The sequence below is a fragment of the Callospermophilus lateralis genome, chromosome 7, assembly GCF_048772815.1.
Source record: "Callospermophilus lateralis isolate mCalLat2 chromosome 7, mCalLat2.hap1, whole genome shotgun sequence".
NCBI classification, from domain to species: Eukaryota; Metazoa; Chordata; class Mammalia; order Rodentia; family Sciuridae; genus Callospermophilus; species Callospermophilus lateralis.
The window spans coordinates 133,193,658-133,337,836 of NC_135311.1; the positions used below are offsets into that span (position 1 = coordinate 133,193,658).

A 144,179-nucleotide genomic window follows, 5' to 3' on the forward strand; every position below is an offset into this window, starting at 1 on the left:
TAAATTGTCCAGGCTGGCCTCAAACTTGCAATCCTCCTGCCTTAGATTCTGACTCGCTGGGATTAAGACATGAGCCATGGGGGCTGGGGATGTGGCTCGAGCGGTAGCACGCTCGCCTGGCATGCGTGCGGCCCGGGTTCGATCCTCAGCACCACATACAAACAAAGATGTTGTGTCCACCAAAAACTAATAAATAAATAAATAAATATTAAAGAATTCTCTCTGTCTCTCACTCTCTCAAAAAAAAAAAAAAAAAATGAGCCATGGCACCATTGATTGATTGATACTGTGAACTGAACCCAGGGGTGCTTAACCACTGAGCCACATCTCCAGCCCTTTTTTGTATTTTATTTTGAGACAGGGTCTCACTGAGTTGTTTAGGGCCTCCCCAAGTTGCCGAGGTTGACTTTGAACTCACAATCCTCCTGCCTCAGTCTCCCCAGCTGCTGGGATTATAGGCATACACCAGACCACTCAGCAGGATGATGATGATGATGATGATGATGATGATGATGATGATTTTATTTGCTCTTTTTAGTTAGACATGATAGTAGAATGAATTTTGGCAGTTTATACATACATAGGAGTCTAATTTATTCTATCTGGGATCCCACTCTTGTGGTTGTGATGTAGGGCAGAAGAGGCCAAACACCAAGGAATCAAGAAGCAGGTTTACTGGCTGCAGGGTCCAGAGAGGCTATCACTTAAAATTCTCTGGACTTCGAGTCTGGAAATGTTTGGAACTTTATACCCAAGGTGAGGGGAGGTGGGGGCCTCAGAGGTTACATTTTTTGGAATCTACATAACAGTATTTTTTCCTTGAGTTCATATTTTTTAGCCACAACCCCAACCCCAGGATTATTTTTTAATGGTTGCACGCTGAAATATATCAGAGTAGAGTGTCATGATGTCTGGAATTTGCTTTAACACTTCTACACTAAAAGAAACAAAGAATAAAAACTCCTGAGTCTATATGATGGCCATATAGAAAACGTTTTTTTTCTAATTTTGAGTATCTAACACATATTTCAAAACGGAAAGCTACTCAGAAGGCTGAGGTATGAGTTTGGGTCCAGCCTGGATAACATAGCGAGATCCTGTGTCCAAAAACCAAAACAATAGGAAAAAAAAGGGGGCTGGGATTGTGGCTCAGAGGTAGAGCGCTCACCTAGCAAGGGCGGGACCCGGGTTCGATCCTTAGCACCACACCAAATTTGTGTTGTGTTGTGTCCATCTAAATAAATAAATAAGTAGGAGAAAAGGGACTGGGGGTACAACTCAGTCCCCAGCTCTGCAAAAAGGAAACAGAAACCTTTTCATGATGAGTGGGCAGAGGGCAAAAAGTATGCTTGATAAATTATGTGTAGCTGGGTACGGTGGCACACGCCTGTAATCCCATCGACTGGGGAGGCTAAGACAGGAGAATCATGAGTTCAAAGCCAGTCTCAGCAAAAGCAAGGCACTAAGCATTTAGTGAGACCCTGTCTGTAAATGAAATACAAAATAGGGCTGGGGATGTGGCTCAGGGGTCGAGTACCCCTGAGTTCAATCCCCAGTACCAAAAAAAAAAAAAAAAAAAAAAAAGTTATGAGTAGCTCACTTAGAAGTTATGAGCTATATAACTCAGATTTTCAATATTTGTGTCATCAAATCAATAATCTAAATTGTATAAATAGATGTATGTTGGTTCATCTATAGCTTTTCAAGTTTATGTCTATGAGGTGGCTAATCACCTGAAAAATTCCAGTTGCTGGGAAAACACAGGCTTGTTCCCATGTAGACAGAAACCTTCAGGTGGCAGGTGGGTGAGGGGTAGGCTGGAGACGCAGCATGTCACTCATGTCACTCTGGTGGTTGAGTGGAGGGGATATTGGGTGGGACTTGGGGCACCTGCTGGTAACATACTGAAGCAATGATCTCTGGCGAGAAACCAGGCAACTGGGAATCATCCCCTCTCAGGTTGGACGGAGGACTTGGTGCCTGCCCCATCCAGCCATCGAACCCAGGGTTGGGCTTCTTTCTTCCACACCATCCTAAAGAGTTTCTGGCATCCAGCTTCATTTGAAAAAGGCCAATGGAGAGTCCAGATTTCAATCACTCAGTTGAGCTCTTATAACTATTTCAATTTGAACCAGGTACGGTGGCACATGCCTGTAATCCCGGCAACTTGGGAGGCTGGGGCAGGAAGGTCCCAAGTTCAAGGCCAGCCTCAGCAATTTAGCAAAGCCCTAAGCAACTTAGTGAGACCCTGACTCAAAATAAAAAAATAAAAAGGGCTGGGGATGTGGCTCAGTGGTAAAGCACCCCCTAGGTTTAATCCCTAATACAAAACAACAACAGAAACACTATTTTCATTTGAACAACAAAATCCCAAATCTCTGCCATGTGCCTTATGTCATATTCATAAATTTGTTGCCGAAATCTCAGTCCTTGTCTCTGAAGCCAATCCAATAATGAGGACATGGTTTTGAGAAAAAGGAAAAAGAAGGTTTATTGCTTTGCTGACAAAGGGGAGACACGGGAGACTCCTGTCCCAAAGGCTATGATTCTGCCTATCTTCAGGAATAGGGGACTTTTACAGAGGTGACTCAGAGAAAATGAGATTAGGGAGGAGACATCAGGAAGGAGATCGGGGAAAAGAAGATGGGGGAGAAGATTAGGAAAAAGAAGATCAGGGAGAAGTTTAGGGAAAAGAGGATTTGGGGCGCGGGGGGGGACATGTAACTTTCAAAGCCAGAAGGGATATAGTCAAAGCATCAAGTGAACCCCTGTTACAAATTCAGCGAAGTTGAAAGTTGTTGTGTTCTTTCCTCCCTGACCCAGCTCCTCTAGACTCCAGTCCTGCCCCTGTTCCCTAGGTTTCTGTTCACTTAATTGCCCAAGGCTTGTTTTGTAAACTAGGGTCAGACTCAGGCTGGTCCTTGAGGTTTCTTGGAAGCTATTCTTACAGATCTGGAAGCCACAGAGGTGGGTGGAGCCTTCTCAAGCAATCAGCCTGCCCTCCAGCAATAACATCCTCAGGTGAGACCACTACTGCTCCCAAGGAAATGAGGATCAGCAGATGGGAAGAGGGGCTGCTTCCACAGGCAAGGAGTTCTCATTGGATTTTGGATTTGGGGAGTTGGGAAACTGCTGTCCATCCAAATATCCCCTTTCCAATTCTCTCTCTTTCTCTCTCTCTCTCTCTCTCTCTCTCGTTGGTACTTGAGATTGAACCCAGGAGCACTTTACATATATATGTAAAGTGTATGTGTGTGTGTGTGTGTGTGTGTGTATATTTTATATATGTGTGTGTGTGTGTGTATATATATATATATATATATATATATATATATATATATATATATTCCCCCCCCTAGATGGTCAAGGGCGGCGCTGGTCTCTGACCCTGTGTTATGCTGAGAACGTGAACCCTCAGTCTTTCATTGCTGGAGATTGCAGTGCAGTTGTAAGCAGCTCTTCCCGTCTTTATTCCCACCAAAATGGTCAATTGCACTCTTGTCTTCATTAGACAATCTCCCCTCAGCAACAATATTTATCATCATAAGTGACAACTTATGTAATGATTTTTTTCCTGCCTGAAATTGATTACATGGGGATCACCTTCCAATCCAGTCCCCTGATTTTCAGCCTTGAGGACCCACCACCTGCAGAGACAGAAAGCCCACTGGACTCCTTTTCCTTCCTGATCATGTCCTTTCTCTCTTTCTCTCCCTCTTTCTTCCTTCAGCGCTTGGGACTGAAGCAAGGGCCTCAGGCATGCTAGGCCAGCATCCTACCACTGAGCTACACCTCTAGTCCCCAGATTTTCTTTTTAATTAAAAAATTTTAATTTTGAAATAATTGTAGGTTTACATACAGTTGTAAGAAATAACACAGAGAGACCACCCTGCATCCTTTACCCAATCTCCACTGATTCTAATAACTTGTGAAACTAGTACGATATTACAACCAGGATACTGGTGGTGATATAGGCAAGGTGCAGAACATTTCCATGTTGTTTATAAGCTTCTTTTAAGCACAGAGGGATTTAATACAGAAAATTAGGTATTTATAAGATCATCTGAAGGGCTGAAGGTCACTGTAGTGGATCTTCAATAGTGATTCCCAGAACACTTTAGAACTCACCAATCAAGAACGGTTGCTTCTGCTACAATCAAGAAAACGGGAAATCAGAGACCACTCCTGGAATTATTGCATTTAAGAACACATCATGGCCAGGTGAGGTGGCACATGCCTGTAATCCCAGCCACTCAGGAGGCTGAGGCAGGAGGATTGCAAGTTCAAAACCAGCCTCAGCAAAAGTGAGGCACTAAGCAACTCAGTGAGACCCTGTCTCTAAATAAAATACAAAATAGGGCTGGGGGTGTGACTCGGTGGTTGAGTGTCCCTAAGCTCAATCCCCAGTACCAAAAAACAAAAACAAAACACACATTACGGCCTGAGTTCAGTGGTATGCGCCAGTAATGCCGGTGACTCAGAAACTGAGGCAGAAGGATTGCATGTTCAAGGCTGGCTTGGGCAATTTACCAAAACCTTGTCTCAAAATTAAAAATAAACAAATAAAAAGGATCAGGGCTCAGTGATGGAGCACCCCTGGATTCAATCCCTAGCACCCCAAAAACATGCTAGGGGGTCACGAGAGGGGATCTTTCTCATACGCAGGACTGTGAAGACATTCACCTTCCAGTTTCCACTTACCGGAAGAATCCATCCACAGGTGAGATTCTAACTCCAATTAAGTCTGAGAAGTAAAAATTTAACCTCTTACATTCTGGAGAGAATGGATGCTGGGTCCTGATAAACCCCATCTAATGCAGATAGACACACATTTGTACACTCACTATTGGAAAGATAAGAGGATTCTTACCAAATCTATTATTTCCCCCTAAAAAAGATGTGAAAGTCCAGGGTGGAGGAGGATGCAAAGAAACCAGAACCCCTGTGCACAGCTGTTGGGAATGCAAAATGGTGTGGCCAACATGGAAATTCCTCATAAATTAAAAAATAGGGTGAGAAAGTAGCTCCGGGTAGAGTACTTGCTTAGCAGGTACAAGATTCTGGGCTTGATTCCTGCACTGAAAAAATACATAGATAAGGAAGGGCATGATAGTGCACACCTGTAATCCCAGCAGCTAAGAGGCTGAGGCAGGAGGATGACAAGTTCAAAGCCAGCCTCAGCAATTTAGGGAGGCTTAGCAAGACCCTGTCCCTAAATAAAAAGGGCTGAGGGATGTGATTCAGTGGTTAAGCATCCCTGGGTTCAGTCCCTGGTATCAATAATAAATAAATAAATAAAATTAGATTCAGCAATCTTACTTCTAAGTATTTATCCTACAGAACTGAAATCAGGATCTCAAAGAAATAGTAGCACGCCAATGTTCATTGCAGCACTATTTGAAATGGCCAGGATGTGGAAACAACCTAAATGTCCTTCAGTAGATTAGTAGATGAAGAAAATGTGGTACGTACATACAATGAAATATTATTTGGCCTTAAAAAAGGAACCCTGCAATATTCAACAACAATGATAAAACTTGAGGGCATTATACTAAGTGAAAGAAAGCAGTCATTGAAGACAAATACTATATGATTCCACTTCCATGAAGTATCTAAAAATGGTCAAATTAATAAAATCAGAGGGTAGAATTGTGGTTGCCAGAGGTTGGAGAAAAGGGGAAATAGGGAATTGCTAACCAATGGTCATAAAGGCTCATTGTACAAGAGAAATGTAACCCTAAAGAGCTGTTGTACAACACTGTGCCTGTGCTGTATTGCACACTTTAACATTTGTTAATAAGATTTTCAGAGCTCATGTTAAATATTCTTACCACAGGTTAAAAAACAAACTTAAAAATCCATGATGTTAACTGCTAAACTTTTTAGTTTCCATAGTCATTGTGAAGACAGTAGTGAGTTGGCCAAAGTGACGTTTGCTGTCGTTCTACTTAAGGGCCAGGGACTGAAAATGTGTAGGAATAGCCTGTCCTGTTGAGTACTTTCTTCAGTTGTGATTGGCTGTTTGGGTGCAGGCAAAGAGAAAAGGTGACGCAATGAAGCCAGATTTAAAATCAGGTAGTCAGTGTAGTTAGGTAAATCGGGTCTAATATCATATTGAGTGAAATCTAAAATGGAGGCCATGCTGATAATGATTCCGGGGAAAAGCAGGACAACTCATGGAATGTTAATGAAGTCCCAGAAAGGCCCTAGGCCAAAGTCCACCCCGAAGAAATGTTAATGGAACCCAGGAAACAGCCCCCAACAGACTTGGAGATAGCCCATCCCAAAGAAGTGATGATGAAGTCCTTCCTGCCCAGATTACTTGTTTGGCCCACCTGTGTCCCAATCCTTCCCCCTTACATTCCATCATCAAAACTATAAAAAGGGGAGACAACCGCACTTCCACGGATTCCACCTCTTGGGTCCCCTTCTTCCTCCGGGAGAAGTCTTTTCTGCTGTCCTTTAATAAACTTCTAATTTCGACTCTGACCTTGCCTCTTCGTGCTTCTCTGGTGCTATTCTTCAACATTGGGGAAGCAAGGACTCGTCACCGGTCAACAGTGGTAACAGCTTGATTCACCGTCGTTGGAATTCTTACCAATCCATGTGACAAAAAAGGAAGTAGAAGAGTACCTACGGTGGTGGCCATGGTGGATGTGGATCACGGGGCGGGGGTGTAGCTCAGTGGGAATGCACTTGCCTAACGTGCAAAGTCCGGGGTTCCATCCCAGCACCACAAATAGATAAATAAATAAACAAAATTATGGATCATGGAAAATAAACAGGGCCAGAAGATTAAAAGGAGAAAGCCCACAAACTAAGGAAGAAGTCAATGACTTTGAGAAAACAGAGATGGAATGAGGCCACCGAGGTGCGGTCGGGGCCCGTGGGCTCAGGCTAATCCTGGAGTCCAGTAAACATGGAGCGGGTGACAGTGGTTTAAAAAGTAGAAAAATATAATGGGATTTACAGCTTTGGAGTCACAACTAGGTTCATATCTCTGCTCCATCACTTAGAAGACGTGTGACTATGGACAATTTATTTATCTTTTGTGAGCCACCCTTTTCCCTTCTTCAAAAGGGGGGGAAAATAAAACTATTTGAAAGTTGTTATAAGAATTTAATGAGAATGCACATAAAGAGCTCAACGCAGCGTCTGGCGCTCAACAGGAGCTGAACACATGGAAGCCGGTACTGTCATTGTGGTAAGGCAGGGTTATAATGAGGACAATTCTAAGCGCAGAAGTAACGTAGAACTTTTGGATAGCTAGGCGCATGCGTCGGTCCGCGGTCGCGCATCCAGCGCGAGCGTTGCGCATGCGCCGGAAGTTGCAGCCGGGAAGCCAGCGAGGTCGGTTCCGCCCGACTCTAACATGGCGGCGCCCTTTGTCTGCTCTGAAGTGCCGTCCCTGGCCTTCTCGCGGCCGTGATGCACCTCCTCCTGCGGTGGGGTCCGGGACATGGCAGGTGAGGGTCATCAAGCGCCGGGGGCCGGGGGAGTTCCCGGAGGCGGGGCGGAGGCGGCGGAGGATGGGGCGCGGCGGGACGCCATGGACGGTTGTGTGGGGGAGGGGAGGGAAGTGGAATGGGACGGGAACCGGGCTGAGGGGACACCGCAGGCAGCAGGTGCGGGGCCGCTGGGAGGGGGCGCCGCCCGGCGAGCGGGCGGGAAGTGGGCGGGCGGACCTGCTGCCCCGGCGACGCGGCGAGTGCCCTCCGGGGCCGGGTGACACCCCAGCTGGTAGCATCTCCGCCCCCGCCTCCGGCTGTCACCGCCCCTTGACCCCGCGCGCCGCGGCGGGTGGGCGTTCTACGGCCGCGAGGGGGCGAGGTGCTGGGCTGCGCCTGTCGCCGGCGGAGGCGGGCGGGCGCAGGTCCGCCGCGGCCGCCGCTGGCCCTGTCAGGAGGCGCCGTTCATTCATTCGTTCCGCGGACGCCGTTCAGCCCCTTCGGGTCCCGGGCAGAGCCCGCGCTGCAGCCTGACGCCCGCCAGCGCGGGGCCCGCGGCCAGGAGAGGCCGGTTCCCGCTCCAGGCTGCGTCTCTGGGCTCTTTGGGCTCCCTGCCTCGGTTTCCTCATCCGTGAAGCAGAGAGGATAATAAAATCTGCCGCCCAAGATTGAGATAAAGGTTAAATGAGGTAGTAGGTGTAAAGTGCTTAAAATACCTGTGGTTAGGAGTAAATGCCGTACAAGTGCGCGTCGCTGGTATTTGTGTCATCATTTCCCGGAGTTCAGACTCAGGTGGGAGACCTTGAGATACTGCTGCGCGGGAAGAAGTGCCCCCCTTGCTCAGGGAAGACGCATTAGAGGCACTTCGCTGCTCCAGGAGTCTGGGTGAATCCAGGGAGGCTTCTGTCCCCCGAAGAAAACTGACACCTAAAGCTGGAGAAGGGGGCAGGGATCTGGGTGGAAGACAGGAGACTAGGCTAAAGGAAGCAGGCTCTGTCTCAGCCGTAGGGGACCTTGTAAACCCAGATAAGGACTTTAAATTGTAGGGTCTCAGGGAGGTAGCTCAGTGGAAAGCGCCCCTGGGTTCAATCCCTACTACCAAAAATAATTAAATAAATAAATTTTAAGTTAAGGAGAAGGCATTTAAGAATCAGTCTTGTGGCTGGGGTGGATAGTGCACATCTATAATCCCAGCCACTGGGAGACTGAGTCAGCCAAGTTCAAAGCCAGCTCAGCAACTTAGGCCCCAAACAACTTAGAACCTGTTTCAAATTGAAAAATAGAAAGGGCCTGGGGATGTGGCTCAGTGGCTAAGCACCCCTGGGTTCACTCGCTGGTACTACTACTACTACTACTACCTAATAATAATCAGGCTTGTGGATTAGAAAGATCGCTGGCCATGCTGAAGAATGTGTCAGAGGAAATGGCCCTGGAAGCCCATTAAGAGGCTGCTAGACTAATCCAGTTGAGAAATGGGGGTGGACTTGAGTTAGGTTAGAGGCAGAGTTGCGGAGAGATGGTTTCCAAGGTAGAACTGGAAAACAGTGAGTAGTTCAATGAGCGACTAAGGGGCAGGAAGGGGTCAGAATTGTCTCCTAGTTCTTCACAGGTAGATGCCAATACCACTCAATGCTATAGGAGGAGCACAAGGAGAGAAGACTTTGGAGTCAGGTGCCTGTAAAACTTTCAAGTGAAACCATCTGGTGGTGATCCCTTTGGCTGTCATCCACCTAAGTCTCCTGGAGCCAGGAGAGGGGACATGCTCACCTAGGGGAGGGTGGGAAATGAGAAGAACAGTGTCCGGGACAGCGCAGTGGAATGCTATGGTGGAGTAATACCCGGAGCAGCCCCGGGGTTTTTGCCTCTCAGTCTTCCATAAAGCAGGAGTTCCAGAGTGTGGGGACTGAGGCTGCGTTTATTTATCTTTGTGTCCAGTACATTTTCCGGCATGCAGCAGGCCAACAGTAACCCTGTTTAACATTTATTGAGCACTTGCTCTGTGCCAAGCATTCTGCACTTGCCTGTTTAATGGATAGGTGGAAGTCTTAGGGAGCAGGTGCTGCCACCCTTCATTTTCTCATCAGATTTTTTCACTGGGTGTCTTTGATTCAGATAGTGAGCTGGAGGAGAGGAGCCAAGCTGCAGTTTATGTAGACAGATTGTCAGAAAAGAGTAGACTGGGCTATTTGGAAATCTGCGATACATCTGTAAACCTCAGTGGTGAAACCAACCTCGAAAGAGTTTGTCTTCTCTGAGCTCAACATTCAGCTTGTTCGCTGGGCATGGTGGTACACACCTGTAATCCCAGTGACTGGGGAGGCTGAGGCAGGAGGATGACAAGTTTAAAGCCATCCTCAGCAACTTAATGAGGCTCTAAGCAACTCAGTGAGACCCCACATCCTGGGTTCAATCCCCAGTACCAAAAAAAAAAAAAAAAAAGGAGAAAGCTTTTGCTTTAAAATTAGTAATGACAAAAGCCTTATTACAGTTTGGTTGGGAAATCTTTTTAAAAAATATTTTTTATTTCTAGATGGATGCAACATCTTTATTTTGTTTATTGATTTTTATGTGGTGCTGAGTATCAAGCCTAGTACCTAACATGTGCAAGGCAAGCACTCTGCCACTGAGCCACAACCCCAGCTCTTTTTTTTTAATTTTATTTTTTTAAGATATTTTCTTTTTTAGTTGTAGTTGGACATAATACCTTTATTTTATTTTTATGCGGTGGTAAGGATCGAACCCAGTGCCCTGCATTTGCTAAGCAAGTGGTCTACCGCTGAGCCTCAGCCCCAGGAAATTGTTGATGTTCCTATTTTTTTAATCAGGAAAGATAAAAGTAGATTAATTAATGGGCAGTATTCACTCCTATTTTAATTAGATATTATCTAGAATGCTCCAGTAGGACTGGGGTGTGGCTCATTGGTATAGCGCTTGCCTAGCAATTTATTTAGTACTGGTTCAGTCCCCAGCACTAGAAATAAATAAACTGCTCCAACAGAGCAAGCCCAAGTACAGAGACTGAAACAAAATAGAAATTTACTCCTCACCTTTTAACTGTCTGAAAATCTGTAGTTCGGAGCTGTAGTTGTCTCACTGTTCTGTGAGGTCCGTCTGGGAACAGGGATCCCTTGATCATGTGGCTGTCCTTGCTCAAACTCAGGCATCCATATCATGGTCCAAACTGGCTGCTTCATCTCCTGCCATCATGTATGAACTTCATCTGACAAAAAGAGAGAGCAGGGCTGGGGATGTGGCTCAAGCGGTGATGCGCTTGCCTGGCATGCGTGGGGCGCTGGGTTTGATCTTCAGCACCACACACAAATAAAGTAAGGATGTTGTATCCACCGAAAACTGAAAAATAAATATTAAAAAAAAAATTCTCTCTCTCAAAAAAAAAAAGGGACAGAGCAAGAGTCATGCTCATTTTTTTTAAGGTTCTAAGGTTTAAAGAGACATTGTTATGTAATATGGTCCCCAAAGGTAAACCAGTTTTGGTATCTGATTCAACTAAAGAACCAATCATACCTGTTCTAGTGCTGGAGGGAAAACTGACTGTCAGAAGTCCAAGGAGGGTTGGGCTTGCTCCCCAGGCCTCTGTCTGCCTGGGCAGGCTGCTCTGGCTTGGGGTCGATTTGTGGTGCTTGGGCCCAGAGAGCCCAGGCTTACTTATGCATTCATTCATTGTTTCCTGTGCCTGTTATGCGCTGGACACTGTGCTGAGTATTAGGAACATGGACATGAGTAACATTGGATCCCAGAAGCAAGACACTCCCAGCCACGTGGATAATCACGGTACAGTGCAAGAAATACCAGGGAGGCCTGGTCAGGAGGTGCGGACGCACAGGAGGCCTGGCTGTCGGGGACGTGGCTGACCTGGGTGGTGAAGATTTAGTGAAACACACATTTTTGAATTGATGACAGTAAAGGTGTCTTCAGATAGATATGGGCACTGAGGACTCTGGTCATTGGTGTGAATCCCTGCTGCCCTGTTTAATGACTCTCTGTCCACAGGGCCAGTTTCTGCACTGCTGAGCCTCAGTTTACTCATCTGTAATAGGGATAACACTGAATACCTCACAGAACATTTTGAGCGTTGTGTGGGATCAGGCAGGTAATTCACAGGGCTGCTGTGCAGTGGGCACTTACGAAATGTCAGTTACCTCCCACTGCAAAGAGCAGGATGGTTCAGAGCAGAAAAACCAGGTAGGGATGAACTGAGGAAGATAAGCCAAGTGACTGTCCTTTCCTGAGGCATCAATTATCCAGGTGGTACATGGAGAGTCCAGGACTGTTCTGTGGCCTTCTGTTCTCCTCAGGATTCTCCAGGAGTTCTAATCAAAGTGATCGGTTTCTGGATCCTCAGAGATCATACCCTCTAAACAAAGAGAATTTCAGCCAGAAGATGGTTTCTCTGACTTTTTGTCTTTTTAAAGTAGAGCAGTGTACCTCAGCTTTGGCTTATTGACATTTAGGGTCAGATGAGTCTCCCCCCCTTTTATTTTGGCACTGGAAGTCTACCCAGGGCCTTATACATACCAGGAGAGTGCTCTACTAGTGGGTTATACCCCCCCAGTCCTTTTATAATTTTGAGAAGGGCCTTGCTAAGTTGCTAAGGCTGTTCTGGAAATTTTGATCCTCCAGCCTCAGCCTCCTGAGCAGCTAGGATTACAGGCATGTGCCACTGTACCCAGCTAGATGAGTTTTTGTTGTTGGGGTCATCCTGTATATCCCTAGCCTCTACCCATAGGTGTCATAGTAAGCCTCACCCCCAGTTGTGACAACCAAAAATGTCTCCAGACATTGCCAAATGTTTCCATCCGCCAGCATAAGTGGCGGTAGGAAGCATGAACTTCTAAGCCAGATGTACCTGACGCCTATCTGACTCCTACACTTGCTATCTCTGCTTCAGGCCATGTGCTTGACTTCTCTCAACCTCAGTTTCCTGGGTTAGCAGTGGGGACATAACTTTACTGGGTGGAATTGTTGATGAAGTCATGCAGTGAAGTGCTTGGTGGAGCCCTGACCTCCTGATGGCAGCTGGGCAACTGTGTTGACATGGGAGTCTGTAGAGGACCCTGACGGAGCAAGAAAGCGTGTGCAGAGCTGAGGGCCGAACAGTGTTTGATAGGAATACGCACACGAGGTGGAGAAGTCAGGGCGTTGAGAGGGTGGACTGTGGAAGCTCCACCATGCCCCCCTCCTTCTCTCCTGAGCCCTTTCAGTGTGTCCTGTCACACTGTGTCTGTGCACCTGTGTAGGGAAGACTGTGTGAAGAGAGCTGTGGCTTGGGCTTGGTGCCCGTGTACACATAGTTGCAGGCATTTCTGGCGGGTGGCCTGGCATCCCATTGAGAAGTTGCTGAGGCTGGTCTTGCACTTTTGATCATAACCCTGAAAGGGCAGCCTCCATAGGGGACCTTCCTAGGGCCAGCAGAGTGCCTGAGAGGACCCGGTTGCCCATTCTCCACAGTCAGGAATTCCCCAGAGGACGGTGCTATGTGGGTAGCTTGGCCTAAGGACATTGGGTATTTTGTACCACAAAGGGAGGGACCCCAACCTTAGAGAAAACAGAAAGTGCCAAGTATGTAGTTCACATCTCCTGCTGCCGTGAGTGCATGTGGTTGGAGTCAGAGGTCAGGGAGTCGGCGTTTGGCACAGAATGATTTCAGCAGGTGCTACAGGTCTGTGAGCTGTGTGTCCGCATAGCCTGGCACTCTAGGAGCACCTTGGGCTGCCCGTGGTGAGTTAAGGTTGACTCCAGTAGTATAGTCAGCGCAAGATGCACCTGGAGAATCAGGGTTTGGGCTTGTGGATTAGGACACACTTGTTAGGCACTGGGGTCATATGGTTCTCAGAGCCTGAGCTTGCGAGGGAAGAGGGAAGAGAAGGCCTGGTTGGAATTGAGAGTCACTGGCTCCTGTCGTGGCCAGAGACTGAGTGGGATCCAGCCGAGATGGGGAGTGGACCAGAAAGCAGGTTCACTGCAGATTCAAGATCATGCTTAGCTTCTGGCATCAAAGTTCTGGCCGCAGAAGTGCTTCTCCCCACCTCGCCTGGACCACTTGCTGCACTGGAGTTGTCACTGAGGTTTCTGGGGAGTCCCTTTCCTGTTCTGGAGGGAAGGAACTGCTCTAGTTTCACAGTCATGTCAGCTGGCTCCTGCTTCGGAGCCAGAGCTCAGAGAGTGAAGCCCTTCTCGTTTCAGTGGTCCCCAACATTGGGGGGCCTCTGGCAGGGACTTCCTGGTTTATTGTGACAAGGTCATCTGCCTTTCATGCATCAAAACATTATTTAGAATGTTATTTAATTTTATAAGTTGCTTTGTTAAATGTTGGGTAGGTAGAAAAGAATATGTTCTGTATAAAGAACAAGGATACAAGGAACCCCTTCTGTCCCCATCACCCAGCTTAAAAAAAAAGTGTCACCAGGACCTTCTGAATCTGTGTGCTCCCCAACCCAGGTCACCCTGAATTGTGCTTGTATCATTCTCTTGCTTATTTTTTGGTACTGGGACTGAACCCAGGGACATTCTACACTGAGCTATATCCCTAGTCCTTTTTATTTTTTTTTTGAGGAAGGGTCTCCCTAAATTGCCAGACTGGTCTTGTGCTTGTGATCCTCTTGCCTCAGCCTCCTGAGTAGCTGGGATTAACAGGCCTGTGCTGCGACACCCGACTGAGCATCTTTTCTTATATTTGCTGATCATTCCCACTTCACTTTTTCTGAAACATCTGCTTAAATCTTTTGGCTATTTTTCTATTTGGTTATTTTTTAATTACATGTAAATTTTTCTGTTGTCTAAAAAATTTTAGATACTGATTCTTTGTAATCATACAGGGAAAGCTGAACTATCTGCTTCTAATTTATGGCTTGTCTTTGCATTCCAGCCCCCCTTCCCTCCCCATTTTGGATGAGAAGAAATTCTTAACTTTATCATTTATTTCTTTTATAGGTAGCACTTTTTGTTTCTTTTTAAGAACTTTCTATCTTGAGTTTGTAAAGGTGTTTCCCCATATATTGTCTTCCAGTTGTTTTATTGTGTTGCTTTTTACATTAAGGTCTTTAATCCACTTATTATTATTCTTCTGTATGGTGTGAGACGGAGGCCGACTTCATTTTCACTTTTTAAAGGAATGTACCAAATTGTCCCAGTACCAGTTATTAAAAAACTGTATCCTTTTCCTCAAATTTTATCTGTACCATCATCAGTACCCATTATTATATATTAAGTGCTCACAAATGTGTGGGTCTGTTCGAGGATTTTTTTTTTGGTTGTTGGTACTGGGGATTGAACTCAGGGACACTCGACACTGAGCCACATCCCCAGCCCTATTTTGTACTTTATTTAGAGACAGGGTCTCACTGAGTTGCTTAGTGCCTCACTTTTGCTGAGGCTAACTTTGAATTTGCGATCCTCCTGCCTCAGCCTCCCAAGGTGCTGGGATTACAGGCATGCGCCACTGTGCCCGGCTTTTTTTTTGAGGTGGGGGTTGGAGTACCTTGGAGCACTTAACCACTGAACCACATCCCCAGTCCTTTTTGTTTCTTTTTTAGAGACAGGGTCTTGCTAAGTTGCTTAGGGTCTTATTAAATTGTGGAGACTGTTTTTTAATTCATGATCCTCCCACCTAAGCTTCCTGAGCACTGGGATTACAGGTGTGCACACTGGGTCAGGTGTGCACACTGCTAGCTTCATGGGCTTTTTACTATCTTTTATCTGTGTCCTTATACTAGATTGATTTAATCACTATAATTTTATAATGACTCTTGATATTAGGTAAGGTCCTGAGCCTTTGTTTTCCCATATTCATTTTAGATCATGTGTGTCAAATGCTGTAACATTTTTTGACAATATTTTATTAAAGTTTCTCCGAATTTATTATGTATCAATTTGGATAACCACCTTAACATTTTTTTTAAATATATTTTTTAGTTGTATTTGAACACAGTACCTTTATTTTTCATTTACTTATTTTTATGTGGTGCTGAGGATCAAACCCAGAGCCTTGCGCATGCTAGGTGAGCACTCTACCTCTGAGCTACTCTACCTGTTTGGCCTTCCTGTCCATGAACATAGTATGTCTTTGAATTTCATAACTTACAAAGTTTAATTTTAGTCACTATTAACATCTTACACTCAAACAGTTAAGGGCCTTAGAACACTTTAATTTCTATCACTTGCTCTTTTTTCTCTCCCCCTTTCCCCTCTGCCCAGTATAGGGGATTGAATCTAGGGGTGCTTTACCACTGAGCTGCATTTCTAGTCCTTTTATTTTTTATTTTAAAACAGGGTCTTGGGCTGGTTGCAGTGCAGTGTGCCTGTCATCCCATTGACACGGGAGGCTGAGGAAGAAGGATTGCAAGTTCAAAGCCAGCCTCAGCAACTTAGTGAGGCACTAAGTGACTCAGTGAGACCTGTCTCTCAATAAAATACAAAAAAGGGCTGGGGATGTGGCTCAGTGGTCATGTGCCCCTGAGTTCAATCCCTGGTTCAAAAACCAAAACAAAACGGAGTCTCGCTAAGTTGCTGAGGCTGGCCTTGCACTTGTGACCCTCTCCCAGTTCGCTGGGTTTGCAGGTGTGCCACTGTGTCCAGGATCATCCTTCACTTTTATGTTATAGGTGTGTGTTTTAGTTCTGTTTAAAAATTTACAAGACATCATTAGTTCATTATTTGTTTAGATTTATCCGCTTATTATTTACGACTTTCATTATTTCTCTTTCCTTCTTGCATCGTATACTTTCCTTCTGGGATCACTTTTCATCTGCCTGAGGAATATCTTTTATAATTTATAAATTTGGGCTGTTAAAAAAAATAGATTTTGAGCTGTCGTCCATCTGGGGGCCGGCTAATGGTTACACATTGGTGGGGAAGCTTTTTCCCTCCTCCATTCAGTGCCAGGATAGGAGACAGTTTTCTGTGCAGCCTTCTTCCCACCGAGGTCCTGTGAGACCTCCTTCCTGGTGGGGTGGGGCGTTCCGCTTGCTCAGTTCCGTGGATGCTCTTCGTACCCAGCCTCCAGAGCGTCCCTTGCTCTCTAGATTCCAGCCTTTTAGTTTCATTTGACCTCTCTGTATTGCGTACTGATTTGGTATTTCTGTGATGCATTTACAAACGTACTTTATAATTGTTTCTTCAGCTTCTGTAGCTGTTTGCTGTGGGTAAGAGTTGGCCCTGGCATGCAGCGCTTCCAGAAACTCAGATGTTTTGTGGTTTTAATTTTGTATTTCATTTGGTAGTAGCAAACTCTAAATATCAGATTTTATATTTCATAACACTCATTAGTACAAGGAAAGGGGTTAGCAGGTACCTGTTCATGGCAGAATTTGCCCTTTGGGGACTGATTAAGGATTTGTTGAGCCACGAAAGTTTTGTTCTTCAGTAGAAGGAGCACAGTTTTTAGAGTATGACAGACTTGGCCATGAATCTGGGCATGGTGGCAGATCTAGGTCAGGCGACAGCCTCTGTAAGCCATTGTTTGCTCATCTGTACAGTGGGGTGACCATGCTAATGCCACCTTCTTAGGATCACTGTAAGCACTGTTGAGGTGGCATGTGCGTGGGAAGCGTTCTGTGGGTCTGTTCCCCAGCAGCTCTTGCAGTTGTTCTCTTTGTGGTCTCTGTTGGCAGTGACCTCTCCACTGCCCTTGGGAAACAGGAGCCTACAGATTTCTCTTGCTAGTCACTTCCTTTGAGTGTTTAGTATGGGGAGCTTATTACTAGCAGAGCCGAGTTTTCTCAGGGCACGGTCACACTGTTCCACCAACATTCTTTTACAGGACTCATGATGTCTCTTCTCTTTCTCTTTCCCATTTTCTGGGGATGGAACCCAGGGCCTTGCACATGCCAGACAAGCACTCTACCACTGAGCTACACCCCCAGCCCTTTCTAGTTTATTTTGAGACAGGGTCTTGCTGAGTCACCCAGGTTGGCCTCCAACTTGAGATCTTCCTGCCTCAGCCTCTTGAGTAGCCTGGTGTGAGTAGCTTTGTGTGGACACAGCCTTTCTGGGTTTCAAGGGCCTTTTGTATTTCAGGGCTATTGCCCTGTATTTACTGCATGGGCCAGAAACATTCTCTTCACATTGATATTTGTGTTCAGGAAGTTGAGAAGAGTGGAAATTGAATGAAACTGCACATTTAGGTTTCTAGTCTTTCACACCCTAAGCATAGTTTGTGGGTCTTGCTCACTGCAGCAGCCCCTAACTTGACCAGCCTGCCTGTCTCAGAGCAGGCATGGTCCTGGAGTCTGTCTCAACTCTCTCCTGCTCTCACTGTTTTAGGACCAGGAGCCAGGCAGCACATGGGTGGTTTCTGAGTTTCTCTCAGAAGCTTGCATTTCAAAGTGGCAGGCTGACAGAGTGCCAGGGTTGCAGGTCACCCACTGCAAGGCTTCCCGCAGCTTAGGGGTTCACAGGTGGTAGGGTTTAAAAGGCAGAGGTCAGTAGCATGGTTAGTTCCAGGGCAAGTGTGGAGGCCCAGCCTCAGCTTATCTGTAGGGCCACCATATTATATCATCTGCATCATCTACATCTGATGAGCCCTGTGCCTTTTAGAAATTATTGGAAATTTAGAAATTTAGAAGTTCTTGACCATTTTTTTTTTATGTAGGTGTAACTTAAAGTTTTGAGATCCCCAGAATATTTAAGATATCTTTTTACTTGTTTAGATTTCCTAATCAGGTTTTTTTTTTTTTTTTTTTTTTTGGTGTGTGTGTGTGTGTGTGTGTGTTTGTGTGTGTGTTAGTGGTGCTGGGAATTGACTCTTGGATCTCACACAGGCTAGGCAAGTGTTCTACCATGAGCTATACCCCTAGTCTTTCTCAGTTAAGTTTTACAAAATCTTTACTTAGTTTAATCCTGTTTGGAATGATAAATGTAACATTTGATGTTGACATCCAGCATATATTTCATAGTTGGTATTTATGTCCTATGTAGTTCATGTTCACAGTTGGAAGTCTTTCATACTGCAGGAAAAATTTTAAATGAAAAAAATCTGCTGGGTACTAGGTAAATAGCTAATTTTTTATTGTCATTCACATGATATTTACTATACTTAAAATTCATATCTTTGTAATCTGTAATCTCATTAAAGAAAGCATTCATTTGTTTAGCGTTTATTAAATCTTAACACTTGAAGGACCTTAGCAGTCACCTAATCCTAATGAGGACACAAACCCAGGGAAAGTCAGTCGAGGGAAGAGCATGTGTCACGTTGAAGTCCTCCTCCATCCATTTCAGTCTGTATTTAACCTCCTTTTTTCTTTGGCTTGGCTTCTCCATCCGTCACAGGACTTGTGCCTCCTTTGGAATTGCTGTGCTCTCTCTCTTTGGGATTGTCATGCTCTGTCTCCTCAGTGAAAACCTCATTACCATGGAGCCAGGAGAGTGAGCATCCCTTGGGCCTTTTCCTGGTCTCAGTGCAAGTGGAAACTTCACCTGAGATGGGCACCTGGACACCTGATGAGATTTTTACATCTACATTTAGAAGAGAGGAAAGGATCAGAGCAGCAGGTTTCCATTGCTGGCATGGGTGATAATAATGACGATGGCCAGGAGCCACTCCACCACATAGGAAACTTCCTGTCATCCCCATCTTATAGGTCACCAGTCAAGGTTCGAGGTGCACGTGCTATTGCCTGAGGTGCTCACCTATCCTGGGATGGACAGGTGGAGTCTTTGGCTGGTGCTGGGGCTTGTAAGCCTGGGGTGTACACGGCTCCCGGCTCCCAGCATCACAGGGCTTCATGTGGGCCTGAAAATGAGGGTGCCACCTGCTCTCTAGGGGAGTCCCCTGAAGGCATTTCTACTCAGAGTTTCCTAAGTGACACATTCTCTGCAAATCGTACTTTTCTATTTCCTCTATGAGAAATTTTTTCCTATTGATAAATTTTTAGACACCAGGTCTTGTAGAAAATGTCTTAAAGGATTTATGGTGGCTAGAAATGAAGGACTTAGATCCCTGACTCAGGGTATTCTCTCTCTATCTCCTTTGTTCCTTCCTAACATCCTCAGTTTTAATTTTTTAATAGTATGTACAAGTGGTAAAACAAAAAAGTGCATTACCGTTGGCTCCTGCGCCCTCTGGAGATGTGGGTGTGGGTATCTTCTCTCAAGTGTAAGTCAGAGCTGTGACTTTTGGCCTGGCTGTGGCCTGGACAGCAGCGTGGCCAGCTTCTGTGAGGAGGGAGCTGACTATCACTGAGGGTGTTAGCACCCCTGCCGGAAGAGGCACTTGGCCTTTGCGGGTCATGTGGTCCTCTGTGGGAGGCCCCTCTTATAGGCTGCTCAGACCCATGGAAGGGTATGTTGAGTTCTAGGTCCTGGCTGGACCCTCCCAGTGCTAGTGGGGCAGGAGTGGGACACTGTTGTTTTTCCCGTCCCAAGAGTCCAGTGCTGTGGGCATCCCAGCCTGCTTGTGTGCTTCTGATCTCCACTCTGCTTTCTGTTTGCCAACTGCAGAGGACGAGCTAGCTCTGGTGTGGCAGTCACACCTGCACCTGGTCCCCCCATGTGCCCACCAATCTTTGTCATGCTCCTGCTCCATGGCTCATGCCTCCCCTGCCTGCACAGCCTTGGTGCCTTTGTTCACACGTCTCTTTAGATGCAGCCAGGTGCCATGTCACCCGCTCATCAGATTGTCTTTCTCCTGGGCGGATGGTCCCAAGGGTGAGGCTCAGCCCTGGCCGCCTTCTCCTGCCGGGCTGCCTTTGCAAGGCTTGATGGGGTGTTGTGGGAGGTGAGCCCTGGCTTCACTGGCTGAGCACTCCCTCGAGTGCCTGGTTCGTTCTGCTCACCTTCCCTTCACTGCAGGCCTGTGTGAGGGTGCGTGCAGTATCTGGCTCCACTCTTGCCAGGCCTGGGCAGACTTTCTGTTTGCTTTTCGTCTTGGCGAGTGCTCGGTCATCATCTTTTTGTGGTTTTCCTGTTTTATGGGTGAGCAATCTAAAGCTCTTGCCTGAAGTCACTCGGTCAGGTACTAGATAGAGCAGGACTCAGGCGCTCGCCCTTGGATCCCGAATCTGTTGGTCTTTTCCCTTCTTCATCCAGTGTCTGCGCCCTTCACTGTCTGCACGGGCTGGCCTCAGCAGAGCTTGACTCTTCCATGGAAGACTCCCCCAGTCTTCCTCAGATCGGCCAGCTACTCAGGCCCGATCCTCCAGGTCCCCACGACTCCTTCCCTTTTCTCCTAGTCCATGTCAACTAGGTCAGCTAATGATGTTGGTTCAGCCAAACACAAACCTGATCTAAGCACTTTGGTTGCCACCTGGGTGAGGGTGCCACCATCCACCATCTCTTGCACCCACTGCAGTGGTCTGTGTAGCCTTCCTGTCTCCACCCTGGCCCCCTTGTAGTCTCTCTCCTGCTGCAGTCAAAGTGGCCCTTTGAAAATGCCACCATTGTTTTCTCAGCTCTCCCAGGGCCTCCCAGTGCACTGAGGGGAAAGTCCAGTCCAGAGTGCCCCTCAGAGCTGGGAGCCCTCAGCCCTCTGTTGCCAGAGCTGACTCCCTCCCCACCTGTCCGCCCTCCTGCAGGCCTCGGTGCCATGGTCATGCTGCCTCGAGGCCTTTGCTTCTGTTCTTCCTGTGTCTCTTTATAGTGTCATAGCTCACTCTGGCACTTCATTCAGGCCTTTGTTTAAATGCCACTTCCTCAGAGAGGGATGTTTGGTTCCCCTGCCTCCCTTTTCTTCTTTCCTATAGCAGGGATTGAATTCACGGGTGCTCTGCCAGTGAGTTACATCCCAAGCTCTTTTAAAAAAAATCTTTTTTTTTAGTTGTAGATGGACACAATATCTTTATTTTTTTATGTGGTGCTGAGGGTCGAACCCAGTGCCTCATGCATGCCAGGCAAGCGCTCAACCACTGAGTCACAGCCTCGGTCCCACCAAACTCTTTTTACTTTACTTTGAAACAGGGTCTCTCGAAGTTGTTCAGGCTGGACTCAAACTTGACATCCTCCTGCCTTGGCCTCCTGAATAGCTGGGATTACAGGTGTGTATCACTGTGCCTAGCTTCTTGGTCCCTTTCTTAAATATTAAATTGAAGAATGTCCCTCTAGGTGTGGTGGCACACACCTGTAATCCCAGCTGCTGAGGAGGCCAAAGTAGAAGGGTCACAAGTTCAAGGCCAGTCGTAGCAATTTAAGGGAGACCCTCTCACAAAATAGAAAATAAAAAGGGCTGGGATGTGGTTTAGTGGTAAAGCACTTCTGGGTTCAATCCCCAATATCATGGGTGGGGCAAAATAGAATGCCCCCTCCCCTCTCAGCTTGCTCTAGCTTTCTCCACAGCACCTGGGAGATCTAACATACTGTTTTACATATTGTATGGACTTCTTATTGTCTTCCTGGTGAGGCTCACAGTCCTCACTCAGCACCTCAGACGAGCTGAAGAGGCTCTCCCAGTGCTTGTGCAGCTTGGTAGTCTTTGTTCTGCTCTTTATGTGGCTGTAGAGCCCCAGGGGCAGTGTAGCAGAAGGGAGTAAGGATGTCACCCTCTGGCCCTCTGTGTGCTGGGAACATTTCCCACCTACCACGCAGAATCCTTTCTCAGGTGGCCATCGTCTTAGTCTGTCTTGTGTTGCGTATAATGTACCACAGTCTGGGTGATTTAAAAACAAAACCCCTCACAGTTCTGGAGGCCGGAAAGTCTAATATCAAGGTGCCAGCATCTGGTGAGGGCCTCTGAGTTGCAGTTTCCTGTGCAGAAGTGGGAAAGAAATGGGGGTGCAAGACTGAGGAGGGGTGCCGGGCCTCCTCCTTTCTGCCAGGAGCCCACTCCTGCTGTAACAATATTGATCCAGCAGGAAAGCAGAGCACCTTCATGGCCTGATGGCCTCTTAAGGACCCCTCCTCTTTATACTTTGACCTTGGCAGTTAAATTTCAGTGTGGGTTTTGGAGGGGGTAGACATCCAAACCACAGTGCACATGGATGTGCTTGTGATTGATAGCTCAGAAGTTCATTGTTAGAGTGGATTTTGTCAGTTCACTTGATTAACAAGTATCAAAGCACAACTGTGATTTCTTTTTTTTTTTTTTTAACACTTGTTTATTTTTTTATGTGGTGCTGAGGATCGAACCCAGGGTCTCGCATGTGCGAGGCGAGCACTCTACCTGAGCCATAACCCCAGCCCCCACAATTGTCATTTCATAAGGGTCTAGGGAATGTTGACATTGAGTTACACAACTCAAAAAGGCTTGCTCTCTGCTCTCTTCCAGGTCTGTTTGTCACCTCCATCTGTAACTTCTTTAGAGCAGGGTCCTGGATTAGTCCTCTGAGCAGCTATGAGGGAGAAATAAGCACCCACACCTGACAGTGGGCTTTCTATGCTGGCAGGAAGATGAGGTGGCACAGTGTCATTTCAGGCTATCAGTACTTGTGGCTGGGGATGAGGGGAGGAAAGCTCAGATGTGCCACGTCCTACACGATCTTAATATAAGAAGAGTGTTTGCTGGGCAACCCACTAGGCTGGGTTGGCTGCTGTTTGCTTCCCTGCCAGGTCACACCTAAAGAGAGAGATTGTCACCTGGGTGGGTGGTGGATTGGGTGGATAGCTTTCAAGGTCACAAGGCTGGCTTGGAACTTCCATTTCCTTGGCTTGAGTTTGTTGACCCACCTGTATTTCTAGAAGATCAGGAATGCCAAGTCATTGCCAGCCCAAAGGTGACTTCTCCCACCTGCTCTCAGGTTCCTCAGGGTACTTGGACAGGCTTGGCTGTGTTCCTGTGGAGGCTGGAGCTGGGTGTGACCTGTTGTGGGAACCAGAGGCTATGGATGTGAAGCTCAGCATCTTCTTGTGGTAGGCCAGTTGTTTCCTGGCCTATTGGTGCCCTTTTGTGTGGCAGTTTGGCTGAGTGCTTGCTAATAATCTGGGTAATGTTTCATGTTTGAAAGGTGTCCACTCGATTCCAGATGGAGCTGTGCTCTGTGGGGTCTCTGCGCACTCTGGGGAGGTCGCTGCACGCAGAGCGCTTAGCAGAACGGCTGCTTGATGTAAAGTGCCTCCCAGCACAGAAAGTGGCTCTGAGTGGCTCTTTGCTCAGCACCTCCTCCCTGGACTCCCTCCCTCCCTCTTTTCTTGCTAATGGTGTTCTGGGATTTTCCCAGATTGCATTTAGAAGGAATAATGGGTTATGATTATGCCTTTCTAACAGGATGGAGTCATCATATAGTTATTGATTACCCCTAAGGCATCCGGTATAAAAGGGACATAGAAATCATCTGATAAAGTCTTGGCCTTAAAAAAGAAAATTGCACTCTTCATCTCTACCTCCTGGTGACAATAGTTGGCTGAGTGCTGACAACACACCAGGCCCTGGGTCCTGTACCTGACTTTTTACCTATGTTGTTCTTTTGTTTTTTTTGGCACTGGGGATTGAGCCCACAGGTGCTATACCACTGAGGTATGTCCCCATCCCTTTTTGTTTTGAGATAGGGTCTTGCTAAGTTGCCTAGGCTAGCCTCAAACTTGTGGTCCTCCTGCCCAGTTTCCCAGGTAGCTGGAATTACAGACATGCACCACTGTCAAGTGTTGGTATATACAAATTCTTATAAGCTACCTCAAGCCGCTGCTAGAGTGAGGAGGAAGGGAGAGTAGGGGGCCTCCTCATTGACATGTAATCTCTTCCTTTCCTGGCTGTGCTTTTTTTTTTTTTTAGTGACTGAGGATTGAACCCAGGGATACTCTACCACTGAGCCACATCCCTAGCCCTTTTTATTTTATAAATCAGGGTTTTGTTGAGTTGTGTGGGGTCTCACTAAGATGCCAAGGCTGACCTTGATCCTGCCATCCACATTTCTGAGCCTCCCGAGTTGCTGGGATTGCAGGCATGTTCCACAGTGACCAGCTACCTCCATTCTTTGTCCCTGTAACGAATGTGTTAAATCCTCTCATAGGCCACTTGTTATTGGAGACACTGCCAGGGCCTGCCTATGGTAGGCTGCAGGCAGAGCTCCAGGCCTGCTGCTTCCCAGAGGCAGCAGTGTGGAACTTGACAGCTCACCGTGGCTGCATTCTTAGTTTTCTGGTGCCCAGAGTGTGCCCTGCTTGGCCTTGTTCTTTTGGGCATGTTGAGGACACTCTAAATGCCATTTTGTTACTGGAGGGACCTATTGAACTATGTGGAATGGGTTTCATGATCCAAGTGGAACCTTCCTCACAGGTAGTCTGTGCGTGGTTTGGGCCTGAAGGCAAATGAGGTGGTTCAGCAGCACCATGCCCAGGCCCCACCCAGGCGCACCTTCTCTGCTGTTGTAGCTCTGCTGAACTTCACCATCCTGCAGCTGCTGGGCCCTGACTGGAGCAACTGGTCTTTGCATGTGGCCCCATGCCATGGCTGGAGCAAGTCTGCAACTGAACTGTTTTTTCATTGAATTTTGAAAGGTCTGTATATGAAAGTGCACGGAACATACAGGTTGAGTTTAAATTATGCATCTAGATATCCAAGCAAAGTAATAGAACGTGCCCAGTGCCTCAGAAGAGCCCCACTGTCCTTCGCCAGCAGAGGGGCCCTCCTATGGATTGTGGTTGATTGGTCCACTGTTTTGACTGCTTTGCCGTCTGTTTCAGTTGTCCCTTGATGCACAGACCTCCCAAACTTAGTGGCTTAAGCCATCAGTGATTTATATTTCTCACAGTTTGTGGGTTTCCTGGGCAGTTGTTTAACATCTTGGGATGATGGTTGACGTCATTCATGCAACATTTGGTGGGCATCTGGGCTGGGAGGTCCAGGAAAGCATCTCTCTCATTCCAGAGCCCTGGTGTGTCACATGGCCTCTCTGGGTCAGGGTCTTCTTCAGAGCTACTGCTCATGATTTCCAACAGGAGAGCTTGGGCTCCCCAGCAACATGGCAGCCAGGTCCTCAGGCACCTTAAGGTCCAGATCTGGTTGTACCCTATTTACTAGAGTCCTTGCTGGACCCATCCCAATTCCATAGGAGGTGAGGGGGCCCTGGCAGGGATGGAGGAACAGAGTCAGGGCCCATCTGTCCATGTCTGAATTCTCTGATCAACAGAATGTCCATTGTGCCTGTCTGAAGACACACTGAGGTGTCCCTCAAATGCGTCCCAGAGAATTCTTCATGAGGTCCCCAGGACTGGGTCTAGTCACGCTGTTGGTCATCAGGAGAGCACCCAGCTCTGAACCCTGCCGTCTGGCCCATTAGTCAGGGATAAAAACTGAGCCAGTGGAAGCAGCACTGGGGAATGGTACCTGATTGCAGTCAGGACTTAGCATCGAAAAGTCATGTCAGTCTGAATGGTGAGGTTCCTGGGAAGCCAGGTGTCATTTGCATGCCAGCAGACTGCATTTTTGACAGTGCACACAATTGGGCCACAACTTCTCATTCCTCTGGCTGTATGGGGATGCATTTTCTGCATCTAAAAGGAAGACATGGGGCATGAGAGGCTCTAGGGTCTTTTTTTTTTTTAAACTTCCAGTACATTTATTATAAATCTGCTTTTTAAAAATTCAGTAGTATTTCATATAAATGAAAAAAAATCACAATTTTCAAGAATCCTGAGGCAAATTGTTTTAAAAAGTTTTTTTTTTTTTTTTTTGTACCAGGGATTGAACTCAGGGGCACTCAACCACTGAGCCATATCCCCAGTCTTATTTTGTATTCTGTTTAGAGACAGTGCCTCACTGAGTTGCTGAGGCTGGTTTTGAACTTGAGATTCTCCTGTCTCAGCTTCCTGAGCCTCTGGGATTAAAGGTGTATGCCACTGCGCCCGGCAAAAAAGAAAATATTCTTGGGACTGGGGTGTAGCTCAGTGGCAGATCACTTGCCTAGCATGTGTAAGACACTGGGTTCGATCCTTAGTACCACATAAAAACAAATAAAATAAAGACATTTAAAAAAAATATTCTTTCAACAAATGAGCCACGATTTGAGTTTAATTTTTTAAAATAATTCCTCCATTTTTAAAAATTTGGTCTTTTTAGAGCTACATGACAATAGAGTGTATTTTGACACATTATACATACATGGAGTATAACTTTAGAAGTACTTTTGACTAGCACCCACATTTATCACCAGTCAAGCAGGAGAGGAATGTGGGGGTCCCTGCACCTGTCCTTGAGTGAAAGACCTGCATTCCAGGGTGGCTGGTGGGTGCAGCCTTCTGATGGAGCAGTCTTGTCACTGTCACTTAGAAGGGCAGCAGGCCTGGTAGTGTGGGGAGTGACTGGCTGTTGATCTTATTCCTGTGGCTTTGGTTTGAGGTGACCCTTCATGCACGCACCCAGGACAGGGCTACAGATGCTCTTGGTCCTGTGCGTGACCCATCATCTTTGCCGCTCTGCCCTTTCCCCTGCCTCTCTAAGCTTGGCTGTTCTGGTGTCCTCCTGTGAATGGCCTGTGGATCTGGAGGTGGCTTGCTGCCTAGTCCGCTCAGCCCCTCTGGGAGAAGGACCAGGTCAGCAGCATCTCACCTTCCCTGGTGTGGCCTGGGGGAGGGGAGCTGCTCAGTTGTAGAGATCACTGGGCTGCTTCTGCAGGTGACATCATTTGGATATGGCTGCTGTCACACCATGGGCTCCTCACATCTATTTGAGCTGCTACTCACATGAGCCTGGGAACAGGCTGCTGTGTCTTCTCTCCCTGTTTGACTTCTCTCCTCTCCTCCCCGCCCTTCCCTCCTCTTGCTTCTTTCTCCTCCCTTTTATCCATTCCTCTTTCTCTTCTCTTTCTTTGACTCCTTGTAGGTGTCTCTGTTGGAACAGCCTTGGAAGAATCAGAGGCCTTGCTTTTCTCCTCCTGACACCCGCATTTGGGGAGAATCCCACCTCTGGTGGGTGTGCTGTGTGAAGAGCGGGCTGGCGTCAGTGCGCAATGGTGTTTGGGTCACACAGTTGCTTTAGTGTATGTGCACCAGGAGGGAGGGAGGGAGTTAGAGGGACAGGCCACCAGCCACCCTATCCTGGGAGCCTCTACTGGTCTTCTAAAAACAAGGGCACACACCTAGCTCCCCCGCTGGTGTTTCAAGCCTAGGAAGGCAGTTTGTCTGGGCTTTGATACCTTCTCCCCAGGAGCTCCATGTGAGACCACAAAAGCTCATTGCAGCATTGGATCCCAGACAAGCCAGCAGGTCTTTGCTCCTGTGGCCAGCAGTCTCTCTGTATATCTTCCTGGCGAGGCAGGCCAGTTTCCTGCTGGAGGGTCCTTCTTTCCTCAGGCCCCAGCCAGTGGGACCTCGGAACCCCTCTGTCCTATAGGGATTTTGCTGCTGCTCTGCAGGAGTTTTGAGCCCGGGAGACACCGCCTACCAGCCCAGTTTTCAGGTCAACTCCTAAAGCCAGGCCTCCTGCACGGAAGGCTGGGTGTGGGCCTCATGTGCAAGTTTTGAAGCTGATTGAGGATTCTGCCCTATGTGGACCCTCGTTTCCCTCTTTCTGCACTTGACAGGTGGTTTACTTGGGGCTCCTGGAGGAGGGAGAGGGTGACTGGGATCTGAGCCAGGACTTGCTCACACACCTGCACATTCCTGTCTGTTAACATGCCTGTTCCACTCTCAGGTCAGCATGGCCCAGGCCTGTCCTTGCCTCTTGCCTGTTGTGTACCCACTCTGGGTCCTGGCCTCGGAACTCCAGCAAGAGCACTTAGCCTAGAAACTGGATATCGGTTCTTTACCATGTCTGAAGCTCGGGGCCAGTGCAGCTGCGGTTCTCCCCTGCATTCCTTCAGGTCACCAGCGGGAGCTGGCTGTTCCCAGGGATTGAGGAAGAGGTGCCTTTATGAGGTGTCCTATGCCTGCAGAATGTTTGCCCTCACTGGCCTGTGCAGCCACGGCTAGTTTGCTCTGGGGAGGTCTCAGCAAGCATGGAGGCTGGCTGCCACCTTTTGCCTTCAGGCAGCCTCTGACTCTCCCCTGAAGATGCTTCAGCTCCAGCCCAGGCATTGGTGGGAGAACTGGTAGGGTCAGAGCAGGGTCCCTGCCTGTGTGAGGGAACAGAATGGGTTGTCCAGGTCTTTGCAACTCACCACTCAGGCTGTGATGCTGTGCTGTGGGCCCCTCCCAACTGCCATGTTTTTGCCTCATTTGTTGGGTGACGCCCTGAGCTCAGGAGACACATATTTTTCTGTTTGGTTCTTTTGTAGAGCTGGGAGTTGAATCCAGGGCCTCACACATGCTCAGCAAATGCTCTACCACTGAGCTGCTGCATTGCAGCCCTTGTGTTTGTTTTTTTGACTGGAAATTGAACCTGGGGTGCTTTAGTACTGAGTGCCGTCCCCAGCCCTTTCTGGTTTTTGAGACAGGGTCTCATTAAGTTGTTGAGGCTGGCTTCAAACTTGTGATCCTCCTGCCTCAGTCTCCCAAGTCACTGTGATTACAGGTGTGCACTGTCACAGCTGGCAAATACCCCTACTTATGAGGTTTCCAGACACCATGGAGTGACTGGCCTCGGCCTCTTGCAGCACTGACTTGTGGCTTTCGGAGCAGCTCATCCCAGCAGCCAGCCACACATGGTCCCCACAGCTCCAGGCTGCAGCATAGTAACTCTCCCATGAGGCAGGTGTAATGGGAACAGCCAGAGCTGCCGCACCCCTGCAGAGAGCCCCGAGTTCCTCACCTGCCCAGGAGCAGCTCTGACAGACGTGTCCTCTGCTGGGTTTCAGACCCGGTTTTGGAGCAGCTGGTAAAGAACCATCAGCACTGTTGAGATCCTGGGCTGGCACCACAGCCTCCCTGCTCATCCATACAATGTGGGCGCAGTGGGTGCTGGTTTTTATTTTGAAACTTTCCAAAATTGTTCCTTTCTAGAAAGGAAGCCCTGCTTGTTTTTCCTAGTAAATTGCCGGTCTTGAGGTAGACCCTGCAGCAGTGCTGGGTGGCAGGCGAGCTGGTTTAGATACTTATTTAGTCATGGTTTGTGCAGCTCATGATAATTGGGCTCCAGGCCAGGGAATTTTTCTGAGCATATTTCTTGAGATGGTTGTGAGATTTCCAGGCATTAAGTGAGGCCCTTGACAGAGGAACTAGCCAGGCCAGCAGCTCTTAGGATCACTATTGGAGTTCCTGTTTCTCCTGGGAAAGTCAGCAGGACAGAGGTTTCTGGTGGCAGGTGACTCCTCAACCTTATGTAGTTCCCAGGGTCTGTGAATCAGAAAGGTTGAGCAATCCCTGCTTAGAGGGCCCAGCTCTGCAGGGCAAGGGAGCTTGCCCCGAGCCTGTGGGTGCGGTGGGAGAGGGACTGAGCTCTGTACCTAGTCAGTGCAGAACTAAAAGGATAAGTGATACAAGAGCCACCTTGTTGTTTTCCCAAGACATTTCACTTGTCTGTGACAAAACACAAAGTAGAAGGGTCTTAAGGCTAAATGGGCCCCGTTGGACATCCGTCTTTTTCTGAGATTTTGTGGTAGTATTCTTTTCGTAGAAAATGTTAACCTGACCAATGTCCTTTCTTCGTTAAAATCACAACAGCAGGGTTTTGTTGTTTGCTTTTGTGACTCTTTAACATCATCATCTGGTAAGACCAAGGGTAGTGTTTGGTGTTGGACCCTGGGTGCTTTCTGAAATGGAACATCCCTGGAGTAGGATAAGAGGACCTGGAGTAGGGAGCCTCTGCCCATCTTGACTTAGCAGAGAGCCAGCCCCATCTCGGGAGAAGCGCCTCACCCTGGTTTCACTCTCTATCTCCTCCCCGAGTCTCATCGGGCAGCTTGGTGGGGTGAGGGTGCTGGCGCCTCTCTTGGTGCTAACAGAGGCCCTTGGCATCCTGCAGCCATGGACTTCCCCCAGCACAGCCAGCACGTCCTGGAGCAGCTGAACCAGCAGCGGCAGCTGGGGCTTCTGTGTGACTGCACCTTTGTAGTGGACGGTGTTGACTTCAAGGCCCACAAGGCAGTGCTGGCAGCCTGCAGCGAGTACTTCAAGATGCTCTTTGTGGACCAGAAGGACGTGGTGCACCTGGACATCAGTAACGCGGCAGGTACCCCACAGGGTCAGGGCAACTTGTCGAGCACTCCTTTTGTGCTAGTAGTGGGGTGATAGTGGTGCCAGGGAGGCCAGGACGCGGGCTGGAAGTAGGCCTTGGGATTGAGGAGGGAACGGGTCCTGGTCTGGGCTCCCAGCCTGGCATAACAGAGTGAGGGGTATGGGGCGAGGTGTCACCCTCCCGTTTTATGGAGGTAGCAACTGAGACCTGCAGAGATCAGGAGCCTGGCCTGGAGGTCAGGTGGCGGTGGTGGCAGAACCCCAAGGAAGCTGATGCTGACACAGGTGGACCAGAGAGTCCTCCAGCAGTGAAGTGCAGTGCCTGGGCCTAGGACGTGCAGAGTGGCCTTCCCACCCTTGCCCCTCTGGGAGGCTGTCTGCTGGGCTGACCCCAGCTGCCCACCCTCCAACTCAGGAGAAGGCGATGGCCTGCCACTCAGCTTTTCAGAACTCCTTGGCCTTGCCATACTGAGTGGAGGGCTGGACGGGCTGCTGGTGTTCCGCCTTGAGGTGGGTCTGTGACAGTGGCTTTCCTGTCTTTGGCAGGCTTGGGGCAGGTGCTGGAATTCATGTACACAGCCAAGCTGAGCCTGAGCCCCGAGAATGTGGACGATGTGTTGGCCGTGGCCAACTTCCTCCAGATGCAGGATGTCATCACAGCATGCCATGCCCTCAAGTCACTCGCTGAGCCAGCCACCAGCGCTGGGGAACATACAGAGGCCTTGACCGCAGAAGGTCAGAGTACAGGCAGCTTGTTATGAACAGGCAGCCAGAGACTCTGGCTCTCAGTAGGGGCCTGCCTCCGACTCAGGGTCACCTCCCTGGGTCTCAGTTTCCTCATCTGCCCTTCCTCCACTGTGGGGAGCTGGTGAGCGTTGGCTGCAGTTTTGTCTGAGAAGGGCCCTCTGCTGCCCTGTCCAGTTTGTTGCCAGCAGGGGACAGGGAGCCACCTAGGTGGCTGCCCGTGCACGTGGGTGGGGCTTGCTCCCACGCCTCCTTCCATGCCTCCTGCAGTCACCTCCTCCTACTTTATACTCTCCCCTGACATCCTCAGAAGCCCTTGGCTGTCTGCTGTGGGCCAAATGCTCTACACTTTCAGGGGACCTTGTTCCTCTCCTGTGGTCAACATCCTACTTACACATGGGGACTGTCAGTTGGTGCACCCCCATAGGCAGAAACTGCTGCTGCTGCTTTCCCAGTGCCCGCGGGTGGCCAAGCACAGCACTGGCGCCTGGGGAATGATGTGTCCAATGACCACACTGATTGAACAAACCACTGTTTAGATGTGTCCCCAGGGAGGGCCCAGAAGAGCTTGGCAAGTTCTGGGATACCTGACCACGCCCCCCAGGTGGGGCACTTGGTGGGAAATGGCAGATCTGTCCTGTTCTATCTCCAGGAGGGGACAAGAGAGCCAGAGAGGAGAAGGCTGCTGCCGCCACGCTGAGCAGGCTGGACCAAGCAGGGAGCAGCCCACCTGCAGGTCCAGGGCGAGAGCTCAAAGAAGAGCGGGGCGGCCAGGCTGGGAGTGCCACCAGCGGTGAGTTGTGATCTGGGGACCAGCTGGCTGCCTGGTGGGAGATGGTGGGCAGCAGGAAGTCAGAAGGCTATCCCATCCCCTCCCAGCAGCCTGGACAGGGACAGGCTTCCACACTTCTAGAGTCCACCTCCCGGACAGACCTGTGGCTTGTGCAGTCTGTCCGGCCAGGCAGAGTCACGAAGCTGCTTGGGGCCTCTCCTGGGCCACAGCCACCCCCAGGGGCCTGGACAGGGGAGGCTTCAAGCCCTTAGATTGTCTTAATCCAGCCTCTGGTGCTGTCCCCTCCCCCCAGGTGCAGAGCAGACAGAGCGTGCTGACGCGCCTCGGGAGCCTCTGCCCGTGGAGCTCAAGCCAGACCCCACCAGCGGCATGGCTGCTGCAGAGGCCGAGGCCGCCTTGTCAGAGAGCTCGGAGCAAGGTACCCTCCCCACTGCCTCCGCCCCCCCCCCCCCCAGCGCTGCCTCCAGCCTCGCTCTCCTTGAGTCTTGACTTGTCGTGGTCCCATGTCCTGGCAGCTCCCATCAGCACAGAAGTGTTGGGGTGCAGCCTTGGAGCTCTGCTCCCACAGCTCTGAGCACTCAGTGTGCTGCTGTTCCCCCACCAGTGCTGTTGGCTAACTGGGGCCCACATCTGCATCCCCCAAGTAGCAGATGGCAGGCCACTGACCCTAGATGCTGAAGACGTTTCCTTGCCACTCCCAGATGCTCCCAGGGCCCCTGCTAGGTTCTTAGGCGGGACTGCAAGGCCAACCCGGTAGGCTCTTCTCCGTCTGCTTCAGCACTGCCCTTCTCTGCAGAAATGGAGGTGGAGCCGGCCAGCAAAGGAGAAGAGGAGCGGGAAGAGGAGGGCAGGGGGCCAGCGGTGGTGAAGGAGGAGGGGCCTCAGCTGGAGAATGGAGACGCCCCAGAGGAGAACGAGGAATCAGCAGGCACAGACTCGGGGCAGGAGCTCAGCTCAGAGGTCCGGAGCCTGCGCTCAGGCACCTACGGGGACCGCACCGAGTCCAAGGCCTACGGCTCCGTCATCCACAAGTGCGAGGTGCGGGCCGCGGGTGGTGCCAGCCCTCCGTCGCGCTCCCGCTGCAGCCCCTCACCACGCCTTCCCGCTGCGCCCGCAGGACTGTGGCAAGGAGTTCACGCACACGGGGAACTTCAAGCGGCACATCCGCATCCACACGGGGGAGAAGCCGTTCTCGTGCCGGGAGTGCAGCAAGGCCTTCTCGGACCCCGCTGCGTGTAAGGCGCACGAGAAGACGCACAGGTACCTGCGCCACCTCCCACTGTCCAGGCTGCGCTCTGGGCCCCGTGGGCGCGCCCCTCCCTGACTGTGCCTCCCACCACCCAGCCCCCTGAAGCCCTACGGCTGTGAGGAGTGTGGCAAGAGCTACCGGCTCATCAGCCTGCTGAACCTGCACAAGAAGCGGCACTCTGGCGAGGCACGCTACCGCTGCGAGGACTGCGGCAAGCTCTTCACCACTTCCGGCAACCTCAAGCGACACCAGCTGGTGCACAGCGGGGAGAAGCCCTACCAGTGCGATTATTGTGGCCGCTCCTTCTCGGACCCCACGTCCAAGATGCGCCACCTGGAGACCCACGACACTGACAAGGAGCACAAGTGCCCTCACTGTGACAAGAAGTTCAACCAGGTGGGCTGCTGGAGCCCCCTGCTGATGGCGGGGAGCACACAGGGCCAGAGGGAAGCTGTCAGGGTCTGCAGAGTGGCTGTCCCAGGAGGGTGCGCCCGCTGCTCTACTCAGGCAGCCCGAGGCAGGTGGAGTCTGGTGGGGTTTAAGTCAGAGTGAGCCGGGTGGTGGGCGTGTCCTTTCACTGCTGGGATGGAACATTCCATCTGGCTTGAGAAGACAGGGAGCCACTCCAGCCTGCGGAGAGACCTCAGTTTTAGTGGTTCCCTATGGGAGGGGAAGGGGAGGGGATCAGAGGCCAAGTGCGTGGGGTGGCCCTTCTGACCCCCTCCCTGGGTACAGGTGGGGAACCTGAAGGCCCACCTGAAGATCCATATCGCGGACGGGCCTCTCAAGTGTCGGGAGTGTGGGAAGCAGTTCACCACCTCAGGTAGGCCCAGGGCTGCCCTGGCTGCCCTCACAGCCCTGCTCCTTGGCCCCCGGGCCCCATGCCAGGCCTGCCATGGGTCTCACCACAGGGAACCTCAAGCGGCACCTTCGGATCCACAGCGGGGAGAAGCCCTATGTGTGCGTCCACTGCCAGCGACAGTTCGCTGACCCCGGTGCTCTGCAACGGCATGTCCGCATCCACACCGGTGGGTGAGCAGCCCCTGTGCTGTGGGGACCAGGGTGGGGCGCACAGGGAGAGGTGGGGCGCACAGGGAGAGGTGGGTGCTGATGCCTTCCCCTGCCTCTGTCGTCAGGCGAGAAGCCTTGTCAGTGCGTGATGTGCGGCAAGGCCTTCACCCAGGCCAGCTCCCTCATCGCCCACGTGCGCCAGCACACTGGGGAGAAGCCCTACGTCTGTGAGCGCTGCGGCAAGAGGTGCCCCTCTTCCCCATGCCAGGGTGCTGCCCACAGTGAGGGGGTTCTGTTGGGAACTGAGCAGAGTGCCACCCCAGCCCCAGGCTTTGCTCCCAGGGTCCTGTCTGATCCATATGTGGCCAGAGGCCTCTCAGTCTGGCTCCCCAGCCCCTGGCTTGAGTAGATCAATCTAAGCCCCTCCCCTTGGCCCTATAGATTTGTCCAGTCCAGCCAGTTGGCCAATCACATCCGGCACCACGACAATATCCGCCCACACAAGTGCAGTGTGTGCAGCAAGGCTTTTGTCAACGTGGGGGACCTGTCCAAGCACATCATCATCCACACTGGTGAGCATGTGCCCACCCACCTGCACATCTCCCTGCTCAGCCCCGACTTGCAGGTGGGATGGGTGAGAAGGGGGGACCCCCAGATCCCAGCTTTGGCTGCTGGCACTTGCTGCCAGTGGCCCTGGAGGCAGTTTAGTTGAAGTGTGGACCCCTTAGAGCTTCCAGTGGGCCAGTTGCTACTGGAGGAGGCTGTCAGCTTGGTGGCCACCCCAGAGCTTCCTGCTGGATAAGACAGGGCTGCAAGGGAAGCCGAAGCCTGGACCCCCCCCCCCCCCCCCCCGCCGCCCTCCACCACGGCAGGAGCGAACCTTGCCTCCCCCCAGGAGAGAAGCCTTACCTGTGTGACAAGTGTGGCCGCGGCTTCAACCGGGTGGACAACCTGCGCTCCCACGTCAAGACTGTGCACCAGGGCAAGGCTGGCATCAAAATCCTGGAGCCAGAGGAGGGTGGCGAGGTCAGCGTGGTCACTGTGGATGACATGGTCACGCTGGCCACTGAAGCACTGGCAGCAACGGCCGTCACTCAGCTCACAGGTGTGGGCCGTGGGCAGCAGAGGGTAGTCACCTGTAGCTTGCCTCGGGTGGCAGCAGCGGGCACATGTCTCTGGCCTTTGCCTCAGGGCCTGCCCATTCTGTCCACAGTGGTACCAGTGGGGGCTGCGGTGACAGCTGATGAGACGGAGGTACTTAAAGCCGAGATCAGCAAGGCCGTGAAGCAAGTGCAGGAGGAAGGTGAGGGGGGCCGCCCAGGGTGTGAGCCCGGGGGAACCAAGGGCCCTGCCCACCCTGACTGCCGCCCCCACCTCCACAGACCCCAACACCCACATCCTCTACGCCTGTGACTCCTGCGGGGACAAGTTCCTGGATGCCAACAGCCTGGCTCAGCATGTTCGGATCCACACCGCCCAGGCACTGGTCATGTTCCAGACTGACGCGGACTTCTACCAGCAGTACGGGCCGGGCAGCACGTGGCCAGCCGGGCAGGTGCTGCAGGCCGGGGAGCTGGTCTTCCGCCCTCGGGACGGGGCTGAAGGCCAGTCTGCAATGGCAGAGACCCCACCCACAGCTTCTGAATGCCCACCGCCTGCTCAGTGAGCAGGCAGTCCTTCTCTTGACTGTTTATTTAAGGATGGATGGCACCCTGGAACTGAAAAGGGCGGCCCATTCCCTAGAGAGAATAAATTTGATTATTTTCTAATGCTGCCTGTAGGTCCCTGTGGGGGTGGGCCGGTGCTGGCAGCTGTGGCTGATGCCACAAGAAGGCTGTGCCACAAGAAGGCTGCACGATCCAGGGACCAGCTCTCTTCAAAGAGCCCTGCTGCTCCTCCTGTGGGGCAAAGCCAGGATCCGTCCATGCCCAAGCCAACTGCCTTGTCCACAGTGGGTGGAGCAGCACACAGGGCCGTGACCCCAGCAAGCACCACTATGGCCTTGCTCCTCTCGCCCAGGGGTTCAGCCGGGGAAGGGGCCAGTGGGAAGGACCACAACTGCTCACAGAGACCCAGGCGACCAAGAGCCCAGCCTATGGTCTCAATGGCTTTGCCTCTTGTGACCACTTGGGCCTGCCCTTGGGTTCTCTCAGCCAGGCAGACGGAAGAGCCCTTCCTCCCAGGACCATGACCCCTGCCTTCAGACCCCAATACCCACATCCTCCGCGCCTGGTTTTCCTTTGTCAAAGTCTGAAGTGCCTTCCGCATTACCTGGGAACCATTTGGGGCCTTGACGTTTCAGTGGTGTCTGCACCACAACCTTGGAAAATTTGTTCAAGTTCACTGTCCATGTCGGGCAGCAAGGGGCAGAACATGCTGGGCTCTGTGCTTGCTTCACAGTAGTCATGCCAGTGCTGGGAGGCCAGTGTCGTCCTGTGGGAACAGTTTACCTGCCTGAATCAGTGAGGTCTCCACCTGGAGGGACAAAGGAGCAATGGGAGCAATGCTAGCAGGGCTGCCCATCCTTCCTGGTGACAGGGAGGCCCTTCTCCTGGGGTCACCCACAGCCACAACCAACCCTCCTGTCTTGCACAAGCCCTGTTTGTAGTCCTGTTGTGACAGTGAGAAGACACCCAAGTCTGTAGTCCCCATATCCCTGTTCCTACCTTCTGATCCAACCCCACTGTGGTGGTGGGGGCAAGGGCCGGGGGGGGGGGGGCAAGGGCCAGGTGGTCCGCCACTCCCCCCCCCCCAAGCAGGCACAAGGTTAAGGGAGTCCCAGAGAGCAGCACTAGGTCAGTTCGGCCCCATCCCACCAAACAGAAGGGACAAGGCAAGGCAGATGGGGTTAGTCTGTAGGGGTCGTTTCACTTGTGTCAACAGCTGAAGCGCCTCCTGCACTGCCCAGGAGTTACTCGGAACCCTGGAGCTTCACAAATTTCTTATGCCACAGCACTGGTGACAAAAATCACTCTTGTACCAGATAAAATGCTCACTGGGGAGCATTAAGTGGCAGAAGAAAGGAAAGAGGCCCTGCAGACTTGGGGGTGGGCAAAAGCAAAGCCAGGGCAAGGGCGAGCTGTTCCCATAGCCAAGGACCCTTGGTTCTCCCACCCCAGTGACAATCACATCCACACTTGAGGTGTTTTGTATTTTTTAATAAAGTTTGTAATCCAATGGACACACAAAACAAAACTGCGCTGAGAAAAACAGTTTCATAAATTAATAAGTGTTAGGAAGTTGGGGAGAGGCCTGGGTCACAGGAGGAGGGGACTGGCCAGTCTTTGTACAGGTGCTGTGTGACACTTCCATGTCGCGGGAGCGGGGCCCGTGCTGTACTGAAGCGCACTTATACAAATGAGTGACGATACAAAGTCTGAGTATGAAAATAAGATTTTCTCTGAAAACACATTTTTGGCACAGATTAAAAAAAATGTATGTCGGGGAATTTTGATTTTTTAAAGTCAGTATTATATATATTTATATATATTATATATTTATATATACACACATCCGAGTTCTGCATATCCCACCAAGGAAGAAAATCCTTCTGTTTGCTCTTGTTTGACTGTGAACCGTGCACCCCGGTGAGTCAAAGGTGGTGGCAGCAGGAGAATTAAGAAAGGCGACACGTCCGATGAGCTGGGGAAGGGAGGTGGTGGGGCAAAAAAACCCAGTGAAATGTTCCTTGACCCCAAGGTTTCAGCAGAAGTTCTGAGTCCTGCAGGAGAGTCCGCGATGTGTGTTCACACACCACACGTCCAGAGCGTCACAGCCTGTCTCACTGTGCAGAAGTCCAAGTCACTAATTTAGTGCAAAGGCAGTTCTGTTTTCTTGTTTCTTAAAAACAAAACAAAACAAAAAGGAATTCTACTGCCCTGTTCCTTTTCTCTAAAAAAAAAAGGAGAGAAACAGCCCCAAGGTGTCTGCAAGTCTGTTGGTCGGTGGTCTGTCCTGGACAAAAGCGTCCTGTAAACATACAAGGTAGCAGCACCACCGCCCAGAGGTCTGTCCCACGGAGCTGGGCAGGCGCCCGGGCACAGGAGGATGGCGTCTGTCCCTCTGCAGCTTCTCCTCCGCCTGGTTGAGTTGTCTGGTGTTCATTTTTTGCAGCAGAGCCTTGGGAAAATGCCCTGAGGTGATGACCATTCTGCGGCTCACACAGAGGCAATGACAATCATGAGGTGGGGAGAGATGTTGGAGATGCTGGCAAGGAGGTCAGGGGCCAGGCGGGACAGGTGGCTCTCGGAGAACTCACAGGGTGGGAAGATCTGTAGCACATAGGCCGGCTGGAGAAGGGGCGAGAGAGAAAGTGGGACCTTCTGCCTTCATGTCGCCCTCCCCACTACGCTCCCAGCAGGCCCTGGAGAGGCTGGATGCAGAGGCAGCCTAGGTCAGCTTCCCGGCCATGGCCGTCAGATGAAAGCAGCGCCAGGAAGCTCTTGCCGCCCGCCTCCCAGTCTCTCTGCCCAGCTCCAGGAAATCCTCTCATCTCCCCTGGCTCTTCTCTTGAGGACAGCAACACACTGCTTGTCGCCTCTACCCCAAAATGCCTTACTGCCCAGCAGCGCCCTCTAGCTGGCACTGGTGATCCACGCCAGCACACTGGCTAGCCCCCCTGTTCTAGACTGGCCCCGCTGGCACACACTCGTGGGGCGGGCAGAAGCACAGACTGACCTGATTGGAGCCAGGATTGGGGACGTTGATGATCCCAGCTGCCTGCTTGGCCTGTAGGTAAGTGATGAAAGCAGCCTTAAGGGACTCGGTCTGGCTCACCACATCCTCTTGGTCACGACCACAGGGCAGAGCCAGCAGCAGACAGTAATCAGTCTCCACCTGGGGCAGACAGGCCAGTGGTCAGGGGCCTTAGTCAAGTGTAACCTTGTCCAACCCACGGTGTTGAGCCCACAGGAACCCCCGCCTTTGAGATGGCCTGAAGTTCATCCTGGTATTTGTTCAAAGAAAGAAAGCCCTGTTGCTCTGTTCTGGGTCGAGGTATTTTACTCCAGGGCCATCAGTACTTTCCTGCCTGGGGCAGGGTCAGGGGCTCTCCAGGACCTAAGTCTTACCGTCATTCTTCGGGCAACCCCCTCCAGCTGCGAGGCTTCTAGCCGCATTCTCTGGGCGATCCTCAGAGGGGGGCCTCCTTCAGAGAGGGGGAGGGACCGGTGGGCCAGGACGTTGTTGCCAGAGACGAAGTGGAGCTGCACGGCAGCCGTGTCGTTCTTGAGGGCCAGCAGGCCTTGCCACACGATGGGATACTTCTGCTCACAGGGGACAGAGCAGAAGCGCACTCAGGGCCAAAGGCCAGCCATGCCGGCCACAGCCCTAGCTGATCTGTCATGAGGAACCTCAGGACATTAGCACAGCACAGAGTCTGGGAAAGAGAGGGCAGGGCCCCGTGCTTACCTTCAGAAGCTGGACCATATCCACAGGCCTCTGGGAAGTCAAGTGTGGAGAGGAATCTTGCTTGGATGCTGGCTGGGCTTCAGTGTGCGGCAGAGGAAGCCCTGGTGGGGTGCTGGGGCCTGAGGTTGTAGGAACAAACAACGACTGCTTTGGGGCAGCCTGAGAGGGAAGAGGGGCTGGGAGATCAGGCTTCATGGAGACAGACACAGGGGATGGGTAGGACGTCTGGCTGGCTTCCACCTGTGCCCTCTGAACCTGGGCATGGGGCTCAGGTGGCCTGCTGGCAGGGACAGTTTGGAGGCGAGGCTGCTCAAGTCCTCCTGTCTGGGTCCCCTTTGCCTCTTGGGAGACCTGAGGCATCTTGCTAGTTGGTGGCTGGCCAGGCTGGCTGAGCGGGGAGGGCTGGCATGGTGGCACAGGAGGGGCAGGCTGCGAGGGCTGCACTGGCTGGGCAGGCTGCGTAGACTGTGCAGGCTGCGTGGACTGCAAGGCCTCACCTTCAGAAGGGCCCTAGAGTTGGAAGGAAGGAAGGGGACACAATCAGAGTCTGCTACACACATGTCACTGAACCCAACAAAAGATCCAAGGGACAAGAGGAAAAAGTCCAGCTGTGGGGCAACTCCATCCAGTTCAGGGCACACAGCAGCATTAACCGCCACGGCTCTTGGGGACCCTGGTAAGGTGAAGTCACCGTGACCTCCCTCCCCACCAACCATTCCCACAGAACTCTTTCCCCACATCTAGAGTTTTCCAATGTGATCTGACTTTTGTCACCCCCAGGCTTAGGAAGAGGGGCTGGGAGATCAGCCCAAGCTTGCCTGTACCTTGACAGTGGCTTGGCCCAAAGGCTGACTTCCTAACCCACCTGTTCTTCAAAGCCACAGAGTTCCCCAAGCGCATGGCCAAGAGATGGAGGAGGCACCCAGCACCCTCACCTGGGCGGGAGTCTTGGTCCGGGTCGGGAGCCCAATGGAGGAAGCAGCAGGAAACTGAGTGTGTGTGAGCTGGGCCGGGGCGTGGTAGGTCCGGATGTCCCCGTATCTGTACTCCTGGAACAACTCTCCACTGGAATGCACAATCTGCACCCCATGGGTCACCACCACAGGTGGGGTCAGAGGCAGCCCTTGGAGTTGGTTGCTGGGGGTGACCGTGAGGATGCGGGCCTCGCTGTGAGGGGCAGGGGCAGGGGCAGGTGTGGTCTTGGCATCTGGGGTCTTGGCAGTCTCTTTCCCCGGTTGCTGAGGGGCCTTGCTGGCTGGTGGCACCTTCACGACCCCCTCTGCAGGTCTGGGTTGCTCGCTGACGGCCGTCACATGTGGGTGCACCATGATCCTCACGTCGCGGGGCACCGTGTACGGGTGCAGCCGGTACTCGGACTGCATGACCAGCACCTCTGACTGCACAGGGGCCGCGGCTCGAGCCACAGGGAGGTGGTAGTGCACCTCCTCCTCAGGAGGGTGCTGGGGGGCCAGGGCAGGCACCCCGGCCGTGGCTGGCTGCGGAGTGCCGGCACGCTGCGGGGCCCTGACTTCTATCTGTTGGGGCTGCAGGGGGGCCCGAGGAGAGTGCAGTGTCTCTGGCCGGATGCTATAGGTGATGCTGGGCAGCGTCGGTGTGTTCATTCTCACCTCGCCCTGGGACAAGTGTCCCAGGGACACAGTCTGGGTGATGCTGTGTGGTGGCATGATGACAGACTGCTCCGGGTGTATGCTGGAGATGAACTGCGGCACTGGGATGCCTGCGGCCAGCATGACCGTGGCATTGGTTGAGAGCGCTGTGGAAGTGGTGCTGTTGGGGTGGCACGCCCTTGGGAACGGGGAAGGCGTGGGCCCGCTGGGTCGAGGAGAATGTGCGTCTGGCTTTGTGGCTGCCAAGTGGGAGACAGTTCGATCTGTCGGGGTGCTGGGCCCTGAGGTGATGTGGTTCACTTCAGCAGGCAGTTTGCTAGGCAAAGCAGGAGGATGGTGGGGCGTCAGAGTGGACCCCAGATTAGCTGGCTGAAGGACCTTGGTCTCTATTTTGAGGGTGACGGGGTCGGCAAGTTTTTTATTAGTGGTGACTATGCTCGGGGTGAGGACCAGCTGGTTGTGAACCAGCACTGGGGGGGTGTTTATGCCCTGGGTGAGAACCTTCACTGTGCCACCCTGAGTGACAGGTGTGGACACAGAGAGGTGAATGGGCTCTGGCTTCTCCAGTGATGGACGGTCAGCCTTAACAGATGAAATCACAGGGGAGGCATTGTACGTCTGGGCCGTCAGGACCAGGGTGGAGTGGGTGGCCACATTGGCAAAGCCTGAGGGAGCCTGAGGGCCTTTGGGTGCAGACTGTGATGGTGTAACAGAATCGGGTTTGACCTGGGACTTTGACACCGACTGCTGAAATTCAATGTCCATTGCACTGGCCGGGGGTATCTGACTAATCTTGGCGCTGATGCGCTGTGGGCCTTCAGTCTTCTGCCCTGAATAGCTCAGGAGCACCACGCCTTCTGAAGTGTTCACACGTAGCCCAGCGCCGGAGCCCGTGTCTGCCGGGCGGTCGTCAATCACAGACATGGACCCAGGGTGGAACCGACTGTTTTCATTACTGCTCGATCTCTGTTTGCACTTTGCCGATGGCGCAATCACCGCACCAGTCACGGTCGCTGCGCCTGTTGTAGCAGTTGCACCACCAGATGCAGCAGTCACCGTCCCCGCTGTGACAGTCACTGCCCCTGCAGTGGCATTCACAGCGCCTGTGGCTGCATTCACTGCACCTGTGGCAGTGTTCACGGTTCCCACAGTGGCGTTCACTGGAGTGGTGAGGACGTTCACTGGCGCCGTAAGGACGTTCACAGGCCCCTTCAGGACATTCACAGGCCCTGCAGGGGTGCTCACCAGACCTTTGAGCGTGGCCACCGAGCCCTTCACAGGGCCTTTCAGGGCATTCACTGGGACCAGAGAGACATTCACCAGGCCGGTCAGAGCGCTCACCAGGCCGGTGAGCGTCTGAGGAGCGGGCTTGGCCAGCGTTATCTTTTGTGAATTCTCCAAATCAATGCTGACGGGCATCCGGCTAATGACCGACGTGATTTTAGGAGCAATGACTGGGGCCACCTTTTCCTTGTCGGTGGCTACAGGAGCCTCCAAGGCTTGTGTGTCACAGGTGTTTGTTACCGGGGCCGCTGGTTTCTCTTCTAAAGGAGGCTTTTTAGATTCAGCTGGAGGGGGTGGTGCCTCGTGAAGGCAGGGGGCAGCACTCACAGGCTCTGCAATGGCCGTGGTGACACTTGTGGAAGTGACGCCTGTGGCGGACACATATTTGGGGTCCATGAGGATCTTCCTCAGCGTACTAGAACTGGTGTCCATGTCAGAGGCCTTTGTGTCTGGGGGAAGAGCCGGAGACGGCGTGGACTGAGTCCGCGGCTCCTCCTGCCTTGTGATCCATTCTGTCACCTTAGCAGGGGGACTCTGGTTTGGAACGGCCCCAGAGGTAACAAGAGGTGGTGGAAGCTTTGCTACAGTCACAGACGGAATTGTGGGCGGGGGTATGCTCGAGTCGCTGGGTGGGGTCACTGGGTCACTTTCAATGATTGAATGTACCTTGAACCTGGCTTGCGCCTCCTCATCCACGGGTGCTGGCTGGGCAGGGGTCGGGAGGTCTGGGGGCGCGGGCGCTTTGGTTGGAGTCTTCTCCTCAATGCTGCTTTCCTGGGCCGGACTCTCGGGAGGTGGAGTCTTGCTTGGGTCGGAAGCACATGCCTGAGGAGGGGGGGACTGAGGCTTTTCACTCTGCTTCTCCTCCTGTGGGGGTTCTGGGGGGCGTTCGGGTGTCCCCTCATCCGCTGCAGGGCTCTTGCTTGGAGCGGGGGCAGGCTCGGGGACATGGGTTTCCGCAGCAGCACCTGCCTTCTTGTTTGCATTGCGTTTGCGGCGAGATCGAGTTGTCTTCTGGCGCCCTTTGTCCTTACGAGTGGGAGCAACTTCTGCTTCCTTTGACCCTTTGGCTTCCTGCTCCGGTTGGGAGGGCTCACTGCTGTTCCCTCTGGCTTCTTTTGCATCTGCTGGGCTTGCCGAGGGGTCAGGGGCGCTGGCTGGTGGCCCTGAAGACTCTGTAGCGGCCTCTGTCTCCAGGATGCCAGACACGGCCTCATGGGTCTCGGGCTCCATGCTCTGCTCTGGGGGCTGCAGGTCTGCCTGAGATTCTGCAGGGTAAGGAGGAGGTGCAGGGAAGTTTTCTGGCTCCCCAGGAATGTCATTGATGATGGAGCCAATGGCTGCAGCCAGTTCGGTTTCACTTGCCTGGTGTGCAGGTTTGTCCCTGTCCTCTGTGGCAGGGCCCTGGGATGCACCTGCGGCTGCCGCCTTGAAAGCACTGGTAGAGGTCTCGGTGAACTTTGCGATATTCTCCACGGCCTGCTCGAGCTCCGTCTGCTTGGCTAGCTGCGTGGCTTCTGGGGCAGACACGTCTTCCTTCTCCAGTTCCTTGCTAGGTTCAACTGGATCATTTTTCAGCTGGGATGAAGGGCTACTATCCTTTTGGGGATTCTCACTTTTCTGGGGGGAGACTGCCGCGATTCCGGCTTCCCTGTCCACGGCCTGCACTGTAGCCCCCTCGGCCACAGCAGGACTGACGGCCGTGTCCATGGTTTTCAAATGTGCAGATCTGTCCACTGCTGACCTAGAGTTCCGAGATCTTCCTCTCTTTGATTTGGAATTTTTCTCAGGGGCTGGTTTTTTCTCCACCACTTCAACTGGGGGAGTCTCAGGTACATTTCTGTCCGTGTTGCTTTCTTTTCGATCCCGTTTCTGTTCACTTCCTGCTTCTTCTTTATCAGCCTTGGCCTTGGTGTTATTTTCTTTCGAGTTCACCTGGGGACTCGCCTCAGTGGCAGCCTCGGCATCGGCTTTTGGCTCGCTCTTCCCCCTTTTCCCCTGGGGGCCGGTCGCTGCTGCTGACTTTTGTGACCTCGGGGACCTCCACCCCTCGGTGGGCCTGGGAGTCTCCACGGGTTCCTTGGCCTCATGCTCCTCGTCCTCTTCGGCTCGGCGGCGTGTCTTCGGAGGCCTTCCCCTGCGGGGCGTGGTGGGGACCACTGCGGCCTCCTGAAGCTCTCGCTCCAGGCGCTTCCTGGTCACTCGCGGTTGTTCAACAGGCTCTTTGGCTGGAGAGCGGCTGTCGTGGTCACCCATGGTGGCATAGACACTCCTGACGTTCCGACGCCTTGTGCGGCTCAGGGGCAAACTTGGCTCAGGGTGCTCGGGGTCCGCAGCAGAATTTTTAGAAGCAGTCCTCGTGATCTTCTCCGCTTCCATCTTCAGTTCTAACAGCTTCTGTGCTTCTCCCCGAGGGGAGCCGGCCCGCTTGAGCTTTTCCCTGTCTATCCTCTCGCTCTTCCTTGTGACAGGCTTCTCTACCACACTGGCTGCCGCTGCCTGAGCAGGGGCCTTGGAGCGCTTGCTTTTGTTTGGCTTTTTATCTTTTGCAGTAACTGGAGGATCAACCACTACGCCTTCAGCAGCTTGAGGCTGAACCTCAGGAACAATTTCAGCATTTTGGTTCGTATTAGCCTCAACATTTGCTGCTGCATCCGGCTTTTCTGCTTTTGGCTCGTGGGTGTCCTCAGGCTTCTGAGTCAGTTTGGACAGTGGCTGGGTACTGTCTGGTTCCGGATCCACATTATTCTCTACTTGGGAAAATGAGGCGCCAGGAGTCGGCGGCTTGGTATCCAGGTAAGGCAGCGGGGCTGCGGGTGGACCATCTTCGGCTGTGAGGGGCACCACAGCGGCATCTTTATTGGTGTCAGCTCCAGGAGGCAAGTCTGCCTGCTCTGGTTGCTCCACAGGGACAGGAGCCACTTCAGCTACGGGCTTTGCTTCTTCTGAGGGGGTGGCTGGCTCCACGCTCTTCTCTTCTGTCACTGAAGGCACCTCCACTGTTCTCTCACTGGTCGTCCTCTCTGGGGCAGACGATGCCGATTCTGGAGCTGCAGGCGTGACACCCGGGAGCCCTGCTGCACATGGAGTCCTCAGTTCTGGCTCTTTACTCTCAGAAGAAGATTCTGGGGTCTTGGGTTGATTCTCTGCATCTTCCTGTTTCTCAATCTCTTTGGGTTTTTGGTCTTTTTCTTTTTCTTTCTGTTGCATTCGTGTAAGCTCCACGAATTTGCTGTGGAACAGAACCACAGGCTCCTGCACCGAGTCACTGGTGCTGTTTGTGCCGTCAGATGCCTGCCTCCCGTATAACCTGCCAGAGATGAAGTCAGACTCTTCATCTTTCCTCTCTAGATGCTGCAGTCGCTTGGAATCTTGTTCAAAGATTGAGCTGTGTAAAAAACGAGAGGCAAATAATTCTTGCCTCTCCTGCTCCTCTTCTTTATGATCATCTTTTTTATCATCCATTTTCCCTTCTGAATCAGTCCTGATCTTCTTCTTTTTCATGTACCAGGACGGAATAGGCCTTGGAGCAGAGTCAACCTTTTCTTTGTCTTTGTTGTTTCGAAAGTTAGCAAATCGGGAGTCCCAATCCAAAAAGGACCAATTTTCTTCTCGGGATGAAGAGAGGGATTTAGCTCTTTCAAGCAAAGCTTTAGTGTCTGGTGTGATTGTCTTATCCAACGCAAAAGAATAGAATTTGTTCCTTTCTAAAGAACTAGAGAGTCTTTCATCCCGCTCACGTAGTTTGTCTTCTCTGTCCCTCAATAAAAAAGACAATCGGGAACCTTCATAGAGTGCTGAGGCTCTGGGGGAGTGGGATTTGTGTTCACCATCTTCATCAGAATCAGAAGGCACCTCGCCAGGTTCCAAATCTCGTACAGACCTCTTTCGCAGGCTGTCTCTCTTAATTATGCTATTTGGGAAGCTCACATCAAATCTGCTGGCATCTTGTTTCATTTGAGAGTCCCAACGGTTTAGTTCATCTTCAGAATTCAAGACAGATAGTTTTAGTTTGGCCATATCTGCCATCTGTTCTCTCCTGCTAGAATCATAAGGATTAAATTTTAAGGACTCCTCTCTCACTGTTATATTAGAATAAGGGAGACTTTTTTCATCTACTTTAGGAGACCCTTTTCCTGACATTAGCCTAGGAGAGCCTAGGGGATCATCATCCTCATGGAAGGAACCATGGCGGACACTGGGAGAACAGCCTGTCCTTTCGGAATCCTCACTGATTTGGCGTGAACTCCTGTAATTCCGCTCTCTCTTGGTGCAAATATCAAAATCAACATGATCCATCCTTTTCTTTTTGCTGGGAGGAGAATCATCAGTGACATCCTGAGGAGGTTTGCCTACCTCATGAACAAGGCTGCGTCTTTCATATTCATCCACATCTTTCTTTGGACTGCCAAATTTCTCAGACTTGGCTATTTCCATTTCCATCTGCTGTTTTCTACGACTCTGCTCCATTTGTTTTCGGTAGCTCTGTGTGTGATCAATGTCAATGCCAATTTTTTCTTCAGGATTAACTGGATGTGGCTTCTCCTGGCCTGATCTCCGCTCAGGTGTTTCACCACGAAGACTGCAGTAGTTTTTCCTGACATCCTCTCGCTCTGGTCCTTGATCATCCAAGAGCTGCAGCTGTTTGAGCTGTGGTTTTGACGGGGTGGGCTTCTTTGACTGGATTTCTTGATTTTCCACAGATTCACCTACTGGTTCTCCCAGTCTTGTTTGTAGGTCTGAGCTGGGCCTTGAGCCAGACCCCACAGAAATACTGGCAAGCTCTTGACAGTCTTTGGGGCTGGGAACAGTATTAAGTCTGTCCAGCTTGATTTTTTTAGATTCTCTTTTAAGAATCTCTTTTCTCACAGGCTTTCTCTCAGTCTCTCCCTCCCTCATCAGAAGGACGTCTCTAGATGATACGTCAGACTGCTTTTTTAAAAGCACCCGAGCATCTTCCATCTCAGGACTGCTTTTCTTGACTTCTGTTTTTTGCCTTTCTGCTTTCAAACTGGAATCTGCAAAGCGCCTTTTCCTGGCTTCCAGCTTCTCCAGCTCCGCAGCACTCATGCCATCAGCAGTCTGCTCGGGCTTGAGGTGCTTCCGAGGTCTAGGCCTGCCTTCCTTATCTACCACCTCAGTGTGACTCAAAAGCACCTTTTCCTTTGGCACTTTCACTCTGGCAGGTTCCAGTTTAGACAGGTCGGATTTTGCAGGCTCTGTCTGAGAGGCCTGAAGTTTCTGGTCTAATGCAGAAGACTTGCCAGCGTCATTATCCAGCCTGGACTTGGGCTTCTCCAGGGGAGTGTGGTCGATGACCTTGCCCTCCTTCTCTTTCACTCGAGTCAGGACCACGCAGGGCATGAGATCCAGGCGGTTCTTTGCTATCCCATCTTTGTCAGCCTTTTCTCTGCTCAGTTTATTGGAACTCCTTGGTTTTTCGGGGCTCTGTTCACGCTCATTTTCTTGGTCTGTTTCTGAAGACTGAGAACTAGGGGAATGGACTTTTCCTTTTCGTTTCTGCTTGTCGGTTTTGTCCTTTTCCACTTTTTCCTTCCGTATTAAGCGCCTCTCTCTGTCTACTCTCTCAGGGTCAAAAGTCCGCTCTTTATCTGTCTTTTCATTTTTGGCATAGCGCTCCAGACGACACTTGTCCACTTTATCGTACCGTGGTGGGGAGAGGGAGCTGCAGCTGCCACTCCGGTCTGAGGACCGGCTGTAGAGTCTCCTCTCAGAATCACTGGGCAGCCTCTCTGCCTGTGAGGGAGACGCACCAGGGCTCTGAGGCCGTCGCAAGTGCACTGGACTCTGGCTCCGCTCTATGGGCCTCCTCTCATGGTCTCTGTCCCGCTCAGACTCAAATCTTTCGCGTTCTCTCTCCCGTTCCCTTTGCCTGTAACTGTATTCCCGAATATCCTGGTCATAAGGATCATTCCTGTAATCCCTGTATTCCCGAGGATCGTCATAATAGCGTGACTCATAGTAGTCCCCCTGGTATGTCTCCCATTCTGAGTAGAATTCTCTTCCTCGAGCTGGGTAGTCCCGCCTGGAGTCCTCGGGATATGTGCCTGGAGTGCGAACACTCTCGTAGTATGTCCGATCTTGGTTATAGTCATAGGATCCCCTTCGTTCTTCTCTGCCGAAACACACAAAAAAGATGACATTAGTTCTTTTGTTCCACTTCTGCATTATACCACAGACATGAGATCAGGAAGTCCTGATGCTAAACATCTCTGACATTATCTAATCACGTGTTGAATTGTAGTTGCTCTCCAACACAGCAGCCACTAGACACATGTACCTCTGAGCACTTAAAATTTTACTAAATTGAGAAGTGAGTGTAAAATATACACCAGATTTTGTGCTTTAAAAATACACCGCAACGAAATGATAAATGTTTAAGGAAACTGAAACATTAATTACCCTGATTTCACCATGACATTGTTTACATATGCCAAATTATCACAATATACAACAAATATGTTCAATTGTGTCAACTTCTAAAAAACAATTTTTTTAAAAAAAATAAGCCTCAAGAATTTATTTAAATTGATTATTGATTTAAAAACTATATATTAAATAATTTTAATTCCATCTTTCTTTTTCTTTTTTTGGTACTAGGGATTGAACCCAGTAAGATCACATTCCTTAACTTGAACTCACATCAAAACTTTCGTCCTCTCAGGTAAAAGGGCTTGCTCATCCTAAGCAGAAGCCATTAGCAGAAGTGAACCCAGCATGTACACTCTACTGCAATAACAATAAAGAATTTAAGTCCCCTAAAAGCACAGACTTTGTCTTCTTAGCCACAATTCCCTAGCTCTCATAGTAGTGCTTGGCACATTGAGGCACTAACATATTTGCTGAAAGAATGAACAAGAGAAAAATATGTCAAAACTGCTACTAATGTTCTAACCCCTTTGAATAGCAAATAAAAGATCCAACACTGAACAGGCACTGGAAGCATCACCAACATGTCATTACATACATTCATACTGAATCTTATTGGTTCACAGAAACTACTTTTTGATATCTTGTTGACATTTGATTTCACTAGATTCAAAATGACTTCCCCACAGCAATCAAATTCTTTGCCTAAACATTGACTAGCCATCTTATAAATAAATGTTACCAGGCACTCACTGCCATCATAAATACATATTCCAAGAAAGTATTGCTTTTCTATATGAAGGGGAACACATTATATGTGCTTTCTAATATTATAAAGAGAATAAGACATCCACCTAGAATGGACACTAGATGACTATTTGATCTTCAGCACCCTCCAAAAATGGGACAGAGATGGCCCTCCCTTCTCCCTGACAGAACACTTAAAGGATCAAATGAAATACTGTTTTGTAAATGGCAAAGCCCTATAAAAATAAAGTTATATTTTATTTATATTCCTGAGCTGAATCACGAGAGTAAAGCATCTTTTCCTTTCAGGCATCAACTAGTCACTGGGGTGACTCCCTCCACTCTGAGGGAAAACAAGGATCCTTGAGCTACCCTGCAGGAATCATTCCACAGGCACTGCCACCTGAAGCCACCCAGGTCAAACTCAAGTCACAGTCAAGTCCTAGGCCCTCCTACTTCCTCTATTAGGAGATAACAGCCATTGGTCAAGGATAAATAACCATGAGAAAGCACCAAGAAAACAAAGCCACAGTCATAACACCCACACTACATCACCCAACCCTCTTAAGACACGGCTCTTTTTAAAATGTATTTCATGTTACACACACAGGATTTCAGTATCTTAGGTACAATTAGACCACCAAGATACCTTCTGCTCATGGGGAGAATTCCTGTAAAAATTCCTTTAGGCAGTTAAGTATTAACAATGGCTTTAAACTGCTATTAGGGAGCTAGAATGGAGAACTTTTTTTTCTCTCTCAACTGACACACACATTCTCTTTCATATGTATGTACAATCTATTGCATGCACACACGCACGTGTACCCACACACGACTGTGACAGAACAGCTTATCATTACTGGTTGTCCTGCAAGAGGACTTTTCTGGGTGGGGAAAAGGGGTACTAGAGATTGAACCCAGGGAAGCTCTACCACTGAGATACATTCCTAGCCCTTCTTATTTTTTATTTTGAGACAGGGTCTCCCAGGCTGGCCTGGAACTTGTGGCTCTCCAGTAACAGTCTCCCAAGTAACTGGGCTTACTGTGTGTGCTGCCACGCCCAACAAAAGCTGTTGATTTTTAATATTTTTTGAGTTAGTTTCTGGTTTATTTAGAGGTTGATCTACTAGGGAGAAATTTTAGAAAACTGGTGGTGAGGGACATTTTCATTTTAAAAACTAAGTACTCAAAGATTATTACACAACATTCCATGAGGAACTGACTCAAGAGACACATACTTTCTGTGATTTCAACAAAAATGAACTGTCAAGAGGCAGCAGAAGGGTGATGCATCAACAAGTTTCTGGCAACAGGATTTGGCTGATATTTGTCACAGAGCTCCCTTCTTTATCTCAGGTGTCTCACAGCGTTTTCCACAGAGTCTTTTGTCTACCATATGTAACAGGGGTGGAAACCTACTGTGACATTCCAGGAGAATTAATCACAGAGGCACGTCTGAACAAAAGGCTTTAACATATGCACAAGAGCTTCCAATTTCAAATGTAATCAGCTATTAAAGAATCTGGTGGCATTATGTTAGGATGTTTTAATACACTAACTAGCAGAATAAATATCAAACATTACATTACCATGACTGAAAAAGTTAACATGGAGAAATCAGGTTTACATGACATTGTCAATGTCACCAATTTTCATATGCTTTGGCTTACATTTTGTTTTGTGAAGCTTGTTATCCTCCTGCCTTAGCCCCCCACCCCAAGGAGCCAAGTAGCTGGAATGATGGGTGTGCACCACCACAACTGACTTATGCCTTGGCTCCCTGATTCACATTTATAAAGTATTTAAGAAGTGGGAAGGAATTCTTGCTCAGTGGTAGTGTTTGCCTAGCATGCCAAATTCCCTGAGTTCCATCCCCAATAAAACAACCAAAAAAAAAAAAAAAAAAAAGTAATTTAAGAGACTGAACAAAAACAAAGTTGTTGATATTCTTCTTTGAGAAGTATGTATATTTTTATACAAATTTTTATGGTGAAAAACCTGGATGATGTTGTTATTAAATCTGTAAAGCATTTAACAGTTTATAATGCACCCTAATATATGTTATTACATGTAATTAAAAACTACTGGGCAGGATGATTTGTATTTATAATTCATGGTACATAGTTATAATCAAGCAGAAGAGTAAATCTTTCAAATTACAGGAGCATTCAGTGAGAAATTTAGATAAGGTACTCCAAACCCATAAGCCATGTGAAACTGGATTCATTAAAACAAAACAAAACAAAACAAAACTTTTTCAAGGCCAGCCTGGGCAAGTTAGAGAGACCCTAACTGGAAAATAAATAAATTAAATAACTAACTAACTAAACATATATATATATATATATTTTTTTTTTTTTTCCTTAAAGGGCCAGGGAAGTAGCTTAGTGGTAGAACACTTGCCTAACATATGCAAGGCTGTAGGTTCAAATCACCGACCAGTACACATACACAAAACGAAACCGTGTTTCCATATTACAAAAAGAAATTTGGGGGAGATGGAAATTATGAAAATAAAATTTAATCCCAATGTTCATTTGTATTAAGATTCAAGTTATGCTAATATGTTTAAAATACATACCTCCTTTCTGTTAACATCTCATAGAAGTCTCTGATATCCTGACCAGATTTTTCCATGCAGTGATAAAATGCCAGCTGACTTTCTCGATTTGCAAAATCCACCTTTTTTTAAAAAAAAGAAATTTGACACTAGTTTCAGATTTTAATTATAGAAAACATTATTGAATGTGAAAATTCGTCACAACATATCCCTTCTGGACAAATTTCAGGAAATATCAATCTTTAACAAGAGAAATGGTGCTCTTAATTAAAATAATATATTTTGGTAACATGATCTCTCTCAAATTCTAAACAAATATTGATAAATGTAATTTAAAGTTCCAGAACCCAATAATAGAAGAAATGGAAAACATAAAACAAAACTGAATCAAAACCCTACCAGGGTTCTAGGTTGGCAATAATCGGATCAATCATATTCCAGCAATCTCGGTTTTACATAAACTTGCTGAAACAATAGTTACAACATACAACAATAGTTAAACAATGGAAAAGAACATTTAAATTTTATTCACAGGTGAGCTCAAAGTCACTAAAGCATATGAAGACTATTGGCTAATATTGTCACTATTTTATTCCAATGTAGTCATCAGATATTAAATACACAATTCATCCAAACAACCAAGAACATCAAGGTTTTAAACAAATAATACCAGATAAAAATATCATGTTTACAGTGGCTACCTGCTCTTTAGGAAAAGAAGATGGGATCCTTCAGGAAGCCGACTGACACTCTGTACCCCTGGGTGAGTACCGTGTACATGTGCAACTATGGATGGGCCTCTACTGAGAGTGCACACAGGAGCATCACGCACCCACAGCAATAAGAAGCATTCTTTGAATCAGATGGGTTTTAGGGAAGGATCTGTGACTAATGGTTTAAGAGAGCTGTGCCCATAAGTAGCTGAGCACGCAAATCCTAATATTCCCCCTAAAAAGTGAGGACATACACATAAACCATGTCCTCTAAACCACCCCCTTGCTGACAACCTACAGGTGCCAGTTACTAACACGGGAAGATTTGAATACAATTTTGTTTTGCTTTTGCTATCATCATTCTGCACACCTTAATTTTATTCCCACCGAGTTTCCTCCCCTTGGTCTCTTTTACAGCTGCCTGTGCATATTCAATCTCGTTGTAAAGAACTAGGGCCATGCCTTTCAAACGGTCAAACACCACCTGCGAAAAACAAAACAAAATCCAAATAAGAGCCTCATCCACTGGACTTCATGTCAGTCCCAACAAGATCCTAAGTCACAAGGCTTAGGATCTTATATTATATGTTTTTTATTGTAGACAAAAAAAAAAAAAATTTAGGCTTCTCCTGATGCGGCACATTGTAGTGAAGACACAATAAACTGTACAGGGACTTTGTAAATACTGGGGCTTGAGGTATTTATTTTGTTTTTCTGTATCTTATTTTGCTTTCTATGTTGATTACTATGCTATATTTAAGTAAAACATTCTTCTATTCATGTCTCAAAACAAAACAAGTCCCAGTATCTTTTTTTTTCTTCTTTTTTTTTTGGTACCTGGGATTGAACCCAGAGGTACTCAACTACTGAGACACATCCGCAGCCCTTTTTATCTTTTATTTAGAGGCAGGGTCTTGCTAGGTTGCTCAGAGCCTCACTAAGTCGCTGGGGGCTGGGGCTGGCTTCAAACCTGTGATCCCGGCCTCACTGGGACTTACAGGAATGTGCCACTGTACCCAACCAAAAGCTACATTTAGAATACATAAATATTTTTTTAAAAAAAAGGGGTGATAAATAAAAGAAAGTAAGTAAGTCAGGCAACAAACCCACCACAGTGCAAGGAGTTAAAGCTCTACCTTCACATTAAGGAACTGAGTGCAGAGACCCCTCTCCTGCTGTCATAGGCATGTCACCTAATAAACATTGGCTAGATAAATATTATGTTTTGGGGACTTTTCTTTAAAGTTATCATCATTAAAAAAAAAAGAAAATCAAGTCTAATCACATTTTTAATGTAATGTGAACAATTATATAATTAGATTATCTAGTTTTAATCTGGGATAAATTTATAAAACTCTAAGAAATATTTTATTTAGCTGTATAATAGTTTCAAATTTTTCAAAAGTCTCAGCTGGTTCAAAATTGTATTTTTTCTAAATATTCATATGATGAGTTAATAGATAAAAATGCCCTTATAAGCCAAATTTTAGCACAGGAGGTTATTAAAGAAATGCACACGTTATTAAAGAAATAGGAAAAGCAGCACAAGAAATTGGGAATGGAAGGAGAGAATACTAAGAAAAAGGAAATCAGATATGATTCTGAGCCACACTCAAATAACCCTCACCTACCTTCACCACAGGCCCATATCGGCAGAAATGTCTTGTTAAATATTGATCCGACACATTTGAAGAAAGCCCATCCAACCACACGCAGTTTGTAGGCATGCTCTTTCCAAAACCCAGCTGAGTATAAAATGTTAAATTTCTATTAGTAAAGTTTACAATAACTATTCTATAAAATTTTCAGAAAACTAGTCCTAGAACCACAAAGCATAAGCTCCACCACTGAGCTACTCTTCCAACCCCTCAAATCAATCTTATGTGGAAACCATCCAATTAAATGAAAATAGAAATTTACCAAAAAAAGGAATTCTGCCTGGCTAACCACATATTAGTTCAGAAGGCACCACCTTTACATTTACCTAACTGTCTTCCTGCAATCTTCAATAATCACAAATATGGAGAAAACTCCTAATCCAAAAAACAAAGCAAATCATAACTGCACAATACATCATGCAAATTCATTTACCTTGAGGCGATTATTTCCAAGGTACTCCCCATCCATCTTCTTAATAGCTTTACAAACACTGGCAATGTCACAGTATTGCAAGAAGGCATATTGAGGAACTCCATTTACTTTCTTGATATCAATATCCTGAAAAAGTCAATATCACTCAGCAATACACCAATAAGAAAATAAATCAGAATAAGCCAAGTCTAAGACCCTGTCTCAGAATAAATAAAAAGGGCTGACGATGTGGTCAATGGTAGGATGTTTACCTAGCATGTGTGAGTTCCCAAATTCAATCCTCATAACATGCAGTCCTGAATCAGAACACTCATATATACCAACATAACCAATTGAACCAAGGATGGAGATTGATAAATATGGTAAAATCTACATGTTCAGAATGAAAGGATATATAACTACGTGAAATACTTTGTGAAGAAATACCTCTATTATTTTGTGAAGATATACCAGAACACTGTCCCTGGGTTAAAGACACTCTACAAAGGAATACCCTTTTCTCCTTGGAATTTGCAAAACCTGTAGTGATCTCTGATACTCCCAACTTGCCTCAGAGGAGGTGGTGAAAAAAATAGGCTTAGAATGAAAATGGTCCAGAGAAACCAGTTGGAAGGCAAAACTTGTACTTTAACAATAATGATGTGCGCATGAACTGCAGAATAAGCACCGTTATTACAAAGCCTCCTTAAAGGAGGCTTAATCAAATCTGAAGAACAGCAATAACCAAAAAGCCAACATTCCAAACTTAAAACAGCAAAACAAGTAGTACATTTGAAGAGTTGCCAAATGGATTTTAAAGAAAGCAGTACATCTATACTCAAAATTCTTTGAAGTAATAATAAACAGGAATTAATTTCCACCATTATGTAGAATATAAAAACTGAGAGCTGGACACGATGTATAATCCCCATGATGGGAGGCTGAGGTAGAAGCATATTGAGTTCAAGACCCGGCAATTCAGGAAGACCCTATGTTAAAATTAAAAATTAAAAAGATATATGTATGACTGCACAAATGATGAGACTCCACATCATGTACACCAGAGAAATGAAAAGTTGTGCTCCATTTGTGTACAATGAAATGAAATGCATTCTGCTATCATGCAAAACTAATTAAAACAGGTTAAAAAAATTTAAAAAAAAAAAAAGAAATAAAATAAATAAAATGGATGGAGATATAGCTCAGTAGTAGAGCACCCTTGGGTTCAATCCCCAGTACTGAAGAAAGGAGAAAAAAAAAACAGAAACAAACAAACAACAAAACACCACAGGATTACTCCACTAAAGAGAAATGATCTCCAAATACCAGTAGGTTGACTCAGTAAACAGGTTATTCTGTTATAAATAACCAGCAGTCATTTTCCTAAAAGTTTGTGTCATTTTAAATATTAATACTAGCCAGGCCAGGGATGGTGTTGCATGCCTGTAATCCCAGCGGCTTGGAAGGCAGGAGGGTTGCAAATTCAAGGTCAGCTTCAACAACTTAGCAAGGCCCTAGGCAACTCAGCAAGACACTATCTCAAAATAAAATATAAAAATGCTGAGTATCGGGGCTGGGGATGTGGCTCAAGTGGTAGCGCGCTCGCCTGGCATGCGTGCGGCCCGGGTTCGATCCTCAGCACCACATACAAACAAAGATGTTGTGTCCACCGAAAACTAAAAAAAAAAAAAATATCAAAAAATTGTCTCTCTCTCTCTTTAAAAAAAAAATGCTGAGGATGTAACTCAGAGGACAAGTGCCTCTGAGTTTATATTCCTAGTTTAAAAAAAAAAAAAAGCAAACAAAAATACACTAGCCAGACATTGTGTAATCTCAGCTACACGGGAGGCGGAGGCAGAAGAGTTAAAAATTCAAGGCCAGCCTGAGCAACTTAGCAAGACTCTGGCTTTAAAAAAAATAAAAAAAAATAAAAAATGCTGGGGCTGTAGCTTTGAGGGGTAGGAAAGATGGTCACATGCTATCAAGTCAAGCCTGCAGTCCCAGCACTTGGGAAGCTGAGGCAGGAGGATCCCTTGAGCCCAGGAGTTTGAGAGCAGCCTGGATAACATATAAGACCTTGCCTCATTCATAAGTAAATAAATAGTGACACTCATCAGCATTTGCTTCATCATGACATCATGGTTTTCAAAGAGAATACTGACATATCTACCTTACTGAGAACCACAGATATTACAACACACAATAATTCTTCCATTTTTGTCAATTCTAGTGATAAGTGTATCCATGTGCTCAATGACACCTTTTTACACTGTTCCAAACTTTTAAGTAGCAGCTACATTCAAATAAAAATATCTGAATATTTTAACAATTTACAGGTTTATAAATGTCAAACAAGAAATTATATATTTCTCTAATAAAACAAAACAAAACTTGAAAAAAAATAATCGGGACAAGAAAGGATGAATGTTCTGCTGGTGTACACGCTTTTTTGTTTTCTCCTTTTCCACAAACCACTTCTACCTTTTGTCACCAATTACTGTAAGATGAGACTTAGGTCAACCACAAACATTTTATTTTATTTATTTATTTGAGAGAGAGGGAGGGAGACAGGGAGGGAGGGAGACAGGGACGGAGGGAGGGAGGGAGGGAGGGAGGGAGAGAGAGAGAGAGAGAGAGAATTTTAATATTTATTTTTTAGTTTTTGGCGGACACAACATCTTTGTTTGTATGTGGTGCTGAGGATCGAACCCAGCCACACGCATGCCAGGCCAGCGCGTTACCGCTTGAGGCACATCCCTAACCCACAAACATTTTATTCACAAGACTAGATTGTGTCATTAAAAAACAAGCAAACAACAACACACACCCCCCTCCCCCCCCAAAAAAAAAAACAAAAAAAACAAGGATCATTTGCTTGAGCAACAGTGTATAACTAAGACTAGACTGATGAAGACACATGCATGGGCAGATGGACAGACGTACACACACCCTCAAAGATTAACAACTGTTGCTACAAAAAACAATTTTACTCTCCCAAGTCCAACAGAGCAATTTTTTCACTATTAATAATAATGAGTTTTTTTTTTTTTTTTTTTAAGACAGAAATAACTTCTCTATTTTTTTAAACACAGAATAAAACTGTAATATCAGCCTGGTCACGGTAGTGCTCGCCTATAATCTCTGTGATTTGGGAAGCTGAGACAGAAGGATTTCAAATTCAAAGCCAGTCTCAGCAACTTAGGGAGACCCATCTCAAAACAAAAAATAAAAAGGGGGGCTGGGATTGTGCGGCAGCAGTCTGGCTGGGCACAAATCACGAGCCACTCAAGCAGGAACAAACTTTATCCCCCCTCCAACTCCACCCACGTGGCCCTCCTAGGCACCACACACCAACCGGAACTCCCTCTACCAGAACTTCACCAACCAACAGGAAATCCCCGCGAGAACTCCAAAGTAGGGCGCCAGAGGAGGACAGCAGGGGTCTATATACAATTGAATCAATCCAGCATCATCTTAATGGCTCACCTCTCAACCATTACTTCTGGCAAAATAGCCATTCCAACTGGCTGTGGCTCTCAACAGGATTGTAGTTCAGAGGAAAAGTGCTTGCCTCACACGCATGAGGCACTGGGTTGGATCCTTAGCACCGCATATAAATAAAATAAAGGTATTATGGGCCAGGGTTGTCAGTGGTGGAGCACTTGCCTAGCATGTGTGAGGCACTGGGTTTGATCTCTGGCACCACATTAAAAAAAAAAAAAAATAGATATTGTGTCCATCTACAATTAAAAACATTAAGAAATTTAAAAAATCCAAGAGTATAAAGCTGTGACTAAATTATATTCACTATAAGTGATTCAAGTTTTGATTCAAGGAAACAGAAAGATTCTTCTACCCCTAGATCTAAAAATGACTTTGGTAATATAAAAAGTACATCTAATTAAAACTTCAAAATAGAATTGAGGGCCAAGGTTGTGGCTTAGTGGTAGAGCACGCTTGCCTATCATGTGCAATCCTCAGCACCACAACTAAAAAAAGGAAAAGAAAGAAAGAACTGAACTTTCAGCACGTGACATCCAGTACCCCTGGTATGCCCTGTAATCACACAATAACCAAAGAGTAATCCACTGTTCATTTTACAAATGTTTTCTCTTCCAGACAGGGTGCTGAGGTTATGGCTCAGCAGAAGAGCTCTTGCCTAGCATAGGTGAGGCCCTGGGTTTGATCCTCAGCACCACATAAAAGTAAAAAAAAATAAGTAAAGATATTGTGTCAAACTACAACTAAAAAATATTTAGGAAAAAATAGACAAATACCCATTATAGGCTTTTACATACACATATAGAACAATACACAATGCGCTTATCTGGACCATTGTTTTTGTTTGCTTTTGAGACCGTCTCACCATGCTGCTTGCCCAAGCTGGTGTCCAATTCTTAGATTCAAGTGATCTTATCTCATCCTCCCAAGTAGGTGGGACTGCAGGCATATGCCACCAAGCCCAATTACTTTCTATGTTTTGTGATGAAGATCTAAAGTTGTTTTATTATCAAAGCAACATACCACAATTTCTCCAAAGCGCTGGAAAATATTTCGAAGGTCATGATAAGTAGTGGTTTTTTCAAGGTTGCCAATAAAGAGAGTTCTTGTTGCTTTGGGGTGAAATTCATCTATCCTTTCATCCAAGGGGCGAAATTCATTTTCACTTTCTGTTTCTGTAAATGGGATGGGGCAGAGTAAAACAGAAAAGGGAATTCTAATGTACATTTATGCATCATGAAAAAAATCTACATTTTAAAACTTAATCTCTAAAATAATGGGCTTGGATAGTCACACAAACTGAAATACTATAAACACTTTGAGAATAGCTACCCCTTATTCACTGTGGAGCATAACACAAATACAAAGGCTAAACAAACTTGCTCCAAAACATTCAGAACTAAGTTAACACTTTAACATAGCAAATGGACTTGAAATTGAATAAAATTCCAATCTGCTAAATGGGCTTATAATAAAAGTAATCACTAACAGACTTAAAACTCCAACAAAATTTTTAATTATCTGAGCGTTATGTAGCAGGCTCTCAATGTGGAGTATGAATCTACAGTCGGAAATACATATTAAAAATTCCGTTTAAAATAGCCCAGCTCGATTATTTCATTTACTTTTTAATATTTTAAGGATATGTGACATTTAATATTTGTCATACTAATTAGCACAATAACCTGTTTAAATGTAGAACTTTTAGATATAAGAATAACTATATGAAAACTAAGCTCCCCAATGACAAAGAAGCTAATGTTCCTTAAGGTTTCTATTTTTTATGATCAAAAGCCCTGGCTTAGTTTCTAATTCAATCATAGCCTTTCTCTGAAGCTCCACTTATTACCTTGGTCTAGGACAGGGACATTTAAGGTTTTGTTGATAATTATAGCACAGTACTACATGTTCTCTATTTTTTTTTTGAACGTAAAACGAAGCCATGCGCCCCCCTCCCAAAAAAAGAAAACAATATTTAATCAACTTTAGCGAAACAGAGTGCTTAGTGCCAGACACCAAATATCACTGATGATGTCAACAATAACATCAATATTAAAAACAAACAAAACCTTTGGGGGAGGTGAATTCAGCCAGAACACTTCTAACTCAGGTTGGATGGCCCTAATGATAGCTTAATCTTATCAGTTTCATCAAATAATATGTAATTTAATAGAGTCGGGGGGACCCAGAAACGCCTGGGACTCATAATAACTGTCTCCGTATTTCCAGTATATCCCACAGGGGCCTATCTATATCTCATTTTCAACTCAATTCAGTCTCTTGAAACTATCTGATAGAGGGCAGACATTTGAAATGAATTAAGAGAAGAAAACTGAATTGAAGTCAGCTACATCTTGAGGTTTATATTCCAAAAGGCAGAATAAGAAAGGCAAAGCATGATTTGCGTCCATTAAATTCATTACAGACTCTATTTTCACCAAACAGCTTGGTAATTTGTTAAGACTGAAACTTCAGCAAAGAAAGCTTTTTCTAAATTAATCTACTTAACCTTTAGAACCAGTTGAAGTCTTAAGCTCTATACATTTTCAGGAAAAAAAACGATTTTATCTTGCAATTTCATGGTTAGGAGATGCTAAGGCTATGTGTAGGACTAACAAAGTATGACATCAGAAGCCACTAAGGATCTAACTGCAAAGCTAGATTTCCTGGATTTGGCTCTTTACAAAAGTCCTTGTCCCAAATAATTAATTCAATATATTTGAATACAATACATTTATGACTCACATTATAAAAGCATAATTCCAACCAGGTCTCCAATCTCAGATTCAACTGCTTTCAAATATTAAATATTGTATATATTTAGTAAATATATTTATTTAAATATGTAAACATTTATATGTTTGATTTTAAATATTGTGTTATTACACCAGTATTTAATGTGCCATCTGGTAAAAGTTCCTCTGACTTTTCTATGCTTGATCCAACCAAAATTCTTAAAATTTTTACTGGCAGCTAGTTAAAACAAACTATTTTCTGGGTACCAATAATTAGGTAAAAAAAACTTTTTTTAAAGTAAAAAATTTAAGCTAGCTCCAATGTTCTGAAGATCACTGTTCACCTCCTCAATGCCCCTGGACTAGATCCTCATTACTTAGAATTATGATTGATCCTAGAAACTTATAAAGATAACATGGCAGACTAAATATTCTTCCTCAAGCATTTTAATCTTCTCCAAATGTGTTCAACGAGAATTTCTGAGTTACCCTTAGCTCAGTATTATTTTGGGCAGTACTTCTCAAAATTGGGAGAGATAAATATAAAAGCACCCTTTAAAAAGAAATACTCCTCTAAATTCCTGCATTCCATCATAAAATTATGTATATTCATTCTAACAGTTCTGTGTGTTTTAATATGCAAATAGCATTTAATATTCTTAGCAGGAAATCATATTTTTTCCTCTTAATTGTCAAATAAAATGAACATTCCAGAGATATTCATGTTTACCCTTCAAGTAGGCTATGAATTCCACTTAGTCTTTTTAATGTTCAATTGTCTCAGATTCACAAGATGACTACAGAATTTTAATATTTCTATTAATTATTTAATAGATTTGCCCACAAGTTACTTTAAATAAGGTGTTCCCACCAATTGTTGTGGTAAGGGCCTAATAATCCCACCAACTTGAGAGGCCAAGGCAGGAGGATCAAAGGTTTGAAGTTAGCCTCAGCAAGACCCTGTCTCAAAATAAAAAACAAATGGGGGCGGGGTGGGAGTTTAGGTGTTCAGGAGCAGTTAGCTAGGGTGGAGGATGGGGAGAATGTATTCAGGAGCAGTTAGCTAGGATGAGGTTGAAAACTCCAGTTTGAAACAAATACTGCAAGTTTTTCTGAAACATGAGAAACACTGACCCAAGCCATGTCAGAGACCTCCTGCCTTAAAATAGCTCTTGAAGGTTCAACCTAATAAAACATTCCCTTGAAATCCTTAATGTGACCAACTCATAAGATTTGTCCAGTTTCTCTGTCACTGTCTTTCCAAGTTAAGTAACCTACAATAACAGATCCAATTTGTGCTAGGCATAATGGAACTTAAAACTTGTCAAACCAGTCGCTGAAATGATACAAGCACATAGTTTAGTTTCTAATTCAAGATTAATTCTGCTTTCATTCTTACAGAAATAAAAATCTCCGACTCTCAATTCATCCTTTTGGGAAGGCTGACACAACAAGGGTATAAAACACTACCTTTTGGATTTTGAAGAGTCAGCATTTCTCATTACAGCAACAAAAAAACAATTTCCTCCCTAATACATTGTTTTTAATTAAGGTAAACAGAAAATACCACCATCCTTCAAAAGAGAAGACACTGGAAGTATGTCAATGAATAAAACCAGAATAGTGTCCACATTCAGGACAATATGCTGACTTCTCATAAACTTGAATACAAACAGTATATGTAATTTGCAACTGAAATTCTGCTTCCTTGTCTCTTACCTGGCCCTATCCACGCTGTCACTTCAATCTGCATGCCAAAGAACAGTTTCCCTTTAGATGCAGTCAATGCTTTTTCTTGGTCCTCTTGCTGCCGAAAGAATACCAGACCATACCTCTCTTCAGAAACTCCATGTATCTGCACTGAGGTCACCTTGCCAAATTTCTTAAATTCATGGAAAAGGCCATCTTTAAGGCTTGTATCTAAATCCCCAAAGAAAAACAAGTTAACTTTTATAATTACAACTCAATAAGTAAGCTACTAAATTTTGGCCTAATTTTTGGTCTAAACTTTTTTAGCATTAAAATATTACTTTATTAGGGGTTGGGGTTGTGGTTCAGCGGTAGAGAGCTCACCCAGGATCAGACCCTGGGTTTGATCCTCAGCAGCATATAAAAACAAATAAGTGAAATAAAGGTACTGTGTCCAACTACAACTAAAAAATAAATGTTTAAAATATATTACTTTATTAAAAAAGTAACTCTAAGTTGGTATTTAAGAGATTACAAATCTGAAAATAAACTGAATGTTAGATGATATTATGGAATATTTGTTAGGTAAAATGGTATTTGTTTTCTGGGAAATGTCAAAAATATCTATCTGTAAATTAATGTGAAATGGCACAATGTTGGGAACTTGTCTTTCAAACAATAATAACTCAGCTGTAGTGCACATATCTAGCAGGCTCAAGGCTTGCCATAGATAGATACACAGATAAAAGCTAGATCAGGAAAAGAGGAAGATAAAAGACTTATGAAGCAAATAGGGCAAAATGTTGAGCTGATGTTTCGGAATCTGTAGTAAGGTAGAAAAGGATCTCATTTTGCTATTCATCTACTTTTAGATATGTTCAATATTTTTATAATAAAAAATTTATACCTATATATTAATAAATTGAAGTTTTAAAGACTTAAGAAGAAATGCTGTACTTTCAGCTTTCCTGGTATCATCTCAATGACAAAATTATGTGGGAAGCATCCAATAACATGTCAAACAACTTTAACACTGATAGAACACTGTGTGGCTGGAGGTACAGCACATTTAGTAGGCGCCCTGGATTCAATCTCCAGCACAAAACAAAACCCGAAAGAATACTTTGAATGCCTTTTAGAGATGAATCATACTCCATCGGGAGATCTTGTGTTAATTTGCTTCATTATAAAAATAAAAGGCAAGCCAATTTTACTCCCTCCTCCATTTCTAAATTACCAAGAAATCTAAATTAAAACTCAACAACTTTTATCTAAAAGGAGAAATAAAAAATAAATTAAAGGGACTGGGGTTGTGTTTCAGTGGTACAGCACTGGCTGAGCATATGTGAGGCACTGGGTTGGATCCTCAGCATTACATAAAAAAAATAATCAAAATTAAAAAAACTGTGTCCATCTACAACTAAAAAATAAATTCTTTTAAATAAATAAATAAAATTTTAAAAATTTTAAAACCTCATCAACTTTGCATCTAAGTATCTTTATTCACAAACCTAGTAAGTTCTATAGGTTACTTTAAACAATAACTTAAGCAATCACTGAAATGTACTTAACTAAGAAATACATAATTTGGTCTTTGTTGGTTTTCCTGTGTACTAACAGTTTAACTTAAAATTTACATACTCAATATGCCTAATGTAGAAATAACAGTATATTATGGTACACGGTAAAATAAAAACAATCAGGAGCAAGAGAGATTATAAAACAGCCTGTAGGCTTTCCCATTATTCACCACTTTCCTCATTCAAAATTTAATATTTTGATACACACTTCCTATCCTAATGTTATGCCCAAAGTTATTTCACATAACACAGGACTTCAGGCCAACATAACAAATAGTATTTCTACAATTTCTTCATACCAAATCTCCCTCAATACCAAAATATTTAATCCAGAAACATATTTATTTTAAAAAATGCTTTCTTATACACCATCTGCCATAAAATGCACATATCATGCATATAATAAGCAAGTAATGAGCCAGGCATGGTGAAGCACACCTGTAATCCCAGCTACTACTCAAGAGGCTGAGGCAAGAGAATCACAAGTTCAAGTCCATCATGGGCAACTTAGTGAGACCCTGTCTTAAAAAATAAAAAGGGCTGGGGGTGTGACTCAGAGGTAGAGTGAGCATGGGTTCAATCCACCCAAAAAGGCCACCAAATAATGTATACATAAATTTATGTACACACATGATGTATATAAATACCATCACCATACAATATATGTACATATACGTACAAGGATATATATATATATATACACACACACACACAAGGATAACAAATTAGGACTTAAACTATATAGTTACAATAATCACTTAATTTTTCCCATGTGGCATTAAATGTTAATGAGCACAAAAAGAAAACACATTTTCTCTACAAAGTATAAAATTGAAGTTAGCCAGGAGAGGTGGTGCATGCCTGTAATCCCAGCGCCATCTTGGAGGCTGAGGAAGGAGAATCTTGAGTTCCAAACCAGCCTCAGCAAAAGGGAGGTGCTAATAAGCAACTCAGTGAGACCCTGTCTCTAAATAAAATACAAAATAGGGCTGGAGATGTGGCTCAGTGGTCAAGTGCCCCTGAGTTCAATCCCTGGTACCTCAGAGGAATGTATAATCATTTAAATTTTTACCTGTAGAGCGTACTGGAAGATTCTGAACCTTGATCCCAAAACTTTTACGGGGTTCATCTTTTTCCAGAGATGAAAGCAACTGGGAAGTGGGTGCTGGGACAGCTGCAGATTGAACTGATCGGGCTGGAGAGTCATCACTTGAACTGCTGCTGGAATCACTGCTGCATGAGGACCAAAAACAATACAATCCCACAATTTTAGCGGAAAGACGAACAGAAAATGAGTAGCGTATAAAACTTCTTGAGGTTAACAACAAGTGGCAGTGATTATGAGGTCTAAAATTTAAGATTGGGATTTCTAAAGGCTCTACATTTTTCTTATTTGTCATAATCTTCAGAGATGGTAAAGATAGTAAACACTGGGGTGAGAATGTGAAAGCAAAAATTATATTCTTTCATTAATATGCCCCCAAACAGCACCTGCTGCATTCTATGAAAAATCTAAACAATTTTTTCCAAATGAAGTAAGACTGGTAAATCCGATTCACTTAGAATAATAAGAGGAAGAGCAACAATAATAAAACAAAGAACATATGGGTTTGGGACTCAGAGATCTAGATTCAAATCTTGGCTCAGAAAGACAGCAGGTATCCTTGACTAAATCACTTAACCTATTGCTGAGCTTCATTTTCCACATCTGTGAAATGGAAATAATGAGAACACTGCTAATCTCACAGGGTTAGGAATTCAATAAAATCAAGAGGAGGGTAAGTGAAGGGTATTAGGAAGAACAAATACCAATGAAGTATGTAATATCCATTTATGAAAATTGTCAAAATGAAACCATACTTTTGTACAATTAGTGCATACAAAATGTACACATAGTAATTATACAAAATAATGGGCAATTATACTTTTTTTAAAAAAGAATTAAATATTATAACCCATCAATATGGGGTCTGGAATATGTCAGGTATTCGATACATTATGAGCACTGCTCTATTTCTATAGGCTGAGTATCCTTATCTGAACTGCTTGGGACCAGAAGAGCTTTGGATTTCAGATTTCAGAATATTGCATAGATATGAGACACCCTGGGACTAGGACTCAAATCTAAACATGAAATTGTTTATGTCTCCTAAATACCCTATATACACAGCCTGAAGGTAACTTTATATAATATTTTAAATAAGTGCATGAAACAGTTTCATGGCATGGAATGTTGTACTTGTAGTGTCATGTCAACACTGAAAAGTTTCAGATTTTGGAACTTCCAATTTTGGCTTTCAAATTAGGAAAGCTCAGCCTATGTGCTACCCCAGTGATAAATTAATTTACTATCCAAAATAATTTCCCAGGTAGTTTGAAACTTTAAAATTTCTGAGGGACTAATAAAGAAATACAATTTAAGTGGATCTGTTAGTTTAGGCTTTGTTCCCTGTGGGTAAAGTGAGAAGTGAGTGTTTCATAAAGAAACCAAATTTATTACTCTCCTCAGTTTAATAAAATCCTCAAAGGGGGAAATAGTCAGTTGAAAATGAAGATATATATATCTTCACAGAATAAAAGTTAATTTTAAGTTTATTATAATTAAGTTTATTATACCTAAGAAGTATGAGATAGAAAATTCTCTTTCTAGTATTGTATGTACAAGACTGCTACAGTTTTAAGCTCTTTTATGGCATTCTCAAACATACTACTCAAAAGCTATCTGCAGATGGTGTCTTCATGAAATTTTGCTTCATACTTTCCTCAAGCACAATAGCTACAGAAACGACCCATAGTAGTTTCTATCATTTGCACTAAGACTACAAATCTCATAGCCAGGACAATGACTCATCCATCCACCCAAATGAGTCCAAGCCTAGCTTGAGGGGGAAAAAAAAATTATTTTCCAAAAATAATGAAATACACTGTGTTTTCTTATAGAAAACCAAATATATTTCTTGAAAACTAAGAATTTACACAGAAGTTTTATTTAGTTCTCACATGCTAAGGCAGAAGATGAAAACATCATAAGGTTATTATTAGAACTTTTACTTATTGCAATTCAAAACGTAGGAAAATAAAGTAATGTCAGTAAGAGCCAAATGGAGGGAGCTAGGCTACAAAGAGAACAAAGCAGGAGAGACCAAGCCTCAATATCCTGGCTAGGGTTGTAGCTCAGTTACAAAGTGCATGTTCTGAATGCACCAGGACTTGGTTTCAATTCCAAGCATCCCCACCCACAAAAAAGCACTTCAAAATAGAACCATAACTGTCACTGAAGGCCTCCTATAAATGTCTTGGCTTTAGTTATAAAAATAAAAATAAACAACAACAACATTATTATTATTATTATTATTATTATTAGTCATGAAGCAAAAACTGTGTTACTAGTTCTAAGTAAATAGTATCCTAAATAGGATACCATATTATCACTGAAATTCAAGTTAACAAAATAATCTTATTTTCAGCACAGAAGGAAAAAAAATGTTTGTTGTTACCAAATACAAATACTCAAACCAATACATTCACAAGGCCATCAGATGACTAAGACTAAGTATAAAATGTTATATGATTTATCAACTTAATAAATTACAATGAATCAAAGTAACCAATAAGGGAAAGATTTTAATTATACCAATGTTATATATGCCTAAATTTCTTACAACAATGGGTAAAGAGGTAAATAAACATAGGTGAGAGAATAAATTCAGTCCACTGAAATAATTAATGAGGCAACAAGAACGTTCTAAGTCTGTATTATAAAAATGAAAGATGACTGAAGAATGGTAATTATAGTTTAAAATAAAATAACCCTGACAGGTGCAGTGGCACACACCTATAACCGCAGTAACTCAAAGAGACTGAGACAGGAGAATCACAAGTTTGAGGCCAAACTCACAGCAACTTCACAAGACCTTCAGCAACTAAAAAGAAATGGGGATGTAGCTCACTGATAAAGGGCTCCTTGGTTCAACCCCCAGTTCCAAAAAATAAAGTAACAATAAGTACAAAAAATAGTGACAGAAATTAGATTTGTTATAAATGTCACCACATTCTTTTCTGGTAATCCCCTGTTACTATACCAATTCTGAAACCAGATGTAAAATTTAACTGTCTGAATCATCTATATTCAAAGTAATAACTAGAAAAGAGAATAGGTTTTAAAATAAATTATGAAATGATAAAATGCAAGTTCACATTTTGAAAAGTTAACCTAAACTGCAATGTATATATCTCCAGTACAGTGTATTAAATATAATAAGGACTTAAAGATCCTGAGCAAAAGTGAGCTCACAAATTTAGATACACAAATGCTTTTCAGTCCTACTAAGCTGACAGCCCAAATGCCCAGAGGACATTAAAAGTTTCACAATTTGGGGGCTAGGGATATAGCTCAGCTGGTAGAGTGCTGGCTTCCCATGCACAAGGCCATGCACAAGGCCCTGGGTTCAATCCCCAGCACCACCAAAAACAGAAAATGTTTCACAATTTTGTTAAAAGTAAAATCACAACCATTCATCAAAACACAGGATACATAGTACTTAATTGCCAAAAATAGTCCAAATTAAAGTAGTAGTATTAATGGTGTATTCACCAATAATTTTAGGAAAGTAGACTTTAAATTTACCTGGCACATTGATTATTGTACTTTCAACATCAATTAAATTATTTAATTATTTAAATTATTTAATTTAATTACTATTCCTTACTATTTCTAAATAGTAAGGAATTTAAAAGAGACACAATTTAAAAGAAATCTACATCTGGAGTGATGGCAAATGCCTATAGTCTAGGCTGAGGCAGGAAGATCATTTGCAACCAACTTGAGCAACAGAACAAGATGTGGTGTTTAAAAAAAGACAAGGGGAGCAAAGGCAGTAATCTATTTTTCCTAAGGACAATTTTTAAAGAACAATGAAAGCTCAGTTATTTCTCGTGTTTTTTTTTTTTCTTTTAGTTGTAGATGGACACCTTTACTTACTTACATATTTACTGTATATATATGTATGCATGTATTTAATTTCAGGGGGGTGCAGCAGATTGAACTCAGGGCACTCCACCACTGAGCCACACCCCCAGCCCTATTGTACATTTTACTTAAAGACAGGGTCTCACTGAGTTGCTTAGAGTCTCACTTTTGCTGAGGCTGGCTTTGAACTCACGATCCCCTTGCTTCAGCCACCAGGCCTGGCTATTTATTTTCATGTGGTGCTGAGAACTAAACTCAGTACCTCACACATGCTAGGCAAGCACTCTAAGCTACAACCACAGCCCCTATTTCTCATATAATTTATATGTAAGATTATTATTAAGACAACTGAAAAGCAGGTATGATCAAAATTTCCATAATGAAGAAACATAAGAAAAACAAACTGGATACATAATAATCCTTGATAAATCAATTCAATATAGGAGTCTCGTAAACCAAATCAGGACGTCAGTCAACTATTCCTTTTCCTACAATCATTTTATTCACAGAACTACATGAACATCTGACTCTTCCCACTGAAAATGTCAATACACTGGCTATAGCATTTGTAAGATGATTCAGGACTATATTTGTTCATACACAAGTGACGTCCAATAACTGACTTTTATATCCCATGTCCTTATATTATGTGTAAACATTTAATTGAGGTAAATAATGAATCTATGTCTTTAAAAAAAAAAAAGTTGGAAGATTAAAAAGCATTTAACCAAATAGAGAAACAAAAATTTAAAATAAAGACTTTTCAAAAAGGAACAGTTAATTTAAAACTTCACAAATTAAAACAGAAAGATCATTTGTTAAATGCAGATATGATCTTAAGCGACAATTTTCCAATTAGATAATGATTTTTCTCTCCAAAGTCAATACATAAACTTAGGTCAAAAGGAAAAATATACAAAATATGGATTTTCCATTAGACCTGGGTAATACAAAATGTACCCTCTGGTCCTTGGTGCTTTCCTCAGATGTGGGAGTGGGAGGGGGTGTCATTTAATTTGCTGACTGGAAAGCATCACTACACAGGTTATATATGCCTCTATACACCCTCCTTTTAAAAAAAATCCAAACTGTATCTTTCTACTGCAATTTTCTCTTTTTTTTTGGGGGGGGGGGGCGGGTACTGGGGATTGAATTCAGGGGCACTCAACCACTGAGCCACATACCCAGCCATTTTTGTATTTTATTTAGAGACAGGGTCTCACTGAGCTGCTTAGTGCCTCACAGTTGCTGAGGCTGACTTTGAACTATCAATTCTCCTGTCTCAGCCTCCCAAGCTGCTGGGATTACAGGTGTGCACCACTATGCCAGGGACTAATGCAGCAATTCTTTAAATGTAGTAGTCTGGGGACTCCTGTGGACCCTAAAGATCCTTCAGAGGGTCTATGAGTTCTTTCCAATTTTAACTATACATTTGTGTAAGGCCAGATTATCCTCATATACTCCACCCCCAAAAAAAATCACAGTATGAATCAAATTACATATGAGAATCTTATTAAATCAGACATAAAGAGCTATTTGCAAAAAGATAAAACAATGACACTCTTCTCAAGTGTTTGCCTTGCATGCACAAGGCCTTGGTTCAATCCCCAGCACCACAAAAAAACAAACAAAATATTTGAGGCTGAAAGTGTAGATCAGTGGTAGAGCACTTGTGTAACTGTACAGCCCAGGATCTGATCCCCAATACTCAAAACAAAACAAAACAAAAACAAAAACAAACAAACAAAAAAACCCACCTCAGTTGGAACTGTGATAGCTCAGTGCTTAGTATGCTTCATAAAGCCCTGGGGTTCAATAACAGAACCCCTTGCCAAAAGGTTAAAGGAATTAATACAGAAAACTTTTGAAATTTAGTTTTAATTTCAATGATAAATGTCAACCAATACTACCCACAATAAATAAAAGCTCAATAATTCAAGGATGCAAAAAGGTTCTGAGCCTAGAAAGTTTAAAAAAAAAAAAAAAAGTATTAGTTTAGTAGTTAGTTTGTTGTGATCCCACTACTGCTTCTAAAATGTAATATGAATGAAGCTTCTACATTGTTAAGTCAGAAAAACAGGAAGGAGGGGCTGGGGATGTGGCTCAAGCGGTAAAGCACGCTCGCCTGGCATGCGTGCGGCCCGGGTTTGATCCTCAGCACCATGTACAAACAAAGATGTTGTGTCCACCAAGAACTAAAAAATAAATATTAAAATTATCTCTCTCTCTCTCTCTCTCTCTCTCTTTGAGAAAAAAAAAACAGGAAGGAAACACTGAACTGGGTGTACTAGAAAAGTTCCTCATTTTACCTCTTTAAATTTCAATTTTTCTAGTGGGTTGTCATAACTTAAGATCTTTAAAGTCCCCCACTTAGTTCTAGGGTCCTATTTCTCTCTTTTACTCACTTCAGAGCTGAAGATCAAACCCAGAGTCCCTGCATAGGCTAGGCAAGCACCCCACCAACTGAGCCACACCACCCCCCTTTTACTGTCCTTTCTACCCTCGATTTTCCATCTCTGATAGCTCTCAGATACCTGTAAAGTCCACATTCCTCAACAAGGTAGAGAGGACCCATTATAGTGTGACACCCAAATAATTTTCTAGTCACTCCCTCTCAAGCATATCGACTCCACCTCACTAATGATCAGTCCACACCAAGTATTATACCAGTTTCTAGTGAAGGACACTTTATTTCTTATTAGATTTGAGTACTTGGTTAAATTATTTTGTCTCTAATCCTTTATATCTTTATGTGTGAATGGTGACAATTCCTACTACTTTTGGGAGTTGCTGTGAGGCTATAATCAGCTAATGATTATAAATTGTTCAGCACTTGACAAAGCATATAGCAAAGCATAGAAGTGTCCTTGTTATACTCACTCCTGAAGACACCTTCCTTTCCCTTCTTGCCTGCCTTTGAAAATTGGCTCAAATCTCCTGCTCTACAGCTGCTCCTGGCACCGGAATTCCATCCCCAGCCCATCAATTTTAACAGTTTTTTAGTTTTATATTCCTAAAATGCTTTAACTGCAACATCTGTACATCTATCTTAAATCCCTGCACTCTGAATTTTAACGACCCATTTCCCAGCCTTCTTCAAAGTCCAATACTAGATTGATCTTTGTAAATGCAGAGCCCAATAAAGTGCTAGATATGAAACAGCTAGTCCCCGAAGAAATAATCAATATGAATTGTGCAAATGATTGAGATTAGTGCCTGGCAAGTACACTAAATTCAATAAAAAGGTGTTAATATCTAAGAGTGAAATAAAAGTTTCTGATAAAATACTGTGCTTGGTTTGCAAACTGTGAGGTTTTTCTTTTTTCAACTTTGTTTTAGTTATAGATGAACACAATACCTTTATTTATTTATTTACATTTTTTTTAATGTGCTGAGAATCAAACCCAGTGCCTTACACATGCTAGGCAAGTGCTCTACCACTGAGCTACAACGCCAGTCCCAGTTTTTCTTTCTTGATTTTTTCATTAATTAGTCAAGAAAAATAATAGCTGTTGTAACTAAGATCCCAAGACTTTTACTTTTATTTTATTTACTTATTTATTTTTGGCAGTGCAGAGGATTGAACCCAGGGCCTCACAAATATTGGGTAAGTGCTCTACAATTGAGCTATATACCCCAGTTCAGTCCTAGGACTTTAAGTGGCACATATTCATAACCTGATTGAAAAAAAAATCACTGATATTTATAAAACCAAATTCAAGCTAGTCCAGAAGCAGTGGCACACACCTGTAATTTCAGCAGGTGGGGAGACTGAGATAGGAGGATGGCAAGTTCAAAGCCAGCCTGAGCAAAAAGTGAGGTGCTAAGCAACTCAGTCAGAACCTGTCTCTAAATAAAATATAAACAGAGCTGGGGATGTGTCTCAGTGGTCGAGTGCCCTGAGATAAGCATCCCCCGCCACCCTCCCCCAAGTTTGAGATCAGTCAGGGCAACTCTGTGAAATCTGTCTTGAAATACTATTTAAGCCAGGCATGGTAGTGCATGCCTGTAATCCCAACAGTTTAGGAGGCTGAGGCAGGAGGATCCTGAGTTCAAAAGCAGCCTCAGCACCTTAGTGAGGCCCTAAACAACTCAGTGAGACCCTGTCTCTAAATAAAATATGAAAAAGAGATGGGGAGGACTGGGGTTGTGGCCCAGTGGCAGAGCACCTGCCTCGCAGGTGTGAGGCACTGGGTTCAATCCTCAACACCACATAAAAACAAATAAACAAAATAACGGTATTGTGTCCATCTACAACTAAAAAAGGAGAGGGGGGATATGGTTTAGTGGTTAAGTGCCTGGGTTCAACCCCTGATTTAAGAAAGAAAAGAAAGAGAAGAAAAGGAAAGGAAAGAAAAAAATACAAGTAGTACAGCATACGCAAAAGGTTCTGGATTTGATCCCCTACCCGCCCCCCCCCCCCAAAAAAATTAATTAATTTAAAAAATATATATGGGTTATGAACATCTAACAAAGACCAGAGTCCTTGGATAGCTAATTTACCTCATTCACAAAACCCACACAGGACATCCTATGACATTTACAGCCATCTAATAGGTAGAGCTCAGGGATATGCTAACTATCCTGCACTACACAGGATAGTCCCCAGAAGAATTCTCTAATCTCAAATTTAAACAGCGCCATGGTTGAGAAACAATGGCCAACATTATTTGTTAGACTGTTTTCTCTTCTGAAAAAATCTAACAATCTAATTTCATACAGCAATCCAAACTAAGGCTCCTTAAAGTGACTATTTTTCCTTAGTGTGTATAATTTCATAAAAATCTTTGAATAACTCACAAACAAAAGAAGAGGAAAAAGATTTCAACTTCTGATATTTGGCTACTCAAAGAGAATCTAAGACCTATCACTCTGGCATCTCTTGATTTTAAAAGACAATGGAAATATCTTTTTACAATATGCTTTCCCATATCAATACCAAGATCAAAGAACTTTGCAGACAAACTATTCTATAATTTTTAAACAGATAATGAGTGAAATATACAGTATGGCTACCCATACTCACAGTAAAGTTTATACCAATGCAAACTATCCTGTATTAAAATGGTTTCTTTCTTTAATTAAGGATTTAAGGTTGAAGTAATTAAATTTAGGTAAATCATTTAAGGTAAGCATCACAATTGGATTTTTTTCCTTGCAAAAGTACATTGTTCAGAACAAATTAGTACATTTTCTGTTCTACCTAAGTTACTGGAGCAAATTGCTTTTAATGTTGAAACATTTTTAATTTGTCTTTTACAATAATGGTACAAGCCAAGGAAGAGTGGCACACACCTGTCATCCCAGATACTAGAGAGGCTGAAGCAGAATGATCACAAGTTCAAGGCCACCCAGAGCAAATTGGCGAAACCTTGACTCAAAGTTTAAAAAAATTAAATGTAGTTCAGTGGTAAATCACCCCGGTGTGGTTGAATCCCCAGCACTACAAGGAAAAAAAGAGATAAAATACAACTCAGCAATACAAAAATTATCTTGATTCAAAAGTTGGCAAAGGAGGCCGGGTGCAGTGGCGAACGCCTATAATCCCAGCAGCTCCAGAGGCAGAGGCAAGAGGATCATGAGTTCAAAGCCAACCACAGCATTTATCAAGGCACTGAACAACTCAGTGAGACCCTGTTTCTGATAAAATACAAAATAGGGCTAGGTATGTGGCTCAGTGGTTGAGTGCCCCCGAGTTCAATCCCTGGTCCCCTCCCACCAAAATGGCAAAGGACTTAGACATTTCTCTGAAGATATAAATATAACACTAATAATCCCATGAAAACATGCTTAATTAACGTCACTAATCATTACAAAGATGCAAATGAGATATCACCTTGAATACATTAGATGGCTATTATTAAAATCAAACAAGCAAACAGAAAATAACAAGTGTTGGCAAGACTATTTAAGAACTAGAACCCTTTTGTATCACTGATGGACAGGAAAAATGGTGCAGCCACTATATAAAACAGTATTGTAGTCCCTGTCCCTGCACCCACAAAATTGAAGCACAGAATTAATATATAACCCAGCAACTTCACTTGATTATATACCCAAAAGAGCTAAAAACAGTGACTTAAATAGATACATGTATACCCACATTCATAGCATGTTCTTTAATTAAAAGGTAGAAGCAACCCAGGTGTCTATCAACAAAGTAACAAAACAATAGATATTTAAAATGGGATATAATAAATATACCCTTAGGAGGAAAGAAAATTCTCCCACATGCTCTGTGTTTGAATTTCAGATATTATGTTAAATGAAATAAACCTGACACAAAAAGGCAAATACAGGGGCTGGGGTTGTGGCTCAATGGTAGAGTGCTCCCCTAGCATGCATGAGGCACTGGGTTCGATCCTCAGCATCACATAAATGTAAAATAAAGATAATGCGTCCACCTAAAACTTAAAAAAAAAAAATATTTTAAAAAAAGGCAAATACATAATTCTCTATGAGATACAAAAAAAGTATTAAATTCATAGAGATGAGACAGAAAGCAGAATGGTGGCCACCAGGGGCTGGGGAAGTGTAAATTATTATTTAATGGCTACAGAATTTCAATTTGGGAAGAAAGGGGTCTACCGATTTTTAAAAAAAAAAAGAAGAAGAAGAGGAGGAGTTCAGGAGATGAAAAAGTTCTGAAGACAATAGTGTTGATGGCTGCACATAATGTGAATGTATTAATTGCCAGAGAACTGGTTACTTTAAAATGGTTAAAATGAGCCAGACATGGAGGTAAATGCCTCCATGACTTTGGGAGTACATAGTACATAGTACTCCCCAGTACTACACGCTACCACCACCAAAAAAAGTGACTTGGGAGGCTGAGGCAAGAAGACCACAAATTTAAGGCCAGATTCTTCATTTTAGAGAGACCCTGTCTTAAAATGAAAAATAAAGAGGGCTGGGGAGCCAGTTGTGATGGAGCACACCTGTAATCCCAGCAGCTTGGGAGGCCAAAGCAAGATGATGGCAAGTTCAAAGCCAGCCTCAGCAAAATTGAGGCACTAAGCAATTCAGTGAGACCATGTCTCTAAATAAAATACACACAAAAAAAGGGGATGGGGATGTGGTTCAGTGGTTAAGTGCCCTTGAGTTCAATTCATTTCCCACAAAAAAACCTCTAAAGTTGAAATGATAAATTTTATGTTATTTTGTCACCCTACAAATGCCCCCATGCACACAGACAACTTAAAAAACAAAATGGGGATGGTTCTGTTTTTAGAAAAAGATGAGAGGCCAATCCAGTATTTATAACAGTGTACTTGCTGCTTTTTGTCCACTGAGTTTCTGCTGAATCAAGGGATCTCACAACCATTATTCTCAGGTAAAGTTCCTCAGAAATGTCACAGATACAAGTCAGTTCTAACTGGTGATTGTGCAACTGATTACAAAGGAATTGGAAAGCACACTAGGACTCTAGTGTATAAAAGATCAAAAAATTAATGAAATGTTTTTTCTACACTCTTTAAAAAAATAAACATTTTCTTAAAAAGTATAAAATGAATTATAATGGAATCAATATTTCAATTTCAACTCTGCTTAGTCTACTAGATTTTTTTCTATAATCAGAAACTACAACTATTTCTAAGGAGAAAAAATCTGATAAAACAAATAGCAGACGGAAAACTGACAAAAGGGCAAACACTGTCTTTTATTAAGACAAAGCCACTGGCAGAAAGAACACCATAATCCACAGCAACTCTCACTGCAATCAGCTTCTACAGCTGATATAACACATAGTAGCAATTTATTTCCCAAGGATTTTTAGTAGAAAATCTAGACCTAAAAAACAGCTTTTATAGGCTGCAGATATGACTCAGTGGTAGAAAAATTAGCACGTGTGAGAAAAGATCACTTTTCTTGAATTCTCCTAGTTTCCATGTAGACTTCGCCTCTGAGCACTGGTGTTTATCAAACACACCTAAACCTTAGACAGGTACTGGCTCCATTTTCTAAGTAGGCAAGATTAAGACTTAAAAAGACAAAGTGGGAGGACTGGGGATATAGCTTGGTACAGTGCTTGCCTTGCATGAACAAAGCCCTGGGTTCCCCAGTACCACGAGGGGCAGGGTTAGTTAACAATCAAACACAATAATTAAAATAACTGATTTTATTTCCCTTCCAATTACCAATAATTTACATAAATAAGGAAAAAAGAAAATAACTAAAAACTTTTTTTAAAGCGTGCCTTGTTTTCAGCAGAAAATGTTGTTTAAAACTGAGCTTGCTCAAAAAAGGTCTAAGTACAAGTCATTCTTCAAAATGCAATTACAGACTGGGCACAATGGCCCACGCCTGTAATCCCCTGTAATCCCAGTGGCTCAGGAGGCTAAGGTAGGAGGATTGAGAATTCAAAGTCAGCCTCAGCAAAAGTGAGGTGCTAAGCAACTCAGTGAGACTCTCTCTAAATAACATGCAAAATAGGGCTGGGGTGTGACTCAGTGGTCGAGTGCCCCTTAGTTCAATCCCCAGTACCCCCATGACAAAAAAAAAAAAAAGCAATTACAGTTGTACTTAATATTTTTTAAACTCATGACTATCTTTGAGTAGAGTCAAATAAAAGAAATATGGGTAGCTTATAAGATAATTGCTGGATAATGAAAGCTCACCCCAAATAAATGAAGGATGTTACTCAGTTTTATAAAGGAACGGAAAAAAATATTTTTTGAATTAGGGACTGAAACCAGAAGTCCTCTACCGCTGAGCTACATCTCCAGCCCTTTTTATGTTATTCTGAGACAGGTTCTTGGTACATTGCTCAGACCGGCCTCAAACTTGCAATCCTCCTGCCTGTGTCTCCTGAGTTACTTGGATTATGGGTGGTAACCACACATGGATACAAATGAATGAAATTCTGATATACTTGACAAGACAGACTTATCTTTAAAACATGTTAAGTGAAATAAGCCAGACACAAAAGGACAAACGTCCCACATATATGGGTGCCTAGGGTAGTTAAAAATTAGGAGACAGAAAGTAAACTAGTGATTCCTATAGGCTAAAAGAAGGAATGAGAGGAGTTATTTTTTAATAATGCAAAAGTCCTGAGGCCTGGGGCTGTAGGTCAGTGGCGGAGCACTTGCCTAGCACCTTTAAGGCACTGGGTTTGATCCTTAGCACCACAAATAAATAAACAAATAAAATAAAGGCATTCTGTCCATCTACAACTTTAAAAAAAAAGTTCTAAAGATGTGTTCAACATGATGACACATGCCTGTAATCCCAGAGATGCAGGAGACTGAGGCAGGGGAATCACAAGTTGGAGGCCAGCCTGAGCAATTTAGCAAGACCCTGTCTCAAAATTTTAAAAATTAAAGTCTGGGAACGTAGTTCAGTGGCAGAGCACTTTTGGGTTTGATCCCCAGTACTACAAGCTACCACCACCAAAAAAAAAAAAAGTTCTGGAGATGGATAGTGGTGGCTACACGACATGAACACAATTGCACAGATTTATACACTTTAAAATGGTTTAAATGGTAAACTTAATGCTTTGACTACTTTGTCAGTTTTAAGAAAACTTTCTTTTTGAAGTCTTCCTGGCTTTGGTATTTACTCTTCTGATAACAGTAACAAACATGGACAAGATTATATATTTTAGTTGTAGAAAGACATAATACCTTTATTTTTAAAATTTATTTATTTTTATGTTGTGCTGAGGATCAAATCCAGTGTTTCACATGTCCCAGGCAAGCCACAACCTGAGCCCAAAGCTATACTTTTTTGATGAACCAATAAGAATTGTTTGACATTTTCTGGTGGGCTTTACAGGATGCTAAAATCCCCTAGACAACTTTAACAACTATCAATGATCAACTTCCAAAGATTCCATCTCCAAGGGCTTCTTATCTCTTTATGTCCAGTTTTGTTTGGGGGAAGGAGGTCAGACATGTGATCAGATTCTGCTATGATGTTGGAGGTATGCGTGTGTGTTATAGAGGATCAAAACCAGGGCCTTCTGCATACTAGAGAAGTGCTGTACCACTGAGATACATCCCTAGCCCCAATATATTTTTTTTAGTTGCCAATGGACATTATACCTTTATTTTTATTTATTTATTTTTATGTAGTGCCAAGATTGAACCCAGTGCCTCACACATGCGAGGCAAGCGCTCTGCCACTGAGCCACAATCCCAGCTCCCCTAGCCCCAATATTTTGATAAGTACAAAACTCTTAATGAAGAAAGTGGAAAAGCTGCTTCTCCACATATTCTCACTACCAAAAACAATTTTACCCTAGAGCAGCTCCAGTTTAAATTCCAAAAAAGCTGGCCCATAAAACCAATACATGGTTGACAATCCCTTAGGATTCAGCAAAATTGCCACTCAGGTAAACCAAAGCAAAAAACATCAAACACAAATACTTTCTATACAGACTAGACAAGTCTGCCTAAGGAAGAAACCCTTCTTGGGGCTGAGGTTGTGGCTAAGTAGTAGAGTCCTCCCCTAGCATGTGCGGAGCATTGGGTTCAATCCTTAGCACCACATAAAAATAAAGGTATTGTGTCCAACTACAACTAAAACAAAATGAATGAAAGAGATAGAGATAGAGATAGAGATAGAGAGAGAGAGAGAGAGAGAGAAACCCTTCTTCATGGAAGCCAAATCTTTAGAACATCCAGTAGATGGCTCACTAAAGAGACAAAATCCAAACTGTCAACTGTAACACGGAATTGGATCATTCACTTAACTACACGGTATATAAAATCACTTATATTTCTTATAAGAGCAACTGTAAAGTGTTTCAAAACACAGGAACCAAGAAAGCATAAATGTAAGTGAAAAAAAATTAATCTCAAAAGCTTCCTGATGGGGCTGGGGATGTGACTCAAGCGGTAGCGCGCTCGCCTGGCATGCGTGCGGCCCGGGTTCAATCCTCAGCACCACATACAAACAAAGATGTGTGTCTGCAGAGAACTATTAAAAAAAAAAAAAAAAAAAAAAGCTTCCTGATGAAGCATTCACAGGACCACATGTCTGAAGTTTTACCTTTTTCCTATTTAACTGTGGTGCTAATTACATATCCTTCCTATCCAGAATGAAAGAAAAAAAAAAAAGTTTTGCTATTTCCCACTTCTATTAGAGTGGTTTAGGCCCATAAGGTAAGAGGGAACCTAACTCCTCACCAGGAAGCCTCAGCCATTTACTATTTGGAGCATTTGTTTATTTTTAAATGACTAGAAGTTACACAGTAAAAAAAACCCTCATCCTGAAATTGTTCCGCTTAAATAAAACAACTTCTTTTAATCTCTTCCAGTGACAGACTTTACAAAGCTTTCGTGTCCAAATGGGCTCCAAGGACTATGACACAGCACATTCAAGAAGGCGTCAACCCCTCCTCCCATGATTGAAAATAACAAAGAATCACAGAATTCCCCTCAGTTTTGGGTATATAAATCATGTCTAGAAGCAACAAGGATGTCTGTTAAGTGTGTGTCTCTTACTCCCAACAACTCCACTGCATGTTAACAGAAACATTTTAAATCTTTACCCAAAATATTAGTCATTATTTTATTTTTAAAGAGAGAGAGAGAAGGAGAGAGAGGAGGAGAGGGGGAGAGAGAGAGAGAAATTTTTAATATTTATTTTTCGGTTTTCTTTATTTTATTTTATGTGGTGCTGAGGATCGAACCCAGGGCCCCGCGCATGCCAGGTGAGCGCGCTACCACTTGAGCCACATCCCCAGCCCTGTGGCTCAGCATTAGAGCACTCACCTAGCACGTGCAAGGCCCTGGGTTTGACCCCCAGCACCACATAAAAATAAATAAAATAAAGGTGTTGTGTCCAACTACAACTACAACTAAAAAATAAATATTAAAAAAATATATTTTAGGCATAAGAGAGCTAGGGCTGGGACTCAGTGGTAGAGTGCTCACCTAGCAAGTATGAGGCACTAGGTTTGATCCACATAAAAATAAAGGCATTCTCTTCATCTACAACTATAAAAACAATTTTTAAATATATATTTTAGGCAGAAGAGTCCATGAAACATTTCATTAATCTAAAATTTCCAAGAGAATAGAAAGCTTTCAGGAATTTAAAAGAGGAAAGAATGGACATTAAAGACAAATAATAGGCCCTATTTGTCTTTTAAGCAAAATGAAAAGCACTGATAGATAACTTTGTGACATTATAGCTTGGCTGAGTTTGCTTCTAAAGCAGTGTTACTCAACAGAAAATATAATCCACAAGTTATAATATTACAAATAACAATTTTTTTAAAAGTAAAAAACAGATAAAATTAATTTCAATATATTTTAATAATATATTCAAAGTATTACTTGAACTTGTAGTTAACATAAAAATTAATAAACTCTTTTTAACCAGGTTTTCAAAATTATATGCAGTTCTACTGAAATAAAATTTCATAGCAGACAATCACCCATTTAAAAGTAGACAATTAGGGGCTGGGGTTATAGCTCAGCGGAACAATTCTTGCCTCGAACATATGAGGCACTAGGTTCAATCCTCAGCACCACATAAAAAATAAAATAAAATAAACAAAGTAAAGATATTAAAAAAAAAAAAGTGGACAATTAGCTAGGGATGTAGCACAGTGGTAGAGCATCTGCCCAGCATATATTAAGTCCTAGGTTTAATCCCCAGTACCATCACCCCCCTCAAAAAAAAAAAAAAAAAAAAAAGACAATTAGGATGGCATATGCCTATTATCCCAGCTACTCAGGAAGCTCAGGTGGGAAGATGGCAAGTTCAAGGACAATTTAGCAAGACCCTAAGCAACTTAGTGAGAAGCTAACTAAAAATAAAACCAGCTAGGGTACATGTAGCTCAGGGGTAAAGCATCCTTGGGTTCAATTCCCAGAACCACAAAAATAATAATTGTTATACCATAAACACTATTAAGAAAAACTGACTTCACAGTGTCATCTTGATTAACTTGCATGTTTCTCATTAAAATTCCAGAAAACTCCAGGGACCAGGGGTGTGGCTCAGTGGTAAAGCACTTGTGTAGCATGTGTGAGGCACTGGGTTCGATCCCCCACACCATATAAAAATAAAATCAAATACAATTAATAATAGTAATAATGAATTCCAGACAACCTCAACAAGTAAGCAAAATTATTTTTAAAAGTATAAATTTCTATTTTAAAAATGTATAGGCAGGGGTTGGGATAATGACTCAGTTGTAGAATGCTCCCCTAGCATATGTGAGGTCCTGGGTTCGATCCTCAGCACCACATAAAAATAAATAAATGAAATAAAGGTATTGTGCCCAACTACAACTAAATAAATATTTTTTTAAAAGCAGGCAAGTAAAATAAAAGCTTTCTGTCCACCTACAACTACAAAATTAATAAATAAAAAAATAAAAATGGATAGGTGGGCTGGGGGTGATTGAGGCCCTAGCCATGAGACAACACCACACAGAAAAGTAGAGAGTAAAATTATTAGAGTAAAAAAAGCAGATCTTAGTTATAGGATATTTACATTCCAAACTTTTAAAAATTATCTTTTGATGACTAAAAATAAAAATTACCCCTTGTTTGGTACAAGATGAATTAATAATAACAACTGACACACAGAAATATTTTTTGATTTTACAGCATTAAGAGAAAGTCAAATGATTATTAATGAAGCCAAATCCTAATAATGTTCATACTGACCCTGTTTTACCATTTATTTGTAAGAAACTGTTTTATGCCTCCTTTTGCATATATTTTTAGTCTTTGCTTTTTCACATGAAAGAAAAGTTTTTACAGTGAGTATGAGATTCTTAGGAAAAAAACTTACTCTACTTTGCACAGACATTTTAAAAGATACTTCAAGGGCTGGGGTGTAGCCCAATGGCAGAGGGCTTACCTAGCATGTGTGAGGCTCTGAGTTGAATCCCCAGCACTGCAAAATAAAATAATAAAATACATTTCACATACATTTTGTCTACTTGGAAAGAGGAAGTTTATTTATTGTACCAAAAGCAGATTTAAGAAAAACTTCTATAGAAATGACTTTATATAATTTCTAGCAGCAATATACTCAAGTAGCATGTCATTTATGAATAATAAATAAATTACCAAAGGTTGCTCTTCCCATTTTCTCACAAGAAAAAAAAATTTACTTACACACACACACACACACACACACACACTTGAGTATTCTCTGTAGATTGCCTTTAAGACACAGATCAGGCTGAACATAGGATCTGTCTGCAGCTGAGTGAAACAGATGCCTTTGAGTTTGAATTTTTGTCACATACTAAATTGTAAGTCAGCCCTAAATAATCAAAACACTTTATTTTCTTTTTTAATAGGAACTTTCTGAAGAAAAAAGTGGTGTGTAAAAACATTTGATATTTAAGACAATAAAGTTTTTAATCATAAGAAAAAAACACACAGATCATCCAAGGGGGAGGTAATTCTTAACTTTAGGAAATATTGATATTTATTTTTGAAATGAAAATGCCCATTTTCCCTTTATTTAATGCCTGACTGGGGCAAGGTGAAATTGTACCATGGATTCTGAAAATACCAAAGAGCCTCCAAGTGAACACAACCCAAGAGGGGTAAAGGATTATAAGGCCATATCTGCACTGAGTAAAATAACAGTTTCGATCTTGTTCCTGAAGGCTAAAACAAACCAAAGATATGGACATGTATACTTTCTGTATATCAGACCCTGGCATTCAGTAGGACCAAAATAAATACACACCTTTACTTAGGATTTTATATCTGTAATAGATCAGTAACTTCATGGTGTGCTCTGATCAGAAATTAGGCCACGCTTCATCACTTTGGGCCATTATTTCTCAAAAAGGCAACAAAGTAGTCACATTATTAAATACTGGCAACTTGGGCAGGCATGCTCTCACAGGCCTAATCATTCCAGAAACTCAACCCAGGAGACTGAGACAAGAGGATCACAAGTTTGAGGCCAACCTCAGTAATTTGGTGAAACCCCCAACTCAGTGAGACCCTATTCCAAAATAAAAAATAAAAAGAGCTGGGAATGTAGCTCAGTGGTCAAGTGTCCCCATGTTCAATCCCCAGTGGTGGGGGGTGTGGTGGTGATACTTCAGCTCACCTTCCTCACCCCACCCCACCACTGCCCACCCCCACAGCACTGGGGATTGAACCCAGGAACATTCCACCACTGAGCGACATCTCCTTTTATGTTAGCACATACTGCAGCCCAGGCTGGCCTCGAACTTGGGATCCTCACATGTCACTCAGCCTGGAGTTGCTGGGTTAACAGGCATGTGCCAGGGCCCTACTGGCTCAGCGATTTCCATTTTAAAATTGTTTACAAGTTAGATCTGCTTAACTACTTTATGTTCATTTTGAAGCAATGGTAGAAAATTTCACATCAAAATTAAATTAAAACCCACAGGATACAAATTCATAGCTCTATATCAAAACCTATTTTAATTTTTTCCATCTAACAATGCAAAGTAAAACACAACACAACCCCCAAGTGAAAGAACGAAAAGGGAGAGTCTCACCTCACTAAAAACAAAGTTTTAAAAGCAAAAATCACGGTAATTAATTCTTTGGTAATTAGCGCCTAGCCGGCGTTGTGATGCAGTGGCGGGGCAGAAGCAGAAGCAGAAGCTCAAGCTTAGCTTCCTAGAAGCAGAAGAGAAAGGGTTATGACTGAAGCTAAGGGTTAACAAGGGCAGGTCTTGAAACCCGGCTTCTATTCTGGGACTTCACCCCTGCTGCTCTGCTCTCTGAAGAGGCCTCCCTTGGCCTGCTGCGCCTGCCCAATAGTGCTGTCCAAGTGTGCCCCGCCCTGGGCTCAGGGCTGGGCAGAAAGGCTGGCAGCGAGGAGCCTCAGAGGTGGCAAGCAGCCAACTCAAACTGGATGATTCCAGTTTAGGCTGGTTCCAGCAACAAATAAGCAGTTCCTAGCTTTCCCTGGGATATTCTGACAAGGACTGTTGCAGAGATCATACTACACTACTGGCGCACACACAGGCATGAGGCTGGCTTAATGGGACCCTCAAGACAGAAGGCAGTGGGTAGTTCGCTGTGCAACAACAGAGCAAACTACACAGCAGCCAAAAAAGGAATGTTTCGAAAACGCGGATTGTTCAGTGACCTCTACAGTTTGTCTGCAACTAAAGCGGGCTGAGGGGTGTTAGTGTACTTGTCTCCAAACATTTACTGTACTTTTCTGCTAACATTTCTATCATGCTGCATAACAATCCTAAAACTGCATTAAACAGGGAATGAGCAAATGCTTTTTCTTTTCAAAATAATAAGAATCAAGAAAGAGGCAAGACCTATTGTTTTCCGAGGAATACAGAGATGCTAACACATCTGTTGTTCTTTTTTCAAGCAACTACTCTTCTAAGTGGGGAAACAATTTAGATACTACTATTTCAAAGAAAATATTTTAATCAGTAAAACCATGAATTGGCTCTTACTGAGTTCCATCACAAGTAACAAATGCGAATGTCAAGTCAGAAACTTTGTTTAAGAGCTGGAAGGATCCTGAGCAATAAATTCATTTTAGTTATAACACTGATTTTCCTTTCTTCTTTTTTTCGGGGGATTGCATCCCCAGTCTTTTTTATTTTTACTTCTAGCCAATTCTCACCAAGTGGCTGAGGGTTTCATTAAATTGATGAGGCTATCCTCAAATTTGTGATCCTCCTGCCTCAGCCACTCAAGTTGGCTGGGATTTACATGTGTGCTAAGATGCCAGGCTATAACACTAACTTTCATCAAAACATTCTCCCTTTTGAATCCTTCCATAATTGCAATAATGTTTTTTAAAAATGTTACAATTAATGTAAAAAAGAACAAGAGCCAGAAACAAATTCAGCTATATGAAATGCAATATATAATAATTCACTCAGGCTTAAATAAGAGTGCAAATATTTACATTTATTTAGGTGCTGGGAATTGAATCTTTGAGACAGAGCCTCACTAAGTTGCTAAAGGTGGCTTTGAACTTGCAATCCTCCTGCCTCAGCCTCCCAAGCCACTGGGATCGTAGGTGTACACCACCATGCTGGGCCTCTACATTTTAAATTAAAATAAGAGTCACAAAACAAATTAGGAAAGATTCACTCTGGCCTGGAGATGTGGCTCAGTGGTAGAGCACTTAGCCTAACTTGCACAAGGTCCTGAGTTCAAGCCCCAGTACCATGGGGAAGGGAAAAAATAAAAATATACCTACACACACACACACCAAAAAAAAAAAAAATGTTCTACAAATAATACCACCAGCAATAAAAAAGTATTTTCATTTAAATTTCAATAAAAAGTAGTTTATTTTAAGAGGGGCACATTCCTGTAATCTCAGTGACTCTGGAGACTGAGGTAAAAAGATGGCAAGTTTGAGGACAGCTGGGCAATTTAGCAAGGCCCTGTCTCAAAAAATAAAATGGGCTGGGGGTATAGTTCAGTGGTACAGCACCCCTGAGTTTGATTCCCAGTGGAGGGGTAGGGGAAGTTCTAGCAAAAAGCTAATAGAAGAGAGGGGCATAAAACATTCCACCTTAATACAGCATAGGAACTAAGAAGTCTGACTGTAATAAACTGTGCCTATCCATCTCCCTCACACACACACACCCATGGCAGCCCCCCCACACACCCGGCTTGCTTTATTTATTTATTTGTTTACTGGGGGACTGAACTCACTTAACCATTAGGGTCTTGCTAAATTGCTAAGGCTGGCTTTGAATCATGATCTTCCTGTCTCAGCCTCCCAAGCTGCTGGGATTACAGGTGTGACCACAGTACCCAGCTTCTCTCCCCTTTTCTGTACCTAAACTTTTCCAGTTTGTGAATGTTCCAGTTTGTGACATTCAAAAGATAGGGACTAGAAGGGTAGAGTATTTGCCCAGCATATATGAGGCCCTGTAGGTTCAATCCCCAGCACCATCAAAAAACAAACAAAAGAAAAAAAGACCATTCTAATGATATAACAATAATAAAATAAAAATTTAGGAAAGTCGATCAACACTTTTTCTTGGAGATGGGGTGTTGCTATGTTGCCCAGGATACTCTAGAACTCCTGGACTCAAGTAATCCTCCCACATTTGCCTCTAGAATAGCTGGGACTATAAGTGCACACCACTGTGCTCACTTTGAATACATTTATTAAACATTTCATTATAATTTTTAAAAACTATTTAAGACAGCTTGCTCTAAAACTCTAATATCTTCAAAGAGGTATCTGAGCATGATTAAAGTCAAATGGTTTAATGAAAACCAAAACCAGACAATGTCACCCATTACAGTTATTTGTATGCAGTTATCTTTGCTTACTACTGTATTTAAGAATTCCCATCTTAAATGTTTGTTTTGATTAGAACAAAGTCTATGTTGCTTTTTAAAAATATTTTTGTTGGACACAATACCTTTATTTAATTAATTAATTTATTTATTTTTATGTGGTGCTGAGGATTGAACCCAGTGCCTCACCAGTTCTAGGAATGCACTCTACTGCTAAGCCACAACCCCAGCCACAGAACAAAATCTGAAGTTGTTTGACATAGCTTCCCATCAGATGTTAACTCTTAATTACACACGTAAAATTTCTGCTGTGGATTAGTCAAACTGGCTCTATTTTGGGGTTCCATACAACCTGCCACTGAGCAATCTTAAATCCATATACTTAATGCACAGAGCATAATTTATTAAAAGGAAGAGTATTAAAGGTAAACTCAAGTTAACTTTAGCCAACAAAGAGATTTAGGGAAGTAACCTGTTGAGGGGAGGACAAGAAATGGGGGTGAATTATCCAATCTCAACTTTCTATTATCCTTGCATCCATTTCAACCATTCATGCAAGAAACCTTTATAAGACACAGAATCAAGAACTAACTGCAGGGGTTGGAGTTGTAGCTCAGTGGTAGAGTGCTTGCCTGGCATGTGTGAGGCCTTGAGTTCAATCCTCAGCACTGCATAATTTTATAAATAAAAGATCCATTAACAACAAAATTAAAGTAAAATTTAAAAAAGAACTAAATGCAACTACAAATGACCCTTTTTGGCAATCTGCTGAAAATGTGGCAACATGGGCCATGTTTTAGAATAATGTTTTAAAATGTATAGTGAGCAGGGGATGTAGATCATTAGTAGTAGAGTGACTGCCTAGCATTCATGATCTCTGGATTATTGAATCCTCAGCACCACAAATAAATGAGTGAGTGAATACTAAATACAGAAATAAACAGGAATTAAAAGGAAGAGTATTGAAAATGACATATATCTTTAACATTAAGTAACAAGGGCTGGGGCTGTTGCTCAGTGGTAGAGCGCTTGCCTTGCACATGCAAGGCACTGGGTTCAATCCTCAGCTCCACATAAAAATAAATAAAGGTATTGTGTTCATCTACAACTTTAAAAGAAAATTAAGTAACAAGACCCAACATTGGATTTAGTAAGGTTTAATTTCAAAGTAACAGTAAATATAAGCCCAAATTTAAAATATCAAATCTTTATATTGGTAACAAAGTAGCTCATACGGTGACACTACTGTAGTTTGTTAATATCACAGTATTTTGGTTGCCTAGTTTCAAATGGAAGGCAATGCTTAATTCCAGCTATAGGTTAAAGAAAAGATGTAATATTTTCCCTATACAAATTCAGAAACCACACCCTGCCCCAACCCCAGCCAACCTAATCATCTTTGATTGTAGTCAGAACAAACAACTGGAAAACAAACCTCAGTAAAAATTACTTTAAGATATTAAGGAAGTTATGAGCCTGGCTTGGTGGCACATGCCTGTAGTTCTAGTGACTCAGGAGGCTGAGACATGTGGATCACAAGTTTGAAGCCAGCCTCAGCCACTTAGCAAGACACTCAGTAACTTAGTGAGAACCGATCTCAAAAAAAATTTTTTTTGTTTTAAGTGGTGGGGGTGGAGGGGTAGGGGTGTATCTCACTGGTAAAGTGTCCCTGGGTTAGATCCCCAGTACCAAAACAAACCAACAATAACAAAAGAGTTTATGAAGTGATTCAACCTCAACAAATATTTCAATTCCTTTAGGCTATATTAAAGAAAACTCTTACAACCTATAAAGTACACTCAACTCCAATCAAGAAAATTTAAGGGGCTGGGGTTGTGGCTCAACAGTGGAGTGCTCACCTAGCATGCACAAGGCGCTGGTTCAATCCTCAGCACCACATAAATGTAAAATAAAGATACTGTGTCCACCTAAAACTTAAAAATAAATATTTTTTTTAAAAAAAGAAAATTTAAAATAAATGCTTTTGTGGAGTTTAATTCATTTAAAGTATTGTGTTGAAAGGAAAAGTGACTCATCGAATGTCCATAACAAAGAAAGGGACCTATAGCAGCACAGGGAAAGTTTATACCATGAGGCCCCAATTCTCACCAGTTAAATGCTATTAATAGCTGTGTAGAAACAGTAGGTGTGTCATTTATAGGACTTCACAACTAGACTGCCACTAATCCCATGTTTACTCATTTAAAATGCACTGTTAGCAATCTGTTCACCAAAGCTGTAACAATTAAGAATGGAGGATGGTTAATTTCCCAGTCAGTTATGGAGACAGAAAACTGATAAACTAAGCTATATTTTGTCCACTATGCAAATGATATTTTTAAACATCTTCAAAGAACTTTCAGGGATGTCATTTCCACAAATGTAAAATTTTAAAGATTACAAAAAAGAGCTTATTTTTCCCAAGAGGAAATTAAACATTTTGAATTTACGTAACATTTCAAAATATTACACTTTGTACTCAGTATAATTAGAGAGAAAGAGGGCATCTGATGAAAGGGAGGCTGAACTCAGGGATAATGGATATGCTCTGAACAGCAGAGGACTTTTTCTGTGTGCTTGCTTCAGTTACAACTTAGTGACTAAATTTTTCATCTATCTACATCAATACTGCTGTGTCCTTCATGATAACTATGAATTGTATTTCAATTTTTGGACTGTTTTTGAACAAGTGCTCTAAAAAAGGCAATATGCTGTGTTCTATGATGTGCATAAGGGCCACCTGATCCTATTCCTACAAGACAGCACTGAAAGCCCACCATTCGGTCAACCACCAAAAAGTTTATTCTGTTTTTTTCAAATGAGCATAATCTGGCTCTTCCTACAAAGTTTCTTCTACCTCTCCCAAATTAGGCACTCTCACAATCCAAGCTATTCTTCACTGAAGTACTAAAATAGCATCCTCGCCATAATCTTTCTGCTCTAAGTCACCATTTGCACAAACCTCAACAAGCTATTTCCCTTCTAAAATCCTTCAAGAGCTCATCTCTGCACACAGAATAAGAACCCGAAATATTACCATGGTTACACCACTCTAAATCATCTGGTCTCAAAAAACATTCTTCTACCTACTTTGTTGTTCCTTCTGCCTACAACAGTCCTTGTCTAGCCTAGGCTTCTCTTCTTGTTTAAGTACTAGGTATTTCATATTCCAACCAAACACTCTCTCTCAGATGTCCCTAGTAGTCCAAATAACTTTTTTTTGTTCTCTTGCTGTTCTGTATATAGGTACAAATCATTAAACTCGTAAGTGAGATTCAGGTACTAAAAACTCTTCATATTGTAACATTGTGTGCGTACATACAGAACAAGAAATCCCACTATTATATATAATAGTGCGCCAATAAAAAGGAAGGGGGAGAAAAGAAAATATAGTTCTAGAAAATGGCTACATGTAAAAAAGGAAACCAATAACCATAACTTTTCCAAACAGGGAAAAATAACATTTTAACAGAAGGAAAAATTTACACAGACTCAGGAAAAGGGGAACAGAGCAAGAATCTGCTAGTGGTTCTTCCCCAAGCCTACAGGAAAAAGCTGTTCTCAACTAGCAGATTTCAGTTTCTTCACCTCCTTGCCTGATACGGTCCAGCATGCCAATCAGAAGGAAAACACAATCAAAATTTGGACTTTTAGGTAAAATTCCTAGTTTTTAACTGGCAATAACTTCAATTTAAAACACTATACAAGGCAAATTAAACTTGCCAACTGGTCAGGTGTGGCCTTCTAAACATCCAAGGGTATTGCATCCTTTGGTGTAAGTAGATCGGTCTAGCTACCAAAATTTGATATATAAATTTTAAAAATTCCTTTGCTAACCAACTTTCTTACTATAATTTAGTCCCCATGTACATTTTCTAAGTGTTCCATGCTCTTTTGGCAATTAACTGTAAATATTCAGAAGCAAAGACCTGCTTTTCTTTCAGAACACGAGCAAGGACTGGCTCCATCAAATCCATCAGTCTACTACTGAGGGCCAGATGCTAAATCAACTAATTCCCACCAAAGTATAGTGCCACCCTGAAGGCCTTGTGTCACTGATGGCCCTCTGACTCTAACACTGAAGCCAGAATTAGACAGGCAGTCAGTACAGATAGGTAAATCAAGTCAGGTAGATCAAGGAGGCCAATTTGAGCGGTCCCGGAGATTGGAAACTGTCCCCTGAAGGACTGAAATGTCAATTCCTCCAGAGCCCTTCCTCCACCCTTATCAAGAACCTGCCATGGGGCTCTACCCTGTTGCTAAGATAATCTGTCCCAGGAATTGCTCCTCCCTACAGGGAGTTATAAAGTTGTTAATAAATGTGTCCAGGGCTGCTCCATCCTGCCCTTCTCTGTTCAGCCCACCTGTTGGCCATGCCACCAAGCATTTCCTGGGCCTAGTCACTTACTCAGGAGGGAGAAAGATAAGGGGAAGAGAGCAGGAGAACAAAGGAAGCCTAAGATATGAAAAAGGCAAAACACCCTTATTTCTGGGGATACCAGAATACCAGCCATGGCCCCCTTCTCCCTCCTGGGAGGAATCTATGTTATCCCCTTTTAAAATAAACCCTGTTTTATATGCTTGCCTTGGTGTGCTTCTCTAATGTTAGACTTCAACATGTGAGGGAGCAGGCCTCGTCACCGATAACTGGCGGTATCAACACCACCAACACAGCTCTTCCTTTCAGTGAGCTGTGATTCTGACGTTCTTTTAATGAAGAAGATTGGAAAATGACTAAAACTTGAATATTTTAGACAATTATATGCAAAAGAAAAGTGAAACAATGAAGTTTTACAATCAGTTTATAGGACAGAAATGAATTTCACCACTCATTTATCTAGAAAATATACCAAATAAAATGCAAGGTAAGGGTTTTCACCCATGTCATAAAGTTGCAAGCGGGGGGCCAGAAGCTGGTTTGCCTGACTTCCTGAACTAAGTGCTTATGTAATTTTAACATGCAACACTTTCCCTGGAAGTCTGAATTACATCCATCTAGCAGGAGAGATTTAAAAATTATTTCCACTTATTATTTTGAATTAGAAAATTTATGAAGCCTAAAAAGAGCCATTCAATTACATGACCATTTCCTTTTTCTTTAATCAAATCTAAACAGGCAATACTAAAAGAAAAATAATCTGGGCTTCTAATCAGGTCAAAGAAGTTGTACCGTGTTAAATTTAAAATGTATACACCTAAAGTTAAAACTAGGGCATCTGTGATTAACAGAATAAATAACATCAAAGGAAAACAGGGTAATGCCCAAAGACTAGCAGCATTTGCAGTAGTAAGAATAACCAGCAATTCACTAAGGGTGGTATTTACTTAACATATACTAGGTGCCAAGGTAAGCACTTTAGAAGCAGTTTCCATTTTAATCTTTGCAATAACTCTATAAAGTTAGGTTCTCATAAAAGATGAGGGGAAAAAAGCCCAGAGAACATAAATTGTCCAACAGTGTTACAAGTAATCTATACCATCTACCTAGATCTGATTTCAAAACCCATGAAGTTAGATAACTTCTAAGCTAAGACTCCTTGTTTATTTTACATCTTTAGAATAAAACATCTTTGTAAAAAAAAATTCCCAACTAATGAAATGAATTAACTCAGCTTTAGAGACCAATAAAGTGATAGTATGCAATTTAAAAAGGCTTCTTTATGAGTTTATAAATTAGCCTACCAGCTTGATGTCAAAATTAGTTAAAATGTTTTCATAAATTTAGTCATTGATAATGTGTCGACAATATTATTTCAATAACACATATTTAACCAACACATTTTACAAATCTTCAACCAAAACAATAAATTGATGCTACACATCAAAGTGAATTAAAAACTTTAAAGAAATACCACATTTTCAGTGTCAAAGATTTGCCTCACACAGCTTAAGTCACATTTCTCTTCCTTTTTTTGAAATTTAATATTAATACTGAGCATGTAGAAAATGAAAGAGCATTTGGTAATCATAGCCTAGCTACTGGTTAACTCGATAGCCATGTTAATCAAAGTTTCTTTATTCATTACATATATAACCCAAGATTACTTTTTTAGAAAAAAATTACTATGCTAAAAAACATCACCATTGATCATTGAGAATTTATTTAACAGTTAGTCTGTTATAATAAAAGGCTTGTTAACCTACCTGTCACTGCTGGTACTACTGCTGCTGCTGATTGAATCACTACTGGAGGATCTGCTCCTAGAGCCGCTGCCGCTAGGGGACCTGGTGGGTCTAGACGCTTGGCTAGCCAGTCTCTGAGGAGACTGATTCCTAGACTGGGACGAATGTGGAGAGCGACTCCTGCTGTGCTGGTAATTCCGCTCTGGCCTTCTGCCTCGTACCTCTCGGGTAATATCATCCCTGTAGATATCCCTGTGTACCACACTGGGCAGTGTAAACTGCTCCCGAGCCCTAGGTTCGTATCGGGGGTCATGAGCATCAAAGCGGTTTGGACTTCGACTCCGAGAAGTATAATAGAGCCCATGTTGTAAAGTCCGCTCTCGAGGATCTCTATAGTAATCCTGATCATAATGTCTTGTCCGATCAAATGCTCCTGTCCCCCGTTCATGGTGTCCATAGGCACTATGTTCATAAGCACGCTCCCTGTTATCTGAAGCCCTGCATTTAGGAGGGGGAAAAATATTTAATCAGAAAGGAGCAAACAAAACTAAATGCAAATCATGCAAACATTCATTTCAGATCTTTAACTGATCATTTTCTACACAGCATTAACCTACTTAGTAAGCAAACACTAACAAGCTTAACATTTTACTTGATCCCAAAACTTATTGTCACAGCTCAGCAATCCATTGTTTTAACTGTATATTGGGTTTTTCGTGACTGGTGTTCTACAGGTGAGTTGCTCGTTTTATAAAGATTTTCTAACTTTTATACTGAAATATTCATATATCATTTTCCTTTACAATTTTAAGTTTACTAGAACAAAGAAGAGACTGTCATTTCAATATGAAAGATTTTTACATTTCCATCTGTTTAAAATATATTTTTCATTACTTGCAAATTTATTTTAGGTCATATTTCTACACTAAACAGATATGAAAGCCTTGCTGCAGTGTGTATTCTGCAGTAGGAAGGACTTTCAAACAAGTCCAGAAAAAAAAATTTTAAGAGCAACTCCTCGTTAACTTTTTTTTTCTTTTTTGCAATGCTAGGGATCAAATGAAGGGCCTCACATGTGCTATGCAAGGGCTCTAACACTGAGCTACATCCTCAGAGCTTTCATTAACTTTTTTTTTTTTTTTGGGTGGTACTTGGGATTTGAACCTAGGAATGCTTTACCACCAACCTACATCCCCAGTCCATTTTATTTTAAGACAGGGTCTCAGTAAGTTGCTCAGACTGTTCTTAAACTTGTGATCCTCCTGTCTCAGCCTCCAAATGGCTGATATTATAGACATGCAGCATCACACCTGGCTTCTCAATAACTTTTGACTGGATGATTATAAAAAAATCACTATATAAATTGCCCAATCACATTTAATAATAAAAATGGAATCTTAAAAACAATTAAGATATCAAAATACTAAATCACCACATGCTATTCTATGTAAATTTAACAAATAAATTATTTTATCTCTTGGTGCTATCAAATTTCACATAATTTTTAAAATAATCACATCATGATTTCATTTGTGAATACATGTACCTGAACATTGGAGGAAATGCATTCTCTTAGCTTTGACAATATTCAAGTTGCCACTGATAAAATTAGGCAATGCTGAGAACTATAAGAATACTCTAAGGTTGCTATGAACAACAGTTCAAGTATGTTTTGTTGTTCTGGTGCTGGGGATTAAAGAAAGGGCCTTGCACGTGCTAGGCAAGTGCTCTGCTATTGAGCCACATCCCCAGGTCCTTCAACAATTATTTTGGTATAACATGAATATTCATCAACCTAAGAATACAAAAATTGTTGCATGTACATTTATACACATGCAATTATGTGACAGTATTAAAAACTAATTCTACTCCCACTAGAAATCATAAATTCTCTACTTTTGTCGGGAAATAGAACTCTTAAGAATTCAAAGACCAATTCACTTGAATTTCTCTTCAATCTCATATCTTTAGATCCATCCTCTATCAAAAGAGATTAAAGAATCATGAAAGATTTAAAATCTCTCAAACAAAAGTTACACTGCAAAATTTGGTAGCAACTAATACTATTTTCCCAACACATTCCTAGATTTCAAAACCTCTCCACTGATATTCATTTTCACTCACTATTTCAGTTAGTAGCAACCCCATTTTCCTAGGCTTTTTTTTTTTTTTTTTTTTTTTTGGGTACTAGGGATTGAACCAAGGGGTGCTTTACCACCAAGGTACATCTTCAACCTTTTTTACATTTCCTATTGAGACAGGGTCTCACACTTGTGATCCTCCTGCCTTAGCCTCCCAAGTTGCTGGGATTACAGGTGTGCACCACCATACCCAGCTCCTAAGTAATTTTTGCAGCTATTACGAAAAACAATTGGTATGGCAAAAAATAATAATAATATTTTTCCTTCTCATATGTATTAATTGTCTTCTTTTTTTATTTGCTACAATTCTGAATTTAAATATTTCAGTGTCTAACAAGGGTTCCTGTGAGACTTAAGAGAAAATTTCATAAATAGTTCATTTAGCACCCTATCAAATGTTAATCAGTGAAAGCTATTATTAATGATATAACAAGCAATAGGCAAAAGTTCTAGAAGAATTACTGCTACAGCTGATATTTTATAAATATGAAAAGTTCTTATCCATTAGGAAGATACAGAAGGCAGGCACAAGAGCTAGCAGAGCTGAAATCTAATGGCTATTTTTTGATTCATCTATTAGTACTAAATACTTCTAGAGTTAGTGGGGGAGGGGGGAGAGAGAGTTGGACTTGGGTTAGGAGAGGGGCTAATATACACAGGTCAGGACATACCAACCTTTTCCAACTGTGGAAACACGACCTATAATCCCAATTAAATCTAGGGAGAGAATTGTGAATATAACTTCCCCAATTTTGGCCCCTCTTATGGGGGTAATCCACCTTCTTAATGGGCAAGGGTGTCAAATGATATTTAGATGAACCACAAGAAAAAAAAAAATCTTAGTGACCAGACAAAATAATTCCACAGGAAGCCAAGAAGTCCCAGATAAACTGTAACTCTCAAACCCCCAGACTTCTTTCTTGAGATAGTAGACAATTATAAATTGATCCACATTCATAAAAATCTCCAGCCCTAAGCATGAATCAGGAAGCTGGCAGAAGGGAAAGATCCTCTACAATTCCAACGAATAAAGAAGACACAGTTGCTCGCCAATTGTTCCCTTTGTAGTCATCCAGCCCAGTCAATTTTGATTGCTGTATCCACAACTGATCGCCACCATGTGTTCAAAGCTAAAGTATCTTTAATTGGATAGCAACTTGCTTAAGAAATGAGAGTAATCCTCTTCCCCTGGGCTAACAGATCTTGAGAACATGACATCCCATACATTCCAGTAATTAGAAAAGAATGGCTATATTCCAGGACTTATGAATGTCCTCAATTTTCCCCCATTCCATCAAGGAGTATAATTCCAAAACAGAAATTGTGTAGATCCAAAATGGACAACTCAAGCTTTGCCTTCACTCTTCCTCATCCAAGTACACATTTCCATGTCAAAGTATTGTTGTAGCATCCAAATGGTTGAATCATTATGGTCTGCTAGATCTTTTGTGACAATCCAATTTGTTTGTACACTTTATGTAGTGAAAACCAAGAAGCAGATATCAACTTCTAAAAGAATCTGTAGGCTTTAATATTCCAGAAATATTCCAAATAGCATGACCATAAAACCAAATAGCTCCATCAGGTGGAAAGATATATCCAAGGAAGGCCTTAATATTATCCAGAAGAAGAGAGAATTGATTCTAGAAGACGGGTAACTCCAAAAATGATGCTGCCACAGGAAATCTTCCACCACTTTATATCTCAGGAAGTAGGTATCCAATCCACTGCAGGAAATATCCTCTATGATTCCATAAGAAACCAGCCACTGGGATAGAAATCACTTCCGTTTCCAACCCAAAATAGGAAACATTGAGAATGCCCAAAACTTTAAATCCATCTGGGGCCCCTAAATATGAGTTTCTGTTTCTCACCACATCAAATACAAATACCTGCCTACAGAAACCTTGGAACTTACCCATCAAGTCTCCGCTCATAACGTCCTTCTCGTGCATGAAGTGATGGTGGAGGGCCATAAGCAGGCCCTCCACCACCTCCTCTGAACCCAGAAACCTCTCTACTACGAGATGCTATGGAAACTGTATCATCCAAACCCCGAGCAGCACTCGGAATGGTGCCTGGTTCGTTATAATCCGTGCGTAGGTCTCTATCTCCCATTTTGTTGACAGAGTTGTGAGCTTTCTGTGCACTTTTGATGTCCACAAAATCCACAAAGGCAGCCACTCCTCCTTCAGATCCCCTCTTAGGGAGAATTTTGACACTTTCCACGCGGCCATATCTGGGGGGGGAAAAAAAGTTAATGTTATTGTTGTGTATCAGTTAATTTTCCAAGATGAGTTTTTAAAATGTTATTTTTTATTCATAGACAATTTACATTAAGTATGAATGAGGATGGGACTTTTAAAATAGCTTCATTTACACTTATACTTCTCTCACTGGAATAGATATTTGCACCCCATTATTACTCTTACTTCTTAAATATTCTCTAAACTACCTCAATCTTTCTAGTACACTTAGCAAAACTGAATATCTCAGAAGCTTTTTGATACTTTTACACTCTGAAAAATTAGAATCAGCTTGGCACAGAGGTGCACACCTGTAATCCAAGAGACTCAGGAGGCTCAGGCAGGAGGATGGCAAGTTCAGAGTCAGACTTAGCAAAAAACGTGGTGCTAAGCGACTCAGTGAGACCTTGTCTCTAAATAAAAAATACAAAAGAGGGCTGGGGATGTGGCTAAGTGGTTAAGAGCCCCTGGGTTTAAGCGCTGATACAAAAAAAAAAAAAAAAAAAAATCCCCCCTTCTGATATCAACTAAGACTCTAATAGTATCCACCAATGTTCACTGCAGCCACTATTCTTAAGAATGTGAAAACCCAATAAGAATCAATGGATGAATGGAGAAACAAAATCTGGTATATACCTCTAACAGAACATTACGTTAAGTCATAAAATGGAAAGTAGTTCTACACATGCTACAACATGTATAAGCTTGAAAGCATTGATGCTAAGTGAAAAAGGCTAATGGAGTATAATTCCATTTATGCAAGATTATCTTGAACAGTCAACTTCAGAGAGTCAGAAAATAGAAGAAAGGTTACCAGGAGATGGAAGACAAGAATGGGGAGTTACTACTCAAGTTTCTATATGGCATGATGTTCTGGAAATATGGGCTGGGGCTGTAGCTCAGTGGCAGAGCACTTGCCTAGCATGCACGAAGCTCTAGGTTCAATCCTCAGCACTACATTACAAAAAAGAAAAACAAAGGCATTCTGTCCATCTACAGGTACAAAAAAAAATTAATAAGAAGAAGATATGAAAGAGCGATGATAATTATACAACATTGTGGTGGTATTTAATGCCACTGAAATATACACTTAAAAATGGTTAAAAAGGTAGTAAATGAGACTTATCAAATTATATTATGCACATATACAAATCACAATAAATTCCACCATTATGTATAATTATGTATAATTGCACCAAAAAACATTTAAAAATTAAATGTAGGGGGCTGGGGATATATAGTTGGTAGAGTACTTGCCTAGCATGCACAAGGCCCTGGGTTCAATCCCCAGTACCATCAAAAAAATAAATAAAAAAAATAAAAGTAGTTAAAATGATAATATTATATACCCCTTACCGCCCCCTGCAAATAGCAACCTTATGGCCAAACCCAAATTCACATAGACTTTTTTCCCTATCTTAAAAAAAAAAAAAAAAAAGAAGCAATCAATCTCCCATCAAAATAAGTCAGTCACATACAAGGAAACAAACAATCATGCTTAAATTCTAAATAATAAAGCACTAAATGCAATGGTAAGAAAAACTAGGTATTCATGCAGATTTATGAATACGAAACAAAACCAAAGCACATCTACTTCACAATGGTGGGCTCAACTGTTGTTTTTTGGGGGGATGGGAGTTATCAAGGATTGAACTCAGGGACACTCAACCACTGAGCCACATCCCCAGCCCTATTTTGTATTCGTTTTTAGAGACAGGGTCTCACTGAGTTGCTTAGGGCCTCACTAAATTGCTGGTGCTGGCTTTGAACTCAAAATCCTCCTGTCTCAGCCTCCCAAGCTGCTAGGATTACAGGTGTGCACCACAGTGCCCAGCAATTGTTATCATTTTTACATAAGAGAACACATTTTGGAAACAAAATACCAAACTTAACAAAAGAGAACTTAATTGGATATTGCAAACCTATATCTATACTGAAAAGATTGGAGACTCTCAGTTTTTAATTAAACAAATAAAAAGTCTGCTTAAATCTTTATATCCAAGAAAACACAGCCAGTGAATGTGATGTCCAATTTTGACTACTCTTTCCAAACAATAGTTTCTTTTAGTATTCAAATATTTCTCAGCTATTCAAGATGAAACATTTACCTTTTGTGTAGTGTGTGTGGTACTGGTATAGAACCCAGGGTTTCAGGAATGCTGGGCAAGTGCTCTACCACTGAACTATACCTCCAGCCCCTACTGACATTTGTTAACTAAAAATAAGCAAGAACCAGGGGGCAGTGGTGCACATCTGTAATTCCAGTGACTTAAAAGACTAAGGCATGAGGATCAAACTTTTGAGGCAGCCTGGGCAACTTAGCAAAATGCTGTCTTAAAATAAAAAACTCAGGGGATATATATAGCTTGCACTCCTGGTTTTTCAAGCCCTAGGCAGAAGAGAGGAAGGGAGGGGGCGGTGAAGAAAACCTAAACTAAGGAGCTATGGGTATGTAGCTCAGTGGTAGAGTGCTTGCCTAGCATGTACAATGCTCTGGGTTCAATCCCCAGCATGGTGGGAGGAACAAACAAATTTAGACTAAAATTAGTTTGTATTTGCTCAAAAATATTCACCATCAATATATTAAACTGATCAAAACACTATATCAGGGCTGGGGTTGAGGGGAGTCAGTGACAGATGCTTGCTTAGCATTCGTGAGTCCCTAGCATTACCATCCATATCCTTCAACTTATTCTGTACAGATATACCTTGGTATTCACAGGGGATTGGTTCTAGAACCAAAACATCTCCCTACCCACCCCAAAGGCAGATACTAAATAGCAACTCAAGTCTTTTACATAAAATGGTAATGTATATGCATATTGACATACATATATCTTCCCATATACTTTGTGGAGGTTTTTGTTTGTTTTTTGAGATAGAGTCTCCCTATGTTACTCAAAATGTCCCATAATTCCTGGGCACAAACAATCCTCCTATCTCACTTCCTGAAAAGATAGATATTCCCATATACTTTAAACCATCTCTCAAAATTACTTTTAAATGCCTAATTCAATGCTGCTGCTTTGTAAATATGTGTTATACTGGGAGATGGGGCTGTAGCTCAGTGGTAGAGAATATGCTTACCACGAGTGAGGCCCTGGGTTGGAACCTCAGTACCACCATACCCCGAAACCCTTTCTCCCTCAAAAAAGTTGTTATATTGTTTAGGGAATAATGACAATGCATAAGGCATTCACAACAGAATCAATTTTTTTTCCCAAATATTTTCAATTGTGCATGATTGGCTAAGGAGGACCAACTGTATTCTTATATTCTTTCATTCCTGTAATTCCAGTGACTTGAAAGGATGAGGTAGGATGGCCAGATTCAAAGCCAGCCTCGACAACTTAGCAAGACCCTCTCTCAAAATAATAGTTTTAAAAGAACTAGAAACAGCTCAGTAGGGCTGGGGTTGTGTCTCAATGGTAGAGCACTTGTCCAGTAAATGTCAGGCACAGGGTCTGATGGCCAGCACATTTAAAAAAGAAAAGAAACATATATCACTGGGTTAAATCCCTATTACCACCCAATCCCCCCCCCCAAAAAAAAAACAGATGCTCTTGGCATTTGACATGTATTAGGAGCAAAACAAAGATCACTTAGCCTCACAGAAATTTACTTACAATTTTCATTATTCTGACAGTGAAAAAAAAAAGACTCTTCCTAGTCCAAAACTGTTTCCAAGAATTCCACAAGAAACTTACTCCAGGGGCTGGGGATGTGGCTCAAATGGTAGTGCACTCACCTAGCATGTGTGAGGCACTGGGTTCGATTCTCAGCACCACATAAAAATAAAATAAAGATATTGTGTCCATTTAAAACTAAAAAATAAATATTAAAAAAAGAAACTTACTCCATTAATTCCAAAGCGTGATCTATAACACATCAATCATTAGCATACTAAAACCCAATGAATTTTCTTAATTCCCCTTCTTTCCAGAAAGAACTGCATTCAACTTTGTCAGAGTTATCAACAAGAATACAAAGAGCAATTTTAATTCCAGTGTTTGCATCTGACCTACTAATAAGCAATAGCAATGAACTGCCACATACTTCATTTGCACACAACTCCTCCTACTAAAGAGATCAATCCTCCCTGAGTCATTCTTGAAACAACACAACAAAACTACACCCCACTGAGAAAACAACACATTCCAGGATTGGTACTAAACTCCTCTATTTCCCAGTTAATTTCTAGAGTTCACATCTCAGGGGTTGGGGGATAAGCTCAATGGTAGAGCCCTTGCCTAGGAAGCACAAGATGCTGGGTTCAGTTCCAGCATGGGTGTGGGGATGTGGGATCAGACCTGAGCCTTTCATCATCGCCTACATTACTATTCTATTTCCAGGTAAAAAGATTCTGTCTTCCAAGGCCATCCAGGTTTCAAAATCCTACTATGAAAGGAAGAGTTATAGAATTGTGATGAGCAGAGTATAAGTCTCTTTGAAGATGCATGCAATTAACCTAGCCAACCACACACCTAAATCCAATTCAAGTTGAATGTCACCTCAGCACTCAAAAAGTTTTAGATTTCTGACCATTTTGGATTTTTGGATTAGGACTGCTTAAAAGGTAAAATCTATGCAAATATTATAAACTATGAAAAACTATAAAATCTTGAACACTTCTCATTTCAAGCATTTCAGATAAAGGATACTCAACTTGTGAATCATTTTCCAAAGATTATATACTTTATCATGGGCTGGGGATACAGCTCAGTAATAGAGCACCCTGGGTTTAATCCTTGGTACTGGGGGAAAAAAAAAGAAGAAGAAAGTTATCAAAATACCAATTTCTGTGCTGAAATTTATGGCTCAGTGACAGAGCACTAGCCTGGCATGTGTGAGGCCCTGGGTTCGATCCTCAGCACTGCATATAAGTAAATAAACTCCACTGACAACTAAAAATATTTTTTTAAAATGCCAATTTCTTTGTGTACTATATACTTTTCTACCTTTTTATCCCATGATTATCAAATTGTTCATTATTAGAAAGCAAATAAGGGCTGGGGATGTGGCTAAGCAGTAACGTGCTCGCCTGGCATGCATGGGGCGCTTCAATCATCAGCACCACATAAAATAAAGATGGATGTTGTGTCCACTGAAAATTGAAAAATAAATATTTTAAAAAATTCTCTCTTTCTCTCTTAAAAAAAAAAAAACAATATTTTTAAAAAAAAGAAAAGAAAGCAAATGATAGGGTCTGGAGGTGTAGTTCAGTGGTAGGTGCTTACCTGGCATATGCAAGGCCCTGGGTTCCATTCCCAACAACCCACCAAAAAAAAAAAAAGATAAAGGATCCAAGGGAGAAATGATGCATACCTGCAATCCCAATAACTATAATATAGGCTACACTGAAAGCTGAGGCAGGACAACTGCCAACCTGGGCAGTTTAGCAAGACCCTGGTCTCAAAAAAAAAAAAGTTTAAAAGGGCTGGGCATGTAGCTCAGTGGGGTACCATGAAGGAGGCCTGGATTCAACCTTCAACACAGGGGAAAAAAAAAAAAAGAACAACTCAAAATCACTTCTCATCCATTCATTCACTCATTTTGGTTCTGCTGTAGGGACTATATCCCTAGTTCTTTTTACTTTTTATTTTGAGACAGTGTCCCATTAAAACTGACCAGGCAGGGCTTGGTGGTGCACACTTGTAATCCCAGGAGTTCAGGAGGCCAAGATAGGAAGTTTCCAAGTTCAAAGTCAGCCTCAGCAACTTAGTGAGGGCTCAGGTAACTCAGTGAGGACATGTCTCTAAATTAACTTGAATTTTTAAAAGGCTGGGGATATGGTTCAGTGGTTAAGTGCCTCTGGGTTCATAGCTAGTACAAACAAACAAACACTGCCCAACATGGCCTGAAATTTACCATCTTTCTACCTCAGCCTCCCCCAGTAGCTGGGATTATAAGTATGGGCCACCAGAAAGTATTGTTTCTCTTTTGAACTCAGGTCATAAATGTATCCATTTTAACCAATCTATCTGGAATACTGCAGGAACATCAACACATGTATTACCTTTTTATAGCAAAAAGTATTTATGAAGGAGTTACTAATATATAAATCAACCACTTGGTTTTATACTTAGACCAAAAGACTGGTTTCCCCTCTGTGTCAGACATTTATTTATTTATGCATTGCTGGAGACCAGGGCCTTTCTCATGCTAGACAAGCACTGTACCACTGAGCAACACCACCAACCCCACACCTTTACTTCCTACTTCACAGACTGGGATTGCTTCAAGTATGCAAAAAGGCAGACTTCTGAGAAATTTTTTTTAATGTCTTAAAAAAAAAAAAAAAAAAAAAAAAAAACAGGGCCTCCCTAAGCTGCCCAGGCTGCCCCTAGCTTAGTAAATAGTGGGACTATAGGCAACTGCCACCATACACCCAGCTTAAATAATGTAGCTTAGCCCTTGTTAATCCCAGAGGCTCAGGAGACTGAGGCAGGAGGATGACAAATTCAAAGCCAGCCTCAGCAATTTAGCGAGAACCTGTCCCTGAATAAAATACAAAAAAAGGGCTGTGGATGTGGTTCAGTATATAAGTCCCTCTGGGTTCAATCCCAGGTACCAAAATTAATAATAATAATTTATTTTGGGGGGCTGGGGATGTGGCTCAAGCGGTAGCGCGCTTGCCTGGCATGCGCAGGGCGCTGGGTTCTATCCTCAGCACACATAAAAATAAAGATGTTGTGTCCACCAAAAACTAAAAAATAAATATTACAATATAATAATAATGTATTTTAACATTAAATTAGAGCTGGGCACATTGTTTTTACACCATCACAGCTCAATTTTTTAAGTAAAAAAATATTATGATAAAATAAAGTTAGTTATTTTAACCATTTTTACATGTACAATTCTCAATCTTTTAAAGCTAACCAAAGCTATTATTTGTCATCAACATAATAGCTTTAGATATTAAAGCTACTTTATTAAAACTACAGATGCACACTTCAACATACTAAATGTAGGTCTAACTCAGAATCATATACTTAGATCACAAGACTCCTATTATTGGACATAATCAAATAAAGATAATGATATTTATAATGTCATGTCTCTTATCAATCAAAACAAATCAAAGTCAAAAGTAAAACTTGAAAGTTTTAACAATCATCTAGCAAGTCAAAGATTTCTTTTTCTGGGGCTGGGGTTGTGGTTCAGTGGTAGACACCTTGCAAGTGTGAGGCACTAGGTTCAACCCTCAGCACACCATAAAAAAAATAAAAATAAAAAGTTACTGTGTTCATCTACGACTAAAACCATAAGACTAAAAATTTTTTTTTTTTTTCTTTCTGGTGCGTGCTCTACCACTGAACTGTTTACCCCCAGCCCTCTTAAATAAATTCAAATAGTCTACATAACAGTAACAAATTAGTTAATGACTTTATGCTATCCAAAGACATGTACTGCACATAAACTGAAACCCACCGAATGGAAGAAAATATTTGCAAGTTATTTATCTAATTAGAAACTCTTACAACTCAATGATAAAAACAATCCAAGTTTTTAAATGGGAAACAAATATAAACAGACATTTTCCCAAAGACATACAATGAACAATAAACACATGAAAGATGATCCATATCGTCAACTCATAGGGAAAATAAAAATCAAAACCACAATGAGCCAGGCAAGGTGGCACATGCCTGTGATCCCAGTAACTTGGGAGGCAGAGACAGGAGGACTGCAACAGATCAGGCTTGGCAACTCAGTGAGACCCTGTCTCAAAATCGAAAGTCAAAAATAAAAAGGGTTAGGGATACAGCTCAGTGGTAGAGCACCTCTAGGTTCAATTCCCAGTATAGTAAGTGTACACACACACACACACACACACACACACACACACACACACACAGATATCACTTCATATCTACTAGGATGACTTAAAAAAAAAAAAAAAAGACAATATCAAGTGGAGACATCTAAACCATCATACAAGGAAGCCACTTTGGAAAAAACATGTCAGTTCCTCAAAATGTTAGACAAAGAGGCTGGAAATAAGTTCCATAATAGAGCTCTTTAAGTGCTAGGATCTAAATTCATCCCCAGCACACCAAAAAATAAAGAATTAATGCATAAAACCAGCAATTCCACTCCTAGGTATATACTCAAAAGAACTTAAAACCTGATCACATTAAAATTACATACAGAAATGCTTGGGCTGGGGATGTGGCTCAAGCGGTAGCGCGCTCGCCTGGCATGCATGCTGCCCGGGTTCGACCCTCTCAGCACCACATACCAAAGATGTTGTGTCTGCCAAAAACTAAAAAATATTAAAAATTTTCTCTCTTTAAAAAAAAAAAAAGAAAAGAAAGAAATGCTCACAGCAACTTCCTTAAAAGCCTTTTCCCCACTTCCAAAAAAGGGAAACAATTCGAATGCCCGTCAAGGTCCATCCATGTTTGTAGCGTGTATCAGAACTTCATTTCTAAAAGTAAATAATACTCATTTTACATGTTTCTCATCACATATCTGATAAATATTCTATTTATCTGCGTTGGTCTCGGACTAGCAGGTCACTGAGATCCTCACACCTTCAGGAACTCAGAACTTTAGCATAGGATACATGGTATTGCTCTACCACTGAGTTAGCCCCATATTACTTTTTAGTATGAGAAACTACTGGTTTTAATTAGAAAGGGTTAAAAAACTTTAAAATTGAGGATAAGCTTAATTCAACTAATAAAACTATATCCTATGTTTCTCTGAATTCAGAGTGAATGCCTAGATTCCTGTACATGAAAATCTGATATCTAGAACTCTTGGCAAAGGACACCTTTTTTTCAGTAAAGTCCTAAATGATACAATTCTTTGGAATTATTACTTCAGTGGGGGGGGGGGGGGCATATTATTTATACACACATATACACTATTCTAAAGCAATCTAATAAAAAACCATTTACTAAGTAAAATTAACTTTTTTTAAGAGAGAGAGAGAGAGAGGGGAAATTTTTTAATTTTTTTTTTTTTTTTTTTTTTTTTTTTTAGTTTTCGGCAAATACAACATCTTTGTTTGCATGTGGTACTGAGGACCGAACCTGGGCCGCATGCATGCCAGGTGAGCACGCTACCGCTTGAGCCACATCCCCAGCCCAAATTAACTTTTTTAATATTTATTTTTTAGGTGTAATGAACACAACACAAAACCTTTATTTTTATGTGGTGTTGAGGATCGAACCTGGGTCCCGCCCATGCTAGGCGAGCGCTCTACCGCTGAGCCACAATCCCAGCCCAGTAAAATTAACTTTTAACAAAAGGATAGTCTCAACTAATCTTTGAAAAGATCACCAAATTTTGTGTTTTGTTTTGTATGACTGAATTCAGGGACACTCTACTACTGAAATACATCCCCAGGCCTTTTTATTTTTAGACAGGATCTTACAAAGTTACCCAGATTGGCTCAGAACTTGCCATCCTCCTACCTCAGCCACCCAAACAGCTGGGATTACAGGTGTGTACTACTGCAAACACTGCCCAATTTTAAAGAGAAAAATTCCAAATGTTCTGTGATCATATAAAATGCTCATGATCAACATTAACCATTTTTTAAATTAACAGCAGTAAACAAAAAAAATTAATCAAGACAAAACAGCAACATGCAAGGCAAGTTGATCAAAAAGGGTAAAGTTGAAAAAAAAAAGTTCAAGTAGCAGAAGTCAAGACACTAAACAATAAATTAGCATAACTCTGCAGCAAGAGTTCCTAGTACAACTGCAAAGGACTCTTGGAAATGGGCTTCCTACTTGCCTTGCCAGGACAATACTGACACTACAATTGATGAAAAAAATTAATCTCTATCCTTATTATTTATTTTAGTCAAATACTAATTTTTTTAAATTAAAAATTTAGGAATATGTCTAGTTTTCACTGAACTAATGATTTATCCATATTTCATAACATATTGCTTGGATAGAAAATGACAAATATGTGATCGCACCTTTTTAAACTATATATAAATTCCATATTCTTTTCATATATCTATCTCTTACACACACACACACACACACACACACACACACACTTGGAGGGAGAATACTGAGGATTGAATCCAAAGGTGTTTTACCACTGAGCTATATCCCCAGTCCTTTTTATTTTTTTGGACACGGGGCCTCACTAAATTGGTGAGGCTGCCCTTGAATTTATGCTTCTCCTGCCTTTAGCCTCCCCAGTCCCTGGGATTATAGGCATGCACCTCCACTTGTGGGTCACTAGAAATATTTTTCTAAAATTTTGAGCGACTACCTCTACTTCCAGTTAAGAAAATAAGGTTCTCTAAATATTTGTCTTTTTTCTATTCAACTCCAACATTTTTTTATAAAACTAATAAATAAACTTGGACTAAATTAACTTCATCAAATTAAAACTAAGTTACTAGATTCTATGCCTGAAGATCTTATATTAACCTCTCCACTCAACTTTTTTTTAATATTTATTTTTCAGTTTTAGGTGAATACAGTATCTCCATTTTATTTTTATGTGGTGCTGAGAATCAAATCCAGTGCCTAGGTGAGCACGCTACCACTTGAGCCACATCCCCAGCCCTCCACTCAACATCTTAACCTGCCTAGTTATAACTCTCAAACAAAAAGCTTTCTCTAAAAAGATACATTTTTTGAGGAATTTTCTCATAAAATTATTTTTTAAAACAAATTTCAAGGGCTGGGGATGTGGCTCAAGCGGTAGCGCGCTCGCCTGGCATGCATGCGGCCCGGGTTCGATTCTCAGCACCACATACAAACACAGATGTTGTGTCCACCGATAACTAAAAAATAAAAATATCAAAAAATTCTCTCTCTCTCTCTCTCTAAAAAAAAAAAAAAAAAAAACAAATTTCAAATAAATTCAACATAAAGTCAATCAAAGGTCACAACCCTGAGACTCAGAGCTGTAATCAAAGTTCCTTTTTTGTACCTTCTTTTTTAGAAAGACAACACAAAGTTATGCTGAAAAGGATTCATCTGTGTCCAAAAAAAAAAAAAAAAAAAAAATTAAAAAACAACTCTGTTATTTCATAATAAGGTAGAAGAGATAAAAAAAGAGGTCTATAAGAACAAGTCTTTATATGTCTTTGATTAAGGTAATAGAGCACATTTATCATTTTTTAAAATTAAGGAAAACCCTGGCAAGGTGGCACACACCTATAATCCCAAGAGATTCAGGGGGCCAAGACAGGAAGATGCCAAGTTCAAGGGCACATTGGGCAATTTAGCAAAAACCTGTCTCAAAATCAGTGGTACAGCAGTTGTGCAGCATGTGTTAAGCCCCAGGGTCAATTCCCAGTACTGCAAAAAAAAAAAAAAAAAAAAAAAACCAAGTAATAACAATAAAATAAATGTTATGCAACATCTGGCTTGTTTGTATCAATGAACATGTGTGTTCCTTTTAGAGTACTAAGGATTAAACCTGGGCCCTCCTGCACTGTCCAGCATTTTATTTATTTATTTATTTATTTATTTATTTATTTATTTATTTATTTATTTATTTATTGTGGTGCTGGGGATTGAACTCAGGGCCCTAGGTTACTAAACCACATCCCCAGCCCTATTTTGTATCTTATTTAGAGACAGGGTCTCACCTGTCTTTTGCAGAGTCTGGCTTTGAGGTGTTGGGATTTCAGGTCTGCACTTCTGCACCTGGCTCCTCAGCTCCTTCTTAAATTTTATTTTTAGCCAGGGTCTTTTGAAATTGCTCAGGCAGGCCTGCAATTTGAGATCCTCCTGCCTCAGCCTCTTGAGTAGCTAAGATTGCAAGTGAGCTCCACCATGCACAGCTGGAACAGGGTATTTAATTACTTAAGGAAGCCACAACAGTGAAGGTGGGAAAGGGGAAGAAAAAAAAAGATTTAGGTCAATAAAGTTTGGAAGAGGTAAGGTCAGGGCAAAACTTTAGTGAAATACCACACCAAAGTGAGGGATGACACCCAAATAAAGGGAAAAATGACTTCTAATATTATTACTAAGAAATGAACTCTCTCTGAGCCTGATGGCACAGCTGTAATCCTGGCAGCTGTAGATTCTGAGACATAAGACAGCAAATTCAAAACCAGCCTCAGCAATTTAGCAAGGCCCTAAGCAACTTAATGAGGCCCTGTTTCAAAATAAAAAATAAGAAAGGGCTGGGGATGTGGCTCAGTTGTTAAGCACCCCTGGGTTCAGTCCTCAGGACCAAAAAGGAAAAAAAGAAACTGTCTTTATCATTATCACCTCTCCCATGACTCACGTATGATAGAGCTCAGACTGATCCAGTGGTTGAGCTCACATTCCACAGAAAGTCAGTGATCCAAGTAAAATCAAACCTAAAATTTTAAGAATGAGGTGGTCCCAAATCTGCTTTAAAATGGCATCAGCAGCAAGTGCCATTTTGGCACTTTTGAATCCATCCACAAGTAGTCTCCTACAGAAAAAATAAGGGCAAAAACAGGCAAATCACTTTCAGTCCCACCTTCCTTTCCCTGCCTTGCCCAGCTGGTTTCCAAGAAAGAGAACAGATATGTACAGGAGGCCCTGCAGAGGCGACAGAGGCAATGTCACCAGAGGTGAAGAAGAAAGGGAGACAGATTAAGTTGGGATATACTTACACAGAACATATAACTGAGCAAATAAGTATATCCTGAATAACGGAAATCAGGTTTCTTGTCTGAGAAGGAATTTACAAATATGAAATGGGAGGTTAGAAAAATATTCACGTATTGTAACATCTGTGAGTCCACAGTTTTAAAGTATGACACAGAGGCATGTTCATGTGTATATATACATGTACACCCAAAAACCACACCTCAGCTCTGCAGTAATGGCCAAACCAAAGCACCTAGATCTTGGTTTCTAAATAATTAAACTAAAAGGGGGCCAGGGCTCCTTGAAGAAATAAATGTCTGTTTCAGTGACAGAGAAAGTACAAAATAAGCCTTTGCTGTGCCACAATTGAGTATCTGAAGAATGATGGAAACACAGTAGCTAGCTAACTTTTTATTTTTCTGGAAGGAATGGGGGCTATGACAGGGTCTCACTATGTTACCCTGGCTGACCTGAAACTGAAACTCCTGGGTTCAAGAGATCATCCTGCTTCAGCCTTGCAAGAACCTGGGACTACAGGTGCATGCTCAACTACATTAGTAGCTAGTTTAAAGGCTCCCCTGCTCACTCAAAATTAGGATGTTATGGGCATCAAAACAAATAAGCAGGGCTGGGGACACAGCTCAGTTGGAAGAGTTCTTAGTTGGAGGATGGGTTTAGGAGGACTGAAAGCTAGAGGCCAGCCTCAGCAACTAAGTAAGACCCTATCTCAAAATAAAATAAAAAGGACTAGAGGTATGGCTCAGTGGTAGAGAGCCTCTAGGTTCAATCACCAGTACCACCAAAAAAGGGAAAGGAAAAAAAAGGAAAGAGTAACAAAGCAAATGTGACAAAATGTTAATAACTGGGGAATTTCTGAGAAGGAGATCTGGGAATTTTTTGTTCTGTTCCTAAGCTATCTTTTTGAATTATTTTTTCTTTTGAAACAATACAGGAAGAAGAAAAGTCAATGAGATCCTCATTCTAGTTTATCAAATGACCATCTTCTCACATCTAAGATTATCTTCTCATCCCAAGCCTCAGGGTGCTCTACTCCCCTCCTTTGCTTTGTTTTTCCTCATAGGTCATATACTGATGGTTGTGGGGCTGATTGATAGGTTCTTGGGATTCATATACTATTTTGGTTCCCCCACTCCAGGTACTGTGGATTGAACCCAGGGGTACTTTACCCCTGAGCTACACCCCCAACCCTTTTTATTTTGAGAGTCTTGCTAAGTTGTTTTACTGTTTGGTCTACTTCTCTATATGTTCAAAATTCTCCAAATCAGAATTTTTTTTAATATATCTGAAATAAAAACTGGTGATACCATAATCTAAATACACACTTTTTATTCCTGCATCAAATAAAAGTATATAGCAGCATATCTCATGTTATTATAATTTTTCTAAGTCATGATGAGGATGAATAATGATGCATGGGGTGTAGTGGTACATGCCTATAATCAACTACTATGTTGGTTGCCTGAGAAGGGATTTACAAACATGAAAATGGAGAGGTTGGAAAAATTCTCATGAAGTTGGAGTAATGTCTAGTATTAGCTACACAGGTGAAGAAATAGTGTTTTCCGTTTGAATTTTCCTACACATATTCCAAAACTATAAAGATTTAAGCAGTTTCTTATATAATAAAAATCCTTAAACATACTAGAGATATGTGAACCCACAGTTTTAAAATATATGACGTCCATAAACCAATTACCATGTTGTTCCCCCGCCATACCACATATTAAGGAAATACTAAATGTCAATAAGACATAAACATGTATTTTCCCATTCAAGTTTAGTGCTTCCTCCTGAATTCTTACCTAAGCAGTAACAGTCTTCACTAAAGATTCTAACATCCTTCTGATATAATAAAGAAATAATGCGTTCTTTTATCATCATTCTTTCAACCCAAAGAAACTTTTAAATAACCCTGAATGCAAAGGAGCATAATTTTAAAAAATAAATGGGTGAATCAAAAAATGCCTGCTACCTAACAATTTATTGATTAACAAATTACATAAATCAGTCTGGCACGATAACACACACCTGTAATCCTAGCTACTTGGGAGCCTGAGGCTGGAGGATCAAGGCCTGCCTGGGCAAGTGAGCAAGACCCTGATTCAAAACAGAAAATAAGGGCTGGGGTTGTGGCTCGGTGGTAGAGTGCTTGCCTAGCACATGTAAGGCCCTGGGTTCGATCCTCAGCACCACGTAAAGATATTGTGTTCGCCTACAACTAAAAAATAAATATTTAAAAAAAAAAAAAAAACAGAAAATAAAAGGGGCTGGGGATGTAGCTCAATGGCAAAGTACCCCTGGGTTCAATCCCCAGCACTGCAAAAATATATGAATAAGTAAATATTTAAAAAGAGACACAAATCACTAAGGGTATTTTTTTAATATAAAATGGACTTAAAATGTGTATATGTTTTTAAATCAAAGGAATTAAATGAGGTCAATATAAAAAAAATCACTTTGGGTCAAATAATTTTAAGAATCAAAGAAGCCATAAATGAATTATGTATAAAGAAGTATACATACTATATGTAAACATAGCAAGAACTTAAAGGTCAATACAAGGTATAATTGGAGAAATTTCAGTTTGTCAATATTCTCAGCAACTAATATAAAGAAACAAAGACAGAGGCTGGGGATATAGTTCAGTTTGTAGAGTGCTTGCCTTGCATGCACAAGGCCCTGGATTCAATCCCCAGCAACACACACACACACACACACACACACACACCAAACTTGAAGTTGGAGTAGTATCTAGTATTAGCTACACAGGTGAAGAAATAGTGTTTTCCGTTTGAATTTTCCTACACATATTTCAAAACTATAAAGATTTGAGCAGTTTCTTATATAATAAAAATCCTTAAACATACTAGAGTTCTATTCGTTCCTATACTCAAAATTAAATCCTAAGCAATTAAATCCAAAGAGTCGCTAAATTTAAGTTAGGATTTTATACAGTTATTCCACTGTAGTTTTTTTAGTTTTTTTGTTTTTTTGTAGTTTTTTTTCCTTGGCAGACAAGGACCCATGCATGGGGACAATCTGAATATTGGAATGTTTTATACCAAGAACATCTCCACTGCAAACCATATTTCCACACACTAAAAACCAGCTAGATATCACTCATAAATTACATGGCTTCTAATAAAATAATTAACATTTGGTTTCCACATTTTAAAAATGTAAGCAACAATGCTGGGGATACAGTTTAGGAACAGAGCACTTGCTTAGTATATTCATAGTCCCAGGTTCCATACCTATCACTGCCAAAAAAGAAAGTTAAAAAACAACCCTTCTAACTAAGGGGAAAATGACTTGAAAGAACATTTAGAAAAGCCTTCACTCACATCACTACTATTTACACTTCTGTGTAAATTTTCCCAAAACATTAGTGTTCAGGGAACTTAAAATGTTTCATAAATCAAGTCTGAAATATTTCATAAACATACCAAACAACACAATCCCAAGTAACCAAGAATTTACAACAAAGGTGTCTGGAAATGTTACCTGCTACACAAATTGAATGCCATCACTCTTCCTTGTAATGAGACCTAAACTGTCTTCCAATGTCACTTTTTTTTTTCCTTCTTTATACTGAGAATTGAATTCAGACGTGCTTTATCACTGAGCTACATGCCCATCCGTGTTTATTTATTCATTTTCTTAATTTTGAGACAGGGTTTGCTAAGTTGCTTGGGACCTTGCTGAACTGCTGAGATTGGCCTTGAAATTGGGATACTCCTGCCTCAGCCTCTGAGTGGGATTAACTCCCAGCATAACTGATTCTTTTTGTGTTATTTTTAAAATATGCAAAAGTCTATCATGAAAATAGATATTCAAAATCATAATATTCAAAATCAGAGGTCATCTCATAGAAACCATCTGGTCTTGAATGCAGCAATGATGTAGGCTATGATAAGTAAAATTTGTTTAAGTCTAAAAATATCTCTTGCTATAAAGGACAAGGAAGCTCTTCCTTATTATTTTATGTGTGTCCAAGAAGTAAAGATATTTGAACGTATGTAACATTTATTCCAACTATTTAAACTCTGGAAAAATCATTGTGATAAAACTCCTTTTTTTCCCCTCTTAGAAGTACTGGGGATTGTTTCCAGGGATGCTCTACTACTGAGCTAAGTCCCTACTCGCCCCACCCTGCAATTTTTTAAGTCTGGCTAAATTGTCCAGCCTCAGACTTCTGATCCTCCTTCCTCAGCCTCTGGAGTTGCTGGGATTACAGGCATATACTACAGTACCCAGCCTGATAAAACATTTAAATTGCCAAAAATAAAGCATATTTAAATGGGTCTAATTCTTGACAAATTTTCAAGAATGAAGATTTACCTCACCCAATCTTAGAGTAACATTTAACTTATGACTAAAACAAGCCGGTGGGAGGTGAATGGAAAGAACCTAAACTGAAAATAAGGCATAATTTTTAACAAAATCTTTCAAGGGTTCTATTCATTCCTTCTTTCTAATTCAAGGCTGGCCTTTGCACACACCTCTCTCTTACAACTAAAAGACAGCAACCAATTGTTGTGTAATTCCTCCCTTCCCCCTTCAACCCAGCCAACATACAAAGGAAAGGACTTTCTCCATTGTGCCCCTGTAATGAATCTTTGTTAACTAAAACCCAATTCAAAAAAAGTCCTTGTTTAATTTTTTTAAAATTCAGCATATGGAAAGCTATAAAGAGAACGAATACAATAGATTTATTATTACGCACGAAGGTAAAGCCAAATTTTGAAAATTGCTCTTATGTTCTAAGGGTTTGGTCTTTCTTTGGCACAGAGGGAAAAAAGCCAAATCGGCATCCTTCCCTCAATCTATTGTCCACCAAAAACACTGATCAAAATATAAATTGGAAAAAGAAAATATGACTCGATATCCCCCCACCCCCCCCAAATGTGTCTAAACTGTCCTGCCTCCAGAGGTGTCTGGTTTAGTTCTTTTTTTAATCCAAATTCTTTTTAATCCAAATACAAAAGCCTAGTCACTGTTAAGAGAACATTCATCTTGAAAACGTTTTATATAATGTATTCCCAGTGTACACCTCTTAATCCTGTAAAACAGTTATTAGTTAATGTGGCAATCAGCTAGGGAAAAGGGCAGAAGCAGGCACTTAGGCGTCAGGTTTATGTTTTTTTTTTTTTCCCTTTTCTTTTTTTTCCTTCCTTGGGGGGGCGTTGTTTTGTTTTTGAGGTACTGGGAACCGAACCCAGAACCTCACAAACGCTAGGCAAGTGCTTTACTACTGAGCTATTACCCCAAGTTTTAGTTTTGACATAGGTATTGCATGGTTTTTCTCATTCTGATGTCTACTGGACTCCAGAGGTGAATATCATTAAATTTTCTTGTAGAGCCATCACTCTGGTATAACAACCTTTCATCCCTTTTATTTAAAATTATTCAGATTTCGTTTTCCCTCCCGTAGCAGTCACACATTTTACAAAACATATTCTACAAAAGGAATAAAAGGCTGGTTGGTCCGTTTAGCTCCACAGCAGGATCATGGAGAACACTTCTCGTAGGCGCAGAAAGATAAACAAGAAACCAGAAATAGAGATTACCTGTTTTGGGGGCGGGAGGTATGAGAACCGGGAATTCCGGGGTCAAGGGTGAAGGGGAGATTTGTCTCCTATGTACGTTTTTATACTCGCTGAAACCATTAAAAAGCACTGCCTATTCAAATGAGATAAATTCATTTAAAATTTCTAAAAATCGCCTTTAAAATAAAGGAGTTTCAAAGACACAGTCTGCTTAATTTTAAAATAAAACCTGCTTCTGTCAGTAGCATCTGTTTTGGTGCACAATGGGCAGACCTTCCTCTCCAACGCAGCCGTGAGCACTGAACACGGCCAAGCTCTCCGAGGCAGCCCCGCCGCCTCCCTCTGTGCATTCTGCGCTCTGCTCTGCCGATTCCCACATAAAGTGGGTCCTGGCCGCCATTTTAGAAAGTCATTCACACGAGCCGGACCGCAGCGCCATCCACTTAAAGCCCTTCCAGAACCGCCTGGGACCACTTCCTCGGTCCTCTCCCTGCCCCCTCTCATCTTGCAGAGGGGTCAAACTCCCCGCCAGAGGCATGCAATGTCTCTGAACTCTGCCTAATACGGAATGACACGTCGGGCTCTTAACAGGAGCAGAGCGAATGCTGCAATGCACGTGTCTGCACGTCGGTGCCTACGAATCTCCCGTGCAGAGACCCACAGGGAAAGTCCACCCGGAGATTAAAGGGAGCCCTTCTCAGCGATTTTCCACTCCCATAATCTGCACCTAAACGATTTTTCCACCAAAACACTGACGATAACGGAGGCGGGGGCGGGAAAGGGGTGGAGCAGCACAGGAAAGTTCCCATCTGCTACCCGCCTCAGCCCGCAGCCTCCGCTCATCCCAGGGCACGGAGGCGAGTTTCTCCTCCGACCTCCCCCTCGCCGGTCTCTCAGGCACCACGTAGTAAACACCGGGAGTCCCGGGGAGCGCGCACCTCCCCCAGGCCTGCCGGGGACGGCTCAGCTGGTTATGAATGGCCTCTGCGCGCCCGGTCCTTTTCACACGCGGACACGCGCACACGCGCGCCCCAGCGGCGATTTAATACCCGGGTAACAGTAACCGCCAACACAATCAATGATCCTCCATCTGAAAGAGGAGCTCCGCCGCCGCTGCTTCCATTTCCTTATCCAAGCGGCTCCGGAACGAGCGACGCAACCTATTTTTCCCATGGTGACTCACTAATAAGGACGCCCCATAATTTCCCTCTCTCGCTAGATAGTAAGAGGAATTGAATTAGGAGCGAACCAGACTCGGAGCCCCTCAGGGTCCTGAAGACCGGCAGAAACAGCAACCTCCCAGGACGGCCGCAGCTCTGCGGCGGTCCTCCTCAGAGTGCGCCCAGTCCCAGCACCTCGTCATTTTAAGTAGTAGTCCCCACCGCGGCCTCCCCCCAGTGACAGCACACATGCACTCCACAAAGAAAACAAGCGCCAAACGCTACTGAAAAGTAAGGTGCACCAAGAGCAGCACCCAATCCTACATTTCCAGACAAAACGTTCGCGAAGGTGGAAACCATTAAATCTAACCCTGAAAGGCCGGCGCCTTTGAATCACTGGATTGACGAATTCGGGGGTGGGGACAGGACTACTCGAAAGGCCGCTGGGTCACAAGGCCGTGGCGGCGCGGGAGGTGCCCGCCTTGCCTTCCCGGCCGGCGCCTGGACGCTGGGTCCGCCACCCAAGCCCCGGCGGGCGGCCGGGCGCGGGGCGGGCGAGGGCGTCCAGAGGCGCCGCAGCCCAACTTCGGGCAGCCTCCTACGCCGAGCCCGCAAAACGCGAAACCACTTGCCCGCTCCGCTGGTTTCCAGGCGCAACCCTCCGCGAGGTCCCCGGGACCTCTCCCACCTCCGAGGCGCCCCGCGGTACCCACCGGAGCTTGGGTTTCCGCGCAGCCCTCCCTCTCCAAGCCAGACATCTCGAGCGCGAGGAGCGGGAGTTGCTGCGGGACACAGGGCGCCGCGGCGGTCGGGCGGCCTCGGGTTCCCGCCCGGCCGCAGCCACTCGCAGCTCCGGAGCCGGGCGCAAGGACGCGACCCCGCGGGCGAGCTCGGCGACAGCGCCGCTCCTCCGCGGACGCGAGGGCACCCGGCCTGCTCCCCTCGGCGGGGAGGCGGCGGCCCCGCTCCGCGGAGGCCCGAGGCCCAACGCCGCGAAGGGGCCGAGCGGCCGGGGACAGCGCGCGCTGCCCGCACCCGCCGCGGGTCTGGCCGGGGTCCTGCTCACCAGTTCCGCGCACGGGGAGGGGCCGGCAACCGGCCGGTCGGGCAGCGGCGCCCGAGGAGCGAGCGCGGCCCGGGGCCTCGTGTCACTCACCGTTTGAAATGCTCGATGATCTTCTCCTCCCGCACGTTCTCCGGTAAGTTGCCCACCCAGAGGTGCCTGGTTTCCCGGACCATGCTGGGCGGCGTGCCGGCGACCGCGGTGGCTGGCTCCCCCTCGCCGGCTTCGTACGAGGCCGTCAGCGCCGGGAGGCGGGCGCCGGGGCGGCGGCGGCGGCGGCTGCGGCGGTGGCGTCGGCAGCGGCGGCGGCTCCTCCGGCTCCCCCGGGTGCAGAGACCATCCCTCTCCCCCAGGTTCTGACTCTCGGGCCTCGCAGCTCCGCTCTGCCGCCACCACACACCCGAAGCCGACCCTCGCGCTCCGGCGGCGCATGCGCGCGGGCGGCGGCGGCGGGCGGGGGGAGCGGGAGGAGGGGCGAGCGGGACCCGGGCGGCAGCGACTACGACGGAGCTGGCGCTGTGGCTGCCGGACGCTTCCCACCGGCGCGCGCGGCCCGCCTCCCGCCGCCTGGCCGCCGCCCCCTCGCCGCGGGTGCGCGCGCGTCCGCCCGCCCGCGGAGGCCGGGATGCCGAGTTCCTCACAGCCTGCGCGCAGGCGCGCGGCGCTGGGCGGGGAAGGGAGGGACGGCGCCGGGAGTCCTGCTCGCGCGCCGGGCCCCGGGACGCGGCGGGCTCAGTGCGGCCCCGGCGCCCTCCAGCACCGCGAGCAGACGGCCCCGGCGCCGGCCTGGGGAAGGAAAGGAGAGGACTCCGAGCAGATGCGGCTCCGGGAAGCGGCCGCCAGCCCCTGTCGCTTCCGGGCGCTTGGTCCCCGCCTGCTTGGGAAAGTGGCTGGAATTAGGCCGCCCTTCCCACCGCTGGCTGCGCAGTGACGGCCGCGGAAACCCGGCCCTCGCGGAACCGGGCTGTAACCTAAGCCGCTGCGTAGACAGCACCTTGCGAAACCTTTGCAAGGCAGCCTTGCTGCCACTGGGCGCGCAGGCAGTGGAGCCCAAAGAGGCGGCGGAGTCTGAGCCTCCCCTCGGGAGGGTTTGCGGTCCTTTAACACCATAGAGGAGAGGATTGGACCTCCGGCCTCGTTCGGGCTAGGGACTTTTGAAACCTGCAGTAGGACTTTTATTTTAAAAAGACCGGGTTACAGAAACCTGCGGAACACCCACCAAGTTAAGGCAACTGTACTGCATACCGAAAAACCGAGTTCATTAGAACAGCAACAGAAGGATGGTGCTTCAGATAAAAGCCAAATTTTAGATATTTGGTCTCATTCATTGTCTCAAGTACTAGACGACCGCTGTTCACAGTGGCGCATGCCTGTAATACCAGTGAGTCAGGAGGCTGAGGCAGGAGGATGGCGAATTTGAGGCCAGTCTCAGCAGTTTAGCGAGACCCTGTCTCAAAAAAAAAAAAAAGAAAGAAAGAAAGAAAAAGAAGGGCTGGGATATAACTCACTTGGTAGAGTGCTTTCTTTACATGCTCAAGACCCTGGGTTCAATCCCCAGCACCACAAAAACAAGAAAGAAAGAAAAAAGAGTTGGGGTGTGGCTCAGTGGTAGAGGCCCCGGGTTCAATCCCCAGCAACAAAAAATAAATAAAAGTTTAAAAAATGCAAGCCGACTTATTTTCAAGCTCTGTAGTATTTTGAATTAGAAAATAGTCACTAAAACCAACTGCACCAGTGTCTGGAATCACTTGTGCATAATATTTTCTTTTGTTCCACAGAGGATAAAGCGCCAAATTCATTTCGTTTTTATTTGCTTGTCTGTCATATAGCATAAATATTGTAATGAGTAACTCATAGTATAAAATTACTTGGGTCACCTTAAATTTTTTTTTAAGTTTTTTTAGTTGTATATGGACTCAATACCTTTGTTTTTATGTGGTGTTAGTATGGAACCCCAAGTGCCTCACACTTGTGAGACACTTGCTCTACCACTGAGCTACAACTCCAACCTACATTAAACTTTCTTGTATTGAGCTTGTCTATACTGAATTTAATAAACTTGATCTCAGCAGGTCCTATCAACTGAAATAATCTCTCTTTCCTCTTTCAGGGCGTTCAGGCTAAGCAAGTCCTATATCACACAGTTGCAACAATCATAGTATATGTGATTTCACAATTTTTAAATGTTTTTGCCATACTGAAAATTCAACTTAGGACCTCAAATATTCTAGGCCATGCCATGAGTACATCTTTAGCCCTTTCTGGGTTTAATTTTGAGAAAGGGCCTTTCTAAACTGTGGAGGCTTGACCCCACACTTGCGATACTCCTCCTTCAGCTTCCTGACTAGCTAGAATTATAGACACTGGCCACTACGCCTGGCTGATTTTTGAAATTTTGACAAATAACTGTTAGATTTTCAGATTCTTGGGGCTAGGGATGTGGCTCAAGCGGTAGCGCACTCGCCTGGCATGCGTGCGGCCCAGGTTCGATCCTCAGCACCACATACAAACAAAGATGTTGTGTCTGCTGAAAACTAAATAATAAATATTAAAAAAATGCTCTCTCTTTAAAAAAAAAAAAAGATTTTCAGATTCTAAGCTACTGATTACTTTACTGGTTTATTTTCTATGCCACTTTCCAGTTAGTTTAATTTTACATTTTCTATTTCAACATTCTTTTCTTTCTTTTTTTTTTTTTCCTAGCCATTTTTATTTTTTATTTTGAGACAGAATCTCCCTAAACTGCCAACACTGTCCTTCAACTTGGGTCCTCCTGCCTCAGCTTTCCAGTTGCTGGAATTACAAGTATGCACCACTGTGACTATTTCCTGCCCTTGTAAATTTTTTTCTTTGACTGTTTTGGAAACTTAAGTAAAAGGAATAAGCAAACAAAGAAGTTAGAAAAGTTGGGGGGAAAAAAAGCTTAGTAACTGTAAACAAAATGTGACACATTCATAAATTAAAGTATCTACTGCCACCATGGAAGTCTTTGTTGTCTTCATTGCAAACCAAAGTCATTAAAGGAAATGGCTACTAGGGAAGGTGAAGCAGGAGCATCCCAAATTCAAGGCCAGTCAGGACAATTTAGAGAAACTGTCTCAAATTTTTAGAAAAGGGGAGGGGGCTAGGAATGTAGAGTACTTGCCTAGCTTCCAAAGCCCTGAGTTCAGTCCTCAGTACTACACATGGGCACAACAGTAAAAACATATCAACCTACATTAAGATGTAGGGTTGGCCATTTACATTTGGTCGTTTCTGTTATAACTATCTCAAAAGGAAATTCAAACCAGAACACTAAATGACTGTATTTAGTTATCTGCACTGAAACTCATAATTTTCACAGTGCCTGAATTTCAAGTACTCAGAGGTTGAGGCACATTTTATTTATTTGTAAGTACTTAAGTACTAGAGATTAAATCCAGGGGTGCTCAACCACTAAGTCTCATAGCCAGCCCCCCCTCCTTTTTTTTTTTTTTTTTTTTGAGACAGGGTCTTGCTAAATTACTTAGGGCCTTGCTAAATTGCTGAGGCTGGCTTTGCACTCATGCTCCTCCTGCCTCAGCCTCTGAGCCACTGGGATTACAGGCTTGCACCACTGTGCAATAGGAGGCACATTTTAAAATTCATTGCAAATTACTCATTTAAAACCTGATGGACTCTGAATTTGCTGAAACCACTTGGGAAAGACCAAAGTGTTGTCATGAAGAGCAAAAGAGGTATTAAAAGGGGCAACTGGCAAGAGGATCCAAAAAACAATATAAAAAAATGTAAAGTTCTTTTGAAAGCAAAATCATTAGGAGAAAGAATAGAAAAATAAATAACAGATAAATGTAATATTTTGTAACTATGCAGCAATAAAAGAATAAGTAAGGGCTGGGGTTGTGGCTCAGAGGTAGAGTAATTACCTACCATGCATGAGGCACTGAGTTCAATCCTCAGCACCACATAAACATAAAATAAAGATATTGTATCCACCTATAACTAAAAAATAAATATTTTTTTAAAAAAAGAATAGGTATGACAAAAATAAAAAGCAATTAAGGTGTATTTATACTACTTTATCCATAACACAAGAATAAGGAGACATTACCTGAAAATAAAAAGCAACATGAACTAAGGAGTCCCAGCTACTTTCAAAGCTGAGACAGGAGGATCACTAGGATTACTTGAGCTTAGGTGTTTAAAACCAGCCTGAGCAAATAGTGGAAAGTCATTAAAAAAAAAAAAAAAGTGGCCAGGCAAAGTGAGGCAGGAGGATCTCAAGGTCAAGACCAGTCTCAGCAATTTAGCAAGGTCCTAAGCAACTTAGCTGTCAAAATACTAAAAAAAAAAGGGGGGCTTGGGATATGGCCCAGTAGTTAAGTACCCCAGGGTTTAATCCCCAGTACCCCGTCAAAAAGTGACACATATTATACACACACACACATATATATATATAAACCAACATGCTTATCAACATTTTAAAGGGGCTGGGGTGGTGGCTCTGAGGCAGAGTGCTTGCCTGGCACGTGTGAGGCCCTGCGTTCAATTCTCAACACTACATACAAATAAATAAATTAAATAAAGGCCCATCAATGACTAAAAAATATTAAATTTTTTTTAAAAGTAATTCTCGATTATACCAAACAGTGTTGTTTCCCCATGTAAAAAGCAGAGTACTTCAATAGTTCCTTGCTTTTTTTTTTTTTTTTTTTTTTTTTTTGCTGACCTTTCTATTGCAAACAATCCCAATAATAACAAACTACCCTTTGCATAGCCACAAATCAAGTGTTTGATTTTCTCAGTGCTTTTCTTTTTTGCTGGCAATGCATCAAGAAAACACTAGGAAGCTTTTCTTCATTTCTATCCTTGTTACAAATATTTACAGGGACATGTTAATATTTCTTCAAAAGCATGTAACTTTGTGTTTTCAATAGAAAGGAAAAAAGGGGGAGACAAATAGAAAAGCAACCCACTCTATTATTCTCTGATGACTTTTTATCTTAATTAATAATTAATGCTCATTGAAAAAGATCAAAAAGTAGACTAATTTATCTATGATAATGATCAGGAAGTGAATTTCCTCATTTGAATATTAAGGAGAATTCAGAAAGGTAACAGTAAAACAGAACCATTTGCAAAGGGGAATTAAAATAGATTTGTTTTTAATCAAGTCTTATTTTCACACTGAGAAGCTGCTGTATTTAGCATGCTAGACATGCTCAAAGAGTTCAGTCATGCGTATTGGAAGCTCAGATGGGGAAAGCATCTGAGCCTTAAACTCCAGCTCTGAATGCTAACCCAGCCACTGGAGCAAATAAATTAATATGAACATTTATGTGGAAGGACAGAATAGCTACCCGACATTTAGAAATTATTTGGTTACATATTAGGTCCAAATCTATTAAAATGAAGCTGTCTCATAAGAAAACATGCACTTAAAATATAACCATTTTTCTAAAAAGCATTATTTAAAAATGTATTCACTAGCTCTGAAATGACCAAAGTCCCAACCACAGGAGAGCCTGACAATACTAACAAATCCCCATTGTTAGAATCAGCATATTTCCCCCCAAAATAATAGAAAAATAAAAAGATAAGACCACTATTTTATTATCAAAGAGTATTAGACATCTTGATATTTTATTTTATTAGACATCTTGGAATTTCTGAAGGTCAAATAGTGAAAGAAACCAGTCTATTACCAGACTTGCCATATAAAAGTACACCGTGGGAAAATTATCTATACATAAGTTATAAGAATAACAAAAATTTGAACAATTTTAGCCCTCTAGATTACTCTACAAGCTAACACTTCATAATTTACTGTTTACACTTTAAGAAAACTAAATAATTTATTCCACATTAGTTTTAGTTTTCCAGAAATTAATAGAGTACCTGATTTTTAAAAAATCAATTCTTACAGTTTCTACCATTCTTTATCCCAGGAAGGTGGTTGTAAGTAACCTTACCCACTGAGGAAACACTGTTAATGGATCTATATTCAGAATTACTAATTTACTAATATTTATGGAATAGAAAATACCCAGGAAGGCTATTTACTAATGTTAATCATGGTTAATTAATATCATATGTGGTAGAATTTGAATGTAAAAATTTTATTCCTCTATATTTTCTAATATTTTGTTTGGGTGCCTTATTGGAAAAAGTTATAATAAAATAGTTTTTGGAAGTCAGCATCTGGGTCAATTTACTTAAGGGTTCTCTGAAATGTTGATAAATTGACTACATTAAATTAACACATACAAGCAGGCTCATTGATAGATGTTATCCTAGTGACTCTGGAAGCTGAAGCAGAAATTCTAGCACAGCCTTGGTAACTTAGTGAGGCTCTGTCTCAAAATAAAAAACAAAAAGGGATGGGGATGGGGATATAGCTCAGTTGGTAGAGTGCTTGCCTCTCATGCACAAAGCCCTGAGATCTATAAAGATCTATCAACAACTAAGGGAAAAAATTAAAAGAAAAAAAAAAAGGAATTCTGATTTCTGAAGGGGGGGGGATGAGGATGTGACTTAGTGGTAAAGTGCCCCTGTGTATCAAAGAACTTTAAAATGAAAAGGTCTGGAGATACAGCTCAGTGGTAAAGTGTCCCTAGGTTCAATTCCAAACACCACTCTCACACACACACACACACACACACACACACACAGAAAATATTTACATATTAACAGATCCCATATAAATAAAAATGTTATTATTCCCTATGTTAATTCAGATATTTCATAAAAACTTTTAAAACCCTACTGCCAATCTCTGAGAAAAAAAATTAAAACTCTTCCCTATAGCTGATAGACATTAGCTAAAACACTGCTGGTCTAAGGAGATTGTTAATTTTATTTATTAATTTTATTTATTTAATTTGGTATTGGGGATTGAACCTGGGGACATTTTACCACTGAGCAACATCATTTTTTATTTTATTATCAAGGCTCCATCTCAAAATTAAAAAAAAAAAAACCAACAAAAAACAGCTGAGGATGTACCTCAGTAGAAGAGTACCCCTGAGTTCAACCCCCAGTGCCAAAAAACAAAGAGGTGATTTATTAAGCTCCCTTACTGCTCCTCCTAGAGGTCTGGCAGAGTAGCTTCAAATAAAGATTCAAACAAAAAAAATTATTTATGTACTCATCTTTTAAAACTGTTTCTATTTTAATTCAATTAGTGGCCATTTAATTGTATGCTTTTATAGATCACAGAACTTAAATTTTGCATTAATTTGCAGGATAGCCAATGATTGCTAATTTTATATAATAGTCCATAGTTATGTGAAATCTCTTGGTTTAAAATAAAACCCCACATATTAAAGGCCATGATGTATTTCTGACTTAAATTCCAAAATTACTTATAAGGTTTTAAAGTTAAATTTTAGTATTTTGAATAGAGAAGATATAGACAAAACTTTTTTCAGGCCTTACAAAAATTCTAAGAGTCATCTAATTTTTTTTTTTCTATTTGCTGATGGACCGCATGCCTTTATTTTGTTTTTATGTGGTGCTAAGTATCAACCCAGTGCCTCACACATGCTAGGCTCAACCACTGACCACAACCCCAGCCCTAATAGATCCCTATTTAAAACTATTATTTAAAATAACTGTTTTTCTCTAAGAAAGATAACAGAATCAGTAGAAGCCATAAACTAAAGATTATACTGATGTTATCTGGTGAGAGGGCTATGGAATTAACTAAAGAAGGGACTTCATCTTTTCCTACTCCCACAAAAATAATTTACACATACATTCAAGCAGAAGCCCTACACTTAACAAAACAAATTCATCTGAAATAAGTGGGGTTTTTAAAAAATTTTTTTAGTTGTAGATGGACACAATATCCTCATTTATTTTTATGTGGTGCTGAGGATTGAAGCCAGCGCCCCAAACGAGTGAGGCGGGCGCTCTACCACTGAGCTACAGCCCCAGCCCCGAAATAAGTGTTTTAAACCAGAGTATTTTGTCCTTCATAGTTTTCAATTTAATCATACTGTTCCCCTTAAAATAAGTTGCCAAAGATCCTAAATATTAGCATTTAAGAACTGTAATCCTGGCTCCTTGGGAAGCTGAGGGGGGAGGATAACGAGTTTGAAGACCAGCCTGGGGAATTTAGGGAGACCCTGTCTCAAAAAATAAAAGGATTGCAGTTGGTAAAGTGCCCTTGGTTTCAAACCCAATGCCAAAAAAAAAAAAAAAAAGTCTATTTTAAATATAAAACTCACACACTAAAAACTCTCTTCTTGGTGTCATCCTTACTGTAGAAATTCTGATTTCTTGGGCTGGGACTGTGGCTCAGTGGTAGCCCACTTGCCTGGCATGTGTGAGGCACTGGGTTCGATTCTCAGCACCAGGTATAAATAAATAAATAATAAAGATCTATCAACAACTAAGAAAAAAATTAAAAGAAAGAAAGAAATTCTGATTTCTGAAGACCCGGAGTCTGTAAAAGAAATTCTGCGAGTTCAAGCACACTTGACCTGGTGTTTCCAAGGCTCAAATGACAGGCGCAGGCAGGGAAGACTTCTGTGGCTTACAGCTCCACACCAGGAGTTCCGGTAGGAACTGGGCACCACCTCGCAGTTCCCACCAGAAAGACACGTCTCCCTTTGCCGGGCTCCGCCCAGAGCGCTGCCCGGAGCTGACCTCGGGCGCACCGCGGTCAAGGGCGCACAGCACCTGCGGGCCGGTTGCCGCCCGCCTACCAGCGGCAGACCCGCGACTCTCGCGACTCTCGGTCGCCAGCTTGCCACTGCCCGCGGGCCTCCTCCCGAGCACGCTCCCCTCTTCACCACTGCATCTGGAGGACTGATGGTGCGTCACAAGCCCGGAGTCCAGGGCGGCAGCACTCCGCAGGGGAAGCCAAGGCGTGCAGGCGGCGAGGTGGCCGCCTCGACCCCCGCCGGGGGACGCTAGCATTGCAAACTCGGGGCTGGACGGAAACGGACGGCGTGACGGGAAGGCTGGGGTTGCTTTTTGTCTTGTCTTTTTACAACTCTGATAGCAATTCCCACCACCCTCCTAAAGGAAACGCGGGTCACTCCAGTGACCACTGCCCAAGGCCGATCTTCAGAGGGAGCAGGAGCTGCACGCCCAGGCCCTCGCTCAGCGTCCGCAGGCCAGCCCGCCGCCCAACAGTCCGGCCGCGCCCCGATCCGAGGACACCTTTGGGAGCAAGCGCTCCGGGCACCAGCCCGCCCCTCGGCCAGGGACTAGAGGCCCCACCACACTCCACACACTGCATCCAGCCCGCTGCCTTTCCAAACACGGCGTGGGCAGGAGTGGGAGGCCAGCCCGAGACCCCGGGCAGAGGCAGGGCCGATCTCCAGAACACCGTAGTACAAAACCAGCACCCTTCAACCAGTATCCCCTCGAGGGGTACAGATTCCGCGAGTCCCGGTTGAGGAAACAAAGAGTAGGGAACAAGAGAGCTGCTCCCACACACTCCGCGTCAAACACGCTACCACAGGTAGCGCGGAAAACGGCGCGAGCCGGAGGGCTTTGTGCGCATGAGAGCGGGGCCACGGCCGGAGCATTCGGAAGAGCTATCCGCCCCCAGTCTCCTGTCAGAGGCCAAAAAGTCGTCCCAACACGCATGCGCAAGGACGGAATGTTGGGGGAGGGGAGACCTGTTCCCTTCATTGTGAGATCGGCTCCCGCAGGCGAGCGCGCGCGCACGTCCCACTCTCACACTTGGGCGTGCTCCGCGCTTTCCTCCAGGCTTGTCGCGCATGCGCAGGGACGGAGGCAGCGGCTGCAGCGCCTGCGGCTTTTTGTTGTGTTTCCCAGGGAAGTTTCTGGAAAGACGGAACCTCAAGGAAAGCGGAGGGATGGGAAACAAGCGTTTTCCGGAAAAAAGCGAAAAAGCACACCGCCACCGCCCTTCTTCCACCTGTCCAGTCACGGCCAAAGCAGAACCCAAGCCTACCGAGACACCCACAGCAGGGGAAAAAGCGCGGGGACGGCGGCTGCGCTTCTCCCCCTGCCCGCGCGGACAGCTAGCGCGCTAGGGACGCTTGCGAGGCGGAAGGAAGTCGGGCCTGCGGGGCTGCCTTGGAGCGGCCCTTGCGTTAGGGCTCAGCGGGCCGTGGAGTCCTGACTTTGGAGCTGAGCCCCGCTGTCCTTAACTGCCCCGCCTCCGCGGCTCTGATGGCCCCTTGCCCCTGATTCACTTGGGGGAGCTGCGGGTGTGCACACGCTGGGAGAGGGGCCCGGGCGATGCTGCTCTCCAGAACGCAGGCCAGGCCTGCGGACGCGGCGTGGGGAGGGCGGGCGTACCCGTGGCCGGGGCTCCCATGGCAGCGTTGGCGCGGGGAGGGGTCGGCACAGCAGCCTTCGGCCCGGCCGGCTGCCATTTTGTGGTGCGGCCGCCATTTCGCGCGGCCCGCGGCAGGGGCGGGGCCGAGCGGCCCCTTTGTTCTTCCCGCCCGGTCGCGACGCCTAGGAGGCGGGCTGCGTGTGCGCGCCCCGAGCTCGTGGAACGTGGGATGTGCGCCCCACCCGTGCAGGCTGGAAGGGACACGTTCTGCGCGGGGAGGCTTAGCACACAACCGTGGGAAGGCTCCCCGGAGCTCGCGCCAGTGGCGCGCTGCCCCTAGCCGACCGCAGCGCGCGGCCGCCGCGACACCTGACGGAGGGGCTCACCCCGAGTAACCGGGAGGTTGCCCTCTGGGAAGAAAGAGCAGGCGCGGGGCGTTGTCCGGGGGCGCGGCGGGCGGGGCGCCGCTCTGGCCTTTGATTGGCCGGCCGGGCTCGCGCTGCCCCGCTGCGGGAGGGGGCGCTCGGCGCGCATCGCATGTCTGGGCCGCGGCGGGACAGTCCTCAGCCCCGCGATTGTGTGGACGCGGGCGGGCTTGATACCCTCCATGCTGCGCCAGCACCCTTTAAAATCCTGAAAGAGCTATTGTCTCTCGTTTCAGGGGAAATATTTAAATGTGGGTCCTGGTGCTTTTAGTGTTAACGTGTGGCTCCAATCAACAAAGCCAGGAAATTCTAGAGCAGGCTCCTAAATTTGTCTTCCAGCCTTGCTTGTGTGCGAGGGTTTTTGTTGTTGAATGACAGTTTTGTTTTTCTTCACAAGAGGCTGAGTTCATGAAGGAGCCAGTCCTTCCTGGCTCAAAGCTATGGGTGTCTCCGCCACAGGAGGCTTTGGGTTTTTGTTATTTTTTTTTTCCTCCTCCTTACTCTGTATAATTACAGGGATTGGTTATCTGTTTCAGTAATAGGAGGGTAAAGCTCATAATGAGAGGATGAAAAGGTCAAAAACGTTGTTGCTGAGGGAACCGGTCAGGATTTGATGGCTTCCAGATGGAAGAAACATCTCAGGGCTTTTAGATTCCAGATTCTGTTCCATTGTGAGTGGGAGCATTGCATAGAGCTTTAAATTTTGTGCCATATCTTAAAGAGTCTAAATATTTTTAAATGCTTGCTTTTTGCATTGATTTCTAAAAAACATGTTAGGTATTTAGTGCTATTTTGTTTTTTTCTGTACATCCAAAGTGAAAGTGCATTAAAATATTAGTTTTAACGGGAAATAATGTAGGCAGAATAATAAGCTGGAAGTAGAAGTTCAAAAAACAATTGACCAGTACTTCATATAGACCCAAAGGTTCTGTTTAAGCAATTCTAATTCCTACAGTTTGTTTTTATTTATGAAACATGTATTTGCCATATCTTTGACCATTATTCAACACAGCCAGGTGTGATGACATAGCTAGGGAGGCGGAGGCAGGAGGATGGAGTTCAAGACCAGCTCGGGCAACTTATGGATTCCCTGTTTCAAAATAAATAGAGGGCTGGGGATGCAGCTCAGTGATAAAGTGCCCCTGGGTTCAATCTACCAGCACCACCACCCCCCAATTTTTTTTTTTTTTTTTTTAACACAAAGTGCTGATTTGTATTTTCTTAGAGTAGTTGGTATTTTCATTGTTGACGTTTTCCTATGACCTATGGCAAATGTTTGCACAACAAATACTTGAACAAAAGTCCAGGGATAACCTTCTCTCCTCTCATAGTATTGGCCTTAAAACATTTTTCAGCTTTTAAGCCAGAAAGCCTGAACATTGCTGAACAGGTGAACTTTGTGCAGAGAGCTGTGTTCAAATAAATAGATTTTGAATCAGCACAATCTCATGATCTGCCCCAGGGGTGAAAAGGCCTTTGTATATGTAGTCCTAGATCTCATTTGAGTTTAATCCAGCCAGACAGAACTAGTGAATTCCAGAATAGCCAATTCAATTCCTTGTCCCTTTAATATTTGTTTTCTGTTCTAAACTGAGGTGTCTGAATTAATTTGTACCCCATTTTGTGAGTAGGTGATCTTTGGTTCTACCAAGTTCCCTGAGATGACCAGTGAAAAATAGAAATGGTATTAGCTAGGGCCCCTTTGGCTCATGTCTTTGGATTTGTTTATTTTTTTGCATTTGGTGAAATTTGTGTGCTTTTCTTCTGAACAATAGAAACACTAAGCTTCTCTGTCCATTGTTCCAGGAAAGTACAGCCTTTCATGCCAAATTTTGACGTAAGTTAAAACAATAACAATAATAATAACCTTTTCCTGGTAAAGATAAATGAGCTCTTTTAGAGACTTTAGTAATATGGGAAGTCCTTCAAAATATTTTTGGCAGCACTTAGCACTCCCACATTCTGTAATAGGTTTTTTCCCCTTTGAGGCAAAATGTTTGGATAATTGGTTGTAAAATGCTTCCCTACGCTTCAGAATTATTGAATCTGAAGGAACAAAATCTTGCTGCCAACAGTTTGTTTCTTAGAAAAAAAAAAGAAACATCTATAAAAGTAAAAAAAAAAAAACAAAAAAACAAAAAATAACTCCTAAAACATCCAACATTTGTTTGTCCTGTTGGGGTGGAAAAGGTCATTCCTAAAATAAAATTCTGTTCTGACAACTCTGCAGATTATATGGAATCTATAGATTGATCATTCTGGCATCATGATTTAATGGCCTACTTAACTACTATAAAGTCAGGATTTTAATTCAGTTATCCTTATAGTAAGCATCAATCAAGTACTAGATGCAACTCCTGATACTTAGAATATATCACTGACTAAAAACAAGACAAAAAACTTTGGTCTTATGGAGCTTGTTTTGATAGAGGGTGGAAGGAGGCAGTGGCAGAAAACTATAATAAGAAAATTTAAAAATAGGAGTGGTAAATGCTAGAAAAATACAGAGGGGAAGTATAGGCTGAGGATGGAGCTCACTGGGTGAGTGCTTGCCTAGCAAGACCCTGGGATTTTTTTCTGCAATCCCTCCACCCCTTGTAGTATTCGGGATTGAACCTGGGACAGTCTACCACTGAGCTACATCCTCAGCCTTCTTTATTTTTTATTTTGAGATAGGGTCTTGGTAAATTGTCCAAGCTGACCTCAACTAGAGATTTGCAATTCAGGAAGTCTGGACAGAGAAATTTTGCAAACCACAGGAGTAAATTTCAGTATTTTCAATATGAGATGTTTATTAGATGTTCAAGTGGAGGTCTCAAGGGCTGGGGATATAGCTCAGTTGGTAGAGTGCTTGCCTTGCATGCACAAGGCCCTGGGTTAGATCCCCAGCACGAAAAACAAAACAATCGACTGGAGGTCTTATATGGGTATATGGGTCTTGATTTCTGAAGTAAGTTTTGGATCTATGTGTTTTCATATACGTTACACATGAAATATATTACATGTGCACCTATGCCATAAATATACACACAAGTCACACTTCTCTTAACAATAGGGATGTGTTGCTAGATAATTTCTTCCGTACAAGAACATCATAGAGTGTACTTACACAAACTAAGATAGCTTCAGGCAGTATAACCCTATGGGACCACTGTCATAATGCTGTCACTGACCCTCCCATCATGATGCAGTACATGACTGTATATATTTGTAAAAGTGTGTGTGTTAGAGAGTTGCTGATTTCTTTTTTTCTTTTTTTTTTTTTGGTTGTAGATGGACACAGTACCCTTATTTTATTCATGTATCTTTATGTGGTTCTGAGGATTGAATGTGCAAGGCAAGGGCTCCACCACTAAGCTACAACCCCAGCCAAGATGCCAACTTTTAAGCAAGCTTGAAACCTGGAAACTGATGAGATCACTGATCTAGGCAAAGAAGGAAGGAATATCAAGGAAGCCCTGGCACACTTCACACTAAGAGGTTTGGAGAAGACAGGTATTTTCAAAGCCTACTGAGGAGAAATCAGGAGGAGAACCCGTGGTATCCACAGATTCAGTTGAAGAATACAAGGAGGAACAAATGTCCAGGAACATTTGCTGCAGACATTAAGGTGCCTGAGAATAGTGTATTTAGCAATGAGGAGGTCATTGGTCATCTTGACAACAGCTTTCAGTGGGGCAAAAAGTTAATTGGAATGAATTGAAGAAAGACTGTCAGTGAATCTGACCTCTGGAAAAGTCTAGCAGTAAGGCCTGGAGAGGAAGATGCCACAGCTATCACACTGGGAAGTATCTTCAGTTTCAGAATGTTCCTGCAGTAAGCCAGGCATCATGGTGCACACCTGTAGTCCCAACTACTCTTGAGACTGAGGCAGGAGGACCAGGTAAACCCAGGAGTTCAGAGCCTGCCTGGGCAACATAATAAGACACTGTCTCAAAAAAAAAAAAAAAAAAAAAAAAAAAGGAGTGCCTGCCTCAGTACAAGAGCTAGGCTGGAAAGCTGGAGGAGTTTTGCTCTCAGGATATGGACTCCTAGCTCCACAATGACATGAATAATACACGTTTTCTTTGGAAAACAATAGTACTTCCTATAAAACCTGCAAATTCTGAACTTAGAATTTGGTCAAAGATTTTTCTGGAATTTTGTAACAGTCAGCACTCACCAGCAGTCTGAGATGATTTAGCCAGCCAGGGCTATGCTTAGAGTTGCCACAGAGCCAGCTTTGCCCTGCCTTCTGATGTGTACACCTCATGGTCACCAATGGCTTCCTTTGAACGTAATGGAACAATCACTTGCACTAACTCCTTCTGGAGAATAATAATCCCTAAAGGCCTCTTAGGTGAGCAGTGAGCAGCCTGTCACCAAGCTGCACTCCAGCCTATTTATTTATTTATTGGGCTTGAACCCAAGGATACTCAACCACTGGGCCACATCCCAGCCCTTTTATTTTTTTATTTTGAGACAGAGTCTCGCTTAATTTCTGAGTCCAGCCTCAGATTTGAGAGAAGCTTGCAGTCCTCTGCCTCTGAAGCCACCTGGACTATAGGAGTGCACCCCCACACCTCGCTTCAGATAGGAAGCTTTGAACATCAGCACACAGTTGCAGAAGGTCCTCCTAGAGAGCGTTCCGTCTGTGTGAGTGGCATTGGGAGTACATTTCCAGATTTTCTGTGGTTTTACACTGGAATTCACTAGCAGTTTAACGTGGAGAGCTCAGGTTGCCCCACCCTGAGACCTGGGTCCTCATGACTGTTGGCTGAGCCTACACATTTTCACCCCTGGCACCCATGGTCCATGGGAAAGCTTGTTTGCGTTTTGCTTTTTTTTTTTTTTTTTAAGTACCAGGGGTTGAACCCAGGGGTACTTAACCACTGAATAACCACTGAACCACATCCCCAGACCTTTTTATTATTTATTTTTAGAGGGGGTCCTGTCTCGCTAAGTTGCTAAGTGTCTTGCTGAGTTGCTGAGGCTGACATTGAACTTTTGATCCACCTTAGCCTCCTTAGATGTTAGCTTTTTTTTTTTTTTTTTGGTATCTAGGATTGAACTCAGGGGCTCCTGACCGATGAGTTACGTTCCCAGCCCTATTTTGTATTTTATTAAGAGACAGGGTGTCACTGAGTTGCTAAGCACCTCGCCATTGCTGAGGCTGGCTTTGAACTCATGATCCTCCTGTCTTAGTCTCCAAAGCCACTGGCATTACAGGTGTGTGCCACCATGCCTGGCTCATTGTTTGCTTTTAATGTAGAAAATATTACTAGGGGCTGGGGATGTGGCTCAAGCGGTAGCGCGCTTGCCTTGCATGTGTGCAGCCCGGGTTCGATCCTCAGCACCACACACAAACAAAGATGTTGTGTCCACCAATAACTAAAAATAAATATTAAAAAAAAAAAAGAAAATATTACAATACTTTTTGCACAACATTACTGATAGAGTAGGAAATCGGTGTGAGTGGGAAAGAATGGATAGAATTGGCTAGAAGACTTGTGTCCTTAAGAAGAAAGGGGCTGCGGATGTGAAGGCATTGGCTTTAGATAAGAGTATACATAGCTGCCTTTGGGAAAGGCCTGGAAGACTGTGTGAAGACAGTGGCTGAGCCAGTCCATGCAAGAGTGCCAATAATTCACCAGAAGAGAGAGTTGAGATAATTATCTGTGCTTAATTTTTCCAACTTCAGCTAGGCACAATACACCAGTAAAAATGATTTGGATTCTCAGTCTGTGTTCCTGGGCAATTTACATAAATGTTTTTGGCAGAGTCTAGCTTAGTGTATTTTATTTTCCACTGAGTGCTCATCATATAGACCCCTGCCTGGCAAACAGTAGTTGCTTAATAAATATTATATGGATTAATTTTAGAACTGAATCAACTATACTGTATATGCCAAAACTACCCTACAAGTTTTTTTTGGTTTTGTTTTGGTACACTGGGTTGAACTCAGGGGTGCTTAACTACTTAAGCCCTTTTTATATTTTACTTAGGAGACAGGATATGGCTATATTGCTGAGACTGGCTTTTTTTTTTTCTTCAGTTGTACATGGATGCAGTATCCTATATTTTGTTTATTTACTTTTTTAAATTTTTTTTTTAAAGAGAATTTTTTTAATATACATATATTTTTAATTCTCAGCGAACACAACATCTTTGTTTGTATGTGGTGCTGAGGATCGAGCGCGCTACCGCTTGAGCCACATCCCCAGCCCCTTGTTTATTTACTTTTATGTGGTGCTGAGGATTGAACCCAGTGCCTCACACATGGGAGGCAAGTGCTTTACCGCTGAGCCACAACCCAGCCACCTGAGACTGGCTTTGAACTTGCAATCCTCCTGCCTCAGCTTCCTGAGCCGCTGGGATCACAGGCATGTGTCACCCTTCCCAGCTCTCCACAAGGATCCAATGAAATGAGGTTATAAGTGTAAAAGTGCTTTACAATCTTAAGAATACTATTTAAATCTGAACTGTTTGCCAGGTGCAGTGACACATGCCTGTAATCCCTGAGGCACAGTGTTGAGGGCCACGCCAAGTCGGGATGGCGCATGGCATTTTGCCAGAAGGAGTGGTTAAGAGATGACGCCAGCAAGCCATTAAGATGATGATGATTAAGTTATAATTGCTGTGGCTGGATGATGCTGGATTGAAATAGGCTGTGTATTGAGTTGTATATGGACCCTGCTGACCAGCAATAGGGCAGCTCCGGCGCCCGCTACTTTGGAGTTCCCTTTGAGTTCTCCCGGGGTTCCGGGAGAATCGGCGCACACAGAGCCCGGTGGTGGGAGTGTGTTCCCAGGAAGTATGTGTGGAGTGCTGGTGAGAGTTCGGGAATAAAGAGTTGCTGTTTGAACCTACAAAGTTTTGTGGCGGCTCGGTTATTTGTGCCCAGCCAGACTGCGGCAGCACAGGAGGGTTGCAAGTCCAAAGCTTGCCTCAGCAATTTAGGGAGGCCCTAAGCAATTCACTAAGACCTTGTCTCTAAATAAAATACAAAAGAGGGATGATGATATGGCTCAGTGGTTGAGTGCCCCAGGGTTCTATCCCTGGTACCAAAAAAAAAAAAAACTGAACTATTTATGTTAGAATGGAGATAAAGGCCATTGAGTTTTGTTTTGTTTTTAATTTTTGTTTTTTTACTTAGATATGCCAAGACCTAAAGATCCATGAATTATTTTGAAACTTGAGGGTGGCATATGATACTTCACAAGGTCCTTGCTTAGCATCTGGATGGCCATTTTATTTTATTTTTTAGTGGTGCTGGGGATTGAACCCAAGGCCTTGTGCATACAAGTCAAGCACTCTACCAACTGAGCTATGTACCCAGCCCCTGGATGGCCATTTGTTTCACTGTTTGCCCCAGGACATTTCTGAGAAACACTCACCATTCCCTCACACCAACCCAACCCTTAACCGCCGAGTTAGGACCTGCTTGGCTCTGATTCCTGAGCCTCCCCCATAAAAGTCCCAGAACCCCAGCCTGTGTTGCCTCTCTCTCCTATAGAGAGGTGGCCTTTATTTGTCAGATCTGACAAATACACTCTCGTGTGGATCTCTGCTTCTCTGTCTTTGATTTCTTGCTTACCCCTCTCTCATTCCTTGCTTTCCCTGCGCCTATGAGCCACATAAACTTACAGAATTGACAAAAGTATACAAAGGCCAGAAAACCATCTAAGTCGGTCTCATGTGAATGTCATAAATTTAAGTTCTAAATGGGGGTTATGTTACTTCTTTCTTTTTCATTTTCCCTTTTTTTTTTTCCATTTTTTTGGGGATCAAATCCAGGGCCTTATGATGCTAGGCAAATATTCTGCCCTTGAGCTTCATCACTAGCACTTTTTATTTTTCTTTTTTCATATTTTTTTCAAGTTGAAGATGGACACAATACCTTTATTTATTTATTTGTTTATTTTCAGGTGGTGCTGAAGATCTAACCCAGTGCCTCCTATGTGCTAGGTGAGCGCTCTACCACTGAGCCACAACCTCAGCCCTTTAATTTTATTTTGAAACAAGGTTTCACTAAAGTGCCCAGACTGGCCTGGAACTTGAAATCCTCCTCTCTTGGCCTCCTGAGTTGGTGGGATTATAGGCATGTGCCACCATACCCAGCTCTTTTTAATTAAAAAAAAAAAGATTATAGTTCAATCCCTAGTACTAATAAATAAATAAAATAGATTATAATTTCCAAAGCAAATGTAGTATTGGGGCTATGCATTTACTGTTTTAGGTAACAAAATGATGTTTTAAATGTATGGATGTTTCTGCTGAGAATTCCTAATTCCTTCCCAATTGGTCATACCCAACATCTGTTGCACTGTTTATTTTCATGATGTATCTATATGATCTTCTCAAATATTTATAGGATTTGTTTGGACAAAAATTTTTTTGGGGGGTTGTATGTTTTTGTGGTGCTAGGGATTGAACCCAGGGCCTTGTGCATGTGAGGCCAGTGCTCTACCAGCTGAGCTCTATCCCCAGCCCTGGACCAAAGTTCTGACTGATAAAAATAACTAGGAGGGGCCGGGGTTGTGGCTCAGTGGTAGAGCGCTTACCTAGCATGTGTAAGACACTGGATTCAATTCTCAGCACGACATATAAGTAAATAAAGAGCTGGGGTTGTGGCTCAGTGGTAGAATTCTCACCTAGTGTGGGGCACTGGGTTCGATCCTCAGCACCACATAAAAATAAATTAATAAAGGCATTGGGTCCATCTCCAACTAAAAGATGCATTTAAAAATGAAAAAATAAGACTTAAAAAATAACTGGGAAATTCAGTACATTTCTATTTCCTTCTGTATTCCAGGAGCTAAAGCAATGTCTTTGGTTGCTGAAGCTTGAAGGCAGTTTCCCATCGGCTGAGGTTTTCTTCCTTCGAGAAGCCCTTCCTTATCTTTCTTCTTAAAGGAGTATCTGCAAGGAGAAGTGAATCAAGCCACGGCATCATTTTCACATTTTTCATCATAATTGCTGGAGATTAAGTTATCACATAATTAGCCAAAGTCATAGAAGAGGATTCAGTGGAATGATGTAGAATTAAATGTAGGATTAGACCTTAGGAGCTCCGTGGGATTCCTGTGTGCTTTAGTGTTACAGTGTGGGGATGCTCAGGGAGGCCTCCGCCTCATCCTGCTGTCACCCAGCACCAGGGCTTTGGGGATTAATTAGAAAAAGCACTCTGTTCTCAGAAAACCTCTGAAGCTGACTTGAGGACGAGGAAAGATTTTGCTGAGTAATGTGACTCAGTCCCCTTCCTTGTAAAGCCAGAAGTCCTGTGTGTTTTCCTAATTAGCCCCACCAGATTTTTGTAGGCATGACTGACTGCTTCATGAAGCCAACCATTTTGTCACAGGCGACTTGTTCTTGGTGAGATTTCTCTGTCATCTGATATGGAAGTCAGCCTGTGCAAGTTTCCTGTAGTCAGTTCTGGGTCACATTGAAATATTGTGTCACATGATCATGACCTACTTTCCCCCCTACTGCCTCAGTAAACAACAGGAGTGACACCCACAAAATGTGACCACCCTCAAAAGTAACACGAGTCTGTCTTGCATGTTGCATGGGTACCGCTTAATCTCAAGGATGGCAAATCCCTTTGCAAACATTAATTATACTTTATAAATGCCTCACTGATACTAGGCTGCAAGCCCTATTATCCCCATTTTATGACTGAACATCCCAAAACTTAAGAAATAGAAACTCTTCAGTCTGCTCAGAACAAGGACGAGGGTGGGTCATAGCCCAGTTCTACTCACCTACTTAAGAGTGTCCCCTGGGCTCTGTAAGAACTGACTTCCCTCCATTTCCCCTGTCACTCAGAAAACACTGACATGTCTGTGTGGCTGCCCTGAAGAGCCTGCTTTGCTCTCCCCACTGACTGGCCTCTGCTCCGGTCTAAGTGCCTGCATTTTTTTGTACTTAAATTTACCTTTGGCAGTTGTTCCAAAAGAAATGAGGGGAAGTGGCTGGCTGTAGTAGCTCTGCAGCTTAGTGACAGAGTGTCTGCCTGGCATGGGCACAGCCCTAGGTTCAGTCCCCAGCACTGGGGGGAGGATTCACCCTATCATGAATGCTTATGGCATCACCAAAAGCAGTTCAGGCTTTTTTAACCACATCATTTCCGTTTTTCCTTTAGGGCAGGACAGTGCATTGATTGTAGTTTGGATTGTCTATTTTTACATTTCTTATTTACTTTGCAATACTAGGGATCAACCCCAAGGCCTCTCAGGCTCCCACTCCCCTGCTATGCTATTTTGGGTGTGGATGAAGAGGTTGTACTTATAGATTAGACAGGTATGAAACAGAGCAGAAATAATACATAGATAAGGGTCAAAAATAGTCATTGTCATGAGAAAACAAGAAACCTGTGCTTATCTGCCTTTATATGGTAAAGGGAAAAGAGCTTTATCAGGGAACCTGAGTTCTCTTTTCTTCTATTGGTTCACTGTGATCTCAGCCAGTTTTCTCTATCTCTGTATCAAGTTCTCCATCAATACAATGGAAGCTTCTGCTGTAGCCTCCGATTCAGCAGAGTTTCTGTAAAGGGCCTTGTGGGCTGTATTATGTCCATGGTGATGACTCAGCTTTGCCAGTTTAGCACAAAACAGCTAGATGTTATGTAAGAAAATGAGTATGGAAGTGTTCCAATAAAGCTTTATTTTTATGAACACTTAATTTTGAATTCTCTATAATTTTCACATGTCATAAAATTACTCTTTGATTTTTCTTTTTTTCTGGTACTGGGGATTAAATCCAGGGGTACTTTACCACTGAATCACATCTCTAGCCCTTTTTTTGTATTTTATTTAGAGACAGGGTCTCACTGAGTTGCTTAGTGCCTCACTGTTGTTGAGGCTGGCCTTGAACTTTATATCCTTCTGCCTCAGCCTCCTGAGTTGCTGGGATTACAGGTGTGAGCCACCATGCCTGGCTCCAGCCCTTTTAATTTTGAGACAGGGTCTTGCTAAATTGGTGAGGGTCTCACTAATATGTTAAGGCTGGCCTTGAAATTGTGATCCTCCTGCCTCAGCTTCCCAAGAGTTGCTGAAAAACCAGCCTCTACCTCAGAGCAAAGCCTGTCCAAGGAAGGAAGCATGACCCTTGTCCTTGGAAAGACCCACAGAGCACTCCTAGGCACATACCCACCCTGCTGAGTTGTTTATCTACAAATAACAGGAGAGATCTGCTACACCTGGTGTCCCTGACTCAGTCAGACTAGGTGAGGACCCAAGCAACCCCATAGCAGCCACCAATCAGCATGAGACAGGGAAATATCTGGGATGCCAGATGACCCCCAGTAGTTTGTGGTGGTTGATAACATGTTGGGAAACCACGTAGTTCAGCATGTACTCCCCTCGTGGCCTAAACCAATCAGTTCAAATGCCCTCTTGTACTCACCAATCACCCCTCCCCAACTTGTTCCTGCCAGTGAATGTGCTAATCATGTTTTAGAGGTGTTTTATGATTTTCCCGCGGTGTGTGATGATTTGCTAAGAGATGCTATGATGTATGTGAAGTCCCCGCCTTCCCCAAAGAGTGTATAAAACTGCTGCAAACCCTGGGCTCAGGGCCTCTCAGCGTCACCAGTTGCTATGTGCACACAGAAGACCGAGCTAGCTCGCAATAAACACCTCTTTGCTGTTTACATCGATCTTGGTCTCTGGTGGTCTTTTGGGGGCCAAAATTTCTTTTCTTTTTTTTTTTTTTTGTACTAGGATTGAACTCAGGGGTACTTGATCACTGAACCACATTCCCCAGCCCTATTTTGTATTTTATTAGAGACAGGATCTCACTGAATTGCTTAGCACCTCACTGGCTTTGAACTCAAGATCCTCCTGCCATTGCTGAGCCTGGCTTTGAACTCAGGAACCTCCTGCCTCAGCCTTCTGAAACCACTGGGATTATTGGCATGAGCCGCCACACCAGGCTTGGGCAAATTTTCTGACTTCGGGACTGGGGAGTCTCTCAGCCTTTCTGATGTGTCTTTGTACAATTTCCCCCCTAAGTACTGGAGATTGAAAGCACTGTACTACATCCTCAGCACTTTTATTTTTTATTTTGGGATGGTCTTTTTATTTTTTTTATTGGTTGTTCAAAACATTACAAAGCTCTTGACATATCATATTTCATACATTAGATTCAAGTGAGTTATGAACTCCCATTTTTACCCCAAATACAGATTGCAGAATCATATCGGTTACACATCCACATTTTTACATAATGCCCTATTAGTAACTGTTGTATTCTGCTACCTTTCCTATCCTATACTATCCCCCCTCCCCTCCCCTCCCATCTTCTCTCTCTACCCCATCTACTGTAATTCATTTCTCTCCTTGTTTATTTTCCCATTCCCCTCACAACCTCTTATATGTAATTTAGTATAACAATGAGGGTCTCCCTCCATTTCCATGCAATGTCCCTTTTCTCTCCCTTTCCCTCCCACCTCATGTCTCTGTTTAATGTTAATCTTTTCTTCCTGCTCTTCCTCGCTGCTCTGTTCTTAGTTGCTCTCATTATATCAAAGAAGACATTTGGTATTTGTTTTTTAGGGATTGGCTAGCTTCACTAAGCATAATCTGCTCTAGTGCCATCCATTTCCCTGCAAATTCCATGATTTTGTCATTTCTTAGTGCTGTGTAATACTCCATGGTGTATAAATGCCACATTTTTTTTTTTATCCATTCATCTATTGAAGGGCATCTGGGTTGGTTCCACAGTCTAGCTATTGTGAATTGTGCTGCTATGAACATCGATGTGGCAGTATCCCTGTAGTACGCTCCTTTAAGGTCTTCAGGGAATAGTCCGAGAAGGGCAATAGCTGGGTCAAATGGTGGTTCCATTCCCAGCTTTCCAAGGAATCTCCATACTGCTTTCCAAATTGGCCACACCAATTTGCAGTCCCACCAGCAATGTACAAGAGTCCCCTTTTCCCCACATCCTCGCCAGCACTTGTTGTTGTTTGACTTCATAATGGCTGCCAATCTTACTGGAGTGAGATGATATCTTAGGGTGGTTTTGATTTGCATTTCTCTGACTGCTAGAGATGGTGAGCATTTTTTCATGTGCTTGTTGATTGATTATATGTCCTCCTCTGAGAAGTGTCTGTTCAGGTCCTTGGCCCATTTGTTGATTGGGTTATTTGTTATCTTATTGTCTAATTTTTTGAGTTCTTTGTATACTCTGGATATTAGGGCTCTATCTGAAGTGTGGGGAGTAAAAATTTGTTCCCATGATGTAGGCTCCCTATTTACCTCTCTTATTGTTTCTCTTGCTGAGAAAAAACTTTTCAGTTTAAGTAAGTCCCATTTGTTGATTCTTGTTATTAACTCTTGTGCTATGGGTGTCCTATTAAGGAATTTGGAGCCCAACCCCACAATATGTAGATCGGAGCCAACTTTTTCTTCTATCAGATGCAGAGTCTCTGATCTGATATCAAGCTCCTTGATCCACTTTGAGTTAACTTTTGTGCATGGCGAGAGGAGGGGATTCAGTTTCATTTTGTTGCATATGGATTTCCAGTTTTCCCAACACCATTTGTTGAAGATGCTATCCTTCTTCCATTGCATGCTTTTAGCCCCTTTATCAAATATAAGATAGATTTAACTTTGTGGATTAGTCTCTGTGTCCTCTATTCTGTACCATTGGTCCACCCACCTGTTTTTGGTACCAGTACCATGCTGTTTTTGTTACTGTTGCTCTGTAATATAGTTTGAAATCTGGTATTGCTATACCGCCTGATTCACACTTCCTGCTTAGAATTGCTTTTGCTATTCTGGGTCTTTTATTTTTCCATATGAATTTCATGATTGCTTTATCTATTTCTACAAGAAATGCCGTTGGGATTTTGATTGGCATTGCATTTAACCTATAGAGAACTTTTGGTAATATCGCCATTTTGATGATGTTAGTTCTGCCTATCCATGAACAGGGTATATCTTTCCATATTCTAAGATCTTCTTCTAATTCTCTTTTTAGGGTTCTGTAGTTTTCATTGTATAAATCTTTCACCTCTTTTTTTAGGTTGATTCCCAAGTATTTTGTTTTTTTTGAGGATATTGTGAATGGAGTGTTTTTCCTCATTTCCGTTTCAGAAGTTTTGTCGCTGATGTACAGAAATGCCTTTGATTTATGTGTGTTGATTTTATATCCTGCCACTTTGCTGAATTCATTTATTAGTTCTAGTAGTTTTTTTGTAGACCCTTTTGGGTCTTCTAGGTATAGAATCATGTCATCCGCAAATAGTGATAATTTAAGTTCTTCTTTTCCTATTTTTATGCCTTTAATTTCTTTCGTCTGTCTAATTGCTCTGGCCAGTGTTTCAAGAACTATATTGAATAGAAGTGGTGACAGAGGGCATCCCTGTCTTGTTCCAGATTTTAGAGGGAATGCCTTCAATTTTTCTCCATTCAGAATGATGCTAGCCTGAGGCTTAGCATAGATAGCTTTTACAATGTCGAGGTAACTTCCTGTTATCCCTGATTTTTCTAATGTTTTGAACATAAAGGGATGCTGTACTTTGTTGAATGCTTTTTCTGCGTCTATCGAGATGATCATATGGTTCTTATCTTTAAGTCTATTGATGTGGTGAATAACATTTATTGATTTCCGTATATTGAACCATCCTTGCATCCCAGGGATGAATCCTACTTGATCATGGTGCACAATTTTTTTTGATGTGCCTTTGTATCCGATTCGCCAGAATTTTATTGAGGATTTTTGCATCTAGGTTCATCAGAGATATTAGTCTGTAGTTTTCTTTCTTTGAGGTGTCTTTGTCTGGTTTCAGAATCAGGGTGATGTTGGCCTCATAGAATGAATTTGGAAGAGCTCCCTCTTTTTCTATTTCCTGAAATAACTTGAAAAGTATTGGTATTAATTCTTCTTTAAAGGTTTTGTAAAACTCCGCTGTATACCCATCCGGTCCTGGGCTTTTCTTGGTTGGTAGTCTTTTGATTGCTTCTTCTATTTCATCCATTGATATTGGTCTGTTCAAATTG

The 144,179-nt window shown here is 43.2% G+C and overlaps 2 protein-coding genes across 9 annotated transcripts; one reads left to right on the forward strand and one right to left on the reverse strand.

Moving 5' to 3' along the window:
- The first annotated feature begins 7,378 nt into the window (after window positions 1-7,378).
- Zbtb17 (zinc finger and BTB domain containing 17) lies at window positions 7,379-35,925 on the forward strand. Of its 5 annotated transcripts, none has more exons than XM_076863330.1 (15): window positions 7,379-7,466; window positions 30,172-30,378; window positions 30,930-31,118; window positions 31,780-31,920; window positions 32,213-32,338; window positions 32,717-32,958; window positions 33,038-33,180; window positions 33,265-33,565; window positions 33,905-33,992; window positions 34,081-34,197; window positions 34,306-34,426; window positions 34,622-34,752; window positions 35,076-35,285; window positions 35,394-35,483; window positions 35,563-35,925. In XM_076863330.1, the coding sequence occupies exons 1-15, from the start codon at window positions 7,460-7,462 to the stop codon at window positions 35,844-35,846; spliced, it is 2,397 nt and encodes a 798-aa protein (XP_076719445.1). In that variant the 5' UTR covers window positions 7,379-7,459; the 3' UTR covers window positions 35,847-35,925. The 5 variants fall into 5 exon arrangements, with proteins under 5 accessions (XP_076719445.1, XP_076719448.1, XP_076719450.1 ...); XM_076863334.1 differs by having other exon boundaries at window positions 7,456-7,466; window positions 30,189-30,378; XM_076863332.1 differs by lacking the exon at window positions 7,379-7,466 and adding an exon at window positions 24,772-24,830.
- Window positions 35,926-37,317: 1,392 nt separating this feature from the next.
- On the reverse strand, window positions 37,318-118,944 carry Spen (spen family transcriptional repressor). 4 transcript variants are annotated; one of them, XM_076861199.2, is made up of 16 exons: window positions 118,621-118,944; window positions 97,847-98,167; window positions 93,809-94,285; window positions 83,283-83,318; window positions 65,559-65,719; window positions 62,937-63,137; window positions 59,506-59,657; window positions 55,003-55,128; window positions 54,543-54,656; window positions 53,282-53,395; window positions 52,220-52,320; window positions 40,525-48,637; window positions 39,590-40,099; window positions 39,250-39,444; window positions 38,858-39,016; window positions 37,318-38,469 (listed from the first exon to the last, which is right to left on the reverse strand). In XM_076861199.2, exons 1-16 carry the CDS (start codon window positions 118,701-118,703, stop codon window positions 38,338-38,340), a joined length of 10,995 nt encoding a protein of 3,664 aa, XP_076717314.2. In that variant the 5' UTR covers window positions 118,704-118,944; the 3' UTR covers window positions 37,318-38,337. The 4 variants fall into 4 exon arrangements, with proteins under 4 accessions (XP_076717314.2, XP_076717315.2, XP_076717316.2 ...); XM_076861200.2 differs by lacking the exon at window positions 83,283-83,318; XM_076861201.2 differs by lacking the exons at window positions 53,282-53,395; window positions 54,543-54,656; window positions 55,003-55,128.
- Between the last annotated feature and the right edge of the window lie 25,235 nt (window positions 118,945-144,179).

Excerpts from the sequence above, each read along its gene's own strand:
- Spen (XM_076861199.2), bottom strand. The coding sequence starts at position 118,703 with ATGGTCCGGGAAACCAGGCACCTCTGGGTGGGCAACTTACCGGAGAAC. Across the intron at positions 65,720-83,282 it reads CAGAGCCTCACACATGCTAG|CAGTGATTCCAGCAGCAGTT; the intron begins GTAAGCCCTCTG and ends GTCCTCATGCAG. Across the intron at positions 52,321-53,281 it reads TCGGTGGGAATAAAATTAAG|GTGGATTTTGCAAATCGAGA; the intron begins GTGTGCAGAATG and ends TTTTAAAAAAAG.
- Zbtb17 (XM_076863330.1), top strand. Across the intron at positions 30,379-30,929 it reads GGACATCAGTAACGCGGCAG|GCTTGGGGCAGGTGCTGGAA; the intron begins GTACCCCACAGG and ends TGTCTTTGGCAG. Across the intron at positions 33,993-34,080 it reads GAAGCAGTTCACCACCTCAG|GGAACCTCAAGCGGCACCTT; the intron begins GTAGGCCCAGGG and ends GTCTCACCACAG.